At 34.2% G+C, this 123,412-nt stretch overlaps 4 protein-coding genes and 2 long non-coding RNA genes across 9 annotated transcripts; 5 read left to right on the top strand and 1 right to left on the bottom strand.

Moving 5' to 3' along the window:
• The first annotated feature begins 32,056 nt into the window (after nucleotides 1-32,056).
• On the top strand, nucleotides 32,057-36,906 carry LOC123547864 (uncharacterized). Its single transcript, XM_045335110.2, has 4 exons — nucleotides 32,057-32,315; nucleotides 33,649-33,726; nucleotides 34,352-34,688; nucleotides 35,666-36,906. Exons 1-4 carry the CDS (start codon nucleotides 32,240-32,242, stop codon nucleotides 35,769-35,771), a joined length of 597 nt encoding a protein of 198 aa, XP_045191045.2. The 5' UTR covers nucleotides 32,057-32,239; the 3' UTR covers nucleotides 35,772-36,906.
• Nucleotides 36,907-41,484: 4,578 nt separating this feature from the next.
• On the top strand, nucleotides 41,485-49,363 carry LOC123546850 (uncharacterized). Its single transcript, XR_006685545.2, has 4 exons — nucleotides 41,485-41,638; nucleotides 42,098-42,176; nucleotides 42,765-42,966; nucleotides 44,020-49,363. It is a non-coding gene; the product is annotated as an uncharacterized LOC123546850 (long non-coding RNA).
• Nucleotides 49,364-52,570: 3,207 nt separating this feature from the next.
• LOC123547863 (uncharacterized) lies at nucleotides 52,571-65,281 on the top strand. Its single transcript, XR_008372375.1, has 4 exons — nucleotides 52,571-52,771; nucleotides 53,190-53,290; nucleotides 55,210-55,423; nucleotides 58,253-65,281. It is a non-coding gene; the product is annotated as an uncharacterized LOC123547863 (long non-coding RNA).
• A 1,881-nt stretch (nucleotides 65,282-67,162) lies between these two features.
• Nucleotides 67,163-86,902, top strand: LOC123546847 (uncharacterized). Of its 3 annotated transcripts, XR_008372373.1 has the most exons (11): nucleotides 67,163-67,298; nucleotides 67,824-67,937; nucleotides 69,606-69,819; nucleotides 72,049-75,248; nucleotides 75,433-75,494; nucleotides 76,062-76,131; nucleotides 77,578-77,878; nucleotides 78,430-82,103; nucleotides 83,044-83,149; nucleotides 84,961-85,174; nucleotides 85,846-86,902. XR_008372373.1 is itself a non-coding variant. In XM_045333462.2 (4 exons), the coding sequence occupies exons 2-4, from the start codon at nucleotides 83,086-83,088 to the stop codon at nucleotides 85,949-85,951; spliced, it is 384 nt and encodes a 127-aa protein (XP_045189397.2). In that variant the 5' UTR covers nucleotides 81,952-82,103; nucleotides 83,044-83,085; the 3' UTR covers nucleotides 85,952-86,902. The 3 variants fall into 3 exon arrangements, 1 of the variants encoding a protein (XP_045189397.2); XR_008372374.1 differs by lacking the exons at nucleotides 67,163-67,298; nucleotides 75,433-75,494 and adding an exon at nucleotides 67,315-67,449; XM_045333462.2 differs by lacking the exons at nucleotides 67,163-67,298; nucleotides 67,824-67,937; nucleotides 69,606-69,819; ... (2 more) ...; nucleotides 76,062-76,131; nucleotides 77,578-77,878 and having other exon boundaries at nucleotides 81,952-82,103.
• A 3,482-nt stretch (nucleotides 86,903-90,384) lies between these two features.
• Nucleotides 90,385-95,143, top strand: LOC123546846 (uncharacterized). 2 transcript variants are annotated; one of them, XM_045333460.2, is made up of 4 exons: nucleotides 90,385-90,470; nucleotides 91,262-91,331; nucleotides 93,098-93,398; nucleotides 93,929-95,143. In XM_045333460.2, exons 2-4 carry the CDS (start codon nucleotides 91,268-91,270, stop codon nucleotides 94,032-94,034), a joined length of 471 nt encoding a protein of 156 aa, XP_045189395.1. In that variant the 5' UTR covers nucleotides 90,385-90,470; nucleotides 91,262-91,267; the 3' UTR covers nucleotides 94,035-95,143. The 2 variants fall into 2 exon arrangements, with proteins under 2 accessions (XP_045189395.1, XP_045189396.1); XM_045333461.2 differs by having other exon boundaries at nucleotides 90,458-90,500.
• A 1,972-nt stretch (nucleotides 95,144-97,115) lies between these two features.
• Nucleotides 97,116-105,469, bottom strand: LOC123546845 (uncharacterized). Its single transcript, XM_045333458.2, has 6 exons — nucleotides 105,215-105,469; nucleotides 104,734-104,866; nucleotides 99,585-99,712; nucleotides 98,850-99,003; nucleotides 97,899-98,032; nucleotides 97,116-97,413 (listed from the first exon to the last, which is right to left on the bottom strand). The coding sequence occupies exons 1-6, from the start codon at nucleotides 105,276-105,278 to the stop codon at nucleotides 97,133-97,135; spliced, it is 894 nt and encodes a 297-aa protein (XP_045189393.2). The 5' UTR covers nucleotides 105,279-105,469; the 3' UTR covers nucleotides 97,116-97,132.
• Between the last annotated feature and the right edge of the window lie 17,943 nt (nucleotides 105,470-123,412).

Below are 123,412 nucleotides of genomic sequence, written 5' to 3'. Positions count from 1 at the left end.
TATAGAGCTTTGATTAGATCCAATCTAGATTACGGTTGTGTACTAATCACAGCATCTTTTTTTCATAAGAATGAAGGTGAAGACAGCGAAGATAGTGCCAGTCAGGTTGCTAGTTCCGAGATTCGAATGGAGGTTCCCTCTCCAATGGCTGGCAGCGATGGTAATGGAGGGGATGAGGAAACATCTTTGTTAATGAATTAGCCTCTATAATTGTCCCTGCCTAGAGTCTTATGTTATTGTTGATTAAGAAATTGAAATCTTCATGAAATTGCCTAGGGAGGTATTGGGCATATGTTTATTTTGTTTTGAAAGTCTGATCTAAATTTATTTCCTGCAACAATAGAGGGGAAGAATGGTCTAGCTAATGAATTTACAATAAGTAGATCTCGTTGACCTACCTAGAGTTACTATGTCAAACAGGTTTTTATTCACCATATGAAGTTGTACACTTTTTTTTAATTGGTGACGAGTTAGTCAAAAATATGTATTCAGTGATAAGAGTTGATGAATATTTTTGTTTTGTACTCTAGTAATTTCTAATTATTCTGTTGAAGGGTTTGACAGCTCAGCACTATTATTGCCTAACTGTTCCTTATGAATCTTGTTGTTTTTTCTTTTTTTGATTTTATTTTTTTTTTTGTTCCAGGCATTTGTTGTTGAAGAAATCAGGTCATGGGATCCACTACAGCCTGTCGACCCAGAGCAAACAGTTTCCTTACCTGCTGTAAATCTTTTTGTTTTGTACTAAGGTTGTTCAAATCATGACGCAGAGTTAATTAACTGCCAAGGGTCACTTAGTTTTTATATGAGTTAAATAGGAAAAAATAATCAAATATTATCAGATCATATTTTCTAAATATTTAATTATAATTACTTGATGACCTCAAGTAAAACGAAGCCTCGAAATTTGATGGCATATACAGTTATGCACACCAATTTTAAAACTGACTTGCATTGACCATGAATGTTGACTAATGACCTACTTTCTTGATCATGACATATAAAACATGTTCAAACACTGGGACAAATATTTCGGTGCCAACTTATATTTGACTTCTTTACCTTATTTCCTACATCCATATACCTCAAACTATTGAGCTGAGATATCCAGAGTCACCATGGTTCGCTTGTTTCTCTTTAGAAATTACTTGCGCTGTTTTATGCCAATTTTAATGGAAATATTCGAATTTTATTTCAGACTACTGTGTGTGATGAAAAAGTAAGGAAAGTATTCACTGAGAAGAGAATTGAACATGTAAGTATTCATCTGTTGATAGTGATTGCACTTATACCTATTGATTGTTGTTTAGTTTCTTAACTCTTACCATGCTGGACATGATTGGTTCTACCTTTGCGACCAGTATAGATTTTAAACTGCTTGCACATCCGTGCAGTCTGATCATGATCTGCATTGTTCACTATTTAGTCAGTATCTGTTTTGTACGCACATTTTGACAGTTAATGGCACTGTCCAAATTGAACAATGGACCAGTTCATTATAGAAATTCAGAAGAGTAAGGGCTAAAAGAAACCAATCACATAAATTTATAATTATATAATAAGTAATATTTGACTGCTTCCATATGTATTGGGGAGAATCTTCTAACAAAAAGGAACACCTGAAAGAACACTCGTGGAAACACATAGAGATGAAAGCAATCAATTCACTTATTAAATGGAAATGAGTTTCTTTGTACACATACTAATATAATGCCCTTTTTCTTCAGTACGGTGAAATTGTTTCAAAAAGATAAGACTTGGTTGAATAAATATTGAATGAATAATTTAATGACAATTGGTAATAGTTTCGTGTACACTTAAATTAATTTCTGTTTCATAATTACATGACATTGAAGCGCAAAATGAGATCCAGAACAAAGATATGTAGCAAGGTAGTTTGTTTTTTCTGATATAAATAATTGAACTACATTGAACAGGCAAGCAAATGCTTTATGTATTATATAAAAATATTGCATTTGGTGTTCATTAGGCAAAAGTTAAATCAGAATCTGAAACAAACAATAACATAGGTGCTAGTGAAATTTCCAGAAAGCAAAGGAATGCTTATACTTATTTGGTTGTTGTATTGTATGTGACAGTAAATAATTGTAGGATGTAATAGTAAGCTCCATTTCATTTGCGACTTAATAACATCTTACTTTGTTAGTGGAAATTAAATGAAATTCAGTAACTGTTGCACACTCTCACCACAGTTTATTTATAAAAATTCTTTTTCTTTTCAGTCTTCTGTATTCGCTGTTGGAGAGAGAGTGTCTGCTCTTTTTAGATACGCTGGAAAGGATGCTGCACAGGAATGGTGCCCAGCAGTCATTCAGAATGTAATTCTAAATGGTAATAAAATTTTATCAACTGTGTGTTTGACAAGTTCTGCTGTACCAGTTATTATAAAATTAATTTCAGAAGAATAATTCATTTTTTATTGCCCATTGACTAAATTTTTATGCTGTTATTTGCTGACTTTAAGTTTTAGAATGACCCAAAATAACAAGTTATTTCTTAGCATTAGTTCTAAATGTTGTTTTTTTTTTTTTCAACTGTGTACTATAAGAAAAGAAATTGCATTTCTTAAAGAATTTATAATGGTTATCAACAAAGGCCTCTTCTATAGAATGCCTGACCAAATCGTTAAACCAGGGAAATTGGACTAATCTCTTGTTTCAAACAACTTTTGTATTATTTTGTTTGTTTTTAGGTTTGAGATACAGTGTCAAGTTTGATGATGGAGTTGTCCGTATAGTGAAAAACAGTGATATAAAGCTTTGCTGAAAGGAACAGTTCAGACATTAAAAGAAGTTGTTTTATTTGAAGTTGTTACAGGAATAATATTTTCATTTATTTTAGCTAAAGAAATAGATGATTTGTTCCATGTATGAATTGTTTGTGCATAAATATAGTATTCAAGTGAAATTTACTAATTAGCACATAAAATAGATGATTTGTTCCATGTATGTATTGTTTGTACATAAATATAGTGTTCAAATGAAATTTACTGATTTCTAGCGATTTCATACACTTAAGAATTTATAGTCATTTTTGGAAGATATTAACACATTGCAAGTTTTTATCAATTAAGAACCTGGTGTGTTTTCATGTACATTGGAAGATCTAGATATTTTTACTTTAGAAATGTCATGAAATACAAGCATCATGGATGATAGATATATTCTTTTCCATTTACTGTTAAATGTGGAACTTCTTTTATTCTATTTACACAAAAGTTTTGTTTGTTAAAAGATTGTTCATTCAATTTAGTAAAATGCATGCTGAACTTAATGTGTAAGATTGTTTTTGTAGATTTCTTAAGAGTGCAAATATTTTGACATGTGGAGAAGTCAAATTTGTCTTTCCTTTAATTTTGTCACTACAAATAATAAAGAGAATATTTTAGACACCTAATTATTGACTATTTTCGGATTAATCTTAAGAATTTACAATGAATTGCATACAATATAGGTTTTCGGATTCTAGTTTTTGCTTTGGACTTCCAAATATTAGATAAAATCATCACAGTATGTATATTGTAGTGTACAGTTAAGAGTCATATTTAATATTTTCTACCATATATATTTGAGATGAATTTAGACTCTTATAAGTAAGTTATTGTACTATTTAATTGACCTGTCAAAACATGTTCCCGGCTTTCATGTTAATCTTATATAGGCTTGAGCAGAATATAATGAAAGCCGGGTCCATGTTTTGACAGGTCAAAAAAATTGGACAGTACTTGCTTCAGAAGAACATACAAAATGCATTTCTCAATTTATAAACTTTTTATAGTTTATCATGTTGATTTAAAACTATGAAGATGTTTAACTTTCCTGGTATCCAGGGTCCCAGCGGGTCCCAAGTTTTACATAAGACATATAACTTACATAAAACTTTAAAAAAAGCTTCTTGTCTGAAAGTGCTAGACCTAGGCCTTGGTATGTAGTCTAAGAATTGCCTTTTAGAAGTTAAGTATTCAACTGAAAAACTCAAAATGATTGAGGAAGGGGACGTTCAAATAATGACGCGAATAAAAAGAGATGATTGTATTCTCCAGGTGGCGCACTTCTCATATTTTCGAATTACGCTTTAAAGTTATATATCTTCCATGTTGGCATGTTACTATGTAGCCGGATGTCCATTCGTGATCAACCCTGTTGTAGTCTAGTATATTCATATGTATTGCCATTTACCAAAGTATTGAAGGCAACTTTCGATGCTTGGCTATTTCGAGGAAATTTAAGTACAGTCGAACTTCGATGGCTCGAACTCGAGGGTCCCGTGGAAATTAGTTCGAGTTTTCCGTTGTTCGAGCCATCCAAATGGCGGCCATTTTAAATTTGGGAAATTCGAGGGCATGATGTGTTACAAACCTTACACCGATTATAAGAATTTGGTGAAGACAGCATCATATAGAAAGACATGAATAACAAACCTTTTCGAATCATAGTCCAGTACAAATATTATCAAATATATTGCTTTCCAGTAGCGACTTAGCTATCCCCCCGTATCCGGGTCCTTTACTAAGTTGTTCAGCCATGCTAAAGCAGTATGAAAGTTGACGTCGGATTTCCCGTTTTTATGCAGAAAAAAATAAAGACAGACGTAGTATGTACATTGCTCAATCATTTTAAATAATTTTATTCGTATAAATCAAAGCCCATTAAAGCATTGCAGTGAACGAAAGTCACTTTGTTTAATTAACTTGTTTGTCGTATACCGACGCTAATTACGTAAGCGTGTGAAAATTACACACGCGCCGGTTAAAGGGGAAGCTTGGCGAATGTCAGGCAGAAGTGTGAAGAACTGTAAATACAAGCCATCCCGGCAAAAATTGTCTGTTCGACTGAATAGGTGTAATTATCACTGTAATTAAGCCGAGGGGACCACCAAATGAGTTCGAGAGTTCGAATTATCGAAGTTCGAGCGATCCGAGGTAGAACTATAATGAATAAAGAAGGAATAAATTCGGGACCGGGCGAAGAATTCGAGTGATCCCGGGTGTTCGAAAGATCCGAGTTCGAGCCATTGAAGTTCAACTGTAATTTAATTTGCTTCCAAGCTTACGTCTTAAATATCGTGTAATTTTAATTGGTATTAAATTTTCCTAATACAGGAGAGGTAGTTCCCTGTCTATGTGTTTACGTGCGTTTATGCATTGACACTTTAACAACATCATGTTTAAATTCAAGCTATCATGCTATGCGCAGTTTGGAGACCATGAAGGTAAGTAAAGGTAAATAAAACAATATATATTTTCATAATTATTGCATTCCTGAGACTGAGGATGATATGAAAAATATGGGGTAGTAGGGTAGAGTTTAAGGGTGCACTTGTACCTAGCATTTATAGCGACGCGATAGTGTCCACCTTAATTGGCTGCAACCACGTCTCGGATTTCTGTCGTTTATGGTCTCATTTGTCGTGACAATGACCCGCTTTTTTGGATTTTTTGGCATATATTTTACGGAAACTGCGTAGAGGTAAATCTTCTTCACCATTGATTTTCCGAAATTATCTTTAACGGTATGCCTGGTGACATGCTGGGGGTCTAATGCGATACTGCCCCAGAAAGGGCGGATGAACGCTTATAAAACTTAAACACTGACTGATTGTCCACCTTAGATGTGAGAAGTCCTTGCAAGCATGAATATTTCAGCCTGTTGCAAATATACACCTCGAGATATATGTATATTTTACTGAGGCTTCAGGAGAGGTCTGTATTCATATTAGATTCATATTAATTTATTATACCGAAGACTTATAAAAATTAAAAATATTTATAGGAAAATCAATATTATCAGTTTAAAGATTTATTGAATAGAAAATAAACACCAAATACAATAAAGACAGTAGGAGTCTTTACTATATAGCACACCAAAATACGGCGAATTTTCGTTAGCAATTTACAGGTCACATAAAATAAAATTCCATATATTTTAGCTTGTTGCGTCAGTGCAGAAACCGACATCAGTAACATTCGATAACAAACAAAAAAAAAAGCGACAACTTTCTAGTTTCTAAACGAAACGTTTGTGTGATCTCATTTTCTTAGTTTATTGTTTTCTATCCTATAATCATACTTTCGATCACAAGTTGATAAAAAGTTGCTCTCGATTATTTTTTTATTTTGCAGGGAGAGAAAACCATTAAAAAGAAAATAAAACGACAGGGTATTACCTATTAAGGTCTTTACTAAACCTGTCATATTGCTTGAAAAACGTCTCGGTCGGTATTCATATATCTCGCGGTAAACATTTTCCATATCACCCTCCCATGAATGCAATATCAGTAAAATATAACCGTGATATGTGGTTATCACGTTAAATACATGGAGCACCGTAAACGACAAAATAGTGATGGTACCTTTCTAAATAATTCCCTTTCCGACTGAATGCATTTTATATTTTATAAAAAAAGTGTATTCTTGCATACCAGGTCGAGATACAATAAACACCATTGTTCAGACATGATTTCGCGCTGATCAGCGTAGACTAGAGGGATAATTATTTAAACGCACGTTCTATAAAAAATGTTTCATCAATATGTCCCGTTTTAATGCTTTTGGTGGAATTAAAGATAAGTGCACGTGCTTGTCAGTGTCATTCCTATTTGAGTACAAAACCTAATGACATCACGTTGTTCCGTGCATTTTAACGTCAGTTTGTTTTGAATATGGTCTTGTTTCCATTTCTTATTACCCTTTTCCTGTTCATAGCGTCAAACTTCAAGTGCATTTAACTTAAACAGAAGTTAATGGACCAGGTTATACCAAATAAAAAAGGTAACCACTACTCAGTCATAATACTTCGTGTGCCGCTGTAATCTTATGTTTCTTGTCTAGTATGTGCCTTCAAGTAAAAATTACATAATTGGATCTAAATGTATTTCGTTCTGTTTATCGTAGTTTTTGTCTTATCCATTCGGTAGCAGACTGCGTTGCTGAGTATCTAATTATTCAGCATTTATATTAGCTTTCTAAAATGGGCCACATCATTTCACTTCGCTGGCAACCGGCTAGGTGTTTGTCTGTTTTCCCGGCACTGACCCAGTCTATCCGGCGTACAGTGATTTTCACCGGACTAAGCTGCAAATAATATACGAGTATTTTCGTGATATAAATTCGGATAAACATTTGAAAATTTGTGTTTATTGACAATGAAGGAAGAAACACAATTCAAGAAATATTTGCTTTCTTATTTAAACAGGACACAATAGGATTCATAAAGGTTAGAAGTTTTTTTTAAAGCTTACGGAGCATTCGTTGTTTTTGAAGACCAGCGAGATTTTTTTCTTGTCGTTCACGCGACCAGCAAATCCCGTTAGGAGGGAAACAAATTGAACCAAAGAGAATGGGCGCATTCGACGGCTAAAGCTCCAGAACTTCATTTGTCTTTTAAATCAACAGATATCGGAGCTAAAAACACAGCCGTTATCCTTGTCTGACTTTTTATCGAAATATCATATACTAATATGCATGCAATTATAATTAACACACGTACCGCTGTGAAATACAATTAATTTAAACAATGATAATTACAACATTAACAATCAGGATTATATTGAAATATGATAATAAACAAAAATAAAAAAAAAGGGTTGCCCCCAGAAAAATGGCGAACGTTTTTATTACAGTCAGTGCTAGTTGGCGCACACTTAATTTCACCCGTACAAAAATATGCGGCTCCTTTTAAATTCATGCAACTTTCCCGATATACATCACATACAGTTAAAATTTAAGCATTGACTGCCGTCCATTATTTAAAGAATTCTCAAATAATATGAGAGGTATTCAATTTTAAACTCTATAGTCCTGTCGAATATACATTGAAATACCATTAAGTGAAATAATTATTTCATGCGTCGCTTTTTTTCCAAATAATAAAAAAGTCCGCGATATTCTGAAAAGAAAACCTCGTATATAAGGACAATATTCGCCGCATATCACGATAGTGTTTTGGGAACAAACAAATAATAAAAAACACGTTTTCAATAAAAACTCCAATTGGAACTTTTTCCAATTTTTAAGATTGGAAAAAAAACCCAACTGGAATTTTTTCCAATCGGAAATTCGTCCGGGCGGATATTTTTCCATTAAAAATGTTGGAAAAAAGATTTTAAAAAAAAATCCGCGGTAGACCGCTATTTGATATAAATTACGTTCTTACATACAACATATACAATAATCAACTATTTTTACACACTTTGAACAAAAAAATGTTTTCCGCCCGGAAAAAACTCCAGCATGCCAAAATATGGGAAAAAAGTCCGATTGGAATTTCGAAAATTCCAACCGGACGCCATATATCCGATTGGAAATTGGAAAAATCCAATTTCACAAATTTTTTTTAATCATCTTTTTTGTACATAAGAAAATTTAAAAAAATGCAAAACTATATCATTTATTGCTCCCTGGTCCCTAAACTACCATCCAAGCTAAAACAGAAGTTTCTAAGTCACTTCGAAATGGTAGTGAAGTTTGCCAAAATCCTTGTTTTGCAAAGATATCCTGGTGGCTGTTTATGAATGATCTTGCAGTCATGTACAGACATGTGCGTCAGGCAAATGGTGTTGAAAACCCTGACATATCGAAAAGGTAAGTTAAGGAGTTGCTTAGCGCCAATATCTCTGGGTTGTTGTATAGCAAACCCTTGCGTGCAAATGAATCTGAACGTGTTTCTCTTGATAAAAGATGTAGCAATTCAATTGTTGGAAGAAAAGCAGGGTGAAACAAACGTCCAAGAGCTTTTCTCAGCAGCTAAATTTCTAAGAAATCAAACTTTTGATGCTGAGCCTTGGTCTTTCACAGGATCTGTTGATGATCAAAATCTTGTGGGAAAGTCCATACCTAACACATTGTACATCTTTCTACGTTGGTTGATTTTGGGTCCTTCTGTAGAAAGCGAAAATGATGATTTGAACACTGTCCTGGACAATCGGGTTCTAAATTCTTCCCAACATCTTATGTACTCTACCCTTACACGGAAGCAAACATCTACGAGTAAATCTACTGCACGTGTTCGTCATAACAATGAATGGCCTTTGCAAGTTGCAGTAGGTGTAGCTGCACATTCAACATTTAGAAGTAAAGAACTTAATGACTTTTTACACGGGTTATGCATTTCAGTAGATTACTCTAGGGTTTTAGCCATTGAAACTCAGATTGCTAATGATACTATTCAACAAATGTTTTCAAATCAGGGCATCTATATTCCCAGAAATTTTTGTACAAGGTCGTCATACGTTTTTTGCCATTGACAATTGTGACTTCAATGAAGACACATGTGATGGCAAGAATACCCTTCATGGAACTGTTATGAACGTTTATCAAAAATGTGATAAAAATGATGTTTGCCAGCCCTTGATCACTGATAAAACGGTCGAAGACAAAAGATTTTCCAAGTACAATTACTAAACTAGAAGTGTGTATCATTCCATTAAATACAAAACCGATGTGCAACCATTTTAGATCTCCGGTATTGACTGAAGTAACATTGGTTTTCCTACAACAGAATTGGCCTGGCTATTGGCTTACTATTTCAGTAAAGAGACCATTAGCACCGATGAAAATGCATGTGAGGTTAAAATAACACACAAGACTGCTCCTCCCACCTGGTCTGCTTTCAATTCAGATATAGCTAATAGTTTTCCTCTTACACGTGTAGGTACTTCCCCACTGATTGCTGCCCCTGCTTATGAGTATTCAACACTTATGACTGTTTTCAAGCAGGCACAACATATCAACACCATGCTAGCCGGTGAAAACGCAAAAACTGTTATAACACTTGATCTTGGACTCTATAAACCTGCACAGAAAATGCTCATGTCTAAAAGGGAATCTTTAAATGGCATCATATTACGACCTGGTGAACTACATATCATAATAGCTATGCTACGCACTATAGGGTCATATATTGATAACTCTGGTCTAGATGCCGCATGGCTTCATGCCGATTTATATGGCCAAACAACAATTAAGCAAATATTGGATTGAAACCATGTAAGCAGAGGTCTCAAGGCACACATAACAACATTAGTATCTCTTTGCCATCTGTTATTCGAATCATTTCTACAGAAGAACAACCAATGTGTACCAACACTTGCTGAGACTGCAAGCAAATTAAATGAGATATGTTCCAATGGAAATTCTACTGAAGTTCGTGAGGCACATGTTGATTTGTTGGAATCCATTAACGAACACGACATAGTGAAGCATCTCAGTTTCTTTAATACTTATGGTAGCCCAATGCACATAGCGTTTATAAACTATATAAAGATGGTTATATGCATGCTGAAGTTTCAACGTTCCGTTAGAACAGGTAATTGGCTTCAACATCTATCTTCGCTGCAAGAATTTCTGAAATACTTGTTTGCAATGGACAGATTAAATTATGCAAGAATAATACCTCTTTACATGGCTAAAATGATTGAACTAAAAACAACTGATCCCGGTATTTGGTCAGAATTCGAGTCTTATAATTGGGTTATGAATCGTTCATCTGTAGCATTTTGTGCTGTTGGTGCTGATCATGCATTAGAACAAGTTAACAGAAGGATGAAACTTGCAGGAGGTATTGTCGGTATAGCTCGCAATTAGCATGCCCGCACACGCTTCTTTCTTGTCTCCCCAGAACTTACAAGCATTTATATTATAGCAAATATTTTACCATTCAGTCGTGTTGCGCATCATGAAAAGTCCGCTTCTTCCTGCAAATTGCTTGCCTATAATGTAGCGAAACTTACAAATGCTATATCCAGTTTCCAGGATCCGTTTTCTTACAAAGAAGGTTATACCCTAAACATAGTAACAAAAGCTATAATGACTGACAAAATCCAAACAGACATAGTTCAATGGAGACCATAGAATCTACTAAAATGAAAGACTTTATTGAGCAAAGACTCAAAACGTGTTCAATAAATTTTTGGGGTCCTATGAAAAAGATTAATCTTAAACTGTGGAAGGATTCGATCAAAGATAAAAAAAAATATCAGTTGGGACTGGACTATTAGAGTTAAAGGAAAATATATAGGGGCTTGTTTGCAAGAATGTTAATTGTTGCAAACTCTCGACCGGAAGTCAATCTTGAAAATACATTAGGTAAGTATGAGCTGTCAGTTGTTCCAAGAGCTCTTTTTGCAGCAGATGGCACTATGAATCACATTTCAGAAATGAGCCAGTTAATGGCAATCCTTGAAAAAAAGTTCCAGATAATAAAACCGAGACCGAAATAAGGCCATACTCATTAGAAAAACCTTCCGTTGCTATAGCTGATGCAATGGCAATGATACAAGCTTTAGATAAGCCCATATCAATAAAAACGTGCAAAGACCTCGCTGAACATTTCTTTGAAAGAACAAAACAAAAGTTTCATGATTACGATGAGGTACATATAAAATTTGACAGATATGATATCCCTAAATCACTTAAAACAGCCACACGCGTCAGAAGACAAGGCAAGAATAAGCCAATAGCTTATCACATAACTGACAATACGAATATATAAAGACGAACTATCAGTTTATTTTGCTGCCCAATTGATTATAAAGGCAAAGACAACTGACTTGTCATACATTGTTGCGTATAGAAACAAAATAGTGTCTTCCAAGATTACGGTAGATTACTTGGAAAGTTCTCAGGAAGAGCCTGATACAAAGCTATTACTTCATGCTGTCGACGCAACAAAGCGAGGTGCAAAATCATTACATATATTTTCGTGCAATACAGACGTGTTTATTTTGTCCTTAAGACGAAACGAATACTTGCCAAAAAGTACTAGCTTCATTACGGGCACTGGGGCTAAAAAGCGAAAAATAGAACTTGGTGCTATATATGAAGCAGTTGGTCATGAAATTATTCAGGCTCTCCCAGCTTTCCATGCATTTTCTGGTGCAGATAATACAGGTTCTTTCTCCGGAAAAGGTAAGTTGTCCTGCTGGAAAGCTTTCGAAACGGCATCCAAAGATGTTCAAACTGCTTTTGTAAAGCTTTCAAGGAATGAAACAAATGACAACAAAGTGTTAGAGCGTCTAGAATAATTTGTGTGTACTTTGTACCAGCCAGGTACCAACATCAAAGAGCTGTGTGCTTTACGTTGGTGGATGTTTCGAAGAAAACAAGCTGAACCTGACAAGCTTCCGCCAACTAAGGCAGCATTTTTACAGGCAGTTCTTCTGACACAATATCAATGTATCGTTTGGAACAATGATATCACTAATCACCCAGACTTACCCAACCCAGAACAGCTTGGCTGGAAGAAAGGCGAAGGTATTTATGTTCCTATAATGACATTAAATTCTCCAGCTCCTGACACATTATAATTGCAGTTAATCAAATGCAGCTGCTCAAAATCACTATGTGGTACTACGCGTTGCAAATGCAGAGCAAACAAACTGGTTTGTACCGAATTATGTTCATGTGGAGCAGAGGAAGATCTTTGTTCAAATACAAATAGCATAGATATAGATATTGACATGTAAATATCACTTCATTAAATTGTTAATAACAAATAAAAAGCTACGAAAGTCTTCGAATATCATGATTTCGGTATATTAAAAGTAGTAAAGTTGATACGAAACAAAATATAAGCAAGAACAAAATAATAAAATAAGTTTTTGTTAAAAAAGTGGGTGGGGTAATCTTTATTTCGAGTATTTAACTACATTTTATTATCATTTTACTTCTGTATCTTATTCAACATTGTAATTACATGGTATACCAATATTCCAGAACAAGAAACAAAGATATTGGTTCTTAATTTTGCTAAATATCCAACGTTAAGGTCGAGATACACAAAATTGTATTTAAACATTTGGCCGCCATTTTAATTACGTCATAAAACGGTCCAGTCGCGGAATTCGGACTGGCGACATGTCTTTTTGTGACCTTTAGGCATTACTAAACAAGTTGGTATATGTCGCCATTAATCTTTTTTCCGATCGCACGGGATTCCCGTTCTGAATACACTACCACTTCAAAATAATTCCACGGAAATTTCTACCAAAACTGTTCAACCAAGCAGCGTAACTCCGGTAAGCGATCTAGGGCCAACATGACCCTCTTGACTTGGTGTTTGTGTGGTCTGTTCAGGTGAGGAAGCCATCCAGCTGGCTTACGAAAGGTCGGTGTTTCTACCCAGGTGCCCGCTTTTGATGAAAAAATGCACGGACGGACACCTGGGGTCTTCCTCCACCATCAAAGCTGGAAAGTCGCCATATGACCTAAAAGTGTGTCGGTGCGACGTTAAACCCAACAAAATAAATAAAAGTCATTTAAGGATAGTAATTATCTTACAAATGTGTGTGTGTGACGGCACTCAGAAGATTGTTAATTTTATAAAGAACATACAGTACAATTTATTTTTAAGCAATTTTATGATCATGTGTCATTGTTGATAGAAGTTTCGTAGTTGAATTGTTTATTATTCATGTAACTCATAAATCATTAATTTTAGTTTTTATTGCCAAACATCGAATTTTCTATGTATCTTTTCAGATTTAATTGTTGTTGATTTATCAAAATGAACGTGAGCACCTACCAACTTCGTGCATGAAGGATAATTGTTTGCTGCGCAGAACACTATGACATTTCATTTCCCGCTTGTTGTTTCATCATTTGACGATTCGATATCAAATAGGAAACATATCAGATGTGAGGTATTTTGTATTTATTTTCTACAGAGTGATGTAAGCTGTTAAGTATTTATTGCGATTTGGATTTAATATTTTAATTTTAGTTTGCAAATTTACTTTTTATGTATAGTTTTTGCTGTGCAGACTACTCTAAAAAGAAAAGCGGGTTTAAAACAATTTTAAAGTGATGGATCTGTAATGGCAGTCGGCAGATTTCGTTTACTCGGCATGCGATTTCGGCATTCTCCAGTAAATTATGTGCGCGTTCAGTAACATTGACATTCGAAAAATGTCAAACTGCATAACGAGAGTACGTAGTCATACGGAAATTGCCGAATGCAAATACGCGACCACTACCTTAAAACTATTCTGTGCCTGGATTTTACATTTTAGTGACTCTTAAGGATCATGTGGTGGTTATCATAAGTCTCTCCGTATTTGGACTTAGTATTGTTATATTTTCGGTCATTTAGAATCATGGAGTCCATTCTATGTTAAAAATTTAAGTCGGTGTTAAGGACCTGCATGCTAACTTACCTCTCATGAGTACGTTCAATCAAACCGTGACTTTTATTTTGCTTGGTTGCGTTCTATGCTTCCCAAGTATTTTCATATAGACTTATTTCATTATTTTCACATTGCAGAGCAGAATTTGAGCATGGCAAAACTGGTGTGTTTGGGTATATTAGCAGTGCTTGTGGTTGGAGGTTCAGGACAAAGTAAGTTACTTTATAAAGCATTGCAATTAGAAAAGTTTTAGCGGCAAATACGTGACAAAGTCCTGTTAATTTGAAACATATATGTTTAGGCTTGCATTTAAAAAAAAATACTATTTTTTGAAAGCTTAAAAATAAGGGAAGAGGCAAAGGATCAGTTGATTGAAAATATTAGTTAAATGATTGTGGTTTGAGTTAAATGAATATTTGCATTTTAAGTGCCGGGAAAGGTTTACAACATGTAATCGTCAGAGTACGATCCATCGAGATTGGTTTAGAATGGCACAAAATATCGTCAATCCAAAATAGTAGAGCCAGTCAACTTCATGTGCATTTCAAAACAGAAAATTTGTAGTCTATTTTGTAACATATACAACGTGGACATTTTAATTTAGAATTTATCTTAAAATTCAGTTTACGACAGCAATACAAAAGTAGCGACTAGCTTGTATGGAATAAGTCGCAGATATATATAGATCACATGTTGTGCCAATCGTATCTTAAACTGTACGCTAAATATTAAGGCTGATCACTACTAAATCAAATGTACTGCGTAGCCTACGCAGGTCTGCTCACAAATATAAATATTCCTAATCTTTCTTCCTTTTCTCGAGGCGCCCCTTGCCGGCGGGGGGATAGAAAATGCTGGCTGTATCTCCATGCAGAGGGGTACGACTCCCCCGAAAATGGAGCCACCTGTTTGCCGTGGGTGGCGGCCCGTAAGCTGGAGAGGAGGGTCCTGGATGTTGAGGTGCCCCATGGCATCCCGGGGAGATGATGCGTACTTGTTTGCATGTGCGCATCTTCTTCCCGGGATGTGGGTGCCAATACACATCTTTGGCCTCTAATTCGGTGTAGACGTTCTGGCGGTCGTATTGGCCCGATACGATCAATCGGCTAGTCATGCCAAGCCCTAGGAAATCTCACCTTTACGTTTACATTTTCTATTCCTGATTTCAAACTGCATCTTTATGTGATAATTTTTATATTTTCACAACACAACTTTGGAACAAATACGTTACACAAAACCTGTCTTTACTCTGCTGTATTGTCACATTTTACTGCGCTCAATAAACTTCATATTACGTTCACACAAATGTATTTAACAATATATTTCATATGTACTTCAATCTATGTTTCCTAGAAAGCGGTGGCTTAGGGCCAATCGGTTGGGTAGAGTAACAATCCCTTGAATCCCATGTTTGCTTTTCTGCATTCAACTGGTGATATGAACAAGATTGAAAAATACCTGGCCGAGTATATCACTACAGTATCCCTAACATGTATTGAGCTGGATATCCGCTCTGTTTTCATGTTCCCTTGTTGGACTCCGCGGCGGGTGGGGCTGCGAGTGACGAATTTGAAACATTTATTATGGAAACAAAATAAAAACGACCGCATACCGAAACAGATTCTGACGGCACGGAAGGTGAGAATCCTCACCGACCATACACTTCCAACATGGCATTTCCGCGATTTCTTTTGATCCAGTCAACAGACGAAACATTCAAAATGTCAAGCCTTTCGCCATTTATAATTGAAAAAACCATCGAAGGCATTGCTGGTGTACCGAAATCAGTCAAAAAACTGCGAACTGGTGATCTGCTTGTTGAAGTTGAGAAAGGCTCACATTCACGAAATTTACTTTCCGTAACTTCATTTTACAACCGGCATGTAAGTGCATTGCACACCGTACTTTGAACACCTCAAGGGGGGTCATTCGTTGTCCTGACCTTGCAGGGGTTTCGGAGACGGAGATTGTGCAAGGCCTTTCAGATCAACATGTCACTGCTGCTAGACGTATAAAAATCAAGCGATTAGGAAAAGAATTCACACAAATACTATTATTCTTACATTTGGCACTCCGTTTCTTCCTTCATTCGTAAAAGTTGGATACCTCATCACAAAAGTTACAACATATATTCCTAATCCTCTTCAATGCTATTATTGCTTTAAGTTTGGGCACAATGAGAAAAACTGCAAAGGCGATTACACTTGCCCAAAATGCGGACGGATGGACATTTCTCATGACCACGACACTTGTAGTCGTCCATTGCGTTGTGTGAACTGCAACGAGCCACATTCAGCCAAGTCTCGTGATTGCAAGACATGGAAAATCGAAAAGGAGGTTCTTCATGTCAAATTCACACAGGGCATGGATTTCCAGAAGCAAGACAAATTGCCAATGCCAAATTTACATCTCCAACACTCGTACAAACTTATTCATCAATAACTAAATCTGTCTCTAGCAAATCAACACAGTGCATTGATGCCTGTACTCAAACAGATTCAGTGACTGCTCAACAAAATCCAACTCAAACTTCTGTACCAAATGAAAAGCCTAAAGTACCAGCAAAACTTCAGAGGCATCTCAACTTCAAAGGGCAGCTGCTAAACCAACACTGCCACCAGCTATACAAAATGTTCCTAAGTATTCAGTACGCCGTCGTCACGACAAAAACGTTTCATCAAACACTAATCAACGTGGGGTGAGTCAAACACCCAAACAAAAAATTGACTTGAGAAACTGATGGGTTTGGAAAGGGATCAAATGATCCCATACAAACCATAACCGGTTCCCTCATGATATGAAACCGGTTAACAGGGGAAGATGATGACGATCCGCCATTATCTGCCCCGCCCAGTTTTAAACAGCACAAAGGAGGGGGAAAATCAAAAGGTTCCCTCCTGAGTCAATGCAACACTAATAATTTAATTTTCCAGTCGTTTAATTTTTATTTGCCATTGTAAATGGAAAGTAAAATTATCCAGTGGAATTGCCGTGGACTTAAAGCAAATTATAATGAAATTCTCCTTCTCTTATCAAAATATAATCCTTCACTTATGTGCCTTAGTGAAACATTTTAAAGGAAACGGACAAAATAGCTTTCAAAAATTATTCAGTGTATAACTTCATAAAACACTAACACTGATAGGGCGTCTGGTGGTACATCTATTATTATTAATAATGGCATGTCCGCACAGACAAATTGTTCTAAAATACAAGTATCCAATCAGTTGCAATAAACGTAACATTACATCGACCGATTACTATCTGTTCGATTTACATACCTCCCAAATATAAACTAAATCTGAAGAATTGATGATCTTATAAAACAATTACCACAACCATTTTTGCTTATGGGAGATTTTAATGGTCATCATGAATTCTGGGGCTGTTCTGACAGCAACACTAGAGGTCAAATTATTGAAACTTTTATTGAAAGAAATGCCCTCTGTTTATTAAATGATCAATCCAAAACGTATCTTCATCCTGCAACAGGTAACTTTTCTTCGCTTGATTTGACAATTTGTCAACCGAATATCTTCTTGATTTTGAATGGAAAGTACTGGATGATTTGCATGGTAGTGACCATTTTCCAATTATTATTTCAAATACTTCTAATCTGCCATCAGACCACCTTCATATTTCAAATTTAATAAAGCTGATTGGAAGCAATTTGAAACGCTATGTAAAAAAGATTTGACTTTGGAGAATTTACTTAATTTTTATGATCCTATTGATCGGTTTTCAGTTCTTCTGTCCGATATTGCTGACAGTCCATTCCTAAAACTTCAAGAAATGGTAAACATAAAAATAAGCCTTGGTATAATGATGATTGTAAGACTGCTGTTCGAAAACGTAGAGCGGCCATTAAAAAGTTCAATATACGGCCGACGAAAGAAAACTTACAATCAGTTAGGATCTGAGAGCAAAAGCTCGCAGTACTATAAAACAAGCAAGAAAAAATCATGGCATTCATACGTTTCAAAACTTAATTCTAGGTCATCGGTTAAAAAAGTCTGGGAAATGATTCGCAAAATAAGTGGAAAAGGAAAATCTTCAAATGTTTCCCATCTTACAAAGACAGACCAGTCTATTGCATCTAGCAAGGAGGACATTGCCAATACACTTGGTAAAACTTTTTCAAAAAACTCTCATCAAACATTATGATAAAAGATTTCAAAACATTAAAATCGACTAAGAAAGGAAACCTTTAAATTTTGATTCAAATAATGATGAAGAATTATAATAAATCTTTTTCACTCACAGAATTGCTTGACGCTTAGATAAATGTCACGATACCGCAGCTGGTCCGGACCAAATTCATTATCAACTTTTAAAACATTTACCACAAGAATCATTAGACCTCCTACTTGAAAATTTATAATATTACATGGAAAACTGGCATTTTTCCAGATTCCTGGAGAGAAGCTATAGTTATTCCAATACCAAAACCCGGGGAAAGATAGCACTAACCCCAGTAATTATAGACCGATTGCACTTACCAGTTGTTTATGTAAAACGCTGAACGTATGATCAACTCTAGACTAGTTTTGGTATCTTGAATCTCAAGGCCTAATTACAAACTTTCAAGCGGTTTTCGCAAGCAGCGCAGCACAACTGATCATCTTGTTCGACTGGAAAATTTTATTCGTGATGCATTTGTTAAAAAAGAGCATTTAGGTCTGTATTTTTCGATTAGAAAAAGCCTATGACACTACATGGAAATATGGTATTATGAATGATCTTAACGACTTAGGTTTAAAAGGTCGTCTTCCAACATTTATATCGCAATTTTTATCAGATCGCAATTTTAAAGTACGTGTTGGTTCTACCCTTTCTGACTCTTTTGAGCAAGAACAGGGAGTTCCACAAGGTTCTATTTTATCTGTCACACTTTTTAGCATCAAAATTAATAATATTGTGAAATGTTTGTCACCAGGGAATAGATTGTTCATTATATGTTGATGACTTTCTAATATGTTATCGTTCAAAAATATGCGTACGATTGAACGCCAATTACAGCAGTGTTTGAACAAAGTTCAAACTTGGGCCATGGAAAATGGTTTTAAATTTTCCCAATCAAAAACTCAGTGTGTCCACTTTTGTCAATTACGGAAACAACATTGTGACCCTGAGCTGTTTCTAAATGGTACAAAATACCGTTGTTGACGAAGCAAAATTTCTTGGTGTTATTTTTGATAAAAAGCTTCTTTTATACCACACATAAAATACCTGAAAGCCAAATGTTTGAAATCGTTGAATCTTTTAAAGGTAATTTCAAATACTGATTGGGAGCAGATCGCAAGGTTTTGTTAAGACTGTATAGAGCTTTGATTCGATCCAAGCTAGATTACGGTTGTGTTGTTTATGGTTCAGCCAGAAAATCGTATTTACAGATGCTGGATACTATTCATAATCAAGGTCTTCGTATTGCTCTTGGCGCATTTAGAACATCGCCTGTTGAAAGCTTGTATGTTGAAGCAAACGAACCCTCCCTTTATACGAGACGTGAAAAACTGTCATTGCAATATGCTCTGAGGGTAGCTGCCAACAAATCCAACCCTGCTCATAAAATCATATTTAAACCCAAATACCACGATTCGTATGACAGAAAACCAAAACAAATTAAACCTTTGGATTTCGCATTGATAATTCTATGAAGGAAACAGATTTTGAATTTCATGATGTAAAAGATAATTTAGTTCTGAATACACCACCATGGATTCTTAATTCTCCAACAGTTCTTTTTGATATGAAAACCGCATTGAAAAAGGCTGAAACAAAACCCTGAAATATTCAAGTCCAATATAACGAAATCAAATCGGCTTACAAAGATCATTTTCCTATTTATACAGATGGTTCAAAAGATGATTCAAAGGTTGGATGTGCCGCCGTTAGCCATCTGCATCAATCAAATTACGTTACCAAATAACGCTACAATTTTTTCAGCAGAAGCAAAAGCAATTGATTTGGCCCTAATTTTATTTCAGAATATAATGAAGAAAAGTTTATCATCTTTTCCGACTCACTTTCTGTATTACAATCAATACACAACCGTAATACAGAAAATCCTCTCATTCAAAACATTCTTCTCAGGGTTCATGAACTATCTTTTAAAAAGTCCATCATATTCTGTTGGATTCCTAGTTCATGTTGGTATTTATGGAAATGAAGATGCTGATACTGCAGCAAAGAAATCACTTTCATTAAATCAATCTAAATTGAAATTACCATATACTGATTTTAGGTCAAATATCAACAAATACATTTTAACTAAATGGCAGTCTCGTGGAACAATGCTTCGTTCAATAAACTTCGTGAAATTAAACCTACTTTAGGTGAATGGCACCAGGGAAATAGATCTGTTCGCAGGGAGGAAGTTGTTCTTTCTCGTTGTCGGATAGGTCATACTCGGTTGACTCATTCGTATTTGCTGAACAATGAAGATCAACCTGAATGTATACCATGTCAAACACCACTTACTATTAAACATATTTTAATCGACTGTATAGACTTCGATCCACAGCGCAACTCATACTACAATGTTGAATCTCTAAAAGAGCTGTACGAGCAAATTTCAGCCGACAAAATTTTGCAGTTTTTGAAAGAAATAGGTATATATCATAAAATCTGAACCTTATTTGATTATTAATCACCGCTTTTATACTTTTTAATGTTTGCATTTGATTTTTACACTATTTATGTATTTACGCTTTTACTTCAATGGTTTTATTTATGCTTTGCAATTAACGTAATCCATTTAACATTTTCTCGGCGATATATGACCTTTTTGTGTCGATTCGCCGTAAAACCCAACTCATTCATTCATTTTTCTCGAGGCCTTTCTCAATAGCATTGTGTTATCTTTTACTCTGCTGCGTTTCTGTATGTTTATGTAGCTTTCTGTCGAAATCGGTATGTTCCTATTACATTCTAGGTATTTATAGAGGCGTAAGAATTTTATTTCTCGAAAAGAGACGCTGAATGCGCAAAAAGGAGTAAAATCAGCGGGTGTATCTTTCTTAAATAAACAAACCCTTTTATATAAAAGTTGCTTTTTTCTGTTAAGCAGCGATATAATTCTTTACGGGAATACAAGTATATGAAAATCTGATATGCTAGAAAATGCCGGGAAGAAAACGTTGTCATGTAAATAGAGTCTATATGAAATAAAGAACAGTCGGATCTAGTGGTGTTCAGAATTAAAAATCAATTGCTTGAAAATCGTTAGCTTCAAAAAACTAAGTAAAATACTATGCAGTTTTCACAACATAATTTGAAAAGCTTCATAGGTAAAAACAATACTGTGCGAAAACATTCCACTCTTGGCTCATTTGCCAGTCATAAAACCCTAAATACAATGATTCATTAGTTATATCAACTAGTTATTTGCTTCCAATTATAATGCAGCCAGCTTGGGCTCATGTAACGTCAAACATTCGGTTATAAACAAAATATTTCAAATTATAATACAGGTACAAAGTCAAACATTACCAACCCGACGAGTACAATGTTTTACATTTTTGGCATCGATTTGGAAGAAAGAAGGAAATATAATGAATTCAATACATTAGGATTAGCTCTAGACATGAAATAATACTTCTTTCTTTACAGAAAAATTATTAGCGAGCGATTAAATGCAATTTTTATATATTCTGCTAATAGCAAGATCAATTTAAGATGAATTTTAGCAAAAACATAATAAAAAAAAACAGACACACACAGATAGTATATAATACATGTAGTATATAATCGACCTTTTCAGAAAAAGTAAAAATTTGCCTCTTACAAAATTAGAAATTATATTTAAATTTTACTATGTTGATTGAATAGTCTTGCACTTTCATTGCAATAATGCTGTACCTGCACATAATCCGCCCGCTTAGCTCAACAGGGAGAGCGCATATTCTACGGATCGCGGAGTCGGGAGTTCGATCCTCGGGCGAGGCGTATGTTCTCCGTGACGATTTGATAAAAGACATTGACGTGTCTGAAATAATACGTCATCCACCGCTGATTCATGTAGGTAGGTTGGCAGTTACTTGCGGAGAACAGGTTTTCCTGGCAAAGAATCTAGGAACACTGGTTAGGTTAACTGCCCGTCGTTAGTTACGTAACTGCAAATACTGTTGAAAAAATGGCGTTAAACTCAAAGCAAACAAACAAAAGTACCTGCATATACTCATCAATGATACTTGAAACTGAAAAAAGTAATCGTCTACAAAAACAACAGCTGCCATGATATTACATTATGTTTGACTGATTCGACAGTAAAACTGAAATTTAAACATTATCAGCGTTGGATCGAGCGCGTGTGTAGTAAAAGCGCGTGCGTCATAGCTAAGCAATTACGTGGCCCTGGTGTAAATAAAGTTGTTTTTTTCTCTCCATCTGATCATTAATGAGAATATACCGCTTGTTATTTAAGCCTCTGGCAATGAAAATTACTGGCTGATTAATAATTTGCTAATGGGCAATACGTTCTGTACATGTAATATTCAAGTAATAATTTAAATAACTGATACGCTTATTTTGTTGATTCTGCTGTGATATAAATTTTCTAACTAAATTTAAACTGCAATCAAAACGATTGAACCTTGATCTGGCAACTGTGGCAATTACTCTTACGACCATTAACACCTAGTGAAATTCTATTGTAAACTACAATGAATGGACACCATTACAAAATGATAAAAACACTTGGTTCAAGTACTAGAACGACCTTTAGCAGCCGCTACACAGCACTTAAACACAACTGCTAAGGTGTTTGATATAATTAATAGTTCTTCATGTAAAATATTCTACATGTATATTAATGCAAATTTCACGCTAAAGAAGCATGACTACATAATCCTCGTCATCAAAAATCAAAGAAGGCTTAATTTTCTTATTCAGTTCCAGGTATGGATTTCATGCAAGTGATCATGACGAACGTTGGTAGAATTCAGTCTGTGAATCGCGCCATGTTTGCTGACGGAATGAGGAGGTCCCAGGCTGGAAGAAGATTTGGGCCCGGTGAGACGAGATTTAGAACTGCTGACGGCGGCACTGGCTACGCTTACAAGTAAATTAATTTTAGTTATGACTTAACTCACGTTTTTCTATAATTTTGATTCTTGTTCAGTAGAGCCTGTTATTATCCTATAAATTGAAATTAAAGGTGTTTAAAATATATTGTGTGATCCGAACACCCACCTTAGAGTTCATTTGTAGCAAACAAAATATAGAGTAAGACATGTTATCGCAAAAAGGTAAATGTAAGGATGTAAAGCTTTACTTCCTAGTTTAGAGGCAGCTTTTAAAGCTTAAGAGAATTAATGGTAAGTTCCACAATTATCCATATTTTTTTTATAAATGTTATAGCATTTTAATATTTTATATAAACTCCCATTTCATTGAAGTTTGGAAACAGACTACGTGCTGACAGAAATTATGTGTTCACCGTCAAAAGGTTATTTGTATCAATGCAGTTTGCTAATATACAATCACAAGACCCACCAGCTCAGCTCAACAGGGAGAACGCAGATCTGCGGGTCACAGGATTGTAAGTTCGATCCCGGGCCAGGCGTATGTTCTTCCTATGTTAGGAATGCTTGTTAGGTTAATTGCCCGTCGTTACATATTTTAAATTCTGTTGAAAAACGACGCTAAAACCCTCCAAAACAGAACAATCCAAGCATTTACAAAGTCAAAATGTGGTGCACAGGACTTGAATGTTGTTACGTTTTCTTGTCCTTTGAGATCAGGTTTCCATCCACTGTATATGTCCGTTTAAACCGGTGTTAGGGGTGTGAGGAGTGTTGCATATATCGTTACTTCTCAGACCCAGCTATTATTCAGATTGGTTGCGATTGTTGTTCTATTTCCAAATTCGAATCCCGGGCGAGGTAGTAATTTACTTCATGGATAATTCTAAAATCATTTGTACACCACCTCTGCTTTGTGGAGAAGTTGTCAGTTACTTTATCGGTGACAAGATTATAATGGTAAGGTAACCAGGAACATTGGTTGTGTAAACTGCCTTACGTAACTGAAATACTGTTATAAATCAGCCTGACAAACAAAATCACACTGTTATTATAATGACAAATACTTATCACTAAAACTATTCCTCCGATTCTCTCATTTCAGTTCACCTGATGGTTCATCAACCTCCTACTCGTTTAGCTCCGGTGGTCCTTCCCACGGTTTCACATACTCCTTTGGTCCGAGTGGAACCTTCAGGCGTGAGTGGTAGAATGTCACTTATGGTTCATACACAAAAGTCTACAAAGATGTCATTTTTTTTTATTTCTGATGAATTCTTCACTGACTGTAATAATTTCTTAATTTTCTTAATACTTGACAAAACTAAAACATACTGAATTCTCCTATGTAATAAAAGAATTTCTGCTTATTCTACATGTTATACAAATTGATATAAAAAGAAAAAATTGATTAAACAGGTGACTGCATTGGGTTTGTATGGCTTTTGCAACCATCTGAAATTAATAATTCTGTTTGCAGCTTTAATCAAGTTCATGATAGAGTTAGAAATTGTGGTTTGTATATATTTTAGCCCTAACCTATCAATTCCACCACCTAAACGTTACAAGTTTTATTTCCTGACAGTGTCGCGTTGAGATAATACCGGTTTAAATATGAAATTCTCTGTCACTTTCGAGGCCTAATATTCCCTATCATTTTTGTGGGATTAGCATAACATAGTTAAAGAAGAGAAGATTGTAACATAAATTTCGAAGAAACTTTTATACTAAGACTTTCAACAAGATATCTACCGAATAACATATAGCATCATCGTAAAATTTGGCCAAAGTTTTAATCATTTAAATTAAGTAATGAAAACTACAAACACAATTGAAATGAAAATGTTCCCATGTCAACACTTCATTATTTGACATGTCTGGTGATTGACCTGTGTGCTATTGCGTATATATGTTTTGGACATACATTTTGTATACCGGTATGTACTTGCCCGCACAGAAGCCGAGGCTTTGCCCTAATTTAACAGGTTTATCGTTTCTTTAATTTATGTGCAATCTAATATTCAAATGTATTTTGCACGGAAATCATTTATATAACGAATGTATTGATAAGTTATTTTCACGAATCTTATATTTCTGTAATATTTCGATCGTTCAGCACGGCCTTACTGTTCTGACTGTTCTGTTATTGGTAACACTTGTTATTTTTCTTAAACATTTTGGCTAAGTGGTTCTAGAACTACCGCAGTCATAGCTTTGGGTATTGTTTAATCACCTCTGGGACAAGATGCCTCCGTTTTAGCTCCTATACTGTGTTGGTGCGCCGTAAAACCCAAATAAATAAATAAATTAGCTCATCTGAGCTTTAGGTTCAGGAAACCCAACCACTAAGCTTTTGTGTGTGTGTGTGTGTGTGTGTTGGGTTTAACGTCACACCGACACAATTACAGGTCATATGGCGACTTTCCAGCTTTGATGGTGGAGGAAGACCCCAGGTGCCACTTCGTGCATTATTTCATCACGAGCGGGTACCTTGGTAGAACCACCGACCTTCCGCAAGCCAGCTGGATGGCTTCCTCACATGAAGAATTCAACGCCCCGAGTGAGGCCCGAACCCACACCGGTGAGGGGCAAGTGATTGGAAGTCAGCGATCTTAACCACTCGGCCACGGAGGCCCCCAACCACTAAGCTGAACAGGGAGAGCGCAGTTCGACGGATCGCGGGGTCGTGAGTTCGATCCCCGAGCATTCCTCGCTTGGCGCTCAGTATTAAGAGGATAGTGCTAGGACTGGTCAGCCCGGTGTCAGTATAATGTGACTGGATGGGTTATCATGTCACGTGTCTACGGCGTGACATTCCAGTGAAGCAGCACTATAGAGTTGGGCATTGTGCTCACTGCTACAAGTAGACACCGTCGTTTATATGACTGAAAAATTGTTGAAAAAGATGTTAAACCCGAACACACTCGATCCCCGAGCGAGACGTTTGTTCTCCCGTGACGATTTGATAAAAGACATTTTGTCATTTGTCCTCCACCTCGGATTCATGTGGGGAAGTTGGTAATTACTTGAGGAAAACAGGTTTGTTCTGGTACAGAATCTAGGAACACTGGTTGGGATAACTGCACGCAATGGCATATTAACTGAAATACAGTTGAAAACGGCGTTAATCCCAAAGCAAACAAATAAGGTTCAGAGTGAGCTGTTAGTGTAGGTAAATGGTCAATTGTTCATAATTTACATAAACAAGGTCCCTCTGAAACTACTGGTCAGACTTATCCCAAACTTAATCTGTAGTATACTGGCAAGGTCCTCTGTCACGGTTGTTCAAATGGGGATGCTTTGTCCCAGTTAGGGGCTGCTCAAGCTAAACATAAAAACCCTTTAAACAACTCAAAAACTGCTTGATGAATCTTCCTAAAACTTGCTATAACATTGAATGACATCTTTTCATGAACATCTTGATGTATCTTCAGTACACTTTTATCTGTAGCATAGCGCGATATTTCTATGGCTTGTAATATTGTACGCTGTTCTCAATTTGTTCGCGTAAAATTATAAATTTGATTGCGTTAAGTCGTTGAAGGGTGAGCTCTGCAACAGACGGAAACATTTGAACCAGCGCCATATAAATTTCATGTCATGTATATTTAAGGCCCAAATTAGGGTCCGCTAGAGGCTAGAACTATGAACACTTCTTCCTAAGAACCGCATAGGTATGAATAGAAATACCTTTTAAACCACTTCTTCCTAAGAACCGCTAGGTATGAATAGAAATACCTTTTAAACCACTTCCTACGAATCGTTTAATGGATCTTCAACAAACTTAGTCTGTAGCATCATTATTAAGTCTTCTTCCATATTTATTAATATTAGGCGGTTTGGTCTTTTGTACGGACAATTAGAGTCTAAAATAAAAATTAAAAAACCCTTTCATATGGCATCTTTTCAGGAACTGCTTGCTGGATCTTTATCAAACATGGTATATAGCATACTTATAAGTCCACCTCTCATATGTGTTCAAACTGGGATTCTCGTCCCCTTTTAGGAACTTATAGAGCTGGAAATAAGAAAAAAACATTTTAATAACTTCTCTCATGAAAACTGGTAAGCCTGGAGAGAAGCTATTGTTATTCCCATACGAAAACCGGGAAAAGATAACAAGAACCCAAGTAATTATAGACTGATAGCCCTTACTAGCTGTTTATGTAAAATTCTGGAACGTATGATCAATTCTACACTAGTTTGATACCTCGAATCGCAAGGATTAATTACAAACTTTCAATGCGGCTTTCGCAAACAACGCAGCACAACTGATCATCTTGTTCGACTGGAAAATTTTATTCGTGATGCATTTATTAAAAAAGAGCATCTAGTGTCTGTCTTTTTCGATTTAGAAAAAGCTTATAACACTACATGGAAATATGGTATTATGAATGATCTTAACGACATAGGTTAAAAGGTCGTCTGCCAACATTTATATCACAATTTTCATCTGATCGAAGTTTTTAAGTACGTGTTGGTGATACCCTTTCTGACTCTTTTGAGCAAGAGCAGGGAGTTCCACAAGGTTCAATTTTATCTGTCACACTTTTTAGCATCAAAATTAATAATATTGTGAAATGTTTGTTACCAGGGACAGACTGTTCATTATAATTACGTTGACGATTTTTTGATATGTTATCGTTCAAAAAATATGCGTACGACTGAACACCAATTACAACAGTGTTTGAATAAAGTTCAAACTTGGGTCATTGAAAATGGGTTTAAATTTTCCCAATCGAAAACTCAGTGTGTCCACTTTTGTCAATTACGGAAACATCATTGTGACCCTGAGCTTTTTCTAAATGGTACAAAAATACATGTTGTTGATGAAGCAAAATTTCTTGTTGTTATCTTTGATAAAAAAAGCTTTCCTTTGTGCCGCATATAAAATACTTGAAAGCCAAATGTCTGAAGTCCTTGAATCTTTTAAAGGTAATTTCAAATACTGATTGTGGAGCCGATCGCACAGTTTTATTAAGACTTTATAGGGCTTTAATTAGATCTAAGCTAGATTACGGTTGTATTATTTATGGTTCAGCAAGAAAATCTTATTTACAAGTGTTAGATACCATCCATAATCAAGGTCTTCGTATTGCTCTTGGTGCCTTCCGAACATCGCAAGTTGAAAGTTTATATGCTGAAGCAAACGAACCCTCTCTTTACATACGCCGAGAAAAACTTTCATTGCAATATGCTTTAAGAGTGGCTGCCAACAAATTCAATCCTGCTCATGAAATTATTTTTAAACCAAGGTACTCCGATTCATATGAGGAAAAATCAAAACAAATCAAACCGTTTGGATTTCGCATAAAATCTTCTGTGAATGAAACTGACTTTGAATTCGATGGTATTAAAGAAAATTCAATTCCAGATACACCACCATGGACCCTTCATACTCCTACAGTTCTTTTCGATTTGTAAACAGCCTTTAGAAAGTCTGAAACAGACCCTGAAATATTCAAGTCCAAATATCGTGAAATCAAATCAACTTACAAGGACTATTTTGCAATTTACGCAGACGGTTCAAAAGATGAATCAAAGATTGGCTGTGCTGCTGTCAGCCTCCTTCATCAATCAAAATTACGTTTGCCAAATAATGCAACAATATTTTCAGCCGAGGCCAAAGCTATTGATTCAGCTCTAAATTTTATATCAAAAAATAGTGAAGAAAAATTTATCATCTTTTCCGACTCGCTTTCTGTTTTACAGTCAATTCATAACCGAAAAATGGAAAATCCTTTCATTCAAAATATTCTTCTCAGGTTTCATGAACTATCTTTAAAAATGTCTATCATATTTTGTTGGATTCCCAGTCCTGTTGATATTCATGGAAACGAGGATGCTGATATTGCAGCAAAGAAGTCCATTTTATTTTCAAAATCTAATTTGAAATTACCACATACCGATTTTAGGCCCAATATAAACAAATACATTTTATCTAAATTGCAATCGTCATGGAACAATGCTTCATTCAATAAACTTCATGATATCGGGAATGGCACCAAGGGAACAGATCTGTTCGCAGGGAGGAAGTTGTTCTTTCTCGCTGTCGAATAAGTCATACCCGTTTGAATCATTCTTATCTTTTGAATAAAGAAGATCAACCCGAATGTGTACCATGTCAAACACTGCTAACTATTAAACATATTTTAATCGACTGTGTGGACTTTGCTACACAACGCAGTACATATTATGACGTTCAATCATTGAAAGAGTTATTTGAAAACGTTTCAGTCGGAAATATTTTATTGTTTTTAAAGCAGATAGGAATATATAAAAAATTTAACATTTCATACTTTTATTTAAATCTTGCAATATTATTATGTTTGCAGCTGGTATTTTAACACACACGTATATACATTTTTATATAACTGATTTTAGATATGCTTTACATATTTACATGAATGTTTTTAGATATATTTTACATTATTCATAGTGTTCTTTACATTTTACGTGGATGTTTTAAGGTAGGCTTTACATTTTTACATCAATGTTTATGCTTTACACCTGGCGTTTGCCAATGCGGCTTCTTCTCGGCGATATATGACCATTTTGTGTCGATTCGCCGTAAAACCCAACTCACTCAGTCTCATGAACCACTAAATGGATCTTCATCAAACTTGGTCTGCAGCATCATTATCAAGTTCTTTTACAAACTGGATGCTTAGACCTTTTTAGGGGCTTCTAAAGATAAAAACAGAAATAACTTGAACCGCTTGAAGGCTCTCCATTAAACTTGGTCATTAGCACCACTGTAAGGTATTTTGTTTCCACATTTGGCACTGGGCCCCTTTATGGTCCACTAGTTCATACTTCACACTGTTGTTACCATTTATAATTCAATGTCATACATGTATTCAAGGTCAAACAGTAAAAGGTCAGACGAGCGACGTAGGGCTATTATTTCAATTTTGTGGTCGGGCAATTTCTGGATATGCAGGGTCATTTACCTCAGTTACCCTCTCCCTTAAATATTTCTTGGTTATTCTGCCAATTATTTTTCGTTCAGTCCAAGCGGGGACGATACGCTCCATGGGATTGCACTGTTACTGAATGTTTCATGTACACCGTCTTATGAACACATCTGTGGATGTCACTGAATTGTATTTTGGTACTTATAATGTGCGAATTTTGTGTTCTACTCAACCTGGGGCTTGAGGACGCGGATGGTATCCATGAATAGGCTTAATCAAGCGAGCTCGTATTATTTTCATTCTTGTCTTTGGATACCTTTGGGTTTTCATAGGTCTTACTCAGAAAAGCTATTGTTTACTTTTCTTTCCCATAACTAATAATGTATGTGTAAAAAATATAACCACATAATACTGTTACGTTACTCAAGTTTGACCCGATTAGGTGACTTTAACTACACACTATCGAGTTTTGGCTGAATAATCGTAGCTAAAATCTGATCGAATCTTTTAACATGACTGACAGGTCTGGTCTAATCATTAACGTTTAATGAAGTCTCATGATGTCACGGTTTCATATGGTTTCTGGACATTGACTAATTGCACGGTTTCAGAATTGTATCTATAAAGGTTTATGGAAATTGATGACCTCTCGTAATGGAACGGTTTCAGATTGTGTATCTAGAAAGGCATTTTGACATTGTCGACCTCTGAAAAATGGTACAATTTCAGATTGTGAATATAGAAAGGCTTCTGGATATTGACGATCTTTCCAAATGGCACACTTTCAGACTGTGTATCTAAAAAAGGCCTCTGGCCATTGGCGACCTCACCAAATTGCACTATATGAGACACTTCATAGAGAAATGACAACCTCTCAAATCACACTGTATCTTAAAAAGTTCGTGGAAAGTGACAAACATGATGTCGATATTTTAGATTGTAAATCTAGACAAGTAGAACCTTTGTACAAACTTACTGACAAATGAAACTTTCTATCACTGTAAGTACAAAAGCCATGTTTTGAGATGAATAAACCGTCTAAGACGATTTTCGAATGATAAAATATATACAGTCTGCATTAGTTTAACAAATTCTATTTCTAAAAATATATACAGTCTGCATTAGTTTAACAAAATTCAGTTTGCATTAATATATACAGTCTGCATTAGTTTAACAAAATCTATTTCTAACAGCATTTCATTCCTTTTCTCTTGTCTGTGAATTCTACTCTCTTATGTACAGTTTATTGTATTTTTAGTGTATATTATCAGCAAATAATTTTTACCCGACTCTGCAAGGGTAACATTAATGGTTTTAAGTTATGTATAATATATTTCATGTGTCAAAATATTTATGATGATCAATAAATGTTTTTGTAAGAATATATAGTGCTGTGACATCGATTTCCTGACAAATATGATGTAAAAATGCAGTTTACTGACAATCACGATGTAATTTGTAACACCTGTTTGTCAGCCCTGTCTACAATATCATTGACGGCGGTTGTACATAACGAGAGGCAGTTATGAGAAAACTTTTTCGTATTTATTCAAATTGCTTGATTTAAATCAAAACATATATAAATAGAGCCGAGACAGATATTAATTGAAACAATTAAAAAAATTGTTTAAGAAATATTTTACGTATGCATTTGAACCTGAAGGGACAATTGATAATTGAGCCGTGCCATGAGAAAACCAAAATAGTGGGTTTGCGACCAGCATGGATCCAGACCAGCCTGCGCATCCGCGCAGTCTGGTCAGGATCCATGCTGTTCGCTTTCAAAGACTATTGTTATTAGAGAAAACATTAGCGACCAGCACGGATCCTGACCAGACTGTGCGGATGCGCAGGCTGGTCTGGATCCATGCTGGTCGCAAACCCACTATGTTGGTTTTCTCATGGTACGGCTCAATTCATTATATTAAACATTATACAGCAATCAGCTGCATTTTTTCAATCGAATTAAATGCATTTTGTATTTTTTTCTTCGTTCCAAAATTGAAATTGCTCTTAGTTACATATATCATTTCACGTTGAAAAAATTATATGACATTAAGAGACATGAATCCGGGCGTGTCATAAACAAGAAATGTGCAATGCAAAAAAACAACACCAAAAAAAAAAACAGTTAGTCTTCCGTGAACGTAACGATAAATGAGGACAATAACGTCAGCGTGTCCTCCATTTATTTTGATATTTGTGCTTAAACGGGCTGACAGGATAACCCATCGTAAGTACTATTCTATCTTACGGTTTATTATATTTTAACGTTGATAGTTTAAAGGTTGCTGCTACTATACATAAATACAAGTTGCAGTAGATAAAGTTCATGTAGCATGATAATTTCTATGTGATGTTGTTTTGTGCTGGAATTGTGTTAATAGATGAATAGCTCAAAAATAAAATAATATTAATTTTCAGAATAACGATCTGCAAAATTTAATATTTATGTCTATTCAAAATGCTTCCATGACTTTGTTTAAATTGTAAACAAATGAATACATGTGCAAGACATCAACGAACTTAAAATAGCTATGTAATGTAAAATTGAGTTTCGAAAAAAAAAATTAAAGACCGTAAGAAAAGTAAAAAGCATGCGTTTATATAAATGCAGATCAGCGATTCTGCTAAAAAAATGACTTGTCAAATTTCTTTTCATAATAAAGGGTTTTACTAGGTAAGATCTACGCAATGTTAATTAACTGGCAGCTCTTCCAAAATTAAAGATCTCAAAATATTTTGTAAGTTTAGGTATAAACGGACTAAATAGCTAATTTTCTTTATTATGTATACGGCTGATATATTTCAAATGGCAGCAGAAGCATTTTTAATATTTCTAACTTAAAATTTCTTGAAGAATATTGTAAGTATTTAATCAAAAGAAAAGTGGAGACCACGTTTATTACAAGAAAATTATTTTCAGTCAAACAAATTGTCAAATCCCGAAATTGTAGTAGGGGTGTTTGCTCTTAATTTTCATTACACGTTCCATATTGTTATTATTTCATGATGAAAATGATACTAAATTGTCAAACATAGGTCTGTCATTTGAGTTCGGCAAAAGAATTGCAATGAAAGTTAGAATATTAGCTCTACAGAGCAGAAAAGCTGATAAATATGTGTATCGGATATTATGTGACTACCATTTTTGTTCGCATATCAGACTGTACACCCGCAGAACGCACGGTCACAGGAAATTATTCAGATGTGAACAAAGCAATGTTCGACCATTACAGCTTATTACGATAACAGTATAGTACCAAAAGCTGCGAATTATTTTGAACCGGAAAAAACCAATAGGAGCACAAAACGTCTTGCTAATTTTCAAAATGACATCTAAACGAACATTCAGTCGAAATGCAAATGTTCCATAATATGAGACTTGAATTTCATAACAGTGGAATTTCCTAATAATGACCGAGTTAACCTTCCTTTGCGTTGGCGTTGAGGTAATTAATATCAGCCGTGCAATTAATGAAGCAATAATATATACAATATTATATAGCTAATTAATAATGTGAAAGAGGCATTTTTCACATTTAAAATTCTCAATTTATTTACAGAGAACTTTAACACGATGGTTAGATATCTTGCAGTGACGTTATTCTTGGTCAGTTTTCTCAACGACAGTCTCGGACAATGTAAGTATGATTTCCGTTTGTTCTGTTGTTGTTGTTGTTGTTGTTGTTACTGTCTGTTTGTTTGATCTGAAATATTTAAACAGTAATGGATTGGTTTTGATATATAAACACTATCTTTGAGGTTCTACTATTGCCATGCTATATCTGGATTTCTGATATTGTAGCATTATTAGGTTTAGATATTTTCAACACGACTGTCTGGTTCAAGTAGATGACTATATTTTGGATTCAAATACTGAAAGACTATTTTGTTTAATCGAACAATAAATAATTTTTTATTAGGTCCGATTAGATTAACACAGTTTTCTGTATTGGAATACTGAAACACTATTCGTTGGGATAACACTTTTAAAACAGTACTGGACTGAATCAAATATGTAAATGATGTTTCCGAGTTCGAAGACGATTTTGTTCGGGTGTCTGTTTTTTACATTTTACATTTCAAAGTCATAAAAGATCAAATTTTATTCTGCTTGTTCTCGGGTCCTTTTTGATTCAAAATAATATACTGTTATTATAAAAGCAACAATCAATATTTTACACTTTTCTTCAAATGTAATAGCGAGGGTACCTTTTAGGGAAAATGACACTAGACTTACTGAGTAGCTGTTCAAATATTATTTAGGGCCTCTTGGAGCAAGTCTATTTGCACAGATGAACCGAATGCAGCGTGATCTCGACAGAATGGTTGCCAATATGCGGGCGAATATGCGGTCGATGCAAGTTAACATGGACACTAACATGCATGCAATTAATGAGAGAATGGCTAGACAACGTCAGTATATCTTGGGAAACGGCAACCGGAATGCATACATCACCAGGAATTACGGGACGGGAGGCACGACATTTTCAACAGATAACGGCTTGAGAAATGGCAACCAGAATGTACACATCACTGAGAATTACGGAACGGGAGGCACGACATTTTCAACAGCTAATGGCGGGACGGGATATGTTTACAAGTATGATTATTGCATTTTTGAGCTTTAATTTATTCAAAGGATATCTTCGGTGTACTGACATTTTGGTACCCCGATTAAATTGTCAGTATTTTTACCTTGCTTCATTAACGCAGAAACAGACTAGCAATTCATTAAAAACATACAGTAAAAGTAAGATACAGATAAATTCAGGTTAGCTATGTAGGCTAACTTCAGCCTGTTACTTGCAACAGTTAACCATATTAATGTATGAAATACGTTAGACAGATTATCATACTTGTATCATAGCTCGGTGTTTTTTCTTAACAAATTTGCTGCAGGTAAATCGTATACACTGACTACAGGGTGCGGTAACTAAAAGTGTGCAGGTATTTAATACCCGCACGCTAGTTACCGCACTGTTGGATAGGAAAGTATGCCAGCGTGTCTGGAATAGTAGACAGCGAAGTGTATTTTATTGATTTTCTGCTCTCGCATTGGTTTATTTTACCTGGGCTTTACACATTTGTAAAGCAAGGATTTTAAGTACTCACTGAACTGCTGTATATGGAAATGAGGAACGCCTACAACTACCATATATGGAAGGCTATGATACAAAACAGAAAGAACATTAAAACTCTCTGGTAAACGATTTATACTCGGGGGCTACGCCCCCTCGTACAAATCGTTTACCCTCGAGTTTCAATGCTCTTTCTATTACTTAGTTAGTCTTTCTGAGCTTTAGTTTATTCAAAGGATATCTACGGTGTACTGACATTTTGGTTTCCCGATTAAATTGTCAGTATTTTTACCTTGTTTCATTAACACAGAAACACACTAGCAATTCATTAAAAACACACAGTAAAAGTAAGATACAGATAAACTCAGGTTAGGCATGTAGGCTAACTTTAGCCTGTTACTTGCAACAGTTAACCATATTAATGTATGAAATACGTAAGACAGATTATCATACTTAGTTAGTCTTACTAACACAAAGTTTTACTTTGTATATCTTTTAGTTCCCCCGACGGATCTGTCAACATATTTTCCTATAGTTCCGGTCCTCAATACAGTGGAAGCCTTCACTATTCTGGTCCTGACGGTACATACTCTAGAAACTGGTGATATGTCATTTACATCATAATGTATATAAACGCATCATTCGTATCTAACTCGCACTAGAGAGCCTGACTTCTCAAGAATGTCTCTTGGCTCCATCCGCATGTTCAACTGACGGTATTGAGCTATGGGGCTTGTGCATACTAGTATCTTTTAAGACAAAGGAGTCAAAACAAAGGTGTTCTGATGTTTTAAGCACGTGTGTACTGTTCAAACTAAGCATTTTGTAGAGACCATTTATGTGATAAAGAGGGCTTCAAGAGAAAGCCCGATTTCTTTCTCCCTTCATGGTATGGATATTCACTAAAAGTCGGAACAAGAAATGAACATAGTTCCACTTCATTCCATCAACAAAAGTTATCAAGACTTCACAGTTCTACGACATGATTAGTAAAGTGGCATGAAACGTCGCGAAGGGAAGTGTTTTAGAAAGCAGCTTTATGGGCATAGGAATCCGTGAACGAGGGCAAGTAAATGAATGCCTTTGACAAATCTGATAGAATACAAGAAGAGACAATAGCCAGGACAAAAACAGACGAGCGAAGTAATTTTCAAGGGGCACTAAACAACTTCTTCATCTAGAAATCGTTACTGAATTGTTCACTCTTATTTAATATTAAATCTGAAAGAATTCATTTTAGATACATGTTCTGTGCGACAATTTCATTTGACACAAAGAGGAAGTCTAAACATGAATTATTTATACTTAGCATTTTAAACCATTAACAGAGTTAGCTTTTTGTAAACACTTGTCAGTGACACGTTTATTATGCTAATGGTCAATATAACTGAGACTGTAAGATTTGTGAAGTACAAAATATTGGTAAACCATCGACCAGCTACGCAAAAACGAAACCACTTTTATGTGGAAAGAGTCTTTTTGGGTTTATTGTGTTTTTATATTGCAATAATTGTGTTGTTCAGTTTGCCAATGCATTGCGATAACTCACAAAGAAAACAAGGTAAAAGAAAGCCTCAACTTCGGGCTTTTTTGTTGTTTTCAAACAAATATCCTATTGTAAAACCGGCCCGTCAAGACGGATCGGAATAAGAACTTCCATTAAAGTGGCTTGTCTCATTTAATCATAACTTTACTTGTTTTAAAGTAATTCATTTATATTTTGAGCCGTGCCATGAGAAAACCAACATAGTGGGTATGCGACCAGCATGGATCCAGACCAGCCTGCGCATCCGCGCAGTCTGGTCAGGATCCATGCTGTTCGCTAACAGTTTCTCCAATTCCAATAGGCTTTAAAAGCGAACAGCATGGAGCCTGACCAGACTGCGCGGATGCGCAGGCTGGTCTGGATCCATGCTGGTCGCACACCCACTATGTTGGTTTTCCCATGGCACGGCTCATTTTACGTTTTAGTAAAACATTTGCAATAATAAAGTACAAACTCAATTATGCTCTATTTTCAAGTCTATTTTCCATAATTCGAGTCTAAAGAAAAGAAACTGAGAATAAAATGGTAGACAGTATAATTAGTACTGATTGAAGAACCTCTAAAAAATAGTAAACAGAAATGTAAGAAAAGCTCCAGGAAAAGAATTTGAAGCGGAAAAGGGAACTGGTCTTGGTAACCTTGGAGGCACTAAATGGATACAATCTAATAGTTCAAAGTTAGCATGCAATGGACTTTTAATTCTTGTCAATTTCTCTTGCTTTGTTCTGCATTTATCATTTATTTTGCCATGTCTTATAACCACAACAATTTACTTTTCTAAACAAGAATAGCAAATGAAAAAGTGTTGTGAATAATATTTGAACTGTTTGGACTAATAATCAAGAGGGCGAAAACCTTGCACTTTTTACGTCCTAAGTACTTGTACGCCCACAAAAATTAGGACATTCCGTCTATATAATATTTTTATAATGTAAATGTTTGGCGTCTTCGATCTTTTTGTGTAATATACGCTGACAAGTGTTAGATTTATTGTCATTTTAATTAGGAATGGAATTAAATCTTACAGTTTTATTGCCGTCATAATCATTTGACGATCAATTACTACATTTCTATACAACTGACACATAGTTAAACAGTTGACAAGGAATATTGAGGATGGAAAGCAAACTATTAATTGAGAAGGGCTGATGGATATTCAATTGATAAATTATTGAATATTTTTCTTGTTCATACGCTCTGTCATAAAATTAACATTCTTTGGCAGCTGCAACTGAAATTAGTCGATACTGAAATATCTTCAAACATGCTATCTTCATACGTGCTATTCATCACGTTACGATGAAAACATTATGGTTATATCTACTTAGTAGTCTTGTTTCGGAGTGCATATAGGTCAATCCGGATAAAAATAATTCAAGTAAATTCATAGACGAATGTAGCTAACTGAATAACCTGATGAATATTTTGTCTAGTTACCAAAAAAAAATCTTCTTTAAAATAGTTTTTTTTTCTAAGTTTTCACTTTTACTTTCTAAGAAAAATCTGTCTCTACTCTGGTTAGTATGCTAGTATGCTTTGAGAAAGGAAAATGATTTTAGTATGTGACTTATCCTGATGAAGGTGCTAGCCGAAAGGCTGATGTTATAACGTATTGTAGACAAACATTATATACATGTAGTTGAAAACCTATCACATTGAGAAGAAAATATAGTTAATAATATAAAAAACTGTTACTACTTCCGGCTTTCATGTTGATCCATACGTTTTGAATCGTTCTCTCATAAAATAGTTCTTACGTTTTCCATTCAGTACTTTGATGCTATGATGTCACAAGTTTATTCACCGTATAAAACAAAGTATCGATAAAACTATTTAATGTCGTTGATCGTTGCTTTTTTCTGCATTTCACATTTGGCGAGCGAGAATTTCTTTTGCAAAAAAAAAACCGAAAAAACAACACCAGGGAACCATTCATACTAGATATTATACTTGCTATTTAAGGTGGTATATGAGGGCATGCAGTCTGCCTATGAATAAACATTACCCCGAGGTGTTAGCCAATGTTTATGTCAAATATTCAAGTAACGTTATATGTTGTCAGCTATCTGTATACCAGATAGTATATATACTGCAAATCTGTATGATTTTCCTAATTGTCAATGAGGCTATACGTTTTAGACCAAAATTTTCTTCATGTCATGTCAGGTCAGCGGCAATCGTATAATAGTCCTTTTAGTGCGGAAACCATTACGTTCATGCAAAAATGTGCATTCCAAGACATCGATAATGAACATTCAGAGATAGATAATCGTATATACATGCTTCTGTGGTAGTATCTGATGCTTTTATGTTAAATATTTTATACACGAAATTGCAAGAAATACAAAACAATACATGCACAAAAAATACAAATATTTTAATGCACAATATTTACAAATTTCTAAACAAGTAACAGAAAGCTTATGTTGTTTGCAGTTGTAAGCTTAATGAAAAGTTTTGTTTTATATTATCTGTTTACATTTTTAAATGACCTTTCCAAACATTGTATACGTTCTGAATATAAAAAGGATGCAAGCCTCCTTGAAGATTTTAGCAATAATGAAGACATAAAGCATATATGTTTATGGCACTTTAGGGTAACTTTCAGTTCAAGTTTTAGAGAAAGGTACTAATTTCATTTTACACAGCTAGATTTATTGATTTTAGACCAGAAATAATGCCGATGACCAGTTATTTACATTCTAAAATTTAACGAACTATTTTCGTTGAAGCAAAGAAGTTTACAAAATGAACTTTCCTGTATTTGAATAACAATATAGGGGGTGCCTAAGTAAAACAGGTGACGGAAAACAATAGCCATTAATCATAGTTAAATGCGGTCTGCACTAGACCCATACAACGTGTGATCTGCAATGACTATACGTACAACCTTGGTCGGCATTGATTATCCCACTTGGTATCGCCATACCAGTAACTTACCAACCAGTGATCTAGTGGGAGTCATTGTTTGAAATATATTCCATACCAAATCAGGATCAAAGTTTATCAAATTCGTTTTTCCAAAGGACAGTTACTTGTTGGAATCCTGCCTGACTTCTGCAAGCCTGGAGGCGTTCAAAATGACCGTCCAGCTTGTACCATCCGCATTTTTCTAAACTGGACATTGGTGTAAATATATGTTGGTCATAGAGACTATTTTACAACTTGTTCACAGACATGGACAGCCAACGTCACTTGCTGTGGAACATATATAGTTTTATAATTGGCCGACACGCTCCGCTCTACACCGACTGTACAGTCACCCTTGGCGTAGATGTCTCCGATGTAGATTTTGCCAAGTACCCCCATCGAAGTTGAAGTTGAAGAACGTACACACGCATTGAATGGTACACTATAAACTATGCACTCAGTGCGTGCGTACATTCAATAGATGGGCATAAATGAGCCGTGCCATGACAAAACCAACATAGTGGGTTTGCGACCAGCATGGATCCAGACCAGCCTGCGCATCCGCGCAGTCTGGTCAGGATCCATGCTGTTCGCTTTCAAAGCCTATTTCAATTAGAGAAACTGTTAGCGAACAACCTGGATCCTGACTAGACTGCGCGGATGCGCAGGCTGGTCTGGATCCATGCTAGTCGCAAACCCACTATGTTGGTTTTCCCATGGCGCGGCTCAAATGTTCGCGGTATACATTTCAAATTTCTAATAACCGCAGCGGAGGAGAAAATTAGTCATGATGATATATATTCTGATCCGAAACATCTGTGACAGATAGAAAAAAAATCTTAACTAAATCGTTTAATTTCACGAATTTGACTAATTAAATCCATGACTAGTTGAGTTTGAAATATATATTCAGGTATGTAAACCACAACGTGAGAAATGTTTCACATGTTACAGATAGTATATCGTGTTATCTCTGATTGATGTCTCGACAATTTCTTCATAAAAACTTAAGCACAGCACCTAATCTTACTTACAACTCAATTCAGTTTTTACGTACTTGGTATACATTGTTTTTAATTTTCTAAAAGAGCATTCGATAGAGCAAAAAAGACAGTTTCACACTTTCATTTTCAAAATTATCAATATTTGGTTTAACAAAAGTTGGATTTGTTAATATTAGAATCACTTAAGATCACCACTACCGTTACTGAGAAATGGCAATCCGTTCTTCATAATATTGTACGAGATAATGCAGAAGACTTCTAGGGAAATGTTCTGATCTAGTACCTAATATGGATCAAAGGCTATATTTAAGAAATGGTTTATAGCAAAAGAGTGCTTTAACACTATTTATGCACGATGGGCGGTTATACGTCGGAGGTAATAATTTCACGAGGGCGCAGCCCGAGTGAAACTATTTGTACCACGTGTTACCGCCCGAGTGTAAAAATAGTGTTAAAACACGGTCTTGCTATAAATTATTTCAATTCTAATACGCCTTTAATCTAAAACAGTAGATAAAATACAGTAGCGCTCTTTCTTGGTCGCAACAAAAAAATTGACGTCACTGCACGTTAACGTGACGTCATTCTAGCGTAAACGTGTTTTAACAGAGACAGGCATATTAGAATGTGATATTAAAACTTCATATAAACCGTGCATACATTTACGTCTTCGTTGTGATACGACCAGACCGAAATACTATATTAATAGTCTAAGTATTCTAAAATGCATGACAATTTTGCACTGTACACCTTGAATACATTAGTAAATACAACAAAATATGCCTTCAGAATTTCTTATTTTGTCAATTTGCCGAGATGTTAGCCCAAGGTATTAATGAATCACATAGTTTGAAAAACAAATAGCGCAATTTGACATATCGTAAACAACCTGTACAAGTCATCACGTTCGGGACGAAAACCGCATAATGTAAAATTACTCACGTAGGAAGTACGCGTGTGGCTTTGACTTTATATTTTTGTTTATTGTGGCGTTTTATTTTATCAGTTCAAGGTAAGTAGACAATATTACATTTACGCAGCTTAAATTCATTTTATGTATTTTATTTTTGTCTAAAGTTTAACGTGTATATTTTTGCTAAAAAAGTTCATAAGCTGTGAAACGGAAATGTTTTATAAAGTAGGGATGTCATTAATTGACATGAAATATACCGAAATAATATTATATGTCAAATATACAAAATAATGTGTGAAGATACAATGGCTAGGTCAACTCTATTTACATAATTTTCCGCCATTTTCAGTTAAACCCTTAATTCAAGAAATTTTTGCAGTGGAACATTCTTTAGTAATCACATGGCATTTAAGAAGTATGATTTGAAAAGCCTTTTTTTTTCTTGCTAGCTTAGTTTCTCCAAGATCATATTAGATAAGTTTTCTTGTTTAATACAATTCATTTCAATTAACTGTGTTTTGTATTTACAAATTAGCATTATATTATTTTGTGTTTCAGTAATCTTGTGTCAAGATGATTAAACGGGCGTGTCTACTCGTCCTTGTTGGTGTGTTCTTCGCCAGAAGTAATGGGCAATGTATGTCATTAAGTCTGTTTATGCACCATCTAGATATTAATTAAGGCTATACATGTTGTGGTTAGAAGGCAAAACGGTTTAAACTGAACTAGAGGCAAGGTGTCATTGTTTTAAAGTGACAAGCCTCCAGATGTACAACATTTTAAATTAAACATAGCAGAAAAAGATGTGTATTAAAATCGGTTTCAACTCTGCTATTTATGGTTATGATGTACATTTTTCTGTTGCATGACACACGCCTTAGAGAGCTTTTCTACATGTTTTGAGGTCTATAAGAGAGCTTTTGTGAAAAATAATGCAATACTTTTATCATAATAACTAAAAGACATGGAAGGATGTCACTTTAAACACAATTAGCACAAATATGTCTGTTGTGTAACAAATGTTGTCATGTGCCTTATAGAAATAGTAAAAATTTAGTTGAATTTCCATAACATTCTGATATTGTTTTGTCTATATGGCTGTTGAAGTTAGTTCTGATGTCATGGACATAGAGAATAAATTCATTCATATAATTTAACTTGAGATTTGATAGTAAATTAAAACATATTTGATACATCATTACATCTGTGTAAATTGTTTATATAGGGCCTCTTGGACAAAGCTTTTTTACTGGTATGAACCAAATGATGAATAACATGAATAACATGGCGGTAAACATGCAAGTTGCTGGCGAACAACGTCAAGTTTTAATTGAAGAAGACATGAGAAGGTCTTGGGAAGGCGTTCCATTTGGATCAGGAGGAAGTGTGTTCATAACTTTTGATGGTGGATTAGGATACGCTTATAAGTATATATCATATTTGGAGGATATTTGAGCCGTGCCATGAGAAAACCAACATAGTGGGTTTGCGACCAGCATGGATCCAGACCAGCCTGCGCATCCGCGCAGTCTGGTCAGGCTCCATGCTGTTCGCTTTTAAAGCCTATTGGAATTGGAGAAACTGTTAGCGAACAGCATGGATCCTGACCAGACTGCGCGGATGCGCAGGCTGGTCTGGATCCATGCTGGTCGCAAACCCACTATGTTGATTTTCTCATGGCACGGCTCATTTGTTTGTTTCAATGTAAGAACAAAATATCTTTTACAAAGTGAACACTTGATATAATATTTACGAAAAGTAAGATCTACTTTTCACGAGTGATAGACGCTTTGTTCTTACATGTATTTAAAAATTATTGTTTAGAAAATATTTACCTATTTTGCCCGCAAAGCCAGTCAGGAGGTTGTTTGATATATTCCACTGTGAACTTTTGAGATGTAATTCACTGAATAATGTTTGATACTACAGAAAGGTCATAGCTTGCATATTAATGTATAAATATATGACATGTACCAATCAAACTTACTCAGATCTTCTCGTCCCATAAAAATATTTCGAAGTTGTAATGCTAGCTGAATATACAATAGCGCGGTCTGTGATGCTTCATTGACAATTAAAATTTCACAGTAGAAATTATTGCAGAATAAAACTTCACTTTATACACTTTTTGCCAAAACTGATCTTGTATTATAATACAAGACATATTATATCCTTTTTTACAAATATTACTTGTCTAATAGACTTTGAGTCCTGTGTTTACTTTAGCTTAGTTTCGCGAAATTTTTTGTCAGTATTCGTCTGTTAATAATGTGTCTCTCAGTAACCGGAGAACGCCGATATCTCGTACGTATAAAACGTAAATGAGCGGAAATTAACGATTGTCACTACTGTTTCATTGCCTTTATCTTCCTAATGACCATTCGATTTCAGTATATTGATTTATTTCGTTCGTTCGGTTTAATTTCCATTCAAATGTTAATGTTCATCTGGTCTCTATTTTTTCTTGCTTTCTTTTGCAGCTCGACGGATGGTTCATATACGCTGTATTCTTTAAGATCTGGAAGTCCACCAAGTGGTTATATGTACCATATAAATGCACAGGGTGGTACTACCTTTAATAGTTGGTGAAATTATTCTAAAACACATCGCACCAGAACGGACTGTCTGTATTCAGCTTTGAAGAGGTGTTGACTTTTTTATGTTTAGTGTTTGCTCCCGAAATGTTATTTATTATCATTGCAAAACAAATGAGTGTTAAGTGTACCAAATGTTTTGAATTTTATAAGATTTATAACATTGTCACGGATATGCAATCCCGTAAATATTTTAAGACACTTTTATTGGTTGCAAGACGCGACACATTAAATAAGAAGGTAAAATATTAAAAAGTGTACAATACTGACCAAGAAAAAGATGATATATTTGTCAACATTTTATCATTTTGTGACATATTTGATAAAGTAAGTTACAAAGTTTTTATGTTATTGACCTCCTTTTATAATGAGAAATTCATAAACACAATAAACAGTTTATGTGAACATGTTTTTACAGGGAATATAATGATTGACAAGAAACAAATTGTTACAATTTCTTTTATTACATAAAATTGATCATTATGCGTCTTTTCATTCTCTTTTCTGTTATTAATTAATTTCATTTTTGTCGAGCCCGCTTGTGGTGAGCTCGACTAAGTCGTCACTTTTAGCGGTTCGGTGTATGTTCGTGCATGCGTGCGTCCGAATTTGTCCGGACCATAACTTTGACCTGCATGGAGCAATCTTGTTTATATTTGGCATGAATGTTCATCATTATGAGACGGAGTGGCATGCGCAAGAACCAAGTTCCTAGTTAATGTCAAGGTCACACTTAGACGTCAAAGTTCAGATACAAGAATGACTTTGTCCAGAGCATTTCTTCTTCATGCATAGAGGGATTTTGATGTAACTTTAAGTTAGCACAATTGTCCACCATCATGAGACGGAGTGTCATACGCAAGGACCTGGAATTAATTCCCTTTGTTGTTACTATAAATAGCTTATATTATGACTTTTTTATTACTGGTCGTATGTAAAAATCAAGACCACTTTTCTGTAGTACAACATGCATATTACATCCAATTTTGAGGTGTATTATGACCTTTTTATACTGGTAAGGATTTTTGTGTGGACTTAGATATGTTTTGCACTCCCAGTCCTTTTGACAGCTGGCGGGCTCGACATGTTGCCCGTGGGCATCTTGTTTTGTTTTTTAATAACACACTATTTCGATATAAAGTCAATGGAATAATACGTTGCCGTTACGCGAATGTTATTTTAACTTTTTTCTACGAAGGAAGAATACAATAAATAAAACAAACCCGTAAAGTACTCCCATGACATTTTAGTGGGTATTTTACAAAAGTTGTAGGTAACGAATATAATTTCGTCACAGATTGAAAACAAGAAAATATCGGTAAAACCGATGGATACTCCCCGAAATATGGTATATTGCATATTAAAACAGAAAAGCTGAATTCATCGACTTGAAACACACTGCGTCTTAGAAGTGAAGCTTCCAAAAGAATTTCTTAGAACACAACCAGGTAGTCGAAAAGCATGCGCAAGATATGTGCGTATTTTCTTTTGATTGAAACTCTCTGTGAAATATTGATGAATTTCAGCCAAGGATTGCTTGGGAATTAGGGATGTCAACGGATATCCGGATATCCGGATATTCGGTCACGGGTACGAATATTCGGATCTTATTTAAGTATTCGAATATTCGGTGGTAACATACACATTACTGAAATATTTATTTTTATGTTCATAGCATTGTAATTTTTCGTCACGTAAATAGCGTGTCAAAACGTAATACACAGTCGTCATGGTAATGACGCATACCCGACAGGTGTGCGAAACATAATTGTAATCTTAAGTAGTCCTGTTTGGTCAAACAATGCAATTATTGTCAATTAATAATTATGCGTAATTTAAAAAGAATGTGTTTACAAATCGTCGGCAAATATTGCAGCTTTAAAGAAAAGACGTGGAGAGTGCGAAGGTAATAATTAGTGCACGTGCATATGAAATTAGTACCTGCTTCTCTAAAACTTGAACTGAAAGTTACCCTAAAGTGCCATAAACATATATGCTTTATGTCTTTATTATTGCTAAAATCTTCAAGGAGGCTTGCATCCTTTTTATATTCAGAACGTATACAATGTTTGGAAAGGTCATTTAAAAATGTAAACAGATAATATAAAACAAAACTTTTCATTAAGCTTACAACTGCAAACAATATAAGCTTTCTGTTACTTGTTTAGAAATTTGTAAATATTGTGCATTAAAATATTTGTATTTTTTGTGCATGTATTGTTTTGTATTTCTTGCAATTTCGTGTATAAAATATTTAACATAAAAGCATCAGATACTACCACAGAAGCATGTATATACGATTATCTATCTCTGAATGTTCATTATCGATGTCTTGGAATGCACATTTTTGCATGAACGTAATGGTTTCCGCACTAAAAGGACTATTATACGATTGCCGCTGACCTGACATGACATGAAGAAAATTTTGGTCTAAAACGAATAGCCTCATTGACAATTAGGAAAATCATACAGATTTGCAGAATATATACTATCTGGTATACAGATAGCTGACAACATATAACGTTACTTGAATATTTGACATAAACATTGGCTAACACCTCGGGGTAATGTTTATTCATAGGCAGACTGCATGCCCTCATATACCACCTTAAGTAGCAAGTATAATATCTAGTATGAATGGTTCCCTGGTGTTGTTTTTTCGGTTTTTTTTTGCAAAAGAAATTCTCGCTCGCCAAATGTGAAATGCAGAAAAAAAGCAACGATCAACGACATTAAATAGTTTTATCGATACTTTGTTTTATACGGTGAATAAACTTGTGACATCATAGCATCAAAGTACTGAATGGAAAACGTAAGAACTATTTTATGAGAGAACGATTCACAACGTATGGATCAACATGAAATCCGGAAGTTGTAACAGTTTTTTATATTATTAACTATATTTTCTTCTCAATGTGATAGGTTTTCAACTACATGTATATAATGTTTGTCTACAGAACGTTATAACATCAGCCTTTCGGCTAGCACCTTCATCAGGATAAGTCACATACTAAAATCATTTTCCTTTCTCAAAGCATACTAGCATACTAATCAGAGTAGAGACAGATTTTTCTTAGAAAGTAAAAGTGAAAAATTAGAAAAAAAACTATTTTAAAGAAAATTTTTTTTGGTAACTAGACAAGATATTCATCAGGTTATTCAGTCAGCTACATTCATCTATGAATTTACTTGAATTATTTTTATCCGGATTGACCTATATGCACTCCGAAACCAAGAAAAAGATGATATATTTGTCAACATTTTATCATTTTGTGACATATTTGATAAAGTAAGTTACAAAGTTTTTATGTTATTGACCTCCTTTTATAATGAGAAATTCATAAACACAATAAACAGTTTATGTGAACATGTTTTTTACAGGGAATATAATGATTGACAAGAAACAAATTGTTACAATTTCTTTTATTACATAAAATTGATCATTATGCGTCTTTTCATTCTCTTTTCTGTTATTAATTAATTTCATTTTTGTCGAGCCCGCTTGTGGTGAGCTCGACTAAGTCGCCACTTTTAGCGGTTCGGTGTATGTTCGTGCGCGCGTGCGTCCGAATTTGTCCGGACCATAACTTTGACCTGCATGGAGCAATCTTGTTTATATTTGGCATGAATGTTTATCATTATGAGACGGAGTGGCATGCGCAAGAACCAAGTTCCTAGTTAATGTCAAGGTCACACTTAGACGTCAAAGTTCAGATACAAGAATGACTTTGTCCAGAGCATTTCTTCTTCATGCATAGAGGGATTTTGATGTAACTTTAAGTTAGCACAATTGTCCACCATCATGAGACGGAGTGTCATACGCAAGGACCTGGAATTAATTCCCTTTGTTGTTACTATAAATAGCTTATATTATGACTTTTTTATTACTGGTCGTATGTAAAAATCAAGACCACTTTTCTGTAGTACAACATGCATATTACATCCAATTTTGAGGTGTATTATGACCTTTTTATACTGGTAAGGATTTTTGTGTGGACTTAGATTTGTTTTGCACTCCCAGTCCTTTTGACAGCTCGCGGGCTCGACATGTTGCCCGTGGGCATCTTGTTTTGTTTTTTAATAACACACTATTTCGATATAAAGTCAATGGAATAATACGTTGCCGTTACGCGAATGTTATTTTAACTTTTTTCTACGAAGGAAGAATACAATAAATAAAACAAACCCGTAAAGTACTCCCATGATATTTTAGTGGGTATTTTACAAAAGTTGTAGGTAACGAATATAATTTCGTCACAGATTGAAAACAAGAAAATATCGGTAAAACCGATGGATACTCCCCGAAATATGGTATATTGCATATTAAAACAGAAAAGCTGAATTCATCGACTTGAAACACACTGCGTCTTAGAAGTGAAGCTTCCAAAAGAATTTCTTAGAACACAACCAGGTAGTCGAAAAGCATGCGCAAGATATGTGCGTATTTTCTTTTGATTGAAACTCTCTGTGAAATATTGATGAATTTCAGCCAAGGATTGCTTGGGAAATAAATGGGGATACTTGAATTCAAGTGGCACTATAGTTTACTAAATGTTGAATAATCAGAGGGCAATAACTCCTTGAAAAATATCATCCGACCGAAACATGAAGCTAATTTGTGCATTTCCACTTGAGAGGGAAGCATTCTTTAAATTTTCGAATTTGACAAGCCAGTGGCTGCTGAAGAATACTTCAGATAAGAAATACTTTAGTATACTAATGTTGAATAATCAAAAGATCTTGTATTTTCTTAATTACTCTCAGATTACGGAAACGTGTAATTTCATTGCCTTTATAATGGAAACTGAATTATTGAAAAAATCTAAAATGGTGTGAAAACCGGAGAGATGAAAAATGATTGATATAATACAAAGAAATTTATACAATATATTATCCTTTTGAATTGTTAATTCTTATTCTTTAAGTTGTCAATATTAGAATTTCATTAACTGTTTGAACAAAACTGCACTTTGTCTGTTAAAACTCTTGATTCTTCAAGGCAGCGAACTCGTTATGACAATCATCAATTTATGTGCGATTACGTATTCTCGTGTGCTTTTTCGGAATCCTTCGGACACAAACAACCAGAGAGCGCCGGGATCGCATACAGAAAATACGTAATAAAACGGAAACTGTCGATTGTCACTACGTGTCCACTACCTTCAGCTTTAACATAATGTTAAAACGAGAATGTACATGTACTTGAATTAATAAATTCTACATTGCTAGACTTTGGCCTTTTACTTTTCTTAAGTTTAACGTTGAGCCTTGTCCATCCGTTTAGCTCAATACATAGAGAGAGAGAGAAAGAGAGAGAGAGAGAGAGAGAGGGAGAGAGAGAGAGAGAGAGCAGATCTACGGATCGCGGGGTTGGGAGTTCGATCCCCGGGCGAAGCATACGTTTTCATGGACGATTGAAAACTATTGAATCTAAAATTATTCGTTCCTCATCTCTGATTCATGTGGGTACGTTGGTAGTTTCTTGCGGAGAACAGGTTAGTACTGGTACAGAATCCTGGAACACTTGCTAGACTAATTGCCCACTGTTACATACCGAAAATACCCTTGAAAAGCGGAGCTAAACCCAAAACAAACAAAAAACATTGAGCCTTGAGGTTGTCAAGCGAATGATAAATCAGTTGGTAATTAGACAGATGATTGTACTTTTTGTATGCCCTCATTTTACTTCACATATCGTAAACAACTTCTTAAGTCATAATGTCAAGCAAAAAAGGGAAGCTAAAAAGTGTAATTTTAAATATTTCCTCTTTTATATACGAGGGATGTTCGAAATGAATTGCTTATTTCTATCTAGAGACTTCAAATTTCAAGTTAGCCCAGAAGGGCTCATTTCATGCCCTCAAAGTACCCCCCGTGGCTAGAAATGCAAAGTTTCAGCCGATGTATCCACTTCTTGAAGGCGTCACGGTACGCTGATTTGGGCACAGTAATAAGGTACTGATGAATGGCAGAACCAAGTGCCTGTCGGGACTGGTATTTCCGCCCTGGAAGGAATGATTTCAATTTGGGAAACAAAAAGAAATCACATGGGGCAAGGTCTGGGGAATACGGGGGGTGAGGCAAAACAGTTACTTTTTCTTTCTTCAAAAACGCCGTAACTATTGCGGAGGTATGAGCGGGGGCATTGTCATGTAGAAGACGGACATGTTTAAAACCAGTGGCAGGGCGTCGTTTCTGATAATACTTTTTCAGTTTCTTCAGTACTACGTCTTTGTAGTACTTTCCGGTGATGCTTTTGCCCTTTTTCACCGGCACTTTTATTGCGACTCCTTCACCAGAGAAGAAGATTGCATACAAAACCTTCTTTGCACTCAAAGAACGTTTGGCAATTATTAGGCGTTTGTTGTGTTTAGTGGCCCAGATCTTATTGCTAACCTTTCTGACGGGCTCAAAGTAATGGACCCAGGTTTCATCACCTGTGACGACATTGGCAAACTGCTTTTTGTCGTATTTTGGAAACATTTGAAGCAGCTTTTTTGCCACTTTAACCCGTTGCCTCTTTTGCTCATCAGTCAACAGATGTGGTACCCATCTAGCAGAAATCTTTCTGACTTTCAAATGCTTCTTCAAAATAAGGTGAACCGTTGATAGTGATATGCCTACCTTTCGTGCAATATCACGAACTGTAAATGTGGCATCTCCTCCAATGATTTCCTTTATTTTGGAAACGATTTCTTTACGAGATGCAGATTTTGGCCTACCTGATTTCGGTGCATTTTTGATGGACTCTACACCAGACTCAGATTTCTTTTTCCACCACCGAACTGTGTCATAAGACACATGAGAAGGTCCATAAGCAGTAGAAAGTTCAGTCATCAGCTGCTTCAAAGAACAACCAAGTTTTGAGCGAGCTTTGATGTAAGCCCGTATTTCATCTTTCTTGTCGACGCTTCTACCAACCATTTTTACTACAGTGGTCAATGATTGCGTGTATTCAAATAGCAAATTTTATATCTTACACTTAGTCTAACATGTACATTTATACACCGTTGTGTAGGTATTGAATAACCCTATACAGGTAGGTATTGGTTTTTATCGTGCCCCACGTGGATATCGAGCTAGAGGACAATAAGCAATTCATATCGAACACTCCTCGTAGTATGGACGTTATATTATTTCGATGTTAAAAGATAACTGCAAAATAAAGAAAAGTGTGAGTAGAATCGCGTTAAGCATTGTGCATGTCAAAGTCAGTCACAGCCATCAAAGGCCAACATATAATAAACGGTGCGTCTCAAAACCTAATCGAGTCCCCATGCTTCGCTCAATAGCGGGGGGGGGGGCAGAGCTAAGGATTGTGGGGTCATAAGTTCGATCCCGGAAGAGGCATATGTTCTCCGTGACGATTGGTGAATACATTGTGTCATATCATTCGCCCTCCATCTCCGATTCATGCGGGGAACAGGTTTGTACTGGTACAGAATCCAGGAACACTGGTACGGTTAACTGCCCGCCGTAAAACAACTGAAATACCGTTCAAAAACGGCGTTAAACCTAAAACAAACAAACAAATAAATAATAACCAATCAATAAGATACAGTTATTCATATCGTAAAATATTTGTTGGGTGGGGAGGCGGTGGGGGTAACACAACATACATGCAAGGCAGCCTACAGTTTATAAAAAACCTGTATGGACAAAACAGTTGAAAACTGGTAATTTAACATTTTTTCTATTCATGTACTTCGTGTTTTGTGCTATTCTAACTGTTTATTTAGTATGTTCAGTTGTTATTCAAATCCTAAACAAATGTAACCAACTAAAGGACAGTGAATCTAAATATTGTAAAGTACATCTGATGTGTGTTATAGGTTACATTTAACAGTAGATTAAATCTTCGGCCTCTTCAAATAATCACTTTTGTTGTGGGTTTTTTCTTCATTGTCCGCCACACATTTCCATGAATGATATAAAGCAAGCCGAAAGAAGTTTCCATGATTTATATAGCTTTTACTTGCAGCTGCTTAATAGCTAAAAGTGCATATGCTACAGAATATTGAAATTCTGTACTAATTTATAACCCCAATTTAATACAAAAAAAACAGATTTGTTGCCGGTTAAGATAATAGGTTAAGTACATATTGGACTAAAACAAGACATCACAGAAGTCGTGTAGAGGCAGGTAAAAAAAAATCAAATATCACTGATTTTATTAGGGTTTGAACTGTCACCAAGTTGAACGTCACTATTGAACGCCAACGACTTGTTGGTAACCGACATGCACCTATTTACTGATACATATCTGTCTCGTGTATCACAGACACATTTTCAGTAAAGGTGTCCAAATTGTTCATTTTTCTAAGTCATAAATCTGTCATACTGTAGAAAATGCATTTGCTGTTAGTTTAGTTGCTATATACGGTAAACGTAAACAAATTTATAGTTACCTCATCGCGATATTATTTATCTGTCCTTTCTGTCTTTTGTACCAAGCCTTTTTATAATGTGAATTTCATGTGATTTAGACATGAAGCGCAGTTTTGTTTGTTATCTAATGTATGATTAAAAATGTTTATAAGAAACACCTTCAATAATGTCAATTTGTTTATAACACAAACCACAAACACTGAAGCAAAGTTAATTTTCAACTGCCCGGATTGCACGGTGAAATCAAAAGGTAAGCATTGCATTCCTTTTGAAAAACTAATTTGTAGAAATTAGATTCTTGAAATTAATTTATTTTATTGATAATTGTCGTCCTTAAAGCAAAATTCATGTAAATGTTTTACTTATATCATGGTAATAAAAGAAACGAAAGGAAAATTATTTCTCATCCAAGAAGCAAATTTACTGATTCATTTGCTTTTGAGTTTAACTGGGGAGAACTTACAATTATTTGTCTACATTTATGTTCAATCCTTTCGAGCTTAGGCGACGATATGCAATACAATATAAAAAGTATTGATCAAAATTTACGGGAAGGAAACTCGCGAAAGCTATTTGTCTGCAAGTCACATTTTTGTGTTAGGCCAAGAAAAGTGTCATCTGTCTAAAACACGGTGCCAAATGTATAACGCAAGTTTTCTTTATTTCAGCATTCAGTATATACCCTGCGTATTTCCCTAGCTGAAGATGGTTTATTCATCGTGTCTACTTGTCATATTCGGTGTGTTTTTGACATCTTGTACAGGACAATGTAAGATTTCACTTTATGTGCAATTAATATATTGAAGGATAAGAGTAAATTGCGACTTGCAAACGACTTTGTACGTAATAGTTTTGAAAGTCGACAGTTATTTATAACGCGTTAAATATCATCCTAAAGCTAAGTATTTTTTCGAATGTAATGTGCGAGCATAATATCATTTATGGACTTAACTGCACGTTAGAAACATTGAACTATCCTTCGTAACCAGGGTTCAGCAAACTGTATTCGCGAATGGTGTGTGCGAGAATAATATAATTCATCGTTGTAATTGTAGTGTAATTACGTCGCGTTAGAAACAATGAACAATCCTTCGAAACCAGTTATCCAGCAAACTCGGTATCGGTAGAAGTATTATATTTACATGTTTGAAGTATTTTGCTTCAAAAACAAGTGCTTTGTTTTGCAAGAGTGCAAGAGTATCATAAAATCAAAATTCAGTCTTGTCATCATTTTCATAAAGTTAAATCAAGTGAAAAGTTTAAAATTAAAGTCACATAATTTTGGTGTTTGACCAAGAAAAGTAATGTGAGCCGTGCCATGAGAAAACCAACATAGTGGCTTTGCGACCAGCATGGATCCATGCTGGTCGCAAAGCCACTATGTTGGTTTTCTCATGGCACGGCTCGTGTAATTACTATTGGATGACTTGCAAGAAGTGTCAATGTGGTTTACACCAAAAAATTGACATTCAATACTTATATTTACATGTTTTAAGTATTTCGCTTCAAAAATAAATGGTTTGTTTATCAGGAGTATCAGAAAATCAAAATAATATCTAAACTGAACAATAATAAATGTCATCCCTCGTTCGATTAAAAGTAGTTCCTGGTTTTAAAAAAGTTAATTCCAGTGAAAAATCATATAGTCGTGTTGATTCAGTTCAAAAGAATTAGTTTTAGCTATAATTTGATATTCTTTTTGAAATTTGGATGCATGAATTTGAATGAATATTTCGAACGACGCCATTCTGTTCATGATTTAATGTGAATGACGTAAGATTTAATTGTGCAGTCTCGCAAAAGGGTCGTCATTGATATTAATACACCTATGATTTAATACGAACACATTTTTTTTCTTCCAAACAAAAGATGTTGTACATGAAAATATTGTAATGGTCGCTTTTTGAAATGTTGCTTTGGCAGGAATTTTAAGCAATGAAGTTGCATTTTTTTTTTTTGCATAACTCTGTGAATATGAATGATTTGGAAAGCGTAGTTTCACGCTAATTTTCCATTTTATAACGTTAGTCTCGTTGCACCAAATGAACATTTTTTATTAAGTACTGTTCACACATAAAACGTAAAATCATGCACGTATTCAGTTTTCTCTACATGTGTACAAACACTTTTATTGTAAAAGTTCTTAAATTAATCAAGTTAATTGTGATCGATAATTCGATATATAATCGACCTTATGTTAAAGAATGATGTTGAAGTATGCATCTTCAATATTTCAGTACTAACGTTAAGATATACAGTTGCAAATTACAGAAAACATTTTATTCAAATGTATGTTATCATTTTCTTATTTTAGTAAAAGTATCCAAATTGTTTTAACGGTTTTACTGATACGCATACTGAAAAAAAATAAAGAAAATAAGATCAAAAGGGCGAGGAGTATTAGCTTGTAGACGGATATAGTACAGTATATCTAAGGCATTAGGTAAATCTATCAAGAACATAAAACCATGTTACAGACATCTTGCTTTTTTTTCTTAAATTGTTTATTAATTTAAAGGATTTGAATACTGGCAAAAGTTAATTTAACTGTAGAGATTCACAAGAAAAAATTACAAGGTTTTAGAATTCATTAATTGTATCCATGCAGATACGTTACAACTGTGCTTAATGTATAATTTGAATTTTACTAGACATACATGTATGTCAGAAATTAAAATTTTGTTTTAGGGCTCCTTGGTCCTAAATTTTACAGAAACCTGAATCTAAGGACCAGAAATCTTTTTCATGTGGCCGCTTATGTGCCAGTAATTGGAGAAAGCATAGTGAGGGAACGGGCGGCTAAACTGGCAAACGATCTGCAAAGAGCGCAACAAGGAGCGCCTTATGGTAACGGAGGGACAGTTTTTATCACAGCTGCTGGAGGTCTAGGATATGCATTCAAGTAAGTGTATAATATAAAGGATATTTGTTTGTTTTAGTTTAAACATATTTATTTCATGAATTCCACAAATAACAATGATACAATAACCATTTTGTATTCAATGTTTGTTATTTGTTTGTTTTGAGTGAATATGGAATATATCTCACTGAGAAGTGGGGGAATATATCTCACTGAGAAGTGAGAAAATTTCAAATATTTTCATGAGGGCGTAGCGCGAGTGAAAATGTGAAAAATTTCTCACTTCGAGGTGAGATATTCTATATTCACGAAAAACAAAGAAATTTTCTTTTTATTTTATGCTTATTTACGTTGAGATATGCATTTTGCAACAAATTTTAATCTCAGAGCGGGAAACAGACGCGCGTAAATGGACATGACATCAGATGTGTTGTGACGTTAGAAAGACGCACGACATAAAGTTCCATTTTATTTTATGTTTTACTGCATAACGTTATGAAATTCTCACTATAAAGAACAAAGTGCGACTACAATTTCCACACTGTTTTAAGCAAATAATTTAAAATTTATAAACAATGTACAAGTAGATCGGCATTTACAGTGAGTGATATGCAGTGAGTGATGTGGATTATATCTCACTGATAAAACACAGTATTTCATCAGTTAGCATAAAATAAAACGCTTTATCACATGTTTGACGTCGCGGGAGTGTAATAAAGCCATTAAATAATCAAAGCCTTGAAATATCTGATGGTTGCGGGTTTTTGGTAGATTTATTTTCTGTTTAAATGTCAGTCTATGAATATACATGAATGAGAAACAAATACAAATCTAATGTGCCTCATATCTAAGATGAACCCTGCCTGACCTCGCTTGTGATGTAACCAATGGCTGGAATACATTATCATTGATAGATCTTATATAATCTAAATGGTCAGTGTGACTTGATACAGGTTGAATAAGAACTGCTTGTTCATTGATAATTTTTCCGCATTGTTCATGAATGGGACTATTTTGTGTAGCACATGAACATCCTTTGGATGTGATTCGGAATAAAATAAAGATGCTATGATTGTCAGAAATACACTATAACTTTGGTAGCGGGATAAACCCGCAACCAAAAATGATAATACACTAGTGTAATAAAGCTTTGACGTCGATGTCATTTATAGTAAACGAGACGTTGGTCAAATTGACTTGTTTATATAGTAAAAGAAAGTAGAATTTTTGATGTTTCGACAGGAAAGGCTAACATGTGATAAAAAGAATATTACATTTGTGACTTTCCACATTGAATTTATCAAACTCGTTGAATAAAACTCTTTCAATAAATTCAATATGAAAAGACACTCGTGTAGTATCCTCTATTTAATTCACAGGCTTTTACATATACACACTCAGGCGCGCGAATATGTTTTTTTTTTTTTTCAACGCCTTTTCATTTAGTTGCCTATTCTACAAATTACGGTAAACTATGCTAAAATGTCCCTAATGCTAATGCCTAGATACACTTGTAGCACACTAAATCTCAGGGTTACAGACAGGACGCTCAAGAACACATGGACATGTACACACGCACGACGCATGCATGCACGAACGATAAATATAAGTAAATATTGTTCTTCTCCAAACACATTTCGCCATTCCACACTGATTTTAGTTTTGATTTTAGTTTGTTTAGTTCAACGTCACACCGTCACAGCACACTGATTTTATTTCCGTTTTCAAATAATAATAATGATACGTTAATATAGAAGTGACGTTTTAATACTTATTACTGTTTCACTTTTTTTCAGATAACCGAAACTCATTTATGGATATCATGAATAAAATTTGTGATATCATTAGTTCACTAACGGATATCACAATTTCATTTCATGATATCATTTTCTGATTTTAGATAATTATAAATATCTATAATTGGATTATTTGATATCTTAAATTATTTTTATTCTATCATAATATTTTTAATTGTATTTTATTTTAACCATTCATCAATTTTTGATCTCACAAAATGTGTTTTAGATATCATCCAGTAGAATTTAAAATATTATCAAATAGGTCAATTTGAGATATCATTTTATCTGTCGTATGATATCACTAAATGGATATCATTAAATGAATTTATATAGTGATATCTTTAGTTATTATAAGTTATAAATAGTTAAATAGTGTAATACACTATTTATCAAGATATCCAAAAATTATTTAGTAATATAATTTAACGAAATAATGATATCACCAAAACAATTATGAGAAAAATTAGTAAAACGACACCGTGTATTAGTGCCTGATATAAAACATTCTTCTCAATTAAGGGAAGCCATACTTGCCTCTCATCAATGTCGGTTCGAGCCTCACTCCGGGTGTTGAATTCTTCATGTAAGGAAGCTATCCAATTTACCTACGGTAGGTCGGTGATTCTACCCAGGTGCCCGCCTGTGATGAAATAAATGGGGAACCAGGGGTCTTCCTCCACCATCAAAGTTGCAAAGTCGCCATATCACCTATAACTGTGTCGGTGCGACGTTGAAACCAACAAAAGAAAGGAAACTCAAGTTTTTAAGTTCACAACTTTCTTTCTAAAGCATTTAGTGCAAGTATCCCGACATCTAACAGTTGTTTTCCAATATCATTTTGTTGTACTAGGAAAATTTAATATGTGTATCTCTTTTTCATATTTCCATTTCTCATACTGTTTTGTATTCTTAAATTTGCCATGGCCAGAACATGGCCTATGACCGATACATAATCGCATGGTTTTGTTCTTTCAGTTCTTCCGATTGATCGTCCTGACAGTATTTTTTTTTAGTTTCTTCAATGACTGGTTTATACTTGTTATTTTTCATTGACAATGTTTTGTTTTTTCAGTTCTTCCGATGGTTCGTTCACACTGTACGCTTTAGGAAATGGAAGTCCACCACGTGGCTACATGTACCATGTCGGATCACATGGCACAACGTATCAGAAATGGTGATTAATAGTCCCATGTTCATAGCTTTCAAATCATACCGTGAGCCAGTGGAACTCATATCGAATCAATATAAATTGTTACATGACAATTGAACTGTCCTACAATAAGACGTTTGTTTTGTGATAATGCTTTGAAATGAGCTAACAACGATATAAAATAGAAAAAGTTGAAACTCCACAGGTCGCTCAACACAACAAAAACGAAAATGTTGCAGGCTCGGTTTGATTGAGCCTGTTCATGGACGGTAGTGGAAATACATGCTACCGTCCACGCCCTCTAGCCCCGGGACGAGCAGAACTCAACATTTACACATGCTAAGAGTACAAAAAACAATTTAGAGACATCCGCAGATGTGTTCATACGGCGGTGCACATGGAACCTTCAATGCTACACACTGAACCTTCAATGCTACACTAGTGTGTAATTCCATGAACCCTAGCTTTTCACTGAGAAAATGAATTAACGCAACACTTGTAATTTAAAAAAAATACTTATTTAGAATTATAGTTTAAGATAAAACAAATATGCTTTAAAACATATTCAAAATTTTAACAAAATCGAATCAGTCAACTTGATAATATTTTTTAAAATTATTTTACGGTTTCAATCCATTTTAAAGTCCAAAAAATGCATATAAATTTCAGGAATTTCTAAAAGCTGGAAAAGCGTTATTACAAAACAGTGTGTGGAAAATTAAAAAAAAAATGTATTCAGTAAGAAAAAAACAAGTAGTATGTTAGACCATTTGTTAAGTGTATGTTATTACGTGAAAAGTGGTTTTCATAAAATGATATTTATGAAGATATGTAACTAGTGGCGAAATTAACAGCAATAACATACATTTCTTACGTATGGAACAGACTGTTAACATTTAAAATTAGCGAAAGTAAAAAGCATATCTCATATTAAATACCTTCATCTAAACATTCACCATATTACAATGAAGGCAAAGGTCACTAGAAACGAATATCTTTACAGACTTGCTTGCAAAGAGTCTGTTGTTATATTGTATATATCTGTATATAGTGAGTAGGTTATAGGAAAAAGATGTTTCCTTTTGTGAAGAAAGCACCAAACTTTGTATGTAACTATTTTGAAGTATGCTGATTCCAAAAAAAGGAGGAGACACGCAGCTCGCTAACCACAATTAGCTTAAAATGAGGCCCCAAAAAGGGACCCATATTTTATTTATTTTAATCATATATTTTTGAAAACAATGTCCAAAAGGTTAATTTATAACCTAAATAAGTAACTATTAGTGACATAATATTTATTTAGTTACATTTTATACACATTGTATATATCGGACACTGAAGTTAATGACATAGATGAGGCCCTAAAAGGGGGGAAATTGTTTAAAAAATTTTATTTATGGGATGACTTTATTTTTAAGTGTGAATACCATATCACTCAGGTAAACAAAACTAATTTTAGTATTTAATTATATCAAAATATTATTTGAACATTCTTTACATTTTGAGGTTCATTAAGGGTACTTTATAAAACAAGCTCACATATACGTTCATACTGTAATTCATATAATCGATTGTATAATTCTTATACTGTACATGGGATACCAATAGTTCGATTTCACTATGAATATTATTATCAAGCATTCAAAAGAGCAGCTAAAGAAAGGGGTATTTTGTGTTTTTCTTTTATTTCAATATCTAATTTAAATTCATGTAAAACGTAATATACAAAACATAATTTATATGTTTTTCAAGACAATTAATGACTTCAAGCTAAAGCATACGATAATACTAATGCTTTTTTTACAAGAAAAGAAAATGGAATGTGAACTAAATGTATTGTTGTATTTATTATTGCTAATTTATACTATATTCAGTAATACTAATTTATTTGAATTTGATTAAGATTTCGAGTTTTAGAATCAATCTAAATTCCGCTTTCTTGAAAACATTACTGGTATTGTATGATAGATTAACCTTTGTACGGTTTGAACCAACGACATTCCTATTGATCTGACAGCACATTTACCCCTAGATGGTCTCTCTCACTGAACCCCTCCACAGAGCTTATAACTATAAACATTTCTAAAGTGCAGTGATTTACTGCAGACATCCCAAGAACGCAAATAGTTACATATAAAAACTTGTTTGAGATGAAAATACGATACAGAAATAAAGAAAGTCATGCCAAATAGAGTTGGATATAAATTTTTGAAGGTAAAGATTAATCGAATAGTTTATAAACAATGTCTCCTTAAAATATACTGATCTACAGCTGTCTTGCATATTAAGGCTTTTGACAAATTACGAAACAGTGTATTTTCTGTCTTAGGTTCCAAATCGGCCTACATAATGATATCATGTATCTGATAAAGAAATGATCATTCAGAAAATTGTACTTGTGGGTCAGAGTTGGGTATAATAGCCGATGGAGCTCATTCAGCACGGGTAAAATGACCACTGCATCCATCCTAGTTATAATCATAGCTGATATATTATGCTCTTTTTCCAGTACAGTGTTAGGAATATCTCTCAGTTGCGCAATTATAAGTCCTAGAATAATTGCTTGTTTAGGGTAATGTCCCAAGCATTTTTCGCAAACTTAAAAAAGTTGAAAGAGAAGTTACGATCAGGTTACCCTTAACAAACAACTTTTAGGTTTGCCAGTATTTCACTCTCTAGCACAAAGGTCTCCAAATAGTACACAAGATTGGCTTGATACATTTATATCTGCCTTTGTATGTATTCTTGTAGTTACACTGATGAGCTTCCTCCAACTTATAGCAGCTAATTGTGAAGCATATTACATAATCAAAGCCAAGTACCAGTTCTCATGACCATTTCCAGTTGACAGGATTAGCAATGTCTATGTATGCTATAAATGCCTGTTTACAACCTGCTTGATACAATGTTATTTGCTACATACGTGAATATCTATTAGGGGGTTGATTTCAATCCGTCTAATCGCTTAAGAAAATATATTCTCTGTCCTCATTTTGATATTTCTTTGCATGATAGAACAACCTATCCTTCCAGTTGTCATGTGCGCTTCTTGAATCTTTTAACACGGTATAACCATAAGTAAGGATATCCTATGCCTTGCAAACATAGTGAAACAGTATCACAACCAGGTAATGCATTATAAAGAGTGTTAGCCTTAAGTCTACGTTCTTTGATGTGTCTTTTCCTGTTGGATTTTTGTCCTTGATTTTATGCCAAAAAACAGTTTGGAACGGCCAAATGAAGCTACAGCTAACAACTAGCAAACTGTTTTACTTTAGAAAATAACAGTGCGTATCAGTGTTGGTTGCTCGTAACATTATCCCTTTGTGGTTTTGTTCTTATGCATCTGCGGCAAACAAATATGTACCATGTCGCATATCAGTTAGTGCACCACATGTTGTGACTTCAAACTTTTGGAACAATGCAACATGGTCATGTCATAAACAAAGGTATAAAACTGTAAGTCAGTAAATGGTGCCAGATAAAATTCTAGTTTCTAAAGGAAATAGACAGCATGAAAACATCTAAATTACCTGATGTTCACATTTGTAATATTTATATATGAAGCCATGTTTGGGGAGAGACATTAAGGTATGAACATACTAAATAGCTGGCCTTCTTTATTCTAGATAAAATTGACAAATTTCAAATGACTACAGCACAGAGCAGGACCCGTTTTAAATGTCTGTAGCTTACATTTTTATATTTTCTTAAAGAATATTATGAGTGCTGAAAAAAAGCACTTGACTTTCATTACTCTGTACACTTCGTAGAACCAATTAAATGCTAGTACAATAACACATTCATGTATAAGAAATATAAATTTGTCAAACAAATGTATTAGAGAAATACTGTGAAACCTATTACAATTCTTAGATATCTATTAAAAGTGTGTAAATATCAGTTTCTTTTGTTTTATGGGTCTCTGGATGAGTCATTTGATTTGAGAACATTATTATGTCGTATACTGTTATGTAATGATACAAAAATAGTATAGTACTGGGTTGGAAAGAGGCCTTTTGCTGGCCTCTGTTATATAAGGATGAAAAAACCCGTTATAACGATTGAAAGAAATTAATTTGCCCTTAAAATGTGATTTTTAACAATTTCCCCTTTAAGGACCTCATATTATTTTCCTGAGTCATGTATATTGAATGTGTATAAAATGTAATTGAATATGTTTTGTGTCAAGGGTTATAACTGGTTAAGATAATGAATTAACATTTTTGAAATTGTTCAAGATATATTTAATTGATATAAATAAAAGGTAGTTCCCCATTGGGGCCTCATGTTTTGGTCTATTCAAGCCAACAAATCGTATATGTAGTCCATTTCTGATCCAGTATACTTTATAATACTTAAATACAAACTTTCATGCTTTCTTCTTAGGAAACATCTTTTTACACGCAGTTTTGAAATTAAACATACAGTAAAATACGATTACCTCCCTTTTTAGTGGGTATCTTGATAAATAAGAGTATTTTGTAGTAAACTGTGTATATTTGTCAATACAAATGGTTGTTTATCTATGCTAGTGATACGTTATCCATGTTTAGACCATATAAAACATTACTTTATAGATAAATTTCAATTGAAAAGGAAAGAATATTTTTTTCAAGACGTTTTTACCTCCCCTTTTTAAACTGATTTAAAAGGAGGTTCCAGGGCAGATATAGCGTGTCTCCTCCTCTTGTAGGATTTGGGATACCTTAAAGTAATTTCATGCAAAATTTGGTGCTTTCTTCACAAACGGGAACATCTTTGCAATTTTTTGTTCCATATCTTACTCGCTAATATAGTAATCGCAACTTGACCGCGATGGTTGACCTTAGGCTGATTATTCATTTCGATTATTTCATTATAGAAATCAAGGGTCCTTAGGGTAGCCGTTTATATCTATATGGAATTAGTCTGTATACAGTGCAGTATCAAAGTATATATATATTTACATTTGATCAGTTAAAACTTTCCAACACATTAAATTAAATTTATATTTACAAAATTTATATTTCCTTTTTTCTCATGAAGCTCGTGTTTTAAGTACACTCCTTTTCAATAATAGGTTGTGCCTCATTATGCATTATAATGCAAAGGTCAACCATCGGGGTCAAGTTGCGTCCACTATACTGTAGCGTTTTGTTTTTGCGTGTTTATAAAGCTGCACGAGTAGTGTCCCATTAACAATAATAGCGACCCGTGTACTGGTACATCTGTGAGGTGACAAATTCTCTCAGGGGAAGACGCCGCGCTAAATCGATAAAAACGGGAATTATCGTATTTTTAAGTATATTTCCAGGTAAACAATTTATACAGTTTTTAAGCATTAAGGAAGCTTGTTGGAAAAACTGGATGTCAGAAGGTGCCATTAAGTTAAACGTGGAAGTCTATACCGTAATAAAAACCTCTGAAAGATTCAAATGTTTATTTGATTTGATCTGCCAATGATGATATTCCCGTCGTTCAAGTACAGACATACGCTTCAACAGTCTTACGAAAGGGGTCTCCAGCTTATGAATTGCAAGACTAGTGCAAGATAAAAGCTTTCAACCAGTTCCTGAAACGTTTATACAAAGCCAGACCTTGTGGGTCTTTGGTGGCTGATTTATGCTACCACCCGACAGTACAACAACACGACAGCAAAATACAAAAACTGTCACCAGAGAAGTTTTAGGGATGTTGCAAGATTCTTTTTGAGATGGCAACGGCTGTGAAAGGCAGAGTTCTGGAGTGATTGGTTTTCGTTAATTTTGTCCTCGGCGGAAAAAACCCAACTTAAAAGCAATTTCATGATTATAACAACCATGTACATAATTTCTTGAACTAATGAAGGGGATCGGTGATCTAGTGGTGTCGGCCGTTCAACCAGGAGGTCGTGGGTTCGAGCCTTACTGGATTCACGACCAAGCCTTTTGGTATGACACCAATACTAGGTTTCGCTTATTTGAAGAACCATCACAACTTAGTGACCTACATTGTTCTCCCAAATGAACTTCGTAAGTCATTCTGATAATACTAGTATAACAGCTAGAATACAAGATATCAGGGTGACAATTTAGGCTCTCCTTGAATAAATGTCTTTTCACAGCTTCATCTGCAAACTAATTCAGTCAAACTCTTTTAAGTATAGTTAAAAAGTCTTACTCACCCAAAAAATGTTTAGACATTTAACGCATAGTCTTGGCTTTATATATGTCAGTGTCAAATTCTAAGTAGAATTATTTCTCAGTTTTACGTGCAAATCACGTATTATTACCATCATGGAAACACAATCCATGGCGCGTCTTTGAATGACATCGCGTTACATCAAACATCGAAGGGCACCTGGCTGTTTATTTAATACATTATCGGACTAATTGTGTGTTTATGACCTGTGAATGAGACACTTAAAGCCACTAACCTCCAGATTTTGGCTGAAAATTAACTTTCTTTAAAATGTAAGTTTTGTCATATTATAAACTTTAGAACATAAGTTTTTGTTTTTTAACTAAAAAAAGTATCTTAAAAACCGCCAAAAGAAGAAAACAGAACGTGCCCGAATCGGAAATCTAACCCGGGCTTCCACGGCAATAAGAATTTTCCTGCGTTCTTGACCAATACACCACGGAGGCATAATCAGTTAAAGGCCGTTAAATATAAAGCTTTATTATTAAGGCCGTTTACCTCTAGTATCCCGTTACAAACGCCTTTGAATTGGAATGGAAAAATTAAAAAAAACTAATTCTTATATGTGTTTTCATAACATATTATCTGTCAGTAACTGAGTTTCAAAGCCTTCTAAAGAAATATAGCAATAATTTTATGATATCTAAACATTTTTTTTTATCGGTTTCTTTTGTTTTTTTGTTGTTTTTTTGTCGTACAATCTGGAGGTCAGTGCCTTCAAGGGATGGCAAAAAGTATAAGAGATGTCGAATATACAACTCATTTGGAAATTAAAAATAATCGACACACTCAACGTTGTTGTTTATCTTTGTGATAACGCTCTTACTGTTTACGGACGTTGATTTCCTGCGCCTTGTTGAAATGCGCTAAATGTTTTAAATGCGTTTCTGTAAGAAAACGGAACTATACAGAATGTCCTTCGTTTGATTTTACTAACGCCTTAATAGTAAACCCCGTGCTAGATATTTCCATCTGCACCTGTAACCATCTAAAGCCAGTAAAAGAATCATATAACTTTATCCAGTACCCTTGTGTCAAAATCATTAACCTGTCTGCTCTTTCTAGTCATTAGCAACGCACAATCTCTACTTGGTCTATTTATTTATTTTTTTGGTAAATGAAAGACGTAAGACGTATCTACACAATTGTAACGATTTCATAATAGGAAAGGTTTTGATAACACAGAGATAACTTGTAAGCTCGTCTTTAACGATAAATGAGCCTTTTAATTAGTCATTCTTGTTACGCTAAACAGAACTAGACGATTTTTGATTGCAACAACGTTTTATTCATAAGCCAAACAACTTGAAAGAGAAAGAGAAACCTATTCTGCCTCGTTACTGGCCATTACGCACGGTTCAACATGGGAACTCCTGCCAAGTTCTCTCTGAACCCTTACAAACTGACATTAATCAACGTGCAAAAAAAAGCACATCAATATCTTACTGAATAACAAGAGCTGTGGAAAGACTTCAAAGCCTAGCTTTTCAAAAGCCTTGTCACAAAAACAAATAGCAGAAACTTCACTTAAATTTGCTCACAATATAGTCGAAGACGGGGCCATAACTTTGTGTAAGAATGCAAAATAGTTATGGAACGTATGCACTTCACATAGTATCATTACGATGTAGAAGTGTTTGAGGTTACAATACATTCCAGCAACTGCTTAACTAAACTATACTAGCTACAACAGGAGGCTAACTATGGGAAAAGGGCAAAAAGGAGTTAATGCGAGTCCGATCATTAGAGTGAACAAGTCTGTGACGTTTTGGTGGTAACCGTTGCAGAGATACCAGCTGACATGCGACAATTTAACAAAGTACTGGTAAGTCGGAGAAGGAGAGTATCCTTGTAAACAGTCAGATAGAGTTATGTAATCTATTCATTGCATGTCATATCATCCCAGTGAACAAGTGTGTGAAATTAAAACAATTCCCATAGGCAACTACTGAGGGACAAGCTTATATGCAACAATTTAGCGAATCGGGAACGTGGACGTTGACGCCTGTCGACGGATAAATATGATACTAATATATTCGAATGTTCGAGGTCATATATATTATTTAAAATTTGTGATTTTCAGATCATAGAATTGCTCTAGATTAGTTGTCATGATTACGTCAGTTTTCAATGAAAATTTCCAAAACCTGGAAATTATATTGTTCATGATGAAGTAGCAATACTGTCTGCCTTTAGTTTATGTAATAAACTTTGTTTTACCCCCCACAATATCCTAGCATTTTCACTGGATAAAAGGTGGTCACGTATATATTTCTGTGGAGGATCAGTAGATTTTCATGACGTTCTGGGCTAAAAATACGTGGCCGATAAAACAATTCAATTATAAAGTTTGTAGGTGACCCTCCAAGGATATATATGGGATCTGTATGATAAATATAGGGACTCGGCTAACGCTCCCCTCTCCCCCCTTCCCAATACTCATATCATACTGTCCATATATTTCTGTGGAGGGTCACAATATTTACAGTGCCAATGCGTTTCCGACGTTTGAGTTTTGTAAGTTCATCATCGGAAGCAATAAAGTAATCATCATCTCTATGCCATTTATCTGTTCCCTCGTAGCTTTTTTAATTTTGTTGCTACGCCTTTTAATATAACAAATGATTTCATGTGAAATTAGACATGAAAAGCTACTTAATTTATCTAACACATAACTAGAAACGTGTTCATATATGTAAACAACATAAACCTTCATTAATGTCAAAATGTTTACAACACAAACCGCAAAAACTGAAGTGAAGTTAACTTTCACATTTCCGGATCGTAAGGCGATTATCATTTGAAGGTAAGAATTGCATCTTAAGATACCTGTTATAGAAATCATTTTAAAATTCATTTTAGTGAATTATTAAGAGTCATGTTTTATTTGTTATGTATAACATGTTATTGTTGTAAAATGGTGATAAAGAAAGTAAGAATACGAAAACAAGAAGAAGGTTATTTCTCGTTCATGAAGGAAATTAATTAGCTTTGAATGGTCAATTCAAACGTGTTTAAATGGGAAGGATTTGTTTAATGTCGCCTCAGCGTCAAACTTGCTTCTACATCTATATAATTTATATACTTTCAACAGTTTTTAGCTGAGGCGACGATGTGTTATATATTTTAAATAATATATGCAATGTCAGAATGCAAAAGGAAATCAAGATTTGTGGAAATGAAGATCGCGTTTAAAATTTAGCTATTGGTTAAATTATCAAACATATACATGTTTAATAAAACTCAAGTCACAGATATTCCGAAATTGTTATGACAAGTTTTTATAACGATCACGATTTCATATGCATAACGCAAACTTTCTGTATTTCAGGTGTGGTTAAAATATTTTGTCATCCATATTTCGTATTACCATAGCTGAAGATGATTAAGTTGTTGTGTCTACTTGTCACATTCGGTGTGCTTTTGACAACTTGTTCGGGACAATGTAAGATTTTGCTTTATTAGCATTTCAAGGATAAGATTTTATTTGCAACCTTGCAGCATAAACAACTTTATACACGTTAGTTTTTGAAGTCGACAGTTAATTATTATTCATTAAATAGCTTCATAAAGCTAAACGTATATTTAGAACGTAACATTGTGAGAGCACAACATTTTCTTTATATATGTTAGTAACTTAGATTATTTTATGTTGAATTTATTAATCAAGTTGAATAAAATAATAATATGCGACGCCCTGTCGAGCATTTTATGAATTTTAATCAGTGAGTTTAATATATTCAACATGGAAAGACAAATCTTATATTCTTTTTATCACATGTAAGCTTTTCCTGCTGAAATATCAAGATTTCTTACTTCTTTACAATCATTGGCCAGGTCGCTATCAGACCAACATCAAAGTGTTATACCAATGTTATCAATGACTTTACCTCACTCAAACGACGTTAAATCAATGACTTTACCTCACTCAAACGACGTCAAATACAATGACTTTACTTGACTCCAACGACGTCAAATACAATGACTTTACTTGACTCAAACGATTTCAAAAATGTGATTAACGTAGATATGGTTTGTATAAACAACTTATCTTTACCCTGCTAAATTTCTAAAATGGACTGGTCTGTCATTCAATTTGGGCATTACCATTCATTCTTCAAAGGGGTGTTCACTGGAAATTTACTTGCTGAATAGCGAACAGTGCAGACCATGATCAGACTGCACGTATGTGCAAGCTGATCTTGGTCTGCATTGGTCGCAAAGGCAGAATCACTTGCTGCAGCAGGCTAAATGCTAACTATCATTCGTAATCAACTGTTCAACAAACATACTTCCGATAGCATTATTCAATATCATTAGTACGCCTGTTTTTTTGGCAGTGGTCGCCTATAACGTTAAAACGTGTATATTTTTCATCCTTCTGAACGTAGTTGATATTTCCAGCGAATACCTACAACGTATTTAAACAGTCGTTTTTTTTTTTGTCATGCTTAAAACCTTCAACAGCATTTTGGCGTGAATAGCAAAGTGCTCGCATTTGAAAATGTAATTTTAGTTGTGTTGTATATTTATACATAACGTCTTGTGCGTAAAGAACTAAATTCCATATTATAACTTTACAGTCTCGTTGACCAAACGTACATGTTGTTACTTAAGTGTGATACACACATTTAGCATAAACCACCTTAAATGATGATTTCACGCTCGCTAAAATATTGTTATGCAAGTATTCAGTTTACAAATTATGTATCGTAAATATACGTAAAGTAATCAAGTTGCTATACTAGTATTAATTTAGATACTGCGTGTTATTGAATGCATTGTTTTCAATGTATTTCTTAATAAAAATTATCCGATGCATTCTGAAAAAAATCAAAACCAAAAAGAGCTGTTAGTTAAGAACATGAAACAATTGTCAAATTTAAAGTCATCTGGAATGTTTTTGCTTGAATCATTCATGAAACTTAAGCATTTAGTTATTGGCAAAAACAAGTGTCAGGGTTTAAAGTAAAACAAGATGAGCTGTAGAGATTCGCTGGAAAGACTGGTTCGTTTGAATGCATTACTTAATTATGTGCATATCAGCTGAAATAAAATTCGCTTTATTAATATAAGATATACATGTACACTAAAGACTTACATTTGCTTCTAGGGCCACTTGGTCCAGGATTTTACAGTAGCATGAATCAGATGACCAGAAATCTTAACAATATGGCCTCTAATCTGCAAATAATGGGAGAAAGAATGGCCAGGGAGCGGGATGCTAAGGTGGCCGACGATATGCGGAGAGCACAACAAGGAGTGCCTTTCGGTGACGGAGGGACGGTTTTTATCACAGCCTCTGGAGGTCTAGGCTATGCATACAAGTAAGCGGATAAGAACGCTTCGGTACTACTACTGTTTTTATTTTCCTGCCGCATTGCACCACATCACACTGATATGAGCGCAATTTACAACTTACAATACAGAAATGTTAATACCTTATATAAGATTAAATCGAATTCGTGCTTCTTGGTTCACTTCATTCTTTGGTCATGGCAATTTGCCAATTGTATTTAGTAAAGTTATTAAACGTTTTAATAAAAGAGGTTATGACCCAACTATTTTGAGACAAACCGCATGTTTAGTGTTAGCCCTTTTACAGTAGGACGCTACGCTTTCTACTTTGACTGTGTCTGACGGAACAGGTGGAGGACTCTATGATAGTAACTTAAATCCTAGCGGGTCTTCTGGCCTGTTTCGTCGGGCCTTTAAGGGTATTACCCTTGATTCTCTGTATTCTGCAAAGTCATTGAGTACATGCGTTTTAGGTTCATAAGGATTGCTTCTTTTTTCATATAATAAATATAAGGAGCATTTTTGTGTTGTAATTCAGTGTTGTTATATTTTCTTGTCCTTTGGGATCATGGAGTCCATTCAATTGATGTGTCATGGAGTTCCGCTTAAACCGGTGCTAGGGGCGTGAGAGGTGTTGCATTTTCCATTACCTCTCATGAACAGATCAAATCAAACCGAGTCATAACATGCCTTTTGTTGCCATTGCGTATGTTAGGGTTTCACCTTGCGGTGAACTTATTTACACTGTCCCATGACATTAGAACATGGTGGGAGTAAAAGTGAGGTACAGGTTGTAACTCCTTAGTGGTGATTTTGCCACTTACCGTCCCAAGAACTGTGTTCCTTTATTTGTTCATTTTGTCTTAGTGTGTTTGCTTTGTGTGGGAGTGTTTGTTGTTCGTGTGCGCGTCCACGTGATGAATTGGCGTTTGGGGAATGTGGTTTCCCTGTTTGATATTTATCCTTGTTTTATAATGCTTTTTATTTCGTACGTATACGTGTATAACGTTTTGCTCTCTTTGTTTATGTTTCATACTTCTGGTTCTCAAACTGTATCATTTTTTAATATGCCATGTTCAATTGCTTTTTCGCAGGGTTCATTATGTCCATACGATATTTTAACAGTTCCATTTGTCTCAATACGTATTGTCACTTTTATCTGTTCTCAATACGGTTTGTCAAGACATTCATTTTCTCTGCATATAGTTTGTCAAGACATTCGTCTGTTCTCGATATAGTTTGCCACACTTTCATCTGTTCTCCAAATGCTTTGTCCACACTCTAGCTTACCGAGAATGGCTTGTTGCACATTTTATTACCCCTCATGAACAGACTCATTCAAACCGAGTCTGCTATTATTCTTCTTGGTTGCATTCTTTGCTTCCAAAGGACCTTTTTACAAGATTTATTTACTATCACAACAGCAATCTTTAAGTGCTTTGTGGTGGCTGTAAAAAGTCACCCCGTACTTGGATTCAGTGTTGTTGTATTTTCTGGTCCTTTGGGATCATGGAGTCCATTCAACATATGTGTGATAGAGTTCCGCTTAAGCCTGTGCTAGGGGGCGTGAGAGGTGTTGCACATTACATTACCTCTCATGAACAGACTCAATCAAACCAAGTCTGTTATTATTCTTCTTGGTTGCATTCTTTGCTTCCAAATGATCTTTTACGGATTTTATTGTCTACATTTTCATCAGTTCGATTCTTGGTTTTCGAGTTTCACTATGGTTGGTTTATACTTTTCGTTCACAACGTTTTCTTTTTCAGCTCTCTTTTGAATAAAGAAGATCAATCCGAATGTGTGACATGTCAAACACTGCTAATTATTAAACATATTTTAATCGACTGTGTGGACTTTGCCCCACAACGCAGTATATACTATAACGTTCAATCTTTGAAAAAGATATTTGAAAAAGTTTCAGTTGGAAATATTTTATCGTTGTTAAAGCAGATAGGAATTTATCAAAAAATCTGACATTTCATATTTTTATTCACATCTTTTGCAATATTATCATGTTTGCAGCTGATATTTTAACACATACGTATATACATTTTTACATAAATGATTTTAGATATGCTTTACATTTTTACATAATGTGCTTTACATTTTTACATGGGTAATTTTAGATATGCTTTACATTTTTACATGGGTGATTTAAGGTGTGCTTTGCAATTGGCGTTTTCAATGTAGCTTCCTCTCGGTGATATTGTGTCGATTTGCCGTAAAACTAAACTCATTCACTCACTCTTTTTCAGTTCTCCCGATGGTTCGTTCACACTGTACTCGTTAGGAAGTGGAAGTCCACCACGCGGCTACATGTATCATGTTGGACCATCCGGCACATCTTACAGGAACTGGTGATTCATATCGCCGTGTACATTGCTTCCAATCATTCAGTGAGCCAATAGAACTCATTCAAACCAAACTATACACTTATGTGAATACAGGACTATTCTACAAGATGCACCTTCTGCAGTTAAATTGTTGTATGATACAATGGAAAACGATTACTTCACACTTAACAATTATTCTAGCACTAAACTTCTTATATAAAGTAATATTCTGAAATTTAAGAAAATTTTAAAACAATGTGATTTAAACTTTTCACCGATCCAACTTTTAATTTTATTCTTTGTGCTTCAAACCATTCTTATAAGTCCCGAAAATGAACAACAATGTCAAGAATATTTATTCAATCGAAACTTTTTATCACTAAATAAAATAATAACAATAAATATATCGTGTCATATATAATTTCGGCTGTTATGTAATCATATTTCACTGACAAATCAATGTCTCTGTATTCTTATCCTTATGAAAATTGGAAGTCGCCCGTTTTATAAATGCTTGACTGTTCATTATTTTCGTGACTTTTAAAAAAGCACAAGGAAGTAATATAAATTTAATTCATACATGCATGCTTTGATTCTCTTCTAGTTTGGAAGTGTAACGTGAAACGTATTGTTTGACAAATTTCAAAAATGTATTTAGTTAAAAACAAGTATTGCGTTAGAAGATTTGTTAAAGTATGTTGTTGCGTGAAATGTGGTTTCAATGAAATCAAACTTAAGAAGCAGTTACGTTGTAAACACTAAGCATATATTTCTTACGTATGGAACATTCTGTTAACATTTAAAATTAGAAACAATAAAAAGCATAAATTATGAAAACTTCCCATACCATACCAATACAAGGCCAAGATCTCTTAACAAATACTTTGCACACTAGCGTACGAAGTGTGTTTATATAGTTTCGAAATTTATATAGTGCGTTGTTTGCGTCTTTATAAAGCTGCAAGAGTAGTGACCCATTTACAATAATGGCGACCGTGTACTGGTAAATCTACAGGGAGACAAATTCTCTCAGGTGAAGCTGTCGCGGTAAATCTAAATTGATTCTGACTTTGGATAAATAATAAAAGCATGGCCTATCTATCGTACATAAGGTAGGTATTTTCATAACACCAGTGACTTTGTCCTTTCAGTTTTATATGACCGTAAGGGAAATCAATCTATGTCGCAATGAAGAACCTCTAACATGTTTGACTAATATCAGCTTCGCTCTTGCCGATATGGATTTCCTTGACAGCTTTTATTTCGTATCCTGTCACCAACAAGCTGTATAACTAATAATACAATAAATAAATGCAGGAGTATCATGAAAAAAAATCCTTTACAAACTTTCAAACAGTTTCTAGTACGTTCATACAAAAGCAGACCGGATGAGCCTATGGTGGTTAAATTATACCCTGTCGCCCGATACCACGACAGCGCGACAAAATGACAAATACAGACGCTGTAGACAACACGACAACTAAAGAAGGTGATGCTCTGTCATGTTGGTGGAGCGAGGACAAGGTGAAAGCAATCTTTGGTAAATAAAAGACGCTAGAACGATAGTTTCGTATCCGCCAGACGCAGTACGAAAACATTTGTCGAAATAGCGACATATATTTAAGATCTGTTGAGTTATAATATTGTGACAGTCGTATTTTCGTCCCACCAAAACCATAGATGGAAAACACGACAAATATAGAAAGTATCGTTCTGCCATACTGTCATTTTGAAGGGGCGAAGACAATAATAAGACAGCTGGACAAATACAGGGCAACTGAACATTTTCATACCCACAATCACGAAAACTCGACAATTATATCTTCACCAAATCAACACGACAATTTGGCAGAAAGAATACTTGTGGATATTTCGTATTGCCGTCTTGTACAGAACAATTACTGCCTTTCAGGAAATGATACTGCATTCTGATTACACTAACCACTTTGAACGGCAAAACCGATCCCTAATGATAATGAAATTTTAATTTTGTTTCTCTTTTTAATTCAGCTGACTTGCTTTAGGTGTCAGATAGTTGTACTTTCTGTTTTGCTTTGTTGTTCTTTCATCTATGAATTTAAATATAACCATTTCTCCTAGCAAAATATATTCAGGTCCGAGAAATTATAGGTAATTGTAATTGAACCGATACCAAACCCATCCTTTAGCGATTAACAAAGCTTCATGTAATCATTTTGTTATACGCATATGGAGATTCTGATGTTTTGACATTACATGCCTAACAGTGATGATCACAGTTTTCAAGCTGTACAAGATCAATTAATTAATTGTTCAAAAACAATTTAGTTGAAATATTATTCATAACTATAATCGCTGGCTGCGCATAATGTCTACCAGAAGACTCCGGCACAACAACTCGTCACATACAAAATGCGTCCAGCTGACGGGGCGAAGACATTGCAGCATGACAGGTCGGCTAATAAAGGGTGCCAGAATGACATGTTCTACACGTTGGAACCAGACTCGACAAATTTATATGTCGAGTCGAAGACTCATCTCGTGTTGGCAGGGTGAAGGGAAAAAAAGAAAATGCGCTGATATTTCGTCCATACCTCTTTTATATAACTATAACAAATTTATATAAGATTTTAAAAAACTGTTTTCGTATTTATCAATATGGTGGCTTTATACTTAACAAACCTGCTTTATACAGTTTGTTCCTAGTAGGCAAGGTTTGAGATCGTCAGAAAATTCTGAATGTCGTTATGTTGTTTCACACAAGTGCAAAACATTAAATGACAGAAGTCTCTGCATTTTGATTTTATGTGTTTTTTACGTTTTACGATTAATATTTTTAAGGTTTGTTTATGTACAACGCCATTGAACATGTTATTGCGTAGAAATAGGCGTCTAATCAAATAAATCAGTTTCAGAATGACACATATGAACCTCAGATATTTAACGTGATGTTTTTAGAAAATATATTTTGATATTAATTAAGACTGGTAAAATTTGAGTTTTTTTATAAGTAAACACACGAACAGCTATTATTTTGTAAATAAGTTACGCCCACTGTAATGTCAAAATGTTAACAACAAAACCACAAACATTCATGAAATGGATTTTCACTTGCTCTATTACAAGACGAATCTCATGCAAAGGTAGGACTTGAATGTGTTAAAATGATTATTATAAGACTTTTTTTTCACATTTTTTATTCATCTAGTTCATTTCTCTATATTCTTTAAAACATAATTAATGTGTTGGTAAAAGTAGTATGGTCGGGGGAAATATAAGAAAATATGTAATGACAACAATTTAAAATGTGATTATTTGACTTCTTAGGCGGACATAAGAGAAAGATTTTACACGCACAAAATAGATTTCTTCAAATATCAGCGAAAATGGTCAGTAATCCGGTTTTTTTTATTTCTTTTGTTTTTTTATTTACTCATTTATCTTATTAAGTCAAACCGTCAAATTTCATGTCACATGGAATCTAAGGATAACGTCCGACCATTTCTTTAGACACCAACTGGCATCTAGATAAAACCATTGACTATCCGTATGCTAGCTGGATAATGACTACAATTCAAGCAAACAAAGACGTATATTTATTGGCTATATAAAAGTCATGTCGTTAAGACAAGCCATTTGGTAAACTACATTTTTTCGCTAACAGTGAAAACCATTAAAACATTCATTATATATTAAATATTATGTAAAGTAGATTATTTTTACCCGTTCGTTTTTCACTACAAATGTGTGTATTTTATTTGTGCGGGAGTTGGCCGGGGTGGCGGTGTGGGAGAGTTATACTTTAATACTAATATGCCATGGAATATGCTTTTGTAGAGCCTTCAATCGGTCAAAGAAATATTACTAGTATCTTTTAAATAACTATGTTGTTTTATGTTATATTTTGATTTATTTGTCTTCTTAAACAAATCGTTTATACCTATATATAACTCCAGGTGAAGATGATTAAGTTATCGTGTCTACTTGTCATAGTTGGTGTACTTCTGACAACATGCGTGGGACAATGTAAGTTGCATCTTTACATTAATCAAATATGTTCAAGGTCACCGCGATACAACTTTCATACAGTTAAAAATAAATACATTTCTTTTATTATCTTAAGGCAGGCTCGGGAACCTACATAAAGTGTACCATTCCCGTACCTCGACCCTGTGTTCCAAGATATAAACAACAATTTGATAAATTTAAAGTGCTCATTTAGCATGTATACACTCAAGGAGTCAGAAACACCTCAGTCATATTTGGCAATAATGTATTCTCCACTTATTACTATTAGTAATTATTCATTCTGATCCAAAATGGCGCTTTTATTCTGTGATACTTGAAGCGTGACCGTTGTCGCCTATGCACGTGGAGCTCGTGCTGTAATTCGTGTTATACAAAATCAACAGCGCATATTTATAAAATTAAATGTTATTACCTTTGAAGTCAATAACGAGCTTTAGAACAACATTTTATCAAATTTTCCCGTCTTTAATAAGTTTAAAAATCTATCCATTAAAATCAGTATTTTATTCTTCTTCAAAGAAGGCGTTTCTCAAAATCCATAAAGCGAAAACTTCAAACATCAACCACTTATATCGGTATTGGAGAAAATTTATAATTATAAATAAAAAAATATATTGTACAGGCTACGTCTGGGCTCTGCGTTTAACACCACCACTTGAACATTACGTCAACGTTACCTACGTTGGCGTGTTGCAACGAAAAAAATCAATTAATCTTTTTATCATTAGACAAACTGATCAATTTGATTATCTTTCAACGATGTAATGACTTAAATAGATATTTGCAATTTTATCCGACGACGACAACTGAGTCTCTATATATCCGAATAAATATGTCCTGAATATCTTATTATCATTTGACTACAGTAACTTATATAAATCGCCAGATGATAGTGTGTGTTATTCATTGGTCAATAGTTCAAGACAGATTTGCCGGGCTAAATTTAAAAATGGGAGGAAGAAATAGTTTGAAATTTGTGTCTTGTGTCATCTAATAAACACTAACAGAATGGCTTCGGACCTTGTATAATAGTTTGGTTTGACCACTGACCAGAAATCCATTTAATAAAGATATACTGCAAGTAGTAATATTGTTCTCTTGCTTAACCGGTATTAAAAGTACAAATTTCTAGATTTACATAATTATACATTATTTGCTTTGGCTAAATCATTGTGGAATCTCTTCCGGTAATTTTATGATATGACTACATGTACCGGAAACAGATCTACTGTACGAAAAGGACAGCTAATATAAACTCTTTCTGTTCTAGTTCGATTACCAAAGAGAAAGTTCAATCCATTAAAATATAATTTTATGTAAGTCTAATATCAAGGAATTTAAAAAGACGCGGGCTTTTGAATTTCAGCGTAAATTATGTTTGCGTATTATATCTTTCACAAGATATATATTTATGCCAGTTATGCTGTTAATTGTATTCATTAGGGCCGCTTGGTCCAGCATTTTACAGAGGCATGGACCAGCTGAACAGAAATCTTAACGATATGACGGTTAGACTAGATGCCATGGGAGAAAGAATAGCGAGAGAAAATGCGGCTCGACAAGCAAGAGGCATCTCAGTATCACAGGGAAGTGTGTATGTAAGCAACGGCAACGGAATATTTATGACAGGAACTGGTGGTCTTGTGATGCAGGACGATATAAGAAGAGCACGAAACGGTATTCCTTTCGGGAACGGAGGCTCGGTATTTATCACAGCCTCGGGAGGTTTAGGATATGCCTACAAGTAAGTTGAGTAGCCACAAAGCAATCTTTACAGCAAAACTTGTAGGAATTTGATTAGACATATTTAGATTATTAGATTGTTTATATGGTAACTCTAACATGTCTACCTTATTGCAGAATCATTGGCTTATATTTGTAATGGTAATATTGCTTGATAAAATCCTACGTCATTGTATTGTACGTCTACTTAAATAAGATTTATTCTTCTGCTGCAGGTGATTATTGTTCGACAACAACGTGAATACTTGCTTCGTTTGTTAAAATACCTTTTTAGGTTAAATATGAAAATAAGTACATTTTGCTATAACTCTTATCAGATTTTAAAATGGAAGATGTCAAATTGACTGTAGTGAATACATGATGTTTTACATTTACTTACTATTTCACTTAAGTAAGACGATTTGATTTTAGATACAGAGTAAATATATACTTCGACACAAGCTTCTTAAATACTGTTATAACACCTTGTTTAGTTAATGTTCTGATAGGTCAATGACAATTTTATATTTCGATACACGCTTCTTGCATACTTTTGTTTTGCCTTTTTCTCAGCTCGTCCGATGGGTCGTTCACAATGTACTCTTTAGGAAGTGACAGTCCACCACGTGGCTACATGTACCACGTGGGACCGCACAGGACGTCTTTCAGAGGCTGGTGACCAACTAATTCTCAGAAAATTTATAAACCAACGGAAGTCAGTTCGCATCACAATATATGATAAAAACTGCAAGGATTTACATCACCGTGCATAATTATAAACTTGCAATGTACAAAGCTTCTGCTGACTTCCGTAATGGTTTCTTCTTCTTAATTTTCTTCTTTTATATATAAATTTTCAACACTAGATAAAAAAGTAGTATTATACATGAGTTTTAAAGAGATATATTGATAGTGTTATTTTGTTGTAACAGTCCATCTTTATGGGGTCATTTTGGACAACACATTTTTTTTTTATTTTTATACAGTCATGGAATCACGTAATTTTAGATACCCTAGTTAGTTTGAAAGCAACGTGCAGGGATTTTTAGTAAAACGTTTTTGTCATAAAATCAAAAGTAACGAAACATATCTCAACATAAACAAAAAAATCATTACTTACTACCGCACTATGAGATCTATAGAACAATGTATGAATAATGTACTATTTTTGTAAGTTTAACGGAATTATAAGAAAAAAAAAACGTTTTTAGGTTAATTAAAACTGAAATTTCGGTTTTCTTCGGAAGTTAGTATACATACTCTACGTCTAGTTGGCATCATCCGTTTTGCTAGTCAGAAAGAAAAAAAAATGTGTTTCACTTTGGAAAAACACGAAGAAGGAAAGCTATTCTAAAACATGTAGTGAATATGAAAGAAATACAATTTTAAACTTTTATGTTTGTAAAGTAATTAACAGAAAGAAGGAGTTGGATTGCTTGATGCGCAACAAGTTCGGTTATAAACAGTGCCACAAAATAGTTTATGTCTGTCTTTGCAAAGTCGTGAATGGCTAGATTGTATAACGGCAGATGAAGGAGTTAGGTGAGACAGAGCTTTATTTAGGATGTCCTACGACTACAGGGGTGTCCGTTTTCGTGTACATGTTGATAGCAAATTATTAATCTTTAAAAGCATCTTACGGAATGACGCTTACAGCATAATTGCTTTATTCGAAAAATAAAACAAATGTTTACATTTTGTCTTAATTTTATTATACTGAACACTTACAGTAGTTAAAGTGAATTGGCGACAACCCTGGACGATGACTTTGTATCTTAAAGCGATTTATGCGCCTGCATATAAATATACCGTTAAAGGGACGTATTACATGTACTTTTTCTGCTGACTCTGTTAAACGTATTTTTCAATAACCGCAGAAAATGTTTGATGGAAATATGAAAACTCGTACAAGCTGTGCTATATCACTAATGTAAAGCCAGGTTGGTTGTAAAGGCCGCAGCAAGATTCAAGTGTAATCGTTTACGTCCCTGCAAACATTATTTAATGCACATTCTCAGAAGCACCTCCCGCATTCCTACCTGATCGAACAATTATAAGAGTATATTGCGCTCTAAATGACCGCCGCGGTCGAGCGACAAAGATAGCCGCCTTTCAACTACTTAAATCTAGAATCACACTGTTCCGGATAGACTTTATATCTTCTACGAAATAGAACGTAACGAGTCAAAGTACATGTGAATTAGGACAAATGTTTCGTTAAACAGAGAATGACCTGTCTTGAAAGTTTCTCCTACTTGTTATGAACAGTTTAGTATATTCTTTATGATTAACCAAGGCATATGTGACATGAAAAAACTACAACAAAAATTCACCCGAGGGGAGGTTTCAAAAGACTTTACAAGAACCCTAAATGATTAACCTGTCCGTTCTTTTTAGTTGGTAAAAAACGCACAATCTATACTTAATCTATTTATTTTTTGTAAATAAAATCTAAAACGTATGCTTCATAACTGCAACGATTACATATTAGAAAAGTTTTTTATTATACAGAGAAAACTTGTAAGCTTGTCTTTAAAAACGGAATAAAAATTAGATTAAGGCTTCAGTCAAAACTAGACTATTTTTGATTTGCAACAACTTTTTATTTATTAGCCATACAACTTTGATGTTCAAAACTTGCAATCTTCACCATTTATTATGTAAGAGTTGAAAGAAAAACCTATTCTGCCTCGTTACTGGCCATGAACTGCACATACATTTTCTAACAAGTAAAGTACATGCTTTCTACAAAACCATATTAAAATTTTGAAATTGGCATTTTATGGTCAGTGATATCTCAAGAAGTCAACAACAAACAATAAAATTTGGCAATACAATATGTGCGAGACGCACGGCTCAACATGTGAACTCCTCGACCCTCACAAATTGACATTAATCAACGTGTAAAAAAGCACATCAAAATCTTACTGAATAACATGAGCTGTGGAAAGACTTCGAAGCTTCGCTTTTCAAAAGCCTTGTCACAAACAAACAAAAATAGCTGAAGTTTAAATTTGCTCACAATATAGTTGAAGACGAGGTCATAACTTTGTGTAAGAATGCAAACTAATTATGGAATCTATGCACTGCACTAGTATCATTACTATGCAAAAGTGTTAGATGTTACGATACATTCCAGTCATTGCTTGAATACAACGACTTAACCAAATTTTGCTGAGTAAAAAAAGGAGGCTATCGGGAAAAGGCAAAATTTAGTTAATGTAATCTGTACGTTGAATGCCAGGTCATTACAGTGAACATGTCTGTGAAGTTTTGATGTTTGCAGAGATACCAGCTTACATGCTTCAACTAAACCAAGTATTGCTAAGTCGAAGAAGCAGAGTATCTTTGTAAACAATCAAAACAGAGTTATTTCGTTCGTTATTTCGTAATGTCGCCCCGCCGAATGTCGCTATGGCGCCCCGACGTTTGGCGAGGCGACGTTTGGCGGGCGACATTCGGCGGGGCGACGTTCGGCGGTGTGCCATAACGACGTCTGTCGTTCTATCGCTGCGACAGAACGGAATAACGAAATGGCATAAATCAGACACCATAAATCTATGCATTGCATGCCGCATCATCCTATTGAACACGTGTGGGAAGGTAAAACAGTCCTCATAGGCAACTACTGATAGACCAGCTTATATGCAACAATTTAGCAAATCTGGAAGCGTACGCCGACATGGACGTTGGCGCCGATCAACGAATGAAAACAATAGTAATATCTATTCTTCGAATATTCGAACTAAAACAAATTTCTTTGAATACAGATCCAGATCAAGCTGTTTAAGTTATTTATATTTCTTTAAATTTGTGATTTTCAGATCATAGAATTGCTCTAGATTATTTGTCGTGATGACGTCAATTTTCAATGAAAATTTACAAAACCTGGAAATAAAATTGAAAATTGTTCATTATGAAATGGCAAATAATTTGGGTGATCAAACAAAAATGTATATTCTCGTTTGAGCTATGTAAGTTCATCATCGGAAACGCACCAATGTAAGCAATGAAGTTAATTTCATCTCAATGTTATCTATCTGTTCCCTCTTGTTACTACACCTTTTAATATAAAAACTGATATCACGAAAAGCCATTTATTTTATCTAACACATAACTAGAAACGTGTTGATATATGTAAACAACATAAACCTTCATAAATGTCAAAATGTTTACAGACAAACCGCAAAAACTGAAGTGAAGTCTATAACTTTCACATTTCCGGATCGTACGGCGATTATTTGAAGGTAAGAATTGCATGTTCTTGAGATACCTATTATAGATATTATTTTAAAACTCATTTTAGTGAATTATTAGAGTCATGTTTTATTTATTATTTATAACATGTTTATATAATATTGTTGTATCATGGATATAAAGGAAGTAAGAATAAGGAAACAAGAAGAAAGTTATTTCTTGTTCATGAAAAAAAATTATTTTGCTTTCAATTGTAAATTCAAAAGTGTTTAACTTTGAAGGAATTGTATAATGTTGCCTCAGCGCCAAACTAGCTTCTACAGCTATATATATATATATACTCTCAACAGTTTTTAGCTTAGCTAAGCTAGGCGACGATATGTTATATATTTTAAATAGAATATGCAATGTCAGAATGCAAAAGGAAATCAAGATTTAGGTTTGCTTTTTATATATTTATACACGAGCATTTTTGTGTTTTGCATGCCATGCCTTTTTGTTTCCATTTCGTGTGTTAGAGATTCACCTGGAGGGGATTACTTTTATTTACACTGTCCCGTGTCTTTGGAACATGGTGGGGGTAAGAGTGAGGTTGGGTGCGCACCATTAACCGGTTTAAGCTCCCCAGTGGTGTTTTTGCCACTGACCGTTCCAAGGCGGTGCCCCACTGTGTTCCTTTGTTTGTTCGTTTTGTCCTCGTGTGTTGGCTTTGTGTGTGTATGTGTGTGTGTGTTTGTGTTTGTGGTGCGCACGTCTGCGTGCTGTAGGTTTCGTTTTGGGGAGGCTGCGATTTTGGTACGTGGCATTCCCTGTTTGATATTTGTCTTTGTGTTTTATGGAAAGGAAGATGATCGCGTTAGCTATTTGTTAAAAGTATCAAAACATGTATACTTGTTTAAAACTCAAGTCACAGATATTCTGAAATTGTTTTTTCAAGTTGTTATAACGATCACGATTTCATGAGCATAACGCACGTTTTCTGTATTTCAGGTGTGGTTAAAATATCCATACTTCGTATTACCATAGCTGAAGATGTTTAAGTTGTTGTGTCTACTTGTCATATTCGGTGTGCTTTTTACAACTTGTTCAGGACAATGTAAGATTTTGCTTTATTAGCATTTCAAGGATAAGATTTTATTTGCAACCTTGCAGTAAACAACTTTATACACGTTAATTTTTGAAGTCGACAGTTAATTATTATTCATTAAATAGCTTCATCAAGTTAAATATATATTGAAAACATAACGTTGTGACAGCACAACATATTCTTTATATATGTTTGTAACAGAGAATATTTTATGTTTATTTTATTAATCTAGTTGAATAAAATAGTAATATGCGAGGCCTTGTCAAGAATGTTATCAACTTTAATCAGTAAGTTTAATATATTCAACAAGAAAAGACAAATTTTATAGTCTTTTTATCAGATGTAAGCTTTTCCTGTTGAAATATCGAAATTTCTTCCTTCTTTGGAATTATTGACCATATCATTTCGACAACGTCAAAGTTTTATTCCAAAGTTATAAAATGACGTCACTTCACGCCAACGACGTCAAAAGTATGATTAATATAGATAGGCTTTGTTGCAAACAATTAGCCCTTATCCAGCTAAATTTATACTTGTCCATCTTTTAATTAGTACCATAAACTGTTAAAAGGGGTTCTTACCAAAAAGATACTGACTGAATAGCGAACAGTGCAGATTATGATCAGACTACACGGATGTGCATTTTTATTTTATTTTGTTGGTTTTAACGTCGCACCGACACAATTACATGTCATATGGTGACTTTCCGGCTTTGATGGTGGAAGAAGACCTCAGGTGCCCCTCCATGCATTATTTCATCATGAGCGGGTACCTGGGTAGAACCACCGACCTTCCGTAAGCCAGTTGGATGGCTTCCTAACATAAAGAATTCAACGCCCTGAGTGAGGCTCAATGAAAGGCAAGGGATTTGAAGTCAGCGACCTTAACCACTCGGCCGCACGGATGTGCAGGCTGATTTTGATCTGTACTAATTTTGATCTGTTAAGCATGATAAGGGTTATCTATCCTTCGTATTCAACTGTTCAACAAACTTACTTCCGATAGCAATATCCTTAAGACGCCTGGTTGGTATTTTGCAGTGGACGTCTTTAACGTTAAAACGTGTATATTTTTCATCCTTCTAAACGTAGTTGATATTTTCAGCGAATACCTACAGTGTATTTAAACAGACGTTTTTCTAATGCTTAAAACCGTAAACAGCATTTTGGCATGAATAGCAAAGTGTTCGCGTTTGAAAATATAATTTTAGTTGTGTTGCATATTTCTGCATAACGTTTTTAGGCGTACAGAACAAAATTCCATATTATAGCGTTACAGTCTAGTTGACCAAACGTAGTACTACACGTTGTTACTTAAGTATGCATAATACATAAAAACACGTTAAATGGAGATTTCACGTTCGCTAAAAGATTGTTATGCAAGTATTCAGTTTACAAAACATATCGTAATGTAATCAAGTCAGATGCCATACTGGTATTACATTTAGATACTGCGTGTTATTGAATGCATTGTTTTCAATGTATTTCATCATTTTCTTATTTTAATAAAAGCTATCCACTGCATTCTAAAGAAAAAAACAAAAGAGCGGTTACTAGTAGTTTAGAACATGAAACCATTTTAAAGTTTAAAGTCATCTGGAATGATCCTTGAATCATTCATGAAACTAAAGCACCTAGATATTGGCAGAAACAAGTGTCAGGATTTAAAGCAACACAATCTTTGACCGTTCAGATAAGCTGTAGAGGTCCGCTGGAAAGACTTGTTCGTTTAAATGCGTTACTTAATATGTGCATATCAGCTGAAAAATGATAATTCGCTTTATCAAGACATATATGTACACTAAAGACTTACACTTTCAGGGCCACTTGGTCCAGGATTTTACAGGAGCATGAATCAAATGACCAGAAATCTTAACAATATGGCCTCTGATCTGCGAATAATGGGAGAAAGAATTGCCAGGGAACGGGATGCAAAACTGGCCGACGATATGCGGAGAGCACAACAAGGCGTGCCTTTTGAAAACGGAGGGACGGTTTTTATCACAGCCTCTGGAGGTCTAGGATATGCATACAAGTAAGTGAATAAAAACGCTTCAGTTCTACTACTGTTCTTCTTCTGCCACATTCCACCACATCACACTGGCTTGAGCTCAATTTACAACCGTTAATACCTTAAATAAGATTAAATCGAATTCGTGCTTCTTTGTTCACTTCATCCTTGGGTCATGGCAATTTTCCAGTTGTATTTAGAAAAGTTATTAAGCGTTTTATTAAAAAAGCAAACTGTTTTGAGACACACCGCATGTTTAATGTTCAGTCCTTTCACAGTAGGACGCTACGCTTTCATCTTTATTTGTGTCTGACGGAACAGGTAGAGGACTCTATGATTGTTCTTAAATCCTACCGGGACTGAGCTGTTTTGATTTCTGTCTTCTGACTTTTCCTCGGGCCCTTAAGTTCTCTTGTTTGTTGCACTGTCTTCTGTAAAAGCATTGAGAACATGCGTTTAAGGTTCATAAGAATTGCTTTGTCAAGGCATTCGTCTGTTCTTCATATAGTATTTCCACACTTTCATCTGTTCTCCAAATGCTTTGTCCACACTTTCAACTGTTCTCCATATGGTTTGTCCACACTTTAGCATACCGAGAATGGCTTACACATTCATCTGTTCGATACCTGGTTTTCGAGTTTCACTATGGTTGGTTTATACTTGTTGTTTTTCATTCACAACGTTTTCTTTTTCAGTTCTTCCGATGGTTCGTTCACACTGTACTCGTTAGGACATGGAAGTCCACCACGCGGCTACATGTATCATGTTGGACCATACGGCACATCATACCAGAACTGGTGATTCATATCGCAGTATACATTGTTTCCAATCATTCTATGAGCCAATAGAACTCGTATTCAGTCAAACTATACTGTTATGTGAATATTGGACTGTTCTACAAGATGCTCCTTCTGCAGTTTAATTGTTTTATGATACAATGGTAAACGATTACTCACACTAAATAAATATCCTAAAATCCCGAAAATAAGACACGGCTTATTTTAAATTTTCGTAAGGATTTGGTGGCTTATTATCGAGACCGGCTTATTTTTGAGTACCGAAATACTGAAGATATGGATGTAATATATTTTGCGTTTGAGTAAAAACATCGACGTCGGTAAATACTTACAATTTGTTACAATGTCTTAATGAAAATAATCCGATTCTTACAGATAATTACCCATAATAAAGTTTTATTTGGCCTAACAAACAAATACACCTATGATTTAATCGGCCAACGGGTATGAATAACTTGCACAATACGTGATAAACACTGCATTGTGTTATAAAGACCGGTCAAGTTTATTAGTAGAACTGACGTGACAAGAAGTGTTTGAGACAGGAATTTTATTGCTTTTAAAGTTTTAATTTGTCCAGGGTTTTAAAAAGCAACAAAAAATGCATTGTTTTAAGTGTTTTTATTCCAGAGTATGTTTTATTACTATTATATGTAGAAATAATCTGATATGTACACGTTGGTAACTTCTGCTATCTTATATGGTGTCCTAACCAAGTCTATGTTATTATTACTGATACAAAACAACTGGACGGCTTATTTTTGAGTGCGGCTTATTTATAAGCCCTTTTTGCCTGTAGTGAAATGGCGGCTTATTTTCGAGACCGGCTTGTTTTCAAAACCGGCTTATTTTCGGGATTTCAGTGCATGCTAACGCTAAACTCGTTATATAAAGTAATATTCTGAAATTTAAGAAAATTTTAGAAGAATGTGATTAAAACTTTTAACCAGTCCAACTTTTTATTTTATGCTTTGTGTGTTCAAACCATTCTTAAAAAGTCCCGAAAATGAACAACAATGTCAGGAATATATATATTCAATCGAAAAACTTTATCACTAAATAAAAAAATAACAATAAATATGTCGTGACATACAATTTCGTCTAATATTTAATCTTATTATACCTCTCTTTTGTCAACAATGATACAATCCGATTACCCGAGAAAGAGACATTTTTACTATCAAAAGCATTTTCAACATTTTTGACACGTGACCAAGCGAAAGTGACTGTCAGGTCATGTGACCACGCTGATATTTTAAATGTCATATAAGGGCAATTAACTGCTTCATTTTTTTATCAAAATGATTGCCTCCCTTGTATATAAATAGTAGTGACGTCACTATTCAATGTGTACACAGGCGATTACCGCGGTAAAGATGAAACTGTTCAATTAAATGAATTAAACATTTTTAGAGATTTTTATGTACTAAATTTTGTTCGGTATAATAAAATAAATATCATATGGCAGCGTGTGTGACATTGATATTGTCAACCCTCGAAACAGAATGTCACCACTCGGCTTTCACCTCGGGTGACATTCTGCCCTCGGGTTGACAATATCAATGTCACACACGCTGCCATATGATATTTATATAATATTTCACTGTCAAATCAATGTCTGTATTTTCATCCTCTGTATTTGTATCCATATATAAATTGAAAGTCGCACGTGTTATAAATGCTTAACTGTTCGCAATGTTTGTGACTTTTAGAAATATCGCAAGGGCGTAATATAAATAAAATATATAAATGCATGCTTTGATTCTCTTCCAGTTTTGAAGTGTAACGTAAAACATATTGTGTGGCAAATTTCAAAAATGTATTCAGTTAAAAACAAGTGTTTGTCAGTGTATGTTGTTGCGTGAAATGTGGTTTCCATGAAATCAAACTTAAGAAAATACCTAGTACAAAAACATGAAATAAAAGGCAATTACGTTGTAAACACTATTATATTTTTTTCGTATAGAACATACTGTTAAGATTTAAAATTGGAAACAATAAAAAGCATACCTTGTAAAAACCTCCAATACCATACCAATACAGGCAAAGATTTCTTAAATATCTTTGCATGGTGTGTTTATATAGTTTCGAAACTTATAACTTATAAAGTTGCAGGAGTAGTGACCTATTTACAATGATAGCAACCGTGTACTGGTAATTCTACAGGGAGACAAATTCTCTCAGGTGAAGCTGTCGCGGTAAATCTAAATGGATTTTGACTTTGGATAAATAATAGAAGCATGACATATTATACATAAGGTAAGTATCTTCATAACACCGATGACTTTGTCGTTTCAGTTTTATATGACCGTCAGGGATGTCAATCTATGTCGCAATGAAGAACCTCTAAAATATTTGACTAATATCAGCTTCGCTCTTGCTGATATGGATTTCCTTGACAGCTTTTATTTCGTATCTTGTCACCAACAAGCTGTGTAACTAATAATACAATAATGCAGGAGTATCGTGGAAAAAATCTTTTACAAACTTTCAAACAGTTTCTAGTACGTTCATACAAAAGCAGACCGGATGAGTCTATGATAGTTGAATTTTGCCCTGTGGATCCGACACCGCGACAGCGCGAGAAAATGACAAAAACATACGCTGTAGACAACATGACAAATAAAGAAAGTGGTGCTATGTCATGTTGGTGGAGCGAGGACAAGGTGAAAGCAATGTTTGACAAATAAAGAACGATAGAACGATTGTCTCGTATCCGACAGTACGAAAACATCTGTCGGAATAGCGACCTTTATTTAAGATCTGTTGACTTATAGTATTGCGACAGTCGTGCCTTCGTCCCGCCAAAACCACAGATGGAAAACACGACAAATATAGAAAGTATCGTTCTACAATACTGTCCTTTGGAAGAGGCGAAGACGATAAGACAGATGGACAAATAAAGGGCACCTGAACATTTTCATACCCGAAAACACGAAAACTCGACAATTATATCTGACGAAATGGCGACCTTTATTGTCCTTATTGTCCTTATTTCAGGTAAAGTCTATTGAGCTTTGGTGATGTCGTGTCTTCGACAATTTGGCAGAACGAAACCTACTATACTTGTGGATATATTGTATTTCCGTCTAGTTCAGAACAATTGCTGCCTATCAGAAAATAATACTGCGTCCATGATTTGATTACACGAACTGATTCGAATTCCTAATGATATTATTATACCAGATTTATATAGCTCCTTTTCATGATAATTTTCATGATAACACGTTTACATATAGCACACACAGCGTGAAATTCATCCTCTTCTAGTACAGCGATGAGTGAGATAAAGCCCCCAGAACAGATAGAGAGAAATCCTTTTTAGATACAGGCTTGTTCGGCTAACTTAGCCTAGCTCTTTTCAAACAGACAGACCGCCGGCCCACCCATGATAATGAAATTTAAATTTTGTTTCTCCTTTTAATTCACTTGACTCTCTTTAGGTGTCATATAGTTGTATTTTTTGTTTTGTTTTGTTTTGTGTGCGTTTGTGTGTGGCCTTTTGTGTTTCTTTTTTTTTCATCTATGAATTTAGATGTAACCATTTTGCCTAGTAAAATATATTAAGCTCCGAGAAATGAAAGACGAATGATTTTATGTGTAATTGTACGGATATCAAACCCATCCTGTAACGATTGCCAAAGCTTCCAGTAATCATTTGGTTATACTCATATAGAGACATAAACGTGTCTAACAATGATGATCAGAGTTTTCAAGCTGTACAAGTTCAATTAATTGTTCAAAAGCAATTTAGTTGGAATATTATTCATATTTATAATCGCTAGCTGTGCATAATGTCTACCAGAAGACTCCGGCACAACAACTCGTCACATATAAATGCGTCGAGCTGACGGGGCGAAGGCATTGCAACACGACAGGTCGGCAAATAAAGGGTGCCAGAACGACATATTTTCTACACGTTGGAACCAAACTCCAAACTTGTGGTAGTGTTGGCTGGGCGGAGAAAAAAGCAAATTCGCTGATATTTAGTCCAGACCTCTTTCATATAACTATAACAAATCTATATATAATATTTAAAAAAAAAACTGTTGGCTTTATATTTAACATAATTGCTTATAGAGTATGTTCCCAGGCAAGGTTTGAGATCCTCAAATAATTCTGAATGTCGTTATGTTGTTTCACACAACAAGTGCAAAACATTTAATGACAGAAGTCTAATAATTTTAATTTTATGTGATTTTTACGTTTTACCATTAATATTTTTAAGGTTTTTTATGTACAACGCCATTGAACACGTTATTGTGTAGAAATAGGCGTTTAATCAAACAAATCAGTTTCAGTTTTAGTTTCAGAAAGCCACATATGAACCTCAGATATTTAACGTGATGTTTTTAGAAAATGTATTTTGATATTAAGACTGGTAAAATTTGAGTTTTTATAAATAAAGACACGAACAGCAATACGTTACGCCCACTTTAATGTCAAAATGTTTACAACAAAACCACAAACATTCATGAAATGGATTTTAACTTGCTCTATTGCAAGACGGATTTCATGCAAAGGTAGGACTTGAATGTGTCTAAAAGATTATCGTAAGGATTTTTATTTTCACTTTTTTATCAATCTAGTTCATTTCTATATATTATTTAAAACATAATTAAATAGTTGGTGAAAGTACTATGGTCGTGGGAAATATGTGAAAATAAGTAATGAAAAAAAATTGAAAGGTGATTATTGGACTTCTTAGGCGGACATAGGAGAAAGATTTTACCAGAACAAAATGAAAAAAATTCAAATTTCAGCGAAAATGGACAGTAAGCCGGTTTTTTTGTTTCTTTTTATTTATTTATCTATGTTATTAAGGCAAACGTCAAATTCCATGTCACATAGAACCTAAAGCGACCACCCGGCCATTTCTTTAGACATTGACTGGCACCTAGATAAAACCATTGACTATCCCTATGCTAGCTGGATAATGACTTTACAATTCGAGCAAGCAGGTCCAACACATTTTAAAATAAGAAGACGTACATTTATTGGCTACACAGAAAAGTCATGTCGTTATGACATGCTATTCGGTAAACTTTTTTTGAACCATTAAAACAAGCATTGTGTATTGAATATATGTAAAGTAGATTATTTTTACCAGTTCTTTTTTTCACCATTTTGTTTGTGCGGGAGTTGGCGGGGCTGGGGGTATACTTTAATACTAATATGCCTTGGAATGTGCTTTTGTAGAGCCTTCAATCGGCTAAAGAAATTTTAGTATCTTTAAATAGATATGTTGTTTTATGTTATATTATAATTTATTTCTCTCCATAAACAATTTGTTTATACCTGTATATAACTCCAGGTGAAGATGATTAAGTTATCGTGTCTACTTGTCATAGCTGGTGTGCTTCTGACAACATGCGTGGGACAATGTAAGTTGCATATTTACATTAATGCAGTTATGTTCGAGGTCTCCGCAATACAACTTTTATACAGTTATACACACATTCTCTCTCTCTGTTCTGGCGGCTTTATCTTACTCTGCCCTTCTGGTCAGATCGCTCTGTGTCTGTACTAGTTGAGGATAATTTCGCGCCCTGTGTGGCTGCAATTGCTATATGTAAAGCGCCTTTGAACGTGTTTATCATGAAAAGGGCGCTATATAACTCTGGTATAATAATAATAATAATAATAATGATTTCTTTTATTTAACATAAGGCAGACTCTGGAACCTACATAAAGTGTACCATTCCCGTATCTCGACCCTGTGCTTTAAGATGTAAACAACCATTTGTAAAATGTAAGCTTGGAGCAAAGTGGTGAAACATTTCTGCTAAACTTTTTCTCGACGGATACTTAAAATATTTGTAAAAAGTTGTCTCCCTTTGAAAATGAATGCCATTTTTATTTAAAATATTCGGGAAAAGTTGTCTCCCTTTGAAAATGAATGCCATTTGTAAAGAAATAAAGATAAACAATTGCTGAAAACTGTGTTCCACCTTATTATGCGAAATTTCACCATTCGCACGCTATTGCAAATGCATTAAAACGAACACGTGTAACAGTTCTTTGAAAATGGTGAGTTTTTTTAAGGTGACTTTCCGGAAGTGGGGCCGCTTTAGGCAGTCCATTTTCGGAATTCAATGTTTATATCTGTATACTGACACTTGTTTCGTAAAGTAATATACATATTTTACATGTTGTTCAATTTTCATGTCAAACAACTCTTTCTTTCTATGATTTAGTGTTGTTTGATTTTTGTTTCTCAAAGCGTAATTCTAAGCCTTAAAAGCAGTATTTTATTCTTCTCCAAAGAAGGCGTTTTTTCAAAATCTATAAAGCTAAAACTTCAAAACATCAACCACTTATCGGTATGGGAGAGTCGCCAAAATTATATCGTACGTATATGTAACGTTTCTAGGGTTCTTCGTTTTACACGACCACTTGAACGTTTTTACATTACGTCAACGTCACCTACGTTAGCATATTGCAGCGAGAAAGGAAAGTCAATTAATCTTTTTATCATTAAGAAACTTGTCAATTTGTTTATCTTTTAACGATGTAATGACTTAAACAGGTGTTTGCTATTTTTATCCGACGACGACAACTGATACTCTATATATCCGAATAAATCTGTCCAGAATATAGTATTATATCTGGCTACTTATATAAATCGCCAGATGATAGTATGTGTTGTTCACTTGTCAATAGTTCAAGACAGATTTGCCGGGCTAAATTTAAAAATGGGAGAAAGAAATCGTTTAAAATATGTTTCTGGTGTCATCTAATAAACACTAATAGAATGGCTTCGGACCTTGTATAATAGTTTCGTTTGACCACTGACCGGAAAGCCATTCAATAATTCAAAAGATATACTGCAAGTAGATATATTGTTCTCTTGCTTAACTGCTATTAAAAGTACAAATTTCTAGATTTACATAATTATACATTATTTGCTTTGGCTAAATCATTGTAGAATCTCTTCCGGTAATTTTATGATATGACTACATGTACCGGAAACAGATCTACTGTACAAAAAAGGACAGCTAATATAAACTCTTTCTGTTCTAGTTCAATTACCAAAGAGAAAGTTCAATGACGCGAGCTTTTGAATATAAATTTAAATTATATTTTTGTGTATTATATCTTTCACAAGATATATATTTATGCCAGTTATACTGTTAATTGTATTCATTAGGGCCGCTTGGTCCAGAATTTTACAGAGGCATGGACCAGCTGAACAGAAATCTTAACGATATGACGGTTAGACTAGAATCCATGGGAGAAAGAATAGCGAGAGAAAATGCGGCTCGACAAGCAAGCGGCATCTCGGTATCGCAGGGAAGCGTGTATGTTAGCAACGGCAACGGAGTATATATGACAGGAACTGGTGGTCTTGTGATGCAGGACGATATAAGAAGAGCACAAAACGGTATTCCTTTCGGGAACGGGGGTACGGTATTTATCACAGCCTCGGGAGGTTTAGGATATGCCTACAAGTAAGTTGAGTAGCAATCTTTACAGCAAAACATTTAAGAATTTGATGAGGCACATTTAGATTATTGGATTATTTAGATGGTAATACTCACATGTCACTCTCACATGTCTAATATTGCTTGGTAAGTTCCTAAGCAATTGTTTTGTACTTAAATAATATTTATTCTTCTTCTGCTTGTGATTCCAATATTATTGCTCGACAACAACGTGAATACTTGCTTCCTTTGTTAAAATACCCTTTTAAGGTTAAATATGAAAATAAGTACATTTTACTGTAACTCTTTTCAGATTTTAAAATGGAAGATGTCAAAATTACCTTAGTTAATACACGATTTTTTTTTACATTTACTTACTATTTCACATAAGCAAGCCGATCTGAGTTTAGATACAAAGTAAATGTATACCTTGACCCAAGCTTCTTGAATACTGTTATACACATTGTTTAGTTAATGTTCTGATAGGTCATACAGCACTTTCTTTTTTTATTATTTCGATACACGCTTTGTATACTTTTGTTTTGCTTTTTTCTCAGCTCTTCCGATGGGTCGTTCACAATGTACTCTTTAGGAAATGACAGTCCACCGCGTGGCTACATGTACCATGTGGGACCGCACAGGACGTCTTTCCGAAACTGGTGATCAACTAATTCACAGAAACTTTGTAAAGCAACGGAAGTCAAACAGCATCACAATATATAATAAAAACTGCAAGGAATTACATCACCGTGCATGATTATAAACTTGCAATGTACAAAGCTTCTGCTGACTTCCTAACGGTTTTTCTTCCTAATTTTCTTTTTTATATAATTTTTCAACAATAGATAAAAGGTAGTATTATACATGACTTTTTAAAAAGATATATTTGTAATGTTATTTTATTTTAACTGTCCATCTTTATGAGGGTCATTCTGGAATTTTATACAGTCATCGATCACGTAATTTTTAGATACTATAGTTAGTTTGAAAGCAACGTGCAGGGATTTTTAGTAAAACGTTTTTGTCATAAAATCAAAAGTTATGAAACATATTTCAACATAAATCAAAAATCGTTACTTAGTCTACTACCGCCCTATGAGACCTATAGAACAATGTATGAATTATGAACTTTTCTTGCAAGTTTAACAAAATTATAACAGAACAGAACAGAACAGAATTTTATTTCACTTGAACTAAAAGTTCCTCGTGATATAACAGAAAAAACGTTTTAAGGTTAATTTAAACTGAAATCACGGTTTTCTTCGGAAGTTATTATAAATACTCTACGTCTAGTTGGCATCATCTGTTTTGCTAGTGAGAGAGAGAAAAAAATGTGTTTCACTTTGGAAAAACACGAAGAAGAAAAACTGTTCTTTAACATATAGTGAATATGAAAAAAATACAGTTTTAAACTTTTATGTTTGTAAAGTAATTAACAGAAAGAAGGACTTGAACTGTTTGTTGCGCAACATCCAAAGTCGTCGTTTTGGTCCCGCACTGTGTTTTTTATATGTGTCAAATAAACAAGTTCGGTTATAAACAGTGCCACAAAATATTTCATGTCAGTCTTTGCGTGGATGGCTAGATTGTATAAAGGCAGATGAAAGAGTTAGGTGAAACGGAGCTTTACTTAGGATGTCCTACGACTGAAGGGGTGTCCGTTTTCGTGTACATGTTGATAGCAAATTATTAATCTTTAAAAGCATCTTACGGAATGACGCTTACAGCAATGCTTTATTCGAAAAATAATAATAAAAAATGTTTAAATTTTGTCTTAATTTTATGTACTGATCACTTACAGTAGTTAAAGTGAATTGGCGACATCCCTTGAAGATGACTTTGTATCTTAAAGCGATTTATGCGCCTGCATATAAATATACCGTTAAAGGGACGTATTACATGTACTTTTTCTGCTGACATTGTTGAACGCATATTTCAATAACCACAGAAACCGTTAATTGGAAATATGAAAACTTGTCTGGTACAAGCTGTGCTCTATCACTAGTTCAAAGACAGATTAGTTTATACTTATTTGTTTTAGCTCAATTGTGATGAAAGCTTCAAGCTTATTGGAACCACTCCCGAGTCCGCTTCTGGAATAAACCAGTACTGGTGTCATGTGAGAAGTCATGGTCGTGACCCCAGTGGACTCGAACCCACGACCTCTGGATTGAGCGGCCGACACCTAATCCACTAGACCACCGCTCCAAGTGTAATCGTTTACGTCCCTACAAACATTATTTAATGCACATTCTCAATGGCAGCTCCCGCATTCCTACCTGATTGAACTATTATAAGAGTATTCCACTCTAAATGGCCGCCGCGGTAGACGCCTTTCAACTACTTAAAGCTAGAATCACACTGCCCCGGATGGACTTGCGGATGAGGTCCGGATAGCATCCGTAACGTATCAGTAGAACTCCTAACTCATTCGTAAGTCATCCAGTGTATCCGTTCAGAAATCGGGGGAATCCGGGTGAAAGGGTTTGAAGTTTTGAACATGCTCAAAAATTTTCCACGGATAATATATCCGTGTGGAATCCGTAATAAAAACTAACAGTTCTGAAAAGATCGTAACAGATCTTAAAAGATCGTAACAGTCCGGAAGACAATCACTGTTGTCAAAAAAATACGAGTTTTAGTCCGGTTGTAATAAGGTTAATCAAGGTTCTGTTACAATTGCATTAAAGATTTATAACGTAACAAATTCGCAAACCCATTTTTTTCTTACACATGCGGAGCAATCCGGGTATGGGAATCCGGATCTCATCCGCAATCCTATCCGTGGCAGTGTGATTCTTGCTAAAGCTATTAAAAAGTAGCACTGTTTCGTGCATTCTCATCTCCATACAAGACGTACAATTCTTTCCTATTAAATTTGCTTTGTAGGGAAGTTAAATGGTTATATGAAATTGTCTACCCTTGCCTGAAATAACACTCGTAAAGGAAATTGAGCTTGAAAGTCGCAGCATGCTCAAATTGTACTGATGTGACATTTAATACGAACAAGAGCTGTCCGTAAGACTACCAATGCTCGACTATTCGAATCGTTGTCTACCCTAAATTTCAAAATATCTATAGAGTTTCAATCCAGTATCTGCATTAGTTTTGGAGATAGTTACTCGCACGTAAAACTTTTACCAGAAGATTTTACGTTCAAAAAGGGACATCATTTTGCAAAATATATGTCAAGAGTTTTTGGACTTGATGCTATGACTGTTTTATAAACCCAAAGAAACGTGTGAAGTTTCAATTCAATATCTGCGTTAGATTTTTGAGATAATAACTTGTATGCAAAACTTTTACCAGAAATTTTATAAGTCCAAAAGGGGCATACTTTGGTCAAAATAAATGTAAGAGTTATGGAACTTGATGCTATCACCTAGTTTTATAAACCTGAAGACACATGTGAAGTTTCGAATCAATATCTGCAAAGAAACTTGCATGCAAATCAGGATTTTCTAAGTCCAAAAGGGGGTATAATTTGCCCAAAATACATGTCAGAGTTATAGGACTTGATACTGTGATGTTGGTAATTGACCTAGAAAATAGAAAATTAGGCTTCAAAACTATATGTCTTTAAATAATACCTATACGTACTTGCATGCAAAACTTTAACCAATGTGTGACACCGACGCGTCGCCTACGCCATGGTGAGTAAAATAGCGCGGACTATTCTTCGAATAGTCGAGCTGAAAGCAGTATAACGCTCAATGCGTATTTTAATGAAGCAGCACAACTTAGTTTAATATTCAAATTTATTAGGAAGATATTTGACTGATAGAAAGGTAAACTACTGAAATAGACAAAATTGCTGAAAGACTGTTGTAGACTGCACTGTTCTCCTTATTGGTCGGATCATTGGCATTTACTTCCGCATCAGCATGGCTATCGACTGTGTGGTCTGTATGGGTGTCCCCATGAGTATGAGGCGTACCGTCCGAGTGTCTGTCACTGGCGGTATTGTCTACGTTCCCATGATCCGGATGTGTGTCACCATGTGTGTGTTCGGTGCCATCTGAATGAAGCTGACAGGATACAGCTATAATAAGAAGAAAGTTAAAATTATTCGTGAACTAAATAATTCATACCTAGCCACTATAATTCTTACAAGGACTTTTTTCTAATGAGCTTGAGGTTAGTGATTCTGAATCAGTACCTTTTGATAATTCTTTAATTTGCTTGATAAGGAAACACGGTGCACTTTATATAGTGTCATAGTAAATAAATGTACTTTTTTAAAGAAAAAATATTGTTACTGTACATAGTGATACGAATACAACATTTCAAAGTACCTGTTGAATTGTCTTTGAGTTTATTTTGTTTATACTATGTTAAATTTGAAATCATGAATTTATATCAAACCTTTACATGTAACAGATTTGGGCAGCTCATGATATCCTCAAGTGATACGAGCAATGCATAGCTCGAGTAATAATGTGTACGTTTGAATTGCGATATGTAAGATACATTATAATATTATTATTGTGAAATTGTAAATTATTGAACATTTTAAATAAATCTTACGTGCTGGGCATTTCATTAGTGATGAAAGCCCTTTAAGTGCTCTTGACATCATAGTGTGCATTATACAACCGGCTTCATTCCCACACCTACTCACCACTCCTTCTCGCATACAGGCTGTGGTATTGTCTAAAATACTGAAATAAAGATGCAAAATACAAAGATTGTGTCAATGATACTTCTTGTCTGATGACTACTTTGCAGCCAGTCTGCAATTTGAAAGATCACAATTACAGTCAATATGAACAATAGAGCCAACTTTCTCCGCTTCATCAGGAGAAATGTCATGACAAACAATAGGAAAATTAAAATAAAGGCATACAACACCTATGTCCACCCCAAACTAGGATATTTTTCAATTGTTCGCCAGCCATAGAAAAAGTCCCTATCTATTAATATTGAACTGCAGCACGCTATATCTGTTATACTTATTCATAATTTTGTCATTTCTAAAACATTGCGGAATGATACTAATTTCACTTGGGTAACGATTACATTTTACTCGGACTTTATCCTAGACTCCCTGTGTAAAATCTCAAACTTTAAATTAAAATAAAGGTATTAAATCCATATAATATTTAAATAAAACTTCAAAGTTTTGTTGTCTGTAGCATCATCCATGTGCCATAAAAAATCTTAATTTGATATCTATAATAGTGTGATATTTATATCTAAAGTCACTATATGTTGATTGTAAATATACTTCCTTATACCCAAGTGGAAACTGGCAGATACTCGAAAATGCAGCTGTCTGATTTGTCAGTTAGAACCCCTAATGTACGGTGATGTCATGATAAAGTTATGAATAACTACACCACATACGCTTGAGGCCGGTCCCCTTTCTTCCTTTGTCCTGCCAACTGTCAACTAGTATACAAGTGGCGAACGAAGGAAGTTTCAGTTATTGCAGAATGAATAATTTTAATATGTCTATAGGTAGAATAAATTGCTTACTTGCACCAATACCCTCTCATAGCTGTTGAATTCAAATTTCCCGCCTTTTGTTGACTATGTAGTGATGATATCATTTGATTTTGTTTTATGTGACATTTTGTTGACTCTTCTATAACCTCTGTCTGATTCCAACATGTAGCATACTGAAGGATGTCTGAAAGTACATCATGCATTATGATGAAGGAAAATGATCAGACAGCAATAGCTATATACATTATATATTAGAATTCAGAAATCAACGCTAAAGAAATCAAGATTTAAAGAACATACTCCCTTTCCTTTGCATCGCCTTTCTATACTTACAGTATAAAAGGATGACTTTACAGATTGAAAGTATTGTATGTAATATCTCATAGAACCACTATAGTATTTATTTACAATAATCATTATTAACTATTGAAAACACTTTCTTAATTACGAAATAAAAAGCAACTACCCTTTAATAAACCACATCTTGTTTCCAACACTTTTGTCTACTATTTTGATATCGATTTTTATAATTGTATTTAAATGCTTTAAATGAAGGGGAGTGGTGGTTTAGTGGTTAAGATGTCAGCCGCTCAATCCATGGGTCTCGGGTTCGAGCCCCACTTGGGTCACAGTCAGGCCTTCTCATATGACAACAGTACTGGTTTTTCAAGGAAGCGCACTCGAACTAAAATAAATGAGTATAAATTAAATACTTCTGTGCACATAGGCAACATTTAGTTTATTTTTTATGCAGTTATATAGTACCTTGATACCCTTCCACGCACAGGTACTCGATCGTATTTTCTATTGTGCCAAACGTCATAGAGAAAACCACGTCCCGCCTGCATTCAGCTGCCTTTGGTTGGTAACAAGCCTTGAACTCACCCAGTGCACTGAAATAAGGCATTACATTGCATGGAAATAAAATAAATCATTGCACCGAAACAAAATATTAAGAAACTGTAAGTTCAAAAAGTACTTTGTTTATGTCACTTTTATATTTTAACATATTCTTGCTTTTTATATTAAACATTTCGGCAGAACAAAAGATGTAAACGGCCAGCTTTTTGGTATATACATTCAATCTCACAAAGATATATTATAACGTTGAAGGAAGAATGGAGAATTTCTCTGCAAGTATTTTTATTAATTTGACAAATATATAATTATAAGTATAATTTGGTAACTAGTACAAAATTGTGCAATCCCTTTGGGATGTTTGTTAATTTGTTGGATATTATATGAAATATTTGATCGAAAAAAGTAACTGGTATTTTTCATCAAACTATATGCTCAAACATTTATATATGTTTTGTATGTTTTTGTTTTACTTTTTAGCTCCACTATTCGGAGAATTCGGCAATCTTTGTTTTTCTTTGTTATATCTTACTGTAACTTCACATTAACATTGTTCAGCACGCAAACAAAGTATGTGCAAGGGCTGGGCCCGTTACCAAGTTCAAGGTCACCAAGGTGTTATATGTCGGTTATTTTTAAGGTTAAAGTTTTTCGGCAACCTTTGTTTTTCTGTCATATCTTTGTTACTATTGCTTATATCTTACTGTAACTTCACATAAACATTGTCCAGCATACAAACAAAGTATAAGCAGGGGCTGGGCCTATTATACAAGGTCACTAAGGTGTTATAATTAGGTTATTTTAAGGGTTTTCTGTCATATCTTTAGTCACTATTACTTATATCTTACTGTAACTTCACATAAACATTATCCAGCATGCAAACAAAGTAAGTGCAGGGGCTATGCTCATTATGCCTAAGGTCAAGGTCACCAAAGTGTTAAAATTAGGTTATTTTTAAAGTTAAAGCTTTTCGGCAACCTTTGTTTTTCTGTCATATCTTTGTTACTATTGCTTATATCTTACTGTAACTTCACAGCATAAAAACCAAATATTGCAGGGGCTGGGTTCATTATACCCAAGGTCAAGGTCACCAAGTTGTTATACTTGGTATTATTTTCATGTTCAATTTTTGTCGAAAGCTTCGTTTATAGACATATCTTTGGTACTTAAAATATAATGACTTGAAATTAAAATTTCTTTATAATCATCATCTGCATATGTGGTTACAATCCCCATAGCCCTAATTGTATTTTTTTGACAGAATTATGCCCCTTTCATACTTAAATTTATTTGGCAATCTTCGCTTTCTGGATATAACTTTTTTACAATATCGGATAATGACTTGGTGTATCTTCCTTTTAAAGTAGAGGTCTCTTATTGAGACATAAATTCATTTTACTGTCAAACTGCCGAATAGCGGAGCTCGCTGTCTTACGGATAGATCTTGTTAAGTTTTCTGTGTATTACAACACTGAGTATCTACATGTAACTAATTTGCACTCTGTGTTTTACTGCTTGAAATTGTAGATTTCATTTTCCTCTACATTTGTACCATATATTCCCATACTAACGGCCTCGTAGCATTACATTATGCGAAAGGGGCATTTATTAAGGCTTTCCAATATGTTTAAATTAATTTTAGTAAATGTATACTGTAAATCCAACTTGTAATGAATGAATTTAAAGAATTATAGCACTACCCTAGTGTTAATATTTACTTATGATCTTAACTAACTTTTTTTTTTCAAAACAAAATGGAAGGACAGGGCGGCATTTATTGGGGGAGAGCGTTAATTAGGGAATATACGGTACATTTCGTGACTTCCCTATACACTTTGTTAATACTTTTTTTGACAGTTTGTAGAAGACATTTGTCTCTTTAATTGCTTTTCCATACGTTTTACAATAAAACTGATCTTCAAAAACAACTTGATGCATCGTAATTGAAATATAACGAAGAAACGCATTTACGAGAAAATTGAATAATTATGCTCTATACTTTAAAACACGACATTTTCTCGATGTTTGAAATTAAGTATTACAAATTGTATGTACAAGTATCTTTTGTGTTCAGCTGTTGTTAGTCATACGACAGACACAATATTTCAATATATAGACGATATTTGTTTTTATTATCAGTATATATATGATGTAAAACATCTTTCACGTATAAACAAAAGATTTACTTTGAAATTCACCGGATGAAGGGCGCCTCCGTGGCCGAGTCGAGAGGTTGACTTCAAATCACTTGCCCCTCAAGGTTGTGGGTTCGAAACCTTGAGTCGGGTTGAGAGTTCTTACATGTGACGACACCACCCAGCTAGCTTACCAAAGGTTGGTGGTTCTATTTAAGTGCCCGTTCGTGCCTGACAAAATGCTCAGTGGAGCATCTTCAGTCTTCTCCTATCAACAAACGCTAGAAATTCGCAATACGAGCTATTACTATGACAGTGTGCCGTTAAGGACACAATACGCGCGGAAATGGTATTTTTGAACATTTTTAGTTTTTTTTTTCATAAATTCATTATACCTTCCTCTATCAGATGCTAAACGAATGAAATTAAAAGTGCAAAAATAAAACTTAATCTGACGACTTTTAAGGATAAATAATAAATATTACCATAACACGTTTTTAATAAGAACTTCTATGCAATAATTGTTCCTTGCATCAGCTAAGCATTTGATATGATTAATGTGTAATAATAATTCTGTGGTCAATCACTAAAGGGGTCGTTCATGTGAGTTCCATTGCTTTAATGTAATCCGAATTTTATAGGCGACTTTAACCAGGTAAATATAATGGGTCTTGGTAAATATGACTTAGCATGTGTAAATAAATGTGAATAATTTATGAACAGTGAACGAATTAAAAAAACAAAACAGGTGTATCGTTTGTGGTAAATAAATAAAGGACGTTCAGTCTTTGACGAAGAAGAGACCTAAGGGTTTAATTCATCTAATACATTTTTTCTATATTCAAAACTTGGTGAAGTGTTTGAAGTAATGCAGCTTCTTAACTTAAAAATAGAATTTCCATAAAAGTTGGTAGTCTGTTTCTTTAAAGGGTGACCGTAAAATTGATAGGCAAGTGATTTAAACAACCTTTACTACTTGGCCAGGGAGGCCCCTCTAAGTTGTAGCTGTAATATATATTTTATATGCTTTATATGAAGAAACTGTCATTCTCTTGTATATACATTGATGAGACGAATAAATATATGTACCACTATTCCTAAGCGTGCAAGTGCAGTTCCGTGCCAGTACATTTACAGTTTGGCAATCTTTATGTTTGTACAGGTATTTTTTTAAAGTGAACCTAGATATATCCGAAAACCTAGAAATTTTGCATATGAAGGTCTACATGTATTTCAAAGTCCGCGGCTGTTCACTAGCTCAAAGAGCTGCCCATTAGGCTTTACACATACATACAACTGCTTTGAATGAATATATATGCAGTGTCGCTTCTTTATTTATTCACTATCTTGTGATATTTCTAATTCATATATAGATATCTCAAATGCTTTGATATCACTAATCCATTTTGTGATATTTTCAGTTCATTTTTGGATATCACACATGTGATACCAAAGAATATATCTGGTATCATTTTTGTGCATGAATTATTGATATCTAGAATCGAATTTAGCATAACATAAAATCAAAAATATTTTGAGATATCCTTACATGATTGATTTATTTATATCAGTGATTTATTTTCAGATATCATAAAATGACTCTAGAATATCATTAATTCAGGGATATGATAAAAATTCGTATTGAGTGATATTCAATATTCCATTTTCTGATATCCTTAAATCTTTTAATGAAATCTTTGAATCATTTTACTAAGGTATCATGTCATATCAAATGATTTTAAACTATAAAGTGTGGTATTATTAAATTCAGTATGCCGTTTTAAGATAACACAAGATATATTATACCATAACATAAATAAATGATGATATAAAATGAATTTAGGATATCATAAAACAGTGAACAAGCAGTGATAAGGTCCTATGGATATTTATTTTCTAAAATTGCTGCATGCTTCTACTAAACACTTAAAGAAGTTTGCTCTGCTAAGAAATTCGGGACTTAAACAATAAATTGTATTAATTGTACTGATGTTATAAATGAGAAAATTCATATATATTATGCACGTATTGCATGGTTTGCAGGGCAGTAGTCAAAACTATTTGCCTTAAGTGCTAAGGACAGGAAGTTTTTCATAATAATTTTTGACTACTGACCGGCAGTCATTCAGGTAGTGTTTTATTACATGATAATCATTGGATATTTTTCAAATTCACAGTCTTAAGTTCAGCTCAGCAAACCCGAGTTTAACTATAGACCGGTCAAAAGCACAAATCATGCGATTTATATTATGAGATGCTTAATATAGATATGTATATGAATATTGGCGAAGTATTAGTGGTAGTAACAGTGCAGTGATGACTGTTTTATATGTAATTAGTAATGAAATAACTAAATGACATGATTGTGACGTTAGATCATCCTGACAGTATGATACATACATGACGAACTTGATTGATTATTAATGTGCAATTAATGTAGACCAATCTTGACAAATATGTACGAGAAATGTTTATTGGTTTTTGTGCAACACTAAGATTTCTTTTGGCTTAAGGGAGAGTTAGGGGTATTGAACCTTTCATTGCCTTTTTGAACAGTTTCAGTCAAACTTTATTAAATTCATTTTTCCGGCGTTATACCTTTATTTTTTTATCTCTGAGAAATGATGGTCGAAAAAGTTAACATTCTAGTCAATACAAATATTTCTTCATGCTTTCACTTTATCTTATGCTACGTATAAAACAGTGGTATTGTTTTGTTTTGTATTGTTTTTTTTTTATTATTATTATTATTATTTTTACAAATGTTATAACAAAAATACTTACCTTAAAACTGTTTTGTGTATTTTATATTTCCTTTTTAAGTATTGTTATGCCAAAATATTTTTATAATAAAGGTAAGTTGTATGGATGTGTGGACATTTATTCTCTGCTAAAATAAATGGTATACAATTGGGACTTACCCACACAATTTCTGTAATTGATCCACTGTCGGTATGGCAGATATACCGTCCGTAATAACGCTAGCATCACTGCTTCGGCTCAAAATTTCCGTACACTCGTTCACAGCAGTCATATTACAGGCATTTGCCATTTCTAAAAATAACCAACAAAGTCATATCAAATTAGTTCCAAACAGAAAATGATGTTTCAAACATGGTTCCATCTCTTATATTAAATCAATTTTAGAATAAATATTGAGATATTTAATTTAAAGAATGACTACATCTCACATAAATCAATTTTAAAACATTTTTTCAGATTATCAACATAAAAAAAGAAAACATTTAAATAAACCTGAAATTATTGAAAAATCGTTTGATTTTTCTTTGCTTTTTTGTTCCTTTACTAAAATTATTGCCGATAATCATGTGAGTATGATATATTTACTGATTTTTAAAATAAAATAACGCAAAATTATATAATAACCAAAATAGATATTACCTTTCAAAAGAATTAATCCAAAACATACCAGCTGTAGAAACTGCTTAAAATTGTACGGAGCCATTTTCGTAATATGTGTAGATATAATATTGATATTTCCTTAAGTATCTGATTACACCGGAGTAATGTTAAAAATGCCAACTGAAAAAGAACACGTATTGTCCACTGGTCTCTAAAATACTTTGATGATAAGTAATATATATTGAGAATGAATAATCAGTTAACCTAGGTTTTACGTAGTTGGCTAAAGAACGTTTGTAACGCTTTGTTTACAATCTGTCAATTTTTTTGTAGGAGGCCCGTAATGTGAACGTTCTGTCCATCTCTTTTCTCGAAACCTTCAGTTTTTTTTTAAATACTGAAACGATAACAAGAAAAAAACTCTGTGTAAGGTCGATTTATCCCCACTGACGGAGACAAAAGGAAAGAAAGATAATTAATGGACGGTAACATGTGAAAGTTGAGCTTTTCTAAGGGTTCTATATTTTCATTACTTTAAATTTGACTGTTTTTATATGTAATTACAGCTGTTTTGGTCTCCGGGTAATACCAGTAAGCAACCTGACCTGTTGTTGTTGTACTTCTTGAGGTTGATTTTTTTAATATTTAGTTGAGATAAATTCATCGTCATATTAATATTTGATAAAAGTTTGGATACACTATGGACCAGAATATTACAAAATGAGGTTTAGATAAAAGTATTCCAAATTGCAACGGCTCCTTACATCCTCAAAATTAAAAAGGTTCCACCAGTCTTCCATTGAATGTATAAACCTATATTTACTTCTTAGAATTCAAAGAGGATAAAGTACACACCTAGTAAACAAAACAGTAATTAATATAGTGCTTTCAAAGATACGTGAGAACGGTTATAAACGATAATTAAGTTTGTTCCTAAACGTTTTTGACTGAACAATAATACGCTGCAAAACTGATAACGCAATTCCCAGCTAACTTTGGAATTTCATTATAAATAATATTATATATTATATATAATACTCGGAGGCTAATGTTATAACACACATATGATCCACGCCATGAGAAAACCAACATAGTGCATTTGCGACCAGCATGGATCCAGACCAGCCTGCGCATCTGCGCAGTCTGGTCAGGATCCATACTGTCCGCTAACAGTTTCTCTATTTGCAATAGGCTTTGAAAGCGAACAGCATGGATCCTGACCAGACTGCGCGGATGCGTAGGCTGGTCTGGATCCATGCTGGTCGCAAATGCACTATGTTACTATTCTCATGGCGCGGCTCATTTATGTTTTGTTTCTTATTAAAAGCTATTGAATGCAAACATTTTAGAGACATGGGTTATTAACTTAATTGTTTTGTTACAATAAGTACTCATGTCTGATTAGCGTTTCCCTAGTTCTACATTAAAGAGTAACTTGAGCAGTATTTCAAATTATCATGTCTCAAAGTAGTTGAACCTCCTTACGTATCATTTAATAAAGTAGCAATTCAGTGCATTTACCTCCACAAAAAATGCACAAGCGGATGTGTAATACATGTACAGTAATTATATTTTGCAATGGAAAGTTACACTTCATTGGGAAAAAATATGATTTTAGACGTACATGTATATGTTTAGGAAAATAAATATACTATGATAGTAGCTGTTTATTTGACTTAAAATCAAATTTATAGACACACACACTTTAATGGTGTTGAGTTTTATAACTCATGCCAATTATCTTTCACACCTGCTAGATAAAAATGGTTTTACATTATTATCACAGTTTAACATTGTTAAGAAAAGGCAAAGCGTAGCATATTTCCTGAAGGTGTCTATTCATAATCTGAAGATTTTATTATTTTTCTAACACGAATTGTACTAAGAAAAAAGGTATATTTTGTCTAGTGCAACCGGCGTAAAATATTTGTTCATTCACTTGCAGGAAATTCTACAATATGTGATTTCGTTACAATGTGTATAATACTAAAAAGGCGCAATGGACAATTAGATGTGTAAAGCAAACATTTACTGGCAAATAGTTACCACCATTATGTAAAATGTAAAATGAAAGCTTTTTTTCAAATGGAATTAAGCACCAAAAACAAGACATATCTCATTCGAAAGAGATCAAAGTGGGGTAACATTTTTGTTTATAAATGTAGACAAATTAGTAACTGTTGCAAATAGAATTCAGTCAAAAAATTCAGATCGTTTCTATTGCGTTCCTACTAGTTTCGGTCACGTGAGTCTTTTTGAATAGTGTTTAGTTAATACTTGGCCACTAAGTGATTTAAGACGTCTTTTGAAAACACATTAAAGAAAAGGCGAATCGAAAAAATGCTCTGATAAAAGAATGGTGCTTGAAAACACACGACTGGCCTCTTTCTGTTTTACCTGTACGTTAACGTATTATTGCGGCGTTAAGGTGAACATGTTTGACTATTGTTAGATCAAAGAAGTATTCACTTGTGACAATTACATTCATTGTGGTACAAAGCTGTATGAACACAAGTAGAAATGACTTACACTTAAAGGATTTTTGCTATGAACCACATCAGACAAAATGTACAATCTCTGATCGAGTTGTAACAACATGTCTATACACACGAGATCTATGTTCTATAATACGTCAACCCGTTACCTGACTTGTTACTTTAACTGCGTCGAAATGTAGGTAATGTACACGTAGGTCACTTTAATACTTGTGATATTATCTAACTTGCTAAACACAGTTTAAACACGTAAGCTACGCAAAAACGAGCTGACCATCGAATTATTTTACCCATAGAGGGAAGCAATGTTGACGAGGTTAATACGCTTGGACAGCAAGACTGATAATAAATCTAAATATAAATTTAAGCTAACCATAAATATAATTCTACACCATTTTAGCTTTCTTCATGGGTAATGTTTGTTTATTTGTTTGTTTGTTTGTTTCTTTGTTTTGGGTTTAACGCCATTTTCAACAGAATTTCAGTTATGTAACGGCGGGAGTGTTCCTGAATTCTGTACCAGTACAAACCTATCCTCCGGAAGAAACTGCCAGCTTCCCAACATGAATCAGAGATGGAGAACGAATGATGTCAGACACAAAGTCTTTTATCAAAGCGTCACGGAGAATACGCCTCGACCGGGGAACGAACCTGCGATCCATAGATCTGAGCTACTGAGCTAAGCGGGCGGGCTAAGTAATAAATTTGAGACCCGGACTAGAAAGTACAATAGTTAAGACCCGTTTGACTTCTCATGTTATTTACTTTAAAAAATAAGACTAACACTGAACGCTGGATATGGCAGTATTGTAATAAGTGCATGTAGGCCAGAAAATAACAAAATTAAGGACCGGAGAAGATGTAATGATATAGTTAGACGACCTGTTTGACTATATCATTTTCTGTCTTAACATTGCAACATCAGTTAATATAAATTTCGCTCGTCGTAAATCTTTTCTTTTTTTTCAAAAAAATGTTTTGTAAATGTTGCTGCATACCTCATTATGTCATGTTATCATGAATTGAGAGAATAAACAAACTGCATCGATAAAATACACATTTGTGCATCCAGTGAATTATGTCATGGCAAAATAATTGATCTGAACAATCATGTTTGTATATATAACAGTAAAATGGATAAGAATGGAATGGACAAGCAGATTACATTCACGGTATTTCTGTCCCTTGTTGTACAGGCTTAAATATGAAAAAACATAACATAACATAACATAACATAACATATAGTTTATTCGACATAAAATTGTCATTCAATTCATAGTCGATAATCAATTCCAGTACAGAGTATGAAGCGTGAGAATTTTACCCAGAGAAATATTGTACACCTTAACAAGTACAAAGTGTGAAAAATTTGACATTATCCTAATAGCCGTTAATAAAACATTATTAGAAGTATCAATATTTGAGACACATTTGTCTCGTATAAAACGCTACTATAGTAAGTGTAATGACAATGTAGAAAAAGAAACGTACATTGTGTAAAAATTGTTTTGAAAAATGAATAAATGAACGAATATCAATATTTGAGACACATTTACCTCGGATACAGCGCTACTAGGAAATAAATGTGGTGACAATGTTAAAAAAAGTACATTGCATAAAAATTGTTTTGAACAATGAGTAAATGAATGAATAGGCAAAACATATACTTATTCAAAAATGGCAATTGCATAGAATATATAAAATGGATTCGCAATGAAAATGCAAAATCACCGCTAACGTTCCGCCTGATGAGCTCAATAATATATGTCCAGGTGTGTAATGGCCGATATCCGTACCTGGTGAACTACTAGCCTTTCTCTTTTCAACCCTTTTTTTCGTTTTCTTTGGCTTTTAGTTAAATGATTTTCCTGTGACATTAATACTTAACACTTTAGATCCAGTTTAGTATAAAAGTTATCCAAGCACAATGTTTTATTTCCGAAAAAAACACAAAATAATCCCGGAGAAAACTCCCACATGACTTCATACTCTGTTTACCGTTACACACAATCTGAAAAAGATATATTTGAGATTTATATTTATTCAGTTTGAAAATATGGCTAAAGACAATATAATTGAAATACAATACAATTAAATGAAAAGAGTATATATAAAAATTAACTATGCACATCCACATGTCTTTACACATGTAAGGTGATGAGTTACAAACAATAAAGTCAAATCAGCAACACCTGCATAAATCTTCAACATTTAAATGAAAATAGAATACTATCTTGTCAAACCCCTGGATGAACTACAACATTGATTCAGCTAATATAATGTTTTGAAGCTCTCACTAAAATATCTTACCATGTAATGAACAAAATGTGCCTGATTATTTAGTAACATGCTTTTTTATTAGTGGAAAGTACAATCAGTTCTCATTGACAACACACATACTTACTCGGAATATTCATATCTATATCGTTCTTGAAAATACAGTTCCCTTTTGGACACTTTGTCACTCATTAAGCACTTTCATTCTTTAGAAATGCATGAACAATTTTATAACGCATTCATTTTACCTCATTTTGACTACCCGTATACAAATTGCAGAAATATGCTTTAAATGACAGCTGCTAGAACTAGTCTTGATAAAGATTTTGAAACCCCATTGCATTGTTTTTAGAAGTAATTGAAACTGGTTGACCTTTCCTGAGTGCTTAATATTACAAAATGAAGTTCCCTGAACAAAATATTATATGAGCCGTGCCATGAGAAAACCAAAATAGTGGGTGTGCGACCAGCATGGATCCAGACCAGCCTACGCATCCGCGCAGTCTGGTCAGGCTCCATGCTGTTCGCTTTTAAAGCCTATTGGAATTGGAGAAACTGTTAGCGAACAGCATGGATCCTGACCAGACTGCGCGGATGCGCTGACTGGTCTGGATCCATGCTGGTCGCAAAGCCACTATGTTGGTTTTCTCATGGCGCGGCTAATATCATGTAACGCCTGCATATCTCAAATTCTTCTGATATTCATTTTAGACATTTATGTTAATCTTCCCATGTCCAAACCAAATTGCAAATTAACGAGAAAAAAAGCAACGTTTCAGTATTTCGATTGAACTATTCAAAATGGCCTGTTGCAGTCTCCACAAAATGCAACATCAGTATGTATTCACTACACCTACAACGGGAAAAATTGCCTGGTACATATATCTAACAGCTCTTGATATATATTCTTTTCATATTGACTAATATTTATTTATTCACTTTTTGTTATAAATGTTTGTGCAAATGCATGCTTGTAATTACTGAGGACCTAACAGAAAATTGATTTTTAAATGTGTTTCCTCGTTAAATTAAGCCTTTAATTTACCATTATCATTATTTATATTATTAGTATTATAATTATCATTTTTCCTAAAAACTACACCCTGTTTTGATTATTAACGTACAAAAGTCGTTTTAATATTAAATGGACATCGATATAAACAATGCTCACCTTCGAATACAGACTAGCTACTTGTCTGAAAATAAAGTCGATTCTTTGTGTATTTATATTTCCTAGTCATTGAGCTTTCATTTATGTTCCTGTTATGACTGTAACATACATATATTTAATATAAAATATAAGAGGAAACTATGATTGGTAAAAGTGACCGGTCCTTACCGAATCGTATGTAAAGGTAAAGTTGACGATAAAGGTGTGCGACAACTTAAGTAGCTAGTAACAGATACTAAACTGGGCTTATTTTACCTCTTGGTACAACCCTTTAAATGCTGCGCGCCAAGCAAGGGAGCTACCAGTACATTGTTCACGCCTTTGGTATGATTGAACCCCAGACATCCCAAACTCAAAGCAAAACGTGGCTCTTGGAGATCACTTAAAATTTACAGTATATTTGCTGCTACAATTGCTTCCATTTACTACAACAATTTGAGAGGGACGACTGTAATCACTGAAAAATTATCATTGACTTTACAGACAATATAACCGTGCAAAAAAATGTGCTGCGAAAAACTAAACTGCATTTTACAAAATGTTTTTAAAATTAAGTAAGGACACATTTTTAATATCTAAAATCGTATTGTGTGCGTCAGAAAAAGTGTGTATGATGAACACTGCCTTCTCTTACCATCAAAGTTTCTAAATTGGTCTTGAAAAAGTTATTAGTATTTTAATTAATCAAGATTTTCATAGCTTATATAAAATTTTCTTCAGTTTTAAATTGAACTAGATCTAATGTACATGTTTCTTGAATGTTACAAAACTCTCGTTTAGAATAGTATATGAGTGACCACGCCAAAGGCGCTTGTAAAACGAATTTCTTGACAATGGTTTGTTAATCTTTATTACGTCTTTTTCAGATAAACATGGTATACCTATAAATATAGTTGTTTAGTAAAAAACAATAATATTATATGAGAGTTTTGAAGACTTGATACACATAGTATTAGAAATCAATTACTAAACTAACGCTTATCCTAACTATAAACTAATTGATGAACTGATACGACAATGACGGTATCAATCATACTGTAATGACAAACTCCTTTTATAATAACAAAAAGATAAACAGAAATTAAGTGAACAATATTTATTATCACAATGTTGTAGGAGGTTTCAGTCAATAATTTTAAAAGCAAATTGAAACAACACTTAGATAACAGACAGACAATAGATTGATAGTCAATATAGATAATTGCTACCTAAATAACCAATCTAATCTACCCGAGCTATTACCAAATTTGAATAACTGCATTTCAAATGCAAGAGTAAGATCGGTGCAACAGTATGAATCACAGCATAACAAATCCTTCCGTGTGTGTTGTACATGTATCATTCTAACTTATAATTATCATAACTACAAAACGACCCGCACAATAATTGCCTTTGTTCTATGGGTCTAGGTTTAAATATGTCGCCCAAGTACTACAAAATGCCAGCTGGGTAAAATATTTCCGGATGAATAAGATAATCTAATGTCCGTGTGTCATTCGTCTTAAAACACTTTTATACAATAAAACTTCTTCGAAATGGCACAGAATTATAATTAGGCACTCAGTTTATTGCTTTAGCAGTACAATCGACCTCACATATATTTAAGAAATAATAAGTTCCCAAACGTGGTTTATCGTAGAACAACCCGAGTTTTGAGTTCTTATGCGTAAGAATATATCACGAAGGCAAGAGTAAGATCGGTGCAACAGTATGAATCACAGCATAACAAATCCTTCCGTGTGTGTTGTACATGTATCATTCTAACTTATAATTATCATAACTACAAAACGACCCGCACAATAATTGCCTTTGTTCTATGGGTCTAGGTTTAAATATGTCGCCCAAGTACTACAAAATGCCAGCTGGGTAAAATATTTCCGGATGAATAAGATAATCTAATGTCCGTGTGTCATTCGTCTTAAAACACTTTTATACAATAAAACTTCTTCGAAATGGCATAGAATTATAATTAGGCACTCAGTTTATTGCTTTAGCAGTACAATCGACCTCACATATATTTAAGAAATAATAAGTTCCCAAACGTGGTTTATCGTAGAACAACCCGAGTTTTGAGTTCTTATGCGTAAGAATATATCACGAAGGCCATAGGCCTAAGTGATATGTTGTTTCGCATAAGAACGAAAAATTCGGGTTATTCTACGATAAATCACACTTGGGAACTTATTATTTCGATTCTAACACGACATACTGGTACCAACAGTGTTAGAAAATATGATAACTACTTTTAACGACCGAAATACGCACCTGGATCGGATGACGCCATTGCACGCGAGTGGTTTATTGCAGAATAACCCGAGATATTGATTTAGCTCTACATGTATATAGATTATTTTGCGAGTCGTGTTAGAATATACTGTCTATCAGATTGATTTAGCTCTACATGTGTATAGATTATTTTGCGTGTCGTGTTAGAATATACTGTCTATCACAACCTCTATAACGGACTTAATGAACAGTCCACGAAAGTCATAGGAAACGAATGAAACTACTGCGAATAATGGGTCATTGAACTTTATTTGTGAGTCTACTCTACCAAATGGTGCATGTCGATTTTCCAGCGACTGACAGAATCGTTTTACAATACTGGTTTACTACCGAAGTAAATGACCCTGTACTCTGAAAAAACGGTTGTAATTGCCGAGTCATTGACAGCTAGGATACCACCCTGACGCCCTTGAACATAAAGAATATTTATAACGGGCCACCGTTTCAACAGATTTCAAAAGAAACTGAAAAAAAGGCCAATTGGACTTTGTTACATACCAATGGTTATAGCATATTTGCATGGATATGTACAGTCGCAGACTTCAGACGTAAACAGCCTCATAAACATGGAAACATTTGTATGCAGCGTGTGTATGCATCCCGGCAAGGTGAATGTAACCAGATATTCCTAAATTGAACTGGTCAGATTAAAACTACAAAATACTCGAGTTAGTGCCGAATGGGTAGATGCTTAAAGTGCCCACTTCAGTTCTTTTTCGGACTTTTAAGTGCAAATGCATTGAAAACCCACTGTCACGTTCTACTGTTAGAATTATTTGAATTAAAAAACTAAACGACTACTAACTGATAAAGAAATTTCAGCACAGATTTAGTGTTAATAGAAGAACATTCATTTTCACAAGCTGTCTTCGACATCAACCGAACATCAACTGAAAGTTCAAACTTATTCTTTATTAAAGGAAAGTGATTTAAAAACTGCACCACTTAAAAAGGTTAGTAATGTTATAATGAAATGTTATGTTATTTGCCTATACAATAACCGATTTTCCATTTATTTCAACGATAAGTGTAATATTGTACGACAGGCATTGATTACATGATATCTTTTATAGTTGTAATACAAATAGTGATAACTCTTACAAGAGATCATTCGAAATCAAAAATAAAAAACACTAAAGTTCAATACAAATGAATCATGCATCCTTTGAAATTTGTATTACCGCATTATATACTAAACGCTTTTTAAATAAAGATATAAATCCTGATAATTCTAATACAGTATTGAGTTCATTTTCAGTATTTTCTTTTTTCAATACTGTTCACAGCATACCTTTGAAGTTCAGCGACCCCTGCAATTTCTTTTGTCATTTCTGTTCAAAATTGAAATGTAGCAGAACCTACTAGCTATGGCGTGACCTTTCGAAAATTCAAGTTTTCTCTGTGAAAAATTTGCCACTTTAAAATGTTCAGTCAGACTCGTTGATATCAATTTAACATATGAGCCGCGCCATGAGAAAACCAACATAGTGGAATTGCGTCCAGCATGGATCCAGACCAGCCTGCGCATCCGCGCAGTCTGGTCAGGATCCATGCTGTTCGCTAAAGATTTCTCTGATTGAAGTAGGCTTTCAAAGCGAACATCATGGTTCCTTACCAGACTGCGCTGATGCGCAGGCTGGTCTGGATCCATGCTGGTCGCAAAGCTACTATGTTGGTTTTCATGTGACGCGGCTCATATTACAATGAGGAACGTAGGAAGCATTGTTCTATCAATAAAGTGAATAACTTTGACACTGCATTCACAAATACAATCCGTTATTTGTCTCTATCACTGCACAGCACTTTAACTGGGTATTGATGTATCAAATTAATGCGTCTAATGATATCTTGTCGCCCAAAAGACAAATGTGATCCAAACACGAGACGCCCGGTACCAGAAATTACCCGTACAGTTTATTCAATTACATTTACGTCAAAACACAGACGCAGTAGCAACGGGTTCAAAGTAGCAATACAACAAAATACGTTTTGTCTTTAAACATCTCGAGCAGTGTCTAGAACATTCATAGATAATTGAACTACCAGTATATTTTATGCACTTTGTTCTTGTTTAACCTGAAAGAATATTACCGCCAGAAATGCTATAAAATATACACAAAGGGCTAAAGAAAAAATAGAAATATCTTAGTTTTGGTAACTAAAAGATTTACTTTCTCTCTGAAGTTTATTCAAATCTGATACGTGGAGTTTATTAAATGCATCTATAGAATTCCACTTAGGCCGGTACTAGGGGATTGGGTTGTTTTGTATACTTCATTATCTCTTTATGACCAGACTCATTCAAACTCTTCTATTATGATATTTTTTTCTGGGCCGCGTCCTATGCATCCAAAAGATCTCCTTATACTCTGTAATCCACAATATAACTTGACCTGAATTAACTGAACATTATTTGTTGTCATGTAATATTAAATTTAAAAAAAAAAAATGAAAGCTTAAATTATGAAGATTAGGAATGGTTTCAATATATTATCACAATATGCCGTATAACCAAATGACTCATTGCATTTTATTTCGCCATTTCTATTTATTTCCATTAAAATCATGAGACAGACAGTGACCTAATTTAGATGCCGACCACAGACAAGTGGTTCAAGCACATGCTTCGTTAGTATGATAGCAGCACATTTCATGAGATTTGCGAAATGAAATATCGGAAAACATGTAATTTTTCTTCTCATGTCGGTTATGTCTATACGGAAACGGCATAGAGATGACAAGTGATTGAGATGACAATGACCATGGAGCTGTCTGTCTCGAAAGGTTCATACTACAACTGACTTAAACCGATTCATATCTAACAGAATATCAACATTCATTCCTATGCTTAGGATTTTAAGATTGTTACAACAAATAGAGTGCGTCACTGTGTCCGAAACTGCGTCACGAAAGTGTTTTAGTTTAAGACAGACAATATAAGTAATATGGCATATTGCACATTTTTAAAGAGAAAGTCAGTTATGCCATTAACAAGGAATAACTAGAGAAACAGATTTTCACAACCTTTATTCGGTAATGTCATAAAAATGTTGCATGGGAGGTAGCAATTTTGAATAAAACACATTACCAATAAAGTTTCTGATCATAACACCATTCACACCACTGAGTTTAATGTTATAAAACAATAATAACTATGGTATATGGTACGAGTCTTCAGTTCTATGATAAAAGTTTGCATTCTATTGTGACTGCCTGTTTCACAAACGTTTTTATCCGAAATCTGGTAAAGATAAGTGTTGTTGTGTTTTACATAAAAGCATAGTAATAATCATTATTCATGACTCTTGAAACTTGCAGGTATTCTCCACTTATATTAATTGTGATAATGTAAGTATGGCAATTTAAAATAAATACTTAGATTTTCTCATCGTTACCCGACACAGCCCGCGTATTCACTTGTTCATCTAATAACAAAATTATTTTCTTCTGAGTGATTACTAAGATACTGATAACATACTGTAATTGACGAACTCTTGGAATGAATATTCCATCAATGTTGTTATCACACCGGTTTAGGAAGATTAAAAAAAATATCTAAGATGACTGTTTTTACTATATATTGATCATCGTTAAAATAAATATGTTATTCCTAATGACATTGACAGAAAAATAAAACAACAAATGATATATTTCTTGTACAGTTTGGTTAAACATTCGTTTTCTTTTTCTTTTCTTTTCTTTTGCAAAAAAGAAGTATTTTGACGTAAACTTTTGTAGTTATCTTTATCATTCATATTTGTCATTTCAGCTCAAATTGGAAATGTAACTAAACGTATAATTAAGATATGACATTTGGAAAACTCTTTAATTCTTTGTAACAAAGTCACCTCAGTTTGAAAGGTCCAGCCAGACTCATTTGTATTCATTAGGCACCTTGTACTGATAGAAACGTATCAACGGTTTCACTCAATAAAGCAAATAATGTTGACATTGCACCAATGCACAGATAATGCGAACTTTAAAGTTATTTTACGCTTGTCTCTGTTTTTTGCGTAACAGACTGACTGGGTACTGATGAATTAAATTATTGCATGTCGCGCCAGAGACTAATGTGTCCCCTTTATTGATGCATGATGTGCTTAAATTACCTTACTGGTAAACAGTTATGTTTACGTCTGAAAAGTTCAAACGACATATAGAATACGTCATTTTGCACAGTTTGTTTTTAAAGTCATGCAGTGTTCAGAGCTTTTATCAATATCAACAAAGATAATGCAGAAATCAGCAAGAAATCTCTATATATTTCTTAAAACATTTTTAAAATTTACATTGAGAATAAAAACTTGAGTTTCTGAAAATATATATTTCCTGTTAATTGACTAATTATTTATAAAACCAGAACTGAATCAAACTTCATAAAATCGTTGTTTCACGATAATTGAGAAAATATATCAAAAATAATTGGAGTAAAGTAATCTTGTAAACATTTACGAGATTTTGTGGACAAAAAGCCACACTTTATCAAGACATTTTGGATACGATTTCTAGCATTATATATATTTAGGAATTTGTAACTGATTCTCAACAGATTCCACGAATGTATCTTAACCATATGTAATATATGTTCCAGTGAACACACTTATATGCCATATCATTATGATACCAACATTTCGAACTTTAACAATTTGACAGTTTTACAAGAAATCATGTACCAGAGTATATCCAAGTATCTTACGAACACTAAATTCGTTAAACTACACCGTTTAATCATTCCAGGAGACCTGATGTCAATCTTCACCGCGTTATGAAAGGGCCAGCCAGACTCGTATCTCTATTTTACACGTTGCACTGAGGAAAACCTTTCAGAAATGTAAGAAAATTTTTTTTCTACAATGTAGATTTGATTGAAATTTCTCACAGTCGTAAATAAACATATGGTCTATATTGTGGTGAAATAAAATGTATTACTTTTGAGATATTTAACCATACTTATAGTGAACCGCAAATTCCAAGACTTGAAGACATTATTTTGAATTATTTAACATGTCAGATGTTTTTAATGTCATATTTTAACTTGCGAAAAATACCAACAGTGCCACTGAAATACATTTACTCACGGGTTGTCATTAATTCATAAAATTATTTTCGTTTCCGAACGCCGAATCCAGACTTTATTCTACGTTTTCCGGAAAATGACGTTACGCCCTCACTTCCGGTTTATCAAACGAGCAGAGCTACCTTAAATAGCAAATAATATTTTCATATTGTGTTAGGTATATTTTTGTTAATTGTATCTTAGAAGCAAGGCGAAATTACATTTATTATTATTATTATTATTATTATTATTATTATTATAACAGATTTATATAGCGCCCTTTTCATGATCAATTTCACGTACAAAGGCGCTTTACATAGTTCAAATGAGAGCCACACAGGGCGCATAATTCCTCCTCCTACTAGTACAGACACAGAGCGAACTGACCAGTGAGACAGAATGAGACAAAGCCCCCACGACAGAGAGATCAGAAATCAGATACAGGCTTGTCCGGCTAACTTGGCCTCGTTGCGAATAAACAGCCTGGTTCTTTAACGTGCCCAGTGTATAGCACTGATACACGCAAGGATTGCCTGGGTTCCTGACCAGTACACCTCTAGTTGGGTGGGAAACACTGAAAAGCATTTCTGAAAATTCCCGAGTAGCTGCCTGGGATTGAACCCTCAACCTCAGGATTGGAAGGCCAGTGTGTAAACCACTGAGCTATCCGTCCACCCAAAGTTATTAGTTCTAATTTATTCTTGAATTGGAGCAAAACAAACGCAATTAAAATCATCCAGATAGTATTGAATGTCGAATGTCAAACTTCAATAAATTAAATGTCTGAATTAATAAAGATTATAAATTGTTTCAATCAATAGTCAGAACTGCTGAATAACCAAAGGACTTGTGGAATTATCAATATTACTCTAATTTCCTATCTTAACAAGAGGAGAAATGAACTTTTTAACATTATCAAAATGATTAAGCGTGTATTTTAAACAATTCTTTTCTGGATGAGGACATTTTCAAAAATTGTTTGTACAGTTCGGTAATCTGTGTAGTTATGTCTGATTGATTTCTTTTGAGAATTATGTTCAAAATTGAAATCAGGCAGAAACATTAACCATGATAAGACCTTTAAGAAGTTCTAGTATTCTTGCTGACAAATTTAATCCCATTTTAAATTGAACGACTAGACTCGTTTATATTAATTTTGCAATTTGCAATGATATGAATTAGAAGTGATTCTATTAACAAAGAAATAACTTTGACACTGAATTCACAAGAAAATGTGAACTGAAATACAAAACTTTTCTGTCGTCTCAACTTTCTCAATTACGCCACTGCACAGCAGTCGATCCGACTGTGTGTTGATGAATCAAGTTTGTGAATCTAAAAGGTTTATTTCGAGCCAGAGACAAATATGCTGTCTTTCCTGGTACTTTGGGGGACCTGAAATTGTTTGTGTCAACAAAAACTTTTTTTAAGATGTCTATTCATATAGCATATTATTGCGCATGTTTGGTATATTCGTGAACGTTTAAACAGTTACTGTAGATGTCAGCTAGAAATATCGGAAGAACCTTTTGCACACTGTTCTTTTTACCCCAAGAGAACATAATATCAGTACTTATTTCTGACTGATGTGCTATATATAAATTATTATATGTAATCAACTTCTTTAATATACTGAGAGGCGTGAGAGAAAACATAACAAAAACCGAACCAACTTCGTATATTAGATGAATAATTAAAGATATTAAAATGTAATTCAGAACTTATAACAAAAGCTCTCGGGAGACAATTTCATTCTGTTTCATTCATTCTTTCCCTGTATAAAGATTGTTTTATATCGTTTCTGCTGTATGAATAACGGAGAATCTTTAATGTATAAAAACAAAAACTGGTGTCAAATGATTTACTTCATTTATTTGCCGACCACACACCCATGCTGATCTTTATAACACGGTGCAAGCATATTCGACGTCATATTAGTATCAGCTATTTTGTAAGATTTGCGAAACATTATATATGGAAAATTGTTTTTTTTCTTTTTGTTGTATATTTCCATACAGATTATTTCTCAGGAAAATTACAAAATGTTACTGCGAAGAAGTAGTTAATGTAGCTGGCAACGGTCACAATAAATCATTTCGATGACAGTTAAATGACGACAGTGCCCGTCAGGCGTAAAAGCAAAATCATCCCATGTAAAAGTATTATCCGTTTCATGCGAGTCGTTTAAAAATGTTACTGGGACCGATTTCAATCTAGCATAACACCAGCATTCTTTCCTTAGATCAAGACATTTCTGAGTGTGAAACTGATGAAAAGATATAAACACACTATTTTTCTGTTTCCGAAAATTGAGTCCTGAAAAGCCCTGACATGAAGCAGACGACACCTAGAACATTTTCAAAAAGAACGTCAGTATTACATTTCACAAAAAACCGCTGTACAAATGGAAAATATTGCCAAAATTACCAGTGAATCAGATTTTCACAACCTTAATTTGATAAGGTTATAAACATTTTGTCTGGGAGATATCAAATCTTAGTTAAGCACAGTATCAATATGGCTACTGCTTTTGATTTTGAATAATTTCTAAAGACTGAGTCTGACAATATTTATCTAATGAAATAAAAGTTATAAAATACAATAAGATTTTGCAGTGCCAAATATACAGCTTCACATCGAACGGTACAATCAATATTATTAATAATAAAGTAAAAACAAAATCGTTACAAGCTGGCTGAGTATGTCATACGTTTCCGGTTCTTGACACTTGCTGTTGTTTCTTTTTTCTTCCTTTTTTAGTTTTTCATTTATTGTGAAATTCATGGATGGAAGACCCAAGAAAAACATTACCATTAGATGACTCTCGTAATAACTTAACTTACTGTTTACCAAGAACTTACGCGCAAAAAAAAATAATTTCAATTTGTTATTACGTTCTTGTAGGAAAATTCCGTTAATTATCTTAAATGCAAATTGAAAATGTATTTACTATAATGTTGATATTGATGAAATTCCTAGAAGCAAAATTAGTGGGCTACTACTAAGCTGCATCTATACAAAAATAGTAAAAGCGGTTTTAAAAACAAGTGTCAAATATCTTGTACTTAATAATTTAGATTAACTTCTAATGTTTTTTTCTAGAAAAAATATTTATCAATGTTTTTTTTCAGGACTGTTACCAGGCTGTTTTCTTTACTAAATACTTCATCAATTTTGCTTCAGATTGAAATCTTGTTAAATGTTATGTAAGGAGAGAGTCTTGAAGTATTGGTTAAAACTTATAAATAATCCGGGTTCTATTATGGCAGTTATTTTCAACACTCCATATAACAAAATATAAACTCTCCAAGGTGTAAATTTTGGGCTAAACACGTTAAAATCCTGTTAGATCTGTCAGGATATGAATATATATGGGACAATACTGAATTGAATGTTAAATATTTATTTATGTTAAAAACCCGACTACGAGACCATTTCTACAAGAATGGCATAGCAATGTAACTAGTTTGCCGAAACTAGAATACTACGCCAGATTTAAAACTTCGTTTAGTTTTTAGTCATATTTGAATAATATTGATAACGATTACTTGAGAAAGTTGTTTAAGTATGTCTTCTCATTGCTTAGCTATTGAAACTGGTAGATATAGTGGTACAGTTAGAAATCAAAGATTATGTACATATTGTCACCTAAATGCAGTGGAATAGGAATACCATGTACTTATGACCTGTCCGAGATATATGAATATTCGCTCAAAATACATGTACTTGCCGAAAACATCATGGCAAAATCTAAGAAGAAATGTTAATTTGATGTCTTCTGACAGAAGGAGAACTCAGAATGATATTTGTAAATGTCTGAAGGAAGTACGTATATTTGTTGAGATAGTAATTTGTTTTTGTTTACGCATGATGTACAAACCATATCTATCATATTTTTACTGTCCGTTACCAAATACATGTAATAGTCGATATTGCTTATAAAAGTTGTTGTTGTTAAAACGTATATTTACGACATGGCCTTTCAAAATTTTGAAATACTAGGCAACAGAGTTACCCCATTTTAAAAAATCCAACAAGAGTCGATTATATTAATTTCATACCTTGTAAATACGCACCTGCAACATTCTGTCAGTAAAGTAAATAATTATATACTGCGTCCACGAAAATGTTAAGTGAATAAAAAGTAAACTCCTGTAAAAACAAATGTTGTTTTAATTCGTCTATGCTTCCTCATTCAGCTGCACAGCAGACGGTCTGAACGTCGATGCATAAAATTGATGCATGTAATTATATCTTGTCACGACAGAGACAAGTGTGTTCCTTTTCTAAACGCATGAAATAATCTCGCAACTACATATGAAGGGTTAAAGGACACATACAGATTCGAAAATAATATGTCATTGTGCATATTTGTTCTAACAAGTATGTAGACTATCCATCAATATATAATTAGATAATGCGGCCGTCAGCCAAACAGTTTGCTTAGTCTTATTTTTCAAAAAGCTGCACTTGAAAGGATGTCTTGTGTAAGCACTGTAAGACCAATGAGAGCATTTTCATACGAACAATAAGCATGTCAACTCTCTCTCTCTCTCTCACTTAACATTTATAAAATTTGTACTTGCGATGAAATATTTTTTAATGCGTTCATATCATTATCATCAGTTCGTTTAATTACAACACAATCACCCTCTCTGTTTATCTATCTCCAATTATTTTTACAAAAGATGGATAAAAGAGCTTCAAAATAGGTTTCAAATAAATTACTAGTGTTAATATTTAATCATTTAAATAGAAAATAGTTACGAGAGATGAACCAAATATAAACTGCATCAAAGTAAGAGCCAGTATTTGGTTTTTACCAGATTGACATATACTTCTTTTTCCTTACGTCGGTACAAGTTACTGGAATTTAGATATTTTAAACAGGAACGCCTCTACTTTCGTCAGGTCGTGATGTAACAAACCTGTATGATATATCATAAAGAAAA

This window comes from Mercenaria mercenaria, chromosome 9 (assembly GCF_021730395.1).
Source record: "Mercenaria mercenaria strain notata chromosome 9, MADL_Memer_1, whole genome shotgun sequence".
NCBI lineage: Eukaryota > Metazoa > Mollusca > Bivalvia > Venerida > Veneridae > Mercenaria > Mercenaria mercenaria.
Note: the sequence above shows the minus strand (reverse complement) of the source record. Positions and strands in the feature narration are given on the sequence as shown.

Coding starts and splice junctions, on each gene's coding strand:
- LOC123547864 (XM_045335110.2), top strand. CDS start 32,240: ATGAGGACAATAACGTCAGCGTGTCCTCCATTTATTTTGATATTTGTG. Junction 32,316..33,648: donor GGCTGACAGGATAACCCATC/GTAAGTACTATT, acceptor ATTTATTTACAG/AGAACTTTAACACGATGGTT. Junction 34,689..35,665: donor GGGACGGGATATGTTTACAA/GTATGATTATTG, acceptor TATATCTTTTAG/TTCCCCCGACGGATCTGTCA.
- LOC123546847 (XM_045333462.2), top strand. CDS start 83,086: ATGTTTAAGTTGTTGTGTCTACTTGTCATATTCGGTGTGCTTTTTACA. Junction 83,150..84,960: donor TACAACTTGTTCAGGACAAT/GTAAGATTTTGC, acceptor TTACACTTTCAG/GGCCACTTGGTCCAGGATTT. Junction 85,175..85,845: donor GGTCTAGGATATGCATACAA/GTAAGTGAATAA, acceptor TTTCTTTTTCAG/TTCTTCCGATGGTTCGTTCA.
- LOC123546846 (XM_045333460.2), top strand. CDS start 91,268: ATGATTAAGTTATCGTGTCTACTTGTCATAGCTGGTGTGCTTCTGACA. Junction 91,332..93,097: donor GACAACATGCGTGGGACAAT/GTAAGTTGCATA, acceptor TGTATTCATTAG/GGCCGCTTGGTCCAGAATTT. Junction 93,399..93,928: donor GGTTTAGGATATGCCTACAA/GTAAGTTGAGTA, acceptor CTTTTTTCTCAG/CTCTTCCGATGGGTCGTTCA.
- LOC123546845 (XM_045333458.2), bottom strand. CDS start 105,278: ATGGCTCCGTACAATTTTAAGCAGTTTCTACAGCTGGTATGTTTTGGA. Junction 99,713..104,733: donor CAATTACAGAAATTGTGTGG/GTAAGTCCCAAT, acceptor GCCTTATTTCAG/TGCACTGGGTGAGTTCAAGG. Junction 99,004..99,584: donor GTGCGTGGAAGGGTATCAAG/GTACTATATAAC, acceptor ATGTACTTTCAG/ACATCCTTCAGTATGCTACA.